The sequence below is a fragment of a genome, unplaced genomic scaffold (genome assembly GCF_019419815.1).
Source record: "Pyrus x bretschneideri cultivar Hongxiangsu unplaced genomic scaffold, Pyrus_bretschneideri_v1 Contig2, whole genome shotgun sequence".
NCBI lineage: Eukaryota > Viridiplantae > Streptophyta > Magnoliopsida > Rosales > Rosaceae > Pyrus > Pyrus x bretschneideri.
In genome coordinates, this window is record NW_025999501.1 from 11,360,465 (window position 1) to 11,466,721 (window position 106,257).

Consider the following 106,257-nt stretch of genomic DNA (forward strand, 5'->3'; position numbering starts at 1 on the left):
GAACGAAGCTCGTGAATGTGCGACTGAGAGGCAGTGGCGAGGCGCGATTCCAGTTTCGCCCAGAGTTCTCGAGCAGAGGTCACGCCAACGGTGTAGGGAATCAAAGATTCAGAGAGAGTGGAATTAATCCAAATGAGGATGTTCTGATCATTCTCAAACCAGGTAACATAGTGCGGATTGAGAGTTGCAGTGCGATTGCCAGACGAATCGAGAAGATATTTGGGCGGCGCTACCAGAGATCCGTCAACGAGACCGGTAAGATTATACCGGCGGAGGATCGGAGCAAACAAAGCACTCCAGGTGAGATAGTTTGTAGTTGTGAGCTTGATTGGAACCATAGATCCAATGTTCTGGATCGTGATGGAAGAAATTGCAGAATTAGGGTTGAGAGATGCATCTGGAATCGGATGAACAGGAGAGGCCGATTCGGAAGATGGAGAGGCAGTAGTCGCCATAGCTAAAGATTGAGAAGAGATCGCGATGAGGAAACACGATCAAGATCAAGATCAAGAACCGATCGAAGAAGAAGAGGAAGCAACGCAGAGAGAAGCAGGAAAAGGGATCGAACGAAGGGTCGTGAGACTGGAGGCGAGTGATACCATATTAGGTAAATATTTCACATTAATTTATCATAACTGTTACACTGTGGGTATTTATACAAGACTATTACAGCTAGCAAAATAAAGATTACTTAATCTCTAAGTATTTCCTCTTCCTGATGTAATTACATTTGTATCCTTAATAGTATCCACCGTTAAAAGGTGGACTCCATAATCCTTTGTTTCTTGTAACAGAAGCTATTGGAAATGTCGAAAGCTGAGTACCCCTTGAGATCCTGCCGACGAGCTGATTATTTGAGAGATTCAAAAAGCAAAGGGAAAGTAAGTTTCGCACACTCTGGTGGAACTTGACATGTCCAAAGATTTAACATGCCGTAGGTCACCGGAATACGAAGGGATTCCCCCACTCAGCTTGTATTGATGCGGTGGCGGTTTTAATGTTGTGGGAAATATCTCCATCAGATTTGTCGTCGTTTAGCATGACTAGGAAGTCTTCATCCAGAAAAATCAAAGCTATAACAGAGTAAATGTTCATGATATCAAACAAACTGAGCAATACAAACAAATGTGAAAATTTTGACCGCAAATATGTCGTTCTTACCTACCTTTTACAATTAAAAACTTGCAAGTTGCAACATCAAAATATCAAAAAGTAACAAACAAGCTCACACTGCAAAACAAACAAATGTGGAAAATTTGATCGCAAATATGTCATTCTTATCTACCTTTTACAATTAAAAACTTGCGACATCAAAATATCAAAAAGTATCAGAACAAGCTCACACTACATCTCGTACTTTATATTTATGTGACAGCAGAAGCAAATGTCTTATTTCTTGCCAAACACAGGCAGAACAAGGAGGCCAGCTGCATTGCCCCTCATAACAAATTCAACGTCTCGGCCTTTGATTTATGTGAACATGTCTTCGGTGAGGACCAATTCTTTCATCAAAATGAGGGAATATCTTAACAACGATTTTATACTTAGCCATGTAGTACCATTTACTCCGCCTCTTGCACAACACAAGTGACCCGACCGCAATTCCAACTTGCATGATGATTCATCTTTGGTCGTCCGTCTTGGATATCACTCGGTAGTCGGTACACATGCTACTTTTCTTAGAGCTTGCTGTTATATTCGTTTTCTCCAACGTTGCCTTTCGAAATCCTCTCTGCTAAAGGACTGGTGAGGTTAGTATTAATACATCAGACTAGGTGTAAATAATAAACTTGAACTTTTGGGGATATCATCTCTTGCAGGATCCCTCAATGCGACAACTGCATCTGCATGTTATTAGCCAGGATTTCGATTCAATACATTTGAAGAACAAGAAACAGTGGAACTCCTTCAACACTGCTTTCTTTCGAGACTCCATGGATGCAATAGAGGAAGTCAGTAGTGATGGAAAAGCAAAGCTAAAAGATGATGATAGCCTGTTGTCTACGGAGCTTCGATGCCACCGATGTAGAAGAGCTCACCCCAACATGCCGCGATTAAAATCTCACATTACCGACTGTCGAGCCCCCTTTCCAAGCACCCTGCTCCAAAATGGTCGTCTTGTTCACGCACCAAGCAATGTCAGCATTGATCCGTAGGTGTAAAATCCATCGCGTCTCATCGAAATTTTGTTGAATATAGACAAATGCTTTTTGGTGGCTTAAACGGTATTGCATTGTGATCCTTGGTATGGCTTTTCATGATTCTCAATCTTCACAAATTTGTGTTCTCGCAGAGGTTAGTAGTAACAAAATGCATTTTCATGATTACCATTTCATTTTTAGTTGTCGAAATTACAGCGTTTTCAAATTCCATAGTTGTCATATATTTAGCTGCCGTTCCTAAATATACACAACAAACATTAGGCCATCTCCAATAGTTGACACTTAGTACTACGGTACGGGTTTAGTAGTATTTTTTTTTACTTGTAAGTGAGAAGTCTAAGGTTCGATTCTCGTCAAAAACGAATTTGAACCTCATTATTACTAGCCTATTATGAGGCTTAGCCTACTCCATTTGCCCCTTAGTGTAGATAATATCGTTTGTTAAAATAAAATATAAAAAAAAAATGAATAGAGCATATTTATAATTTTCCTTCTCCAATGGTACAAGGGCTATATTTTATTCTTCTCAATATTTTATTACTTGTTAGCATATTGAGAAATATTATGGCACATCACTCACACATCAACTACTATGTATTGTCTACATAACAAAACTAATATTTACACCTACGTAAATATATGTTATGGAACAATTTTTTTAAGAAGTGTATACCGACAGATATTTTGGTTATGACACGTGTAAAATTGAGAACTAATTACCAATATTTTATATAAGATTTAAGTCCACGTGACCATTTATCATCGTTGAATCTTAATCCCAATGATTAGAAAGAAAAATGTATACGAAAACAAAGATAATACTTGCATCCTTCACGAGAAATGCACATATGCATTTACATGTAGTGTTAAAATCACTTGACTTATTTATTAGGAAAACTAATGAAAATGATTTGAAAACTTTGAGTTTTAATGATAAGAACAAAATAAAGGGTAAAGTGAATAGTACCAGGATTGACTTTTTAATGTAAAATGTGGTTTTTCGTTAAAGTGAACAGTACCGTTGGCTTTTTGTTAAAACTCTCTTATTTATTTGGGTAGATATCTACATCATTAGCCTTTATTGTGGAGTCTCACAAGCACGAGAAATTTTTCATTGTGCTCAGAATACGGGTGGTACATCACGTGTTATTATATAAGGTGTTATTATATAAGTTGTGGGAAATTTTATTTTTTAAGTTGTTAATTTTTAAACACAAATATCTCACTACTTGTATAATGACACGTAATGTATTATCTCGTATTTCAATCACACTGAAAAATCGCTCAACAAACACACTAAAAATGAGTATCAAACAAATATCAAAGCACCCCAGTCTAATGATGCCGCATGGCTATCCCACTTTTCCTACCAGGTGCCGTCCATTTGGATTATTCGAGCAATTGTTTGACAACATGGCGGACAATGATGCATGGCTAACAAAGATGATTCCCTATCGACAGTCAATTTCCAAGAAAATCCACACACCGCTGATGGAGGAGGACCTAGAATATGCTCTCAGTTACCGGCAAAGGTTCGGAAAGGGTTTTGGTAAAGATTCTCACTACTTATTTCAAAAAAAAAACTAAAAAAAAAAAAGATTCTCACGGCCTACACCTTGATGGACGTCTCATGCAACTAAGAAACAGAACACAAATAAACAATAATTTATGTTAAGAATGAATCTCACATCAATAGAAAGACAGACCGTGCATAGACTTATTAGTAAGTTGGGCTATTTCTAATATTTCAATTTTTTTATGGTAGAACCTCAACTTTCATTTGGTATCAGAGCAAATTTGTCTTGTGGATGAAGCCAAACGGCCATACATGCAGCATGTCACTCGATTTGTGTTGTTCACATGCTAAGCTTGAAAATTTGTCAAACGTGAAGAAATGTGTTAAGAATAAATCTCAGAGTGACTAGATGAGAAATCTTACATGGGGTTATAAGTAAGTTGGGCTACTTTATGGAAAAACATCCAACTTTCTTCAATCCAAAACCATGAAAATAGTAATTCGGAGCAAGCAAAGTCATTTAGATCAACAGCAAGAGTTATGCATAAAAGTATTTGCCCAAGGAGGAATCCTAGAATTCATGGGTTTAAAAAAGTGCGGATTTTCACATATGATATGTTGGGAATCCTTTATGATAACCATCCATGCCTGAAAGTTTGATTATGTGTCATACATGTGGGTCTCATATATTCAAATTTAAATATGTAATATGAATCAAATTTAAACTAGGATTAAAGTTAATGACTAAATATAAAACAGAGTAAAAGTTCAGAAACAAGCTGTGCGTTCTATATCTTGCCACGCAATCAAATCGACAAAAAAACATCGCGAAATAAACAATGGTGCACATTTTGTTGCATTCATAGATTCCAGTTGTAAATAAATGGTTCTCTTCTGTCCTTCCCTTCTCATAAAGCACCGATAATTAACCAGTTACGACGATGACACATCTAAACATAATTATTAGGTTAATATTTTGGGTCAAACAATGCTGGAAGATTTTAGCTCCTAAATAATCCTAATATTAGACATATGATTAGTTACAATCAACAATGGTGTTTAAACACATGAATTTGTCAAGAATATTATTTTTCATAATCGTATCACTCAATAAGAATTATGCACGTATAAATACAAAAGATTCACACGTTACATGTGACAAGACGCATTGGGAAGTCATCTCAGACTTGAAATGCGAGTATTTGCACTAATATGTAACATGCAAATTAGTTTCGAGTCGAATGCTCGTTCAGATCACATAAACTAATTAAACGATGAAAACAGAGACCGCAGGGAAATGTGTTAAATTGAAACATATATAAGAAAGTAAGAAACCCTTAACGAGAAGGAATGACGCTGCGTAGATGAAAGGAAATGACATGGAAAATTTTACTGGGGGTTGGGTGGGCGGCTGTTGGCAGCAGAAACCCTAGACCCCCACTCAAGCAACTCTTTGCTGGTATCATCCTTGTGGACTATCACCTCTATGAAGCACAAGCTATCCTTCTTTGCCCCGGTTGCAGTCTCAATCGCTTCGATCAGCTCCTCTTCGCAACGGACCTGCAGAATTAACAGATTCGGTTACAAGGAGTTTTACGATCCAGGAAACCCTTTGGTTGATTAGTTGGAGGAATAGATTACGGAGATGATTAGAACGCATTAACGAAGTGATTACCTTGGTTGTCCAGCACTTGCCCTCCCCATTGTGGATGGCATCAACCAGTCCAGTGTAGTTCCAGTTCTTGATCACATTGTACGGTCCGTCATGGATCTCCACCTCAATTGTGTAGCCGCCGTTGTTTATCAGGAAGATGATGGTCTTCTGCCCATTTCGGATCATGGTGGACACATCTTGAGCAGTCACCTATTAGGCATTGAAACAATGAAAGCATAAACACATGAACAAAAGACCGATGATTCGTGATATTGATGAAATGTTATGCTACAAATCTGAGTAATTAACTGAGTAAATTTGATAAGGTTGTTAAGGGTACTTTACAATTTACAGAGTGCTAGAGAAAATTAAATGTACCTGGAAACTCCCGTCACCGATGAAAGCAATCACACGCTTCTCAGGAACAGCCTGAGCATACCCAAGAGTTGCTCCAACTGACCAACCGATTGATCCATATTGCATTTGGAACTCATACCTGCAAAACCCAATTCCAACTTCCCAATTAAATCATCAACTATATAACATAAAAAGAAACATGAAAAACTACATTCTCTCCTTGGCTTACCCGCAACCAGCCGGCAATTTCAGTTTCTGGCAGTTAAACCATGAGTCCCCTGTCTCAGCAATCACAGCAGTTTCACTTGACAGCATATTCTGGATGTGGTGGAACAGAACATTAACCCTCAAAGGTTCTTTCGGTGCAGACTTTAGAGGGTGTCCATCAGGAACAAAGATCCTGCGGTAGTTCTCATGAGCAGTGTTGTTGTGCCTGAGCTTCTTTGCAAGAGCTCTGAGGAAATCCTTCATAAGGACACAACCAAATGAAGGGCCATTTGCTATGGTCACGCGATCAGGCTGCACCATAATGGCCTTCTCCTTCTTGATAAGCAAAGAGTACCCAACAGAGCTGTAGTCATTGAAAATTGGTCCAGCAAACAAGTATGCATCTGCGGACTCCACTATCTCGGCGCAAAAAGCAGTGCTCACAGCACCCCAGTATGTTCCAATAAAATGGGGGTGGTGCTCTGGTACAAGCCCCTTTGCAGATGGCATGACAGCCAGAGCATAACCACTAGCATCAGCAAGTTCAACAAAGGCATCGCCAGCATGTGCAACTCGAAGTTTAGGCCCACCAACCATAACCGGCTTGACTGCCTTGTTCAAGAACTCTGCAGCCGCCTCCACTGCAGCCTCTAAGCCCAAATGATTGCTCAATCTGCAGACCAAAACGAACAAACATATAAATTTCAGACCTAAAGGTTATAAACATTTCCAAAACACTTCAACCAAATGGAATCAGAAACCCAAGAATGTGTACTTTGGAGATAAAGAAAATGGAACAGGCTCCCGGCTAAATGTAGGATGAGGAACACCAGCCAAGTTGCAGCTTATGCTGATATAAACAGGCTTGCTTTCTTTCAAAGCAGTTGAAATTGCGGTATCGATCATTTCATGCGCATCTTCCAGATTATTCACCACAGCCTAGTGAAAACCCAAATACCAAAATTAGCAAACTTTAAAAAACGAACTAAGAAAGTGCGAAAAACCAAACATTAATTTAACAAAATCAAATGAATATGAATTTTTCAACAAATCCATCAAAACCCAAAAAAATTTGAACTTTTCGCCAAATCCATCAAAAACCCAACAAGAATCACTGAAATTAAATTTCAACAAAAAAATAAACAACCAAACATGGGAAAATCTTGTGATTATTCACCACATCCCAGTAAAAACCCACATTCCAAATTTAGCAAAACCAAACTCTACAAATCTTTCACAAAACCCCAATAAAAATCATCAAAATTTAACTTCAAAAATAAATTAAAAAACCAAAATCTTGATTTCATACTAACCTGATAGCAAGTCACAGTCTGAAAGCATCTCAGCTCTTGGCTAAAATCCGGCAATCCAATAGTGTGGTGAAGAATCCTGTTCGTCCCGTAATCGTTCGAGTTCGGCCCTCCAACTATACAAATCAATGGAAGATTCTCACTGTAAGCTCCGGCAATCGCATTGAGAACACTAAGCCCACCCACAGTGAAAGTAACAACACATGCGCCGACTCCCCGCGATCGAGCGTAGCCGTCAGCAGCGTAGCCGGCGTTGAGTTCATTGCAGCAGCCGATGTTGGTGAGCCCGGGCTCGGCGATGAGGTGGTCGAGGAGGGTCAAGTTAAAGTCACCAGGTACAGTGAAAACGTCAGTGACGCCGATTTGGACGAGTCGGCGCGCGAGGTGGCGACCAAGAGTGGCGTCGCAGGAGTTGATCACGGTAGAGGGGGCAGAGCTCTGTATTGCCGAAGCGGCGCCGATGGGGAGGCTCCCGACGTCGGTGCACGCCGGCTTGTAGACGTCGAGGGATCCGATCTTTGTGTCCATGGGGTACTGGGTTTTGATCGTACTCAAAAACTGTTTCTGAAAACAACTCGGAAAAGAGAAAAGATGGGAACTTTGTGATGGGATCTGGGTTTTTCTGGGATTTTTGGAATTTGGTTTGGGAAATTGGTTTGGAAGGAGGAGGGTTTTATAGGGTGGTCGGCAGTGGGTGGAAGATACTAGGGGCTGTTTTTCATGGTCAAGGCAGTGGGTTGCAGTGGGTTCTAAATACTGGGCAAATGAGTGGCGCGCAAGGATTATAATATCAATTAATTTTACGAATTTTTTGGATAAAAATCTTAGATTGGAAAGGACTACAAATTTTTAATTGTCCAGTTAATATGCCGGTGAAATTATTTTGCCTAAATAAAAATATACTTTGTGGAATGTGTATTGAGCTTATTATATTGATATCACTCGAATAATAATTCTAATTTTTTTTCCTATTGATCTTACTAAATTCCTAATCTAATGATTTTAGATTTTGCTAATTTTCGATAGACATGATTTTTGATAGTAGGTCAAAAAATAGACAATTCAGATTATGTAAAAAAGTAATGTCACGAATCCGCCTCTTTAGTATATTGTTATCAACTTGATTGATCTAAACGTTCAATTCTTTTTAAGACACAGGTAGTGATTAGGTTAATTGGTAGAATGCCTCATGTATATAAAAAAAAAGGGGTTAAAAAATCTCATATACCCAGTTATATGTAGTTTGATTATACAGAACTAATGCATTATCAGATGTTACGTAAAACGCTTTGTTTGACAAGACGATGTTATCGACAATGGAAAATTTTAGTTTTGATTCTCATCGCATAAGTGGAACACTTTGTATTTTGAGGCCAAGGACCACCATCTTGTCCTAATCTTCTTTTTTTCCTTTGGTTTATGAGTTGGAAATGTCATAGGTTCTGTGTGGCTTAGTTTAGTGCCAAAGTCAAATTTAGTAGTAACGCTTTCAGTTCAAATATTGTGAACATTACATCCACATCCAGAACGTGGTCAATAAGATTAGGAGGAGGATCTTCTACCCTCCTCTTCTCATCTCCTTCCATCTCTTTCTCTCACATATTGTTTTTTTTCTTATTATTTTTATAAAAAAATTAATATAAGATGTCGACGTGGCTTAACCATGACCGTTCAAATAGGAGGGAATGGAATAATAGAAATATTATGAGGGTAGAGAATCCTCCTTCATAAGATTAACAAATTGTTAAAAGGGAAAATTTACTGCAGTAATTAGAACTGCCAGCGGTAAAAAAATAAAATTACAGTGGGCGGTAGACGTATTTTCTTGGTCCTGAAGAAAATACGTCAACTAATTATTTGCTGTAATCTTTGCGTTTCCTAATCCCGAAAAATAACAATTTAAATTATAATACTACCTTGCGACTGGTGGTCAACGACACGTCGCTTTCTGATTGGTTGTCTTGGCGCGTAATTCTTACTCTCGTAGATTCAAACAAGAAGAACGACCACAAGGTCATGCGAGGTTGGTGGGGTTGAAACGGCGGCGTAAAGGGGGACAATACCGTGATCAAAGGTTTAAAAGGACCGAAATCCACGGTTTGTGGAAACCGGAGGAGTTGCTGGTAATTGCAAATTCGAAGTTTTTTGGATTTCATAATTTAATTAATTAGTTGTATAATTAAACAAATTAAATTGAGCAAGTTGTATGCATGCACATTTCGACAGTCAGTGTTGGACACGTACGTACTAAATAACATGTTATGGTAGTGACGTGGCACGCATTCACAGGCATGAATGTGAGCCTTTTTGCACTACAGTCACAGACGAGGCATCCCTTTTTTCTTCTTTAGTAAATTGGACCGGCACGAGAGACTGTTTTGTAAGCATAAATACGAATTGTGGGCCCTACACTCATGTTAGGTGATCAATTTTTTGAAAGAGAAATGATAATCTCACCTCGTTTTTTCTGTTCTACGCGTTCTTGTTTAATGAACAAAATTGAGATTTTATTATAAAATTAATCAGAAATATGGAAAGTAACATAACTTTTTTATAAGCGCTTGCAACGTTTGGATTTTCGCCAATGTATCATCTCATTTACTTTTTGTTATTTTCGTTTGATTTACTCAATATCATGCTCGTATTAAATAAGAGTGTGTATTAGGATTAAAAAAAAGGTATATGGTTCTCATATTTCTTTTGGGGTGCCGAGCATTATGTGCGGTAAAAAAATTTAGTATGTTACAGTGTATCTTATACAACGAAAATTTTTATCGTTAGATTTTGATTATTAGATTATTAACCTAGAATCTAACGATAAAACTCATGTGAAACATTCTATCTATTGTCCATTACCGCAGGAATAACTATCATGCAATAAATCGTGATGGTATGTCAAGCTAATGAAAAAAAGAAATTCAGTAGAGCGAAAGTTTTTTTCACTAATCTCACATTCTCTCACAAATACAGATAAACGTCATTTTCTTATCTTGGTTAATCCGGCCCTACTTATAACAATATGACAACTTCCTATTAGACAACTCTACAAGCCTGATTACACAATGCACTTTAAGTCAATCACATAATCATCACATAAAAAAATTAAAACTCATGACAGTATATAATTAATTAGATTGTGGAAACATTTCTAATGCAAATAAGTCTATGTCGACTGTAAGTGTAAGACTATATTAAGAGAATAAAAAAAATAAAATAAAAAAGCTTTGTCGTGATTAATAATGAATTGAGAAGGGTATGCGGTGGCGCCACCGCTGCCGCTAACAGAGTCACGTGACGTGACTGAACGTCTCTTAGATTATCATATTCATGCGATGTAATGCAAGACAGCAAGTAATCAAATTTAATTCAGACTTCATCGACAATAAAACAATCCTTGAATTTGCTATCTCAATAACATTCCTTCCATTCTTCACGTGGGAATGTTTGTACCGGGGTTAGAATTCTCTTTCCTCCGTATTTTCGCTCTTTCTCTTTTTTTCTCATAATTTTTTTTTAACAATTTAATATAAAAAATTAGGACGGAAGAGGATTCTACTTTGCTCGTTTGTGCAACAGTGCAAGTCCAAACTCACAACCAGAGACTTTACGTGCCGATGACTATTTGTACAAGGGGACGTTATCATACTTTTCCAGTGGGACCTTTTCGTTCTATTTTTTGGACTTGGCTTCTCTGCTCTTCCACTTCTCATACACTCCCATCCTTTTATATTTGTGCAGTCACGATTAAGTCACGTCAACATTTTATATTACTATTGTTTTTGTCTAATTATCTTTATAAAAAAAATTAATATAAAATATTAATGTGGTTTAACCATAACCACACAAAATAAGAAATAATAGAAGTGTATGGGAAATGAAAGGGCTGAGACGTCGGGTCCCTATTTTTGTGTACTTCTCTTTTTAATTTCAAATGTTGTGATAATCAAACAGTTTAGTTTCTCGTTCACTATTTATAGTTTAATTTTATAATATCAACAAAATTAGAAATCATGACTGTTTAATTCATTTTATTAAAATTTCAGTATTTAACTGAATAATGTGGTTTGTCTCTTCAACGGGATAGCCATTTTCACTGAGTTGATTTTCAAGAGTAATATAAGAAATAGACAATTTGGATCATTGTAAAACTTTAAATGATAAAGAGAGTCGAAAAACATTCGAAAGAAGAAGGTTACTAGCATTCTTTTCTTTTTTTTTAAAAAAAAATATTGAGAGGTGAGGGTTTGAAAATATTATTAGGAGAGAATAAAGTTTCAAACCCGAGATATATGTGATGATACCCACAACAATATCCACTAAAATATTGGACCACATGCAAGGTTTCTAGCATTCTTCCTGAATGCTGCTAATGTCACCCACCAGTCCTATTTTCCCATCCTAGCTTATATTCCCACCCACCACTAAAAATTGAAAAATCAAAATGCTCCTTCCTCATCCACCTTGATTCCTGAAATAATCTTGATATACTTCTTCTTTAATTTGAAACAAATAAAATAAATCAAAAAACTGAAGGAAAACTCAAAGAACCCAGCATTTGTATCTACCAAGGCACCAACCCGCCGCGACGACGACGACAAACACCCACATCTCTCCTAAGTTCCGCATCGGACCATGAATTACCGGCAAACATGAATTCAAATTCTCTCTAGTCTCTTTATACATGTTCCCGTCTTCTCTCTTGCATTCATGCTAGTTTTTATGAAGAAAAGTGTTCTTCAACGACTCGTTGAAATCAAGAAGATTGCGCACGAAAATTTCCAGTCTGAAATAGTGAGCACAGGAATTTGGTGCACAATCGCATTTTTACTTGGGCGATTGACTATTTCTTGGTGTTATTGAGTATTCCATCTGTTTGCCAACAAAAATGGTTTTATCACATTTTAATTTTTAGACGATAAGATTTATCACTTTTTAATCTTTAGAATATCTTGTTTTTGTTTAGGTCTTTAAGGTGATTTTGCATTAGGTTAAATATATCAATAAAATTTAAAGTGGGTGCAGAATTAAGACAATAGGCTGGATAAAATACCATTCATCCACATTAAGTTGAGGGAATAGTTTAAACTTGTGACGCATTTTGAAAGGGAAAAAAAAACTCTAATCATGATGACAATTCAACACTTGATACAATTTGATATATTATAGTAAATACAAAACTGCTACTTTTTGTCACATTTTCTGTAACACATTTGTACCACATCTTCAATAGAGACAGAATCCAATATACTTCTTCTCGACCCTACCTTTACTAGAGATGTACAAACTTCTAGTTTCAAAGGCCTTCAAGAGCGTAGCCTTTGAATTAAATAAACATAGTATTACTTTATTAAGTAAGTAGACGTGCTATAAGCCTATAACATATGAAATCGAGTAGAAGCAAAGAAATCAGCAAGACGCAAACGTAGCAAGTGTTAAAGCATGACCTCAAATTTCAGACCTCGTCCATCTTATTTGATATTTCTGTGTAAAATTTGGTCTTTAATTTCTACACCAAGGAAAATAAATTACACGATTCATACAACGAAAAGGTATGAAACTTTTACCATGGCATTACAAGACCACTTTTCTGGGGTTGGAGGAACACTTCTCCTATACTACGAAACAATGGATGCTCCTCCAAGATTGTATGGCGACCCAACGTCGCAACCAGGGCCAAAACTCAGTCTCCTTCTTACTGTAATCTAAAAATTGGTTTATCTTTTCTATACTCAAAGCAGTGAAGCTATGTACACGAAAGCCACGAGCTCCGTGATCCGACCTTTCCTCTCACCTGAGCACGGGTTTCTGCCGTGTTTTGGTAAAATGTATGTCCCCGTTAAGCACAGAGCTAATAAACGCCTCTACTTCTTCCGTAGTCATTTCACCGTCAAATGCTGCGAATGTCCCCCTCCGATGTTTGTAGGCAACCAAGACCTTCTCTAATGATTTAAATCCTGCTTCGTCGAAAGCATTTAAGAAGGTCGCCTGCTTGGCGGCATCCAAGAGAGTGTAGGAAACAGAATCCTTGCCCTGAGCTGAACTCTGTCGCCTTGATAGCGATTTCTGAGAGACCTGAAAACGAAAATATAGAGAACTTATATCGTTACTCTTTCAACTTCCATAAGAAGATCATTGTCATGTGAGAAACCGGGTGTTCTTTATAGCAGTGAGTCTATAAAAGCAAAAGTATACTCACCGCAGTCAAAATTGATTCCAACTTATTTCTTGCTTTGGAAGATCTGAATGCGCCAACGATGCAAACCGGAGTTTTCTCACCACAAAGGGCATCAAAATTAGACTCTGTCAACAGAGGTATTTGATTCTCCCCCGAATCAGTCGGTGATTTCTTGGCCTGACTTGAAGCTGCCTTCTTGCTCTTTTTTTCAAAACCTTCGAGCAAAGCACTGAGCTCCTTAATTGTAGACTTCATATCTTTGGTGGTAATGCCTGCTTTTAAGACATGCTTCTCCCCGTTCGGAAGCCAACCAACTATAGCTGGAAGTGCACCAACTCCCAGCTTCTTCACTGCTGGATCAGAAGCATCGTGGACCTGCATGATCATTTTGAAATGATTTTTTTATCCAAAAACTCAAGATTCTCATCAATGAAAAACTGTAAGGTGAATGAAAACAACTAAAGCTTCTTTTCCCTGAAGGAAAAGTATATGATTCACTTCATTGTAGAAGTACCATGGTCATCATTACACCCTACCCATTTCATATGCATATATGTACATACATATAAAAATATATAGTTGATACACACACACACACATATTATATGGCCACATTCTTCATATATCGAAAAGATTCAGAAAAGGAAATTTGAGTAGATTAATCCGACAAAAATCACCACATACCTCTGCATCATAGAAACTGAAGTGACTGCGATGCAATCCACTGAGGACACGCCAGATAACAGGTGTATCTTTCTTGGTGGAAAGAAGCACCACACTAGGTAATTTATTGGTTGTAAAAGTGGAAGACTCGAAGCGGTTCAAGTCAACCCGTTTCGAAAATTTTGGCAGATTGTCTTGGCAAAATGTCTTCAAAGGTTTTGCAGCCCAATCACCATCATACTCAACCAATGAACCCTTTTCACTCACTTTGTACACAAATACTCTGGGCATTCTGCTGGGGTATATGCCAAGGTCCTTGCAGAGAGATGGTTCCGTCTCACAGTTTATGCTTCCAACCTGACAGAATAGAACGAAAGAATGAGCATACCTGGATATCAAAGGCAGTCATATTGTAAGGAATGAGTAAGAATCTGAACATACCTTTAAGGCTCCCTGCAGGGAACTTGCAACTTCCTCTATGGTATTTTCAACATGTTGCTTCCCCTTCAATGAAGGAGTGTAAGAGAACAGGAGCCAAGCCATCCCTCGGTGAACTATTTCTTTCTTATACACCTGTGGACTGATGGTCGTAATGCTCACCGGAGAAGTCCTAGACCCAGGCTGAGAACCAGGTCGAGACCCAGTTGAACCGCTGAAACCATCAAACTGACCCCCACCTCCAGGTTTACCCCCAAAAAAGTTTGAGAAAATGTCTTCCATACCAAAACCAAATGAACTTGGACCACTGGGACCTCCAAAGGAAAAGGAGAATGACTTGGAACCTCCCTGCCCACCCATGCTCTGCCAATCACCAGGTCCGTAGGTAAAGTGGTTCTGTCCTGGTCCACCATTTGTGAAGTAAGTATATTCACCGTGATCTCCAGGAGAACCAGCTCCAAATCCAGGATTTCCCTTTTCATCTCCATACATATCATAATTTTTCCTCTTCTCTTCATCAGATAAAATCTCATATGCTAATCAAAGAAGAAGAAACAAAACGACATTAAGTACAAACTTATGAGGATGTGGCTACTACAACAGGATAGGTAAATAGGAATTGAGGTAGCTTCAACCAAAAAGGAAAGACAAAAGGAATCAATACTGAAGAGAACTTGGAGAAGTCATACCATTGTTTATCTCAGCAAACTTTGCTTGAGCTCCCTTGCTTTTATTCTTGTCTGGGTGATATTGAAGAGAGAGCCTAGAGGGCATTATTCGAGTTAGCATGAATTTGGTAAAAAGCAGGTCACACTAGCATTTACATTGCGAATGCACAAGCACAAGCACACACACAAACACAAAAGAGACACAACTGGAGAGAACAGGCCCTTACGTAATGTGAATCAATAAAACCACCCTAAAGCATACTCAGAAACATGTATTCCTTATTTAGGAAAATTAAGCGGCCCTAACTTATGGAGATAAACTCTTTATTTTTTTAATAGCATGAAGAGAAACATAGTTAGTCTCCTAGTATCAAATTATACAAAAGGAACAAACACTGACTGCTTACAATGACAAGTCTAAAATGCCGTAATAACACAAACATTCATTGTCATTAAGCTGAGGTCCTATATAACAGCTCAACATCACCACTAAGTCGCCCTCACAACAAAGAACAGTTAATCACTTATTCAAACAAGGCCACATATGAAAACTCAATGGCAGTGCCAAAAATAGGCCTGAAGAATTATAGTTTGTCACTAAAGCTAGCCCCAACTCGTCCCAACCCAATAGCAGACCTTCGCAGAGACCTAAATGATATATAAATGATAAGTAGAGTCACAGTAAGGGCCTATTATGGATCGGATTTGGAAAGGATAAAAGCCCTTCCTGAAAATCAGTACGAACTTCTAAATCAAATGTGTCTGACAGAAAAAAGTTAGAAGTTCTTCTGGATCATAAAAGCACTTTTGGGAAGCACCTAACAGATGCTTCTTCACGAAGGAGCACTTGGACTTTTAAGCCCTAGAACTTGGATTTTCAATGGAAATGTCAACGTGCTTCTAATAAAAGCACTTCCTCGGGAAGCAATCCCAAACGAGCCCTGAGCAGTGAGCTTTAATACTTTCGATACCCACCCACAAGTACCCCCAAAAACAAAATCTCATCCCCCGTGGTTCAGCACAACTAATTAAGCACATTACACATAAAGGGTACTGGAACGTACTTGTGGAACGCTTTCTGAATTTCACGCTGACTTGCATTCCGCTCCACTCCAAGGACCTGATAACAATTTCAAAACAATTTCATAAAAAAATGGGTAAATGAGTACAAACCCAAAAATTCATCAGCAAAAATTAAAAACCAATTTCAAATTATGCTCCTTTTGCACCATTTCATCACAATTTCGTCAAATTTCCTTTCCTTCCAACAGCAAAATCCAGCGAGGTTTTTTCGAAAGCCATTCAATCAAAAACCTCCACACTCAAATCCGCTATATTTACCTTCAATTCATCCACATTGGACTGGAAAAATATGAAAAATTAAAAATTAGAAGAAAATCGAGAGAAAATCAAGAACCGTACCTTGTAAGGGTCTATAGTTTTCGCTTCCATGGTTAAGAGGAAGAAGAGCAGCGCCAACACGAAGATGCAGACTGCGAACCGGCTCTCCATATCGGATCACGAAAATTCACAATGAGATTTTTCGGCTGCGAGCTTCGCGGTTTTTCGGATTTTTACGGCTATGAGCGACGGACAGAGGGGGAGGAGATTGAAATCGAGGGCTTATAAAGGTGCTTCGCGGGATTCCAAACGAATCCAGAATCTTCGGGGGTAGGTACACGTGGCGGTATGACGTGTTCCCACGCAAACGGACCAATGGTATTTTAGAGTTCTTGATTATGTCAAGGAAACGCACCGCCAGCACGCGCTTTGCTTCCCCACGCTCTGCGCTTGGGTGAGTCAGCGGAGACGAATGCCATACGCGCCACAAAATTTAGCCGTTAACCAAGGGGTTAGGTTAACAAGTTGCAACACAATAAATCATTGGGGCTTTTAGATCTAGGTCCGCAAATATATATGATTTTTAGAAGTGAGTTAAATTATTTAATTTCATGTTTTGATTTTTTTATACTCTTTTTATATGGGTGAAGCGAAGATGAGGATACTTCGTTAGATGTGTGAGCATACGAGAAATGATAAGATTAGGAATGAGAATATTCGAGGTAAAGTAGGAGTAGTTGAAATTGAAGGAAATATGAGAGAAAATCGGTTACGATGGTTTGGACATATGCAACGAAGGTTTACTAACGCTCCGATTAGAAGATGCAATTATGAGACAGAGATCCAGGGCCAAAGAGGTAGAAGAAGACTTAAGAAGAATTTGGAAGAGACTCTAATAAAAGACTTAAAGAACTTGGATCTAACGGAATACATTGACACAAAACCAAGCACAATGATGTTATAGGATCCATATAGCCGACCCCACTTAGTGGGAAAAAGGTTTTGTTGTTGTTGTTATTGTTTTTATATTTTCTAAAAATCAATTAAAATCTTCTAATATCTATAACAAAAAATTAATACACTAACATAAATCTATCTATAAAACATTATACCCCTAACTCAAGTAACAAAAATATGAATATATATTATACAATAAACAAGATACGAAACCTAACTAAAAGATAGAAAAAACATAATATACCTATAAGTAAGGCATATTAATCTGCGACATGTTGATTATAAAAATAAAAAATAAAAAAAAATGTCATATAGGTAAATAAACATAATTAACATGTGATATAGGTTGATTATAAAAAAATAATAATAAATAGGGTTTAAAGCGGTAGGAAGAACAACAAATCACAAAACAATAAATAAAAAGAAATAATCAAAGAGATAATTAGGAAGAAATTTAATTTTTATAATAAATTTTATTATTGAAGAGATAATTATTGATAATTAAATAATTAAATTTAAGGAATTGAACTTATTTTTATAAACTGGATTATTTCTACTATTGGTTTAAAAAATTAGACTTACATCAAGTTTTCTCATTAGATCCAGGTCCAAAAACATATATAATTTTTAAGAGTGAGTCTAATTATCGAATTTGTTCATGTACAAGTTGAATTTGGGACTTCAATAAAAAAAAAAAAAAAAGATACCAATAGATTGTAGTGTTATTAACGACCATGAAATTAAACAACAGAGGACGTTCGTTAATCAAATCACGAGTTCTTTTGGGGAAATCTTGTGTTATAACCTTAATCATGTGTCTTGTTCGAGAAACTTAATAAGATTTGGGATCTAAAAATAAATACATTTTTTCCTCTCTTGTGCACCGCTTGCTATGCTTATTTGTTCGACTGATCTATTCAGTTTGATGACCATAGAGATAAAGAGATGTAATTGAGAAACCAAAAACTGTGGAAAACAGCTCCTATTTTGTGCTAATGCAACATCAAATCAACATTCAGGAAAAATCAGAAAAGTGTGGATTTCTCTTTTAAATCCGTAAACAGACCTAAATTAAGAATTAGATTAAGTGGGACGAGTTAATCGTTCTGATTCCAAGTTGTTCGAATTCCTCCTCTGTTAAGAAAACATGCTCTCAGAATTCAAAAATCTTTTATATATAACTTAAATTTGACGTTAATCGACTACAAAATCTCAGAACATACAAAAAACACAGCGACTTGTGGAAATGCATATTAGAGAAACCCGGCTAGAATCAACGAAGGCTCATGCTTGAGACTCGGCACCGTTCGTTGTTGCGTCCATCGGTTCGGCTTCTCCAGACTCCTCCTCGGGCTTATCGCTCTTCTTGCCTACAATGTGCAACGACATCAGAATCCAAACTCTAAAAAACGACACTGCACTCTCTCCAGGACGTGCTTAACTCGAAGTCTTACCTTTCTTCTTCTTTCCACCACCTTTCTTCTTCTTTGTGGCCAAAGACAACCAGGCTTTGATTTCAGGATCATCTACTTGTTTAGTGGGCTGCAGCTCCTGTACAGGATGAGATGTGATCCGGTCTGATCCGTTTGGCATTAGCAAGACGGTGAACTTGATATGAGCAACAAAGTCACCTGCGAAAATCAACAATTCATGGAATCAGGTTGAGAATGAGAAAGTAAGGGTTTCCGGAAAACATGTCCAGTTAAAAATATCGTTACCAGGCTTCTCGTGCAGAACAGGATATGGCTGCAAAAGCTCGTGGTTGACGCATTCAAGTAAACCAAGCCTAGCCCTCTTCTCTTCCAAAGCTCTAATGGCAAGAGAAAACACTCCCATTAATAAAACCAATAAAGGCTGAAGATCTAGCGACAACATTTACGAAAATAATATAAAGTTAACAAACCTAGCAGTGAATGGCATGATGGGAAAGAAAATAATATAAAGTTAACAAACCTAGCAGTGAATGGCATGATGGGAAAATTCTGGCTAATTTCGCTGAAAATAAACCTAGAAGCTTTCATCTTCAAGTGGTAGCTCTTGTCAACAGCTCGTTTATAGATTGTCGTCTGTTTCTCGTCCAGCAACTTAGGCTGCAAAACGACATAAAATACATTAATACAGAAGTCAAATAATTATGTAACAGAATGGTAGTTAGGGCTGCTGATTGTAACTCCTTTATTACCTTGCCTTCACCAGTGCTTGCGACTATATCAACTGCATAAACTTCATTCTCCTCAAATTCTGCATCGTCAACTCTTGTATCTGGATTAGAAACACTTAATATGACCTTGTTCCCGTCTATCACAAACTGCTTGAGCTGATGACTAAGAACACCTTCAACAATTTTGCAGTCATAAGCTGCTGCAACCTTTTGTATTGCCTCTGTTACATCTTTGTTCTGTAGGAGCAAAAAGAAAATAACATAAAAATTTGGATAATGTAGTAATAGAAACAGAAGAATTATGCTTTACTAAACACCAAATAGGATGCATGTGTACATGTTTAAATTGACCATAAACATAGCACAAAGTATGTATTTGAAGATATATGTAGGCTAATTTGAATGACGATTGCACAGACAACAAACACATCTGTACTAGCACCAAGATGTAGCCAGTTGGTCTAGGCAACAGGGAAAAAGAGGAAATCAATAAGATTCAATTTCCTCGGCAAAGTTGCCTACAACAATGGATTGATCAATTAGGTTTCTCTTTTTGCTTCATACAGCAATGTATTCATAATAAGGAGGGTTAATTTAGCTAATTGAATGATGATTGGACAGACAAGAAATACATCTGCACTATGCATCAAATGTAGCAAGTTCGTTTAGGCAACAAGGAAAGGAGAAAACCGATAGAATAATCGATCCCTCGGCAAAGTTGCCTACAACTATCAAATACGCTCACATACTAATCCTATCAGAGTAACTATGACAAAAAGCCTCACTTGGACGTTGGCCCATGGCTTTCGACAAGTATTCATCATATAGATAAATGTATGCGCAAGTGATGAAAAGGTAACAAACTGTGGGAGTGCATGTAAGGTGTTGGCACCAAGACCAAATTCAGTGCATCGATAAGACCAAAATCAGTGCAGGGATTAAACAAAAAAAAAAAAAAAGGAAATCTGATCATATGATAGAAACAAGTATAATAGAAAACCTAATAGAATCTCTATATATTTCTAACTTCCCTGCACTGATCAGAAATGACAACCAATTTGTCATATTTTGGAAGAAGAAATGTGTATGGATCCAAAAAATCAATGGAAAATACATGATGCTCCATCAGTGTAACTATGACAAAAAAGCTTAATCGGATTGAATCCATAGCCAGTGATAGATTTTCATCATCTGGAGAGATCATGTTAATTAAAGAATCGACACTACAGTAAATGATCAAATTGAGATATCCCAAAACACCAACGTTATGATAGCTGAAAGTCAAACAAGAATGAAAGTACTCTAGGGGATTGAAGTGCTGTAGGCTCAAAGGACAATATGATGAACAATGTAGATATGTCAACCAGAGCTGCCCATCAATAGCCAAGCATAATGTAGGCAACAGGGAAAAAGAGGAAATCAAATTATCATAGATCACCTCGGCAAAGTTGCCTTCAAAACCTCATTCATAGGGAAGACATGTTATTATCACCGTAAATTGCAGTGAAATCATGCTATCACATCAGCAATAGAACAACTTGGCATTCTAGCTAAAAGACAGATGGAAACCTTGTGGAGATCTATGCCTACCAACTACCATCTGAGAATATGACAAGGGAAAAATGAAAAGAAAATAAATTAAATATCCAAGAGGTGATTGACAATTGGATAACATAGGGTTCCCTCAGGGTAACTATGACAAAAAGCTTCATTTGGATGAAGGTCCATAGCTTATACTAACGTTTCATCATCAGGGGGTGCAATGACCATAAAACACATCTTTTCAGGTTACGAAAACATAGAAGCAAATGTTAATTCAATGCATAACATCAAAATAGAAGACCACAAAGTGTAAACGCTTAACTAATGGCCAAGAAATCAAAGTTCAGATCAATAAAAATAATGCAATCATTCAGCATCCTCAAACAATCCAGTAACGTATTACAGAAAAAGTGTAATAACTCAATACAATAAATTACCTTTCTCCCTGGCCTAACAAGCCTTAATGCAACTTCAGCAGCAGTATTAGCAGCTGCAATAACATCAGCAGCCCTTCCTGTAACCGGTCCTGCTTGAAGAACATGAGTATGTGCGACTATGGCAATGAACCCATCAATATGACAGCCCAAATCACTGTGTGAGAACAAATTACATCAGTATGTTGATACTTGTGAGATAAAAGTCCGAACCAAATTATCTAATACACAAGCTTCTTCCAAAAATATCGGAACAAATAAAATTAGGTTATGATCAAAACTTACATCTTCAGAATATCGCCTTCTTCCAACACTGACTCATCACTGGCAAGAGGAGAGAAATGGCATACAGTGTTGTTCACAGAAATGCAGGTCGGGAAGGCAACGCCTCGTTCGATCTTCTTCTTCACATTTTTGTACACGTTGCCAGTTTGTCTGAATACAAAAAACAACACAACCCAACCCATTAATAACAATCGCAAAAATTTTCCAACAAAAAGCAATAAAATTCCAATGCCAACAAGAAAAATTAACTCATGGGGTATTTTTAAAAACTATAAATTAAATTGATACTTACTCTCTGATGTATGAATCCCCTTTCTCACAAAGGTCCACAATCTTCGCTTTCGGTTTGCATTCGGATATTACCAGCTGCAGAGCCTCTGCAAAATTTCCCAAATGCAAATCAATACAGTCATCCACAAAAGTACATGAATATTCAAAAGCCAAATATTTTACGGTAGTGTTAAATTTATATAAAGAGCTGGAAAATTACTGTTAATAATTTCAGCTGCGCTCTTGTATTTGGTGACGACTTCCGGAGATGTGAGATCCAGCTCCTTCTCCTCTCTCTCCTCGTCCGACATCGCTTCGAAGCTCAGTGAATTCTCCGACTTCAAAAATCTAAAAAATAAAAAATTCGATAAGAAATCGAGAAGCCAGTGACGAAGAACTGCTGCGAAATGAGAATTATCAATTCGAAAAACAAAATCCGATTGGATATTTCAAACCTGATTGGGTGAAAACCTGAGATGCGATGAGGGGAGTGCTGGGGGTTGAGGTGAGTGTTTGGGGGTTAGGGTTTAATATAGCAGAGAAGAATAGGACCAATATGAGGGTGGCTTGGTAGAGAAAGCTAGGGTTTCAACGTGCGGCTGCGTTTGCTTATATAGGATTTTGAGTCGCAGCTTTATGTTAGGGTTTTATTTTGTTTGCTTATTATTTTTAACAAAAATGATATTCTTACCGTTTTTGTTTTTTTATCAAGATATTTGTACTATTTAGTTGTATCATTATTTGTAATATTTTTCTCGAATAGATATGAGATCTACATGTGTTACATAGCCTTATTTTTATTTTTTTCCTCTTTTAAAAGGTGAACAACTGGTGGTAAGTCACGGTTATCTATCCTTTTTGGAGACCAGGAAGACTCACAAAAGCATTCCAGTCTTCCCTAGCCATAAGTCTGGCTTTCACACAAGCAGCGGATTTCGAACCAGAAATCTCCAGTTTTTAGTTTGAAGGAAGTCTCGCAATCCATCCTACATCAATTAGAATGATGGTACAAGTGATGTACAAATAAATGGTAAATGTAGCATATCTCTATTTTTAGTTACTTTATACATTATTAAAAAAAGTAATGCTCCCTCTTATTAATAGGTTTAGTAGTATTCTTCTTCACTAGTAAGTGAGATGTCTTAGGTCGATTATCGCCAAAGTCGATTAATGTGTTTTTTTATTGGTGACACATTATTTGGTTTAAAATTTAATAATGTTGTGAATACTAAATTTGTAAACAAAGTTTTAAAAACTAAAAGGCATGGAAGTTGATTATCAGTTTATTACTTAAACGTTAATAAACTTGCTTATTTCTATTAGTAACACATCATTTAGTTTGTAAATTTTGTCCCTTTGGTATTACCCTTAAAAAAAATTTGAGTCAAGCAATGGCGTTAGTAAGTTAGATGTTAGATTAATTATCAACAGGGTTCGAACACACTCCATCATGTAAGGATACAACATATTTCCACCATTGTAATAAAAGATCGTTTGCATTACCCATAAAATTTTGGTCCCACTAAAATTATCTTATTAAAATAGTTATTATTTTTAATTTTTTTCCTTTTAAGTACAGATTTTGGGGTTGTTCTTATTAGATTCGGCACTTTCTTTTCTTTTTTTAGTTGTATAATTTTGGTTTTGTCATTTGGTCTTAATAATAATACGTCCGCTTTTGGAGCTCATATGGAAGCTGTTGCGATCACGGGGGTTTTCTAACCTATTTGTTGGGTTTGGGAGATCATATTAAAGGTTCAACCACTTTAGAGCGTGTTTACGTATTTGCCATCAAAAATTAAGATTGTATGGAGCCCACATGAGTAATGCAATTCAACTCCTCCTTTTGGAGGAATTGGATTTTTTCGGTGGGAGGTGGGAATTGAATTCCAATAGTTGGGGCAATCGGGAATGGGTTATGCTAGGAAGATTAAATTTTGTAAACCAAATGATGTGGATATTGATGATTGAATTATTACTTAAGTGTTGATTAACGTATTTATTTTCTATTGATGACACATTATGTGATTTACAAATTTAATCTCCTTAGTATTATCCTTTTACAAATTTAACTTTTTAGTATTATCTATCAGAAATGCATTATTTTACCTATTATACCCCCCACATATTATATAAAATGCCAAGTTTTCTTAGGGTATAATTATAGCAATTTGAAGATGATGGCCTAAACAAAAACAATTAGAGGAATTAAAGTCTGCCTATGATGTATTTATAGTAATTTGGAGAAACACTCAGTTGTAGAACGAGATTGCAACGAAATAGGTATTTTTTGAAGGAAAAAAAAAATCAGGTTTTAAAGAGGTGGAAAAGGGGCAAAATAAAAATATAAAGAGGTAGAAAGTTTTTATAATTTATAAATATATAATTGTTATGGAAGCTAAAGTTATTACGTAGCACATAAATAAATCTATGATATATACAAAAGGGATCCCATTGTTTTGAAAAAACGGGGATTGGGTGTGGAGCTCGCTCTACATCGAACTTCAATGATTAAAACCGTCTATTTTGTAAATCTCGTTTCATAAATCATCCTTTCAAAAATTCAATTCAATCCGAAACCATTTACCTATTTAATTATTAAGATAAAATTTCATTATTTTTTATATAACAAAATAGTTGTTAATTTCTTGGAACTCAGTCTTAAATATTTCCAATTTGGCTTATACTTTGCAAGGGTGATCTATGAGGTGTAACTTGAAAAATAAACAGTTCGAATCATTAAAGTTTGATGTGGTGTGAATTCCACAACTAATCCCCATTTTTATAAAAAAAAAAATGAAGATCCCTTTCCTTACAGGTTCTTATATATATGAAAATTTAACCATTAGGATAAATTCTACCTTGTATTTATAAATTGTTATGTTTTTCTTTTTGTGTTACCTAAAAGTTAAATGTGACCATTTTCATATTTTTCCTCCAATGGGAGAATGGGGAGATGGAGTGTGGTATATAGGCGCTTATATAAGCATGTTCTAGTCATAATAGCAACCTATATAAAAAATTAGATCATCATCGTAGTGTCCAAAATTAATAATAGAATGTTATGTCGAGACAAACTTGCAAATGACAAAGTATCAATCGTCATTGTAAAATTGTACATTATCCATTGTTCTAAGAATTGACCCAGGCAATATTTAGGCGTTACGCGGTAGTCATCCATCGGGATTAAACCCAAGTCGTGAGGCAAATCGGGGTAGTAATTAGGCGGCGCCTAGGAGACCTAGGCTGGCGCTGGGAGGCTTAGCCGGTCTGGGCATGGTTGAAAAAGAAAGACGCAGAGCCTCTTGTTTTCAATCTGCAGAGTAAAAACGCAGAAACAGGCTTAGCCGGTCGTGTCTGCATGAATCAGATGATGGTTGCGGAGCGCGGCGGCAGGTGGATGGGTTTTTTGTTTTGTTTTTGGCAGAAGGGTTATGGCTGGTGTAATAAGGCTAATGAAGGACGATAGACTTTTAATTTCTTGTTTAAAGAATAGAACTGAAATAATTAGGATGAAAAGTTTTATATTTGTGAACTTAACTAAAAGTTTGATGACAATAAAGGCATCTAAAAGAATACTCGTTTGAAATTACTTTTAAAATAACTGAAATAACTTTTAAAGAAAATGTTTTGAGTTTTAAAAGCACTTTAAATGTTTTTTCAATATTTACTTGCATTTTTACAAAGAATTGATTCTAAAAATATGTTAACAAAAAACACTTTTAATCATTTTAAAAATAGTTCCAATTGAGCCAAACTGTCATATATCAACTAGTGAAACATTTTGAATGTTACAAGACAAAAAATGGGTCACTCTTCAACACCATATACAAGCAAAACAAATGGGCCACCATACTTCAAGATTTTGCATAATTTACCGACTGGAAGGCAGAAACTACCATTTTATGGATGTCATTATTGTAGATCTCTTATGTTTGACCGTTTAAGTCAGATGGAAGTAAAAGAGTGACTTGCAATGCATCTAGTTTACTGGAAAATTGTGGTGGAAGATTCTGAATTTGAGACTTTCTACATTAAAAAATATTTTTTGTAAACGAAGGTATTCGTGCTTGGATGGCATTCCTGGCGGATTACAAGTCTACAACTACAATACAAGTCATGAGCCTAAACAATAACTTTTTTTTTTGTTCATTCTACGGTGGAAAAAAATTCCTTTCTTTCCACCTCGTCTCGAATCATCGCAAGGAAAATTATAATCAAAATCGGGGCTTTAACAGGTTTATTGATAGAGATCAATCGGTTATTCCGGATGCATTAGTCACACTTTGACATCTTTCACTGGGTCGCTCCCACTCCACCTCCGTGTGTAATAAGAGCATTTCCAACATGTGCTCTCCCCCGAGGGATAGGCCCGCGAACAGTGGCAGAGAGCTCGAGCAACAAAGCCCAGCGTGTGCTGGCGTTGGACCCCAAGCGGGCTTGAGGGAAAGGCCCAGCACGAGTTGCCAGCCAGAAGGTAACGTGACATGGGCTGACGTTAGGGTGACGTCAGCCACAATATAAAATTAATAAAAATATAAAATATTAATAAATATATATATAAATTGTAAAACCCGGGCTTCGAACTCAACGACTCTTGCCGGAGTTCGTCGCTGAGGTTGATGAACACCCACAGACAAATGGTAGAGATCCATTCCTTCCTCCACCGCAGCTGCCGCCGCACCCCACACCGCCTTCGCCCCCACGCACTCGCGATCCTCCTCCTTCCACTGCTGCGCCCAGATCGCACGATTTGGGATTTGTTTTTGGGGGGGGGAGAGAGAGAGAGAGAGAGAGAGAGAGAGAGAATTTGGTTAGGGAGCGGGGAAGATTGAGACCGTTGATGGAGGTTGAGGTGGGTGGGGATGGTGAAGATGGAGGAATAGAGGTGAGGAGGGTTTGAGTGCATTGGGGTCGGGGGGGGACACGGGTTGAAAATCTGGGTGTGGGTTGAAAATCAAGTGAGAGAGAGCTGCTGAGTTTGAAAAAGAATGAAAAAAAAAACACACACAGAATGGTGCGTTGGCCGCACCATGTGAAAAGAAGAAAAATAATAATGATAAAAAAAGGTTTTGGAATGGTGCATCAGCACCATGTGAAAATAACAAGGGTTTTGCACCATGTGAAAAGAAAAAACTAAAATAATTAAAAAAAAATTTTAATAGAAAGTGGTACAACGAGACCGATTAAAAATCCTATCTGAAATTACAAATAAAATTATTTTGTATTATTTTAAAAAATAATAATAATATTTTATTACCTATTGTCAGGGCTATTCAAGTGCAACGGTGGAGATGCAAAAGACAATTACGATTCATTAAGGGTAGTTACTGTTTATTAGGTGGATTAAATAGTGAATAGCCTGAGGGAGGATTTCCCATAATGAAAGTGCTCTAAGCGCTCTCGGATTGGGATTTTTGGAATAAGGAATAAATAAACCATGGATAAATCCCAACTAATCTTTCTTAAATCTAAGCGATCTTTGGGGTACCCACTCACAAAGGGGTCACAATGACCAGGCTTAGGCGATTGTTTACCATATCTGCAACCAATGTAGATTTAAGCAAAAAAAATTCAGTTTTCTCCCGCATCTTATTATTAAAGATAGTCAATAGAAAATTACAGCAAAATAGCTAAAATTAATATCTAATATTAAAGTATAAGTAGCTCCTGTGAATTTCAGCTCATTTAGATCCATCACTTTAAATGTCTTAAAGATATAATTTTAGCTTATTCAGTTGTAAATTAACCTCATATTTTGTCATTGATGAAATTTGTGTTAAGTAGCAAAATCCAGTCCTAATAATTGACCTAAGCCGTCTAATATGCGTCTTTCAATTTATAATTATGTGCATTATGCCATTGCATTTTATGGGGCTTTCTTTCTGTCATTCACATCACAACTTTGGAGAATTTACATAACTTTTAGGATAAATGACAAAAAAACTACCTCAACTATTGGTCTGACGACATTTTCATACCTTATCTTTTAAGAGTGACAATGTCATACCTCATCTTACGAATATGTGACAATGTCAAACCTCTATCATTTTTTCTGTTAAATGCTAACGTGGCTTGAGACGGAATCCACTTCCTAGCGGAGTGAATAAAAATATTAATATTTTAATTAAGTATCAAATAAAATATTTTAATATTTTTATTTTAAATCATGTGGGACACCCCCATAATTCTCTTCCTCTCTCCTTTTTCTTCCTGATCCGTACCCATCTCTCCTTTTTCTTCCTAGAGATGCGTTCCATCTCTCTCACATCCAATTTCTCTCTTCTCTCTCACCTTCATCCATTCTTCACCTTCTTCCTTTGTCCATTCTTCACCTTTATATTTTTAAAAAATTTGGACCAAAAAAATCCAGATTTTGTTTTTTTTTTTTTTTTTTTTGCAGTGGGTTTGTCCGGCCTGAGACAAGATCGGCAAGGCAACGAGAATGCAGGGCCTGATTTGGTGGGGCCCGGCACGGAGGATTGACAGGTGGGGAGACGGGGTGTATCCGATTTGGGAGTGGGCTCGGGTGGGGAGAAAGGGGTGGGGAAGACGAACTTTGGTTTTTTTTTTTTTTTTTTCTACACTTTTCTGCTCAAGTCGAGGCCCGATTTAGGCTCCAGTATCATCTTCGACGCCTGAGAAGAGAAAGAGGCGAGAGAGAGAGGAGAGAGAGGGTGGTGGGGGAAGGTTGGGGGGAGTGGCGGGTGGGAAGGTTTCTGGGTTTTGGGGATGTAGGTGTGCAGAGAGGGTCGAGAGAGTGAGAGAGAGACGAGAGAGAGAGAGGAGACCGTCTCTAGCCACGTCAGCACTTAACAAAGAAATTAACAAAAAAAACTAACGGAGGTCTGACATTGACACAAATTCAGGTATGACATTGTAATTTTTAAAAATGAAGTATGAAAATGTCGTTCGACTCATAGTTGAAGTAGTTTTTTGTAATTTACTACTAATTATTTACATATCTTCGTTTTCTAACTATCCAAATTACTAGAGAATAAACAAATTTCTACAAGTAATTATGCAAGTTGAAGCTACAAAGTTGTGTATGAATAAATGCCTCGAGGCCTATTATTCAATTCCACGAAGTTATTATTATGCTTAAGCATTTGAATTCCAATGATGTCTCTAATACTAATGTTCCTGGTCCTGCTCCTTAGGACTCTACTTATGGATATCCGCATCTCGAAATCACCATAGTTAGGAAGTAAGACGAGCAACACAAGCAGTGACACTACTAATGCTCCGAAGAACTTAGCTTCTCAATTGCGATAACATCTACCTATGAAGTTTTATTGTTCTAACCGGAACAATATAGTCGTTCTCTCGCAATAAAATCAGTTTTCTCCAACATCTCATTATGAGGTCAAATCAAAACAATAAACTATGACGATGTAGCGAAAATTAGAGATGAATAGTATTAATATGTATTATGAAAATTATAAGCTATTGTGTTTCTGAAAATTGGTCTGATATTGGAATGTAATCCACTAAAATGACTCCAATTTACCAATTATTTCACACTTCTATCGTTTAACCATGCTGTGATGGAAATTTCATTTTCGTGAATGTGCATACATGGCATGTTTGTGTTACGAAATACACAAGTAGTTTGTGAGTCGTGACATAGGATGTTCTTCTTTTGTGACTTTGGTAAGTCAGAAAAGTCACGACTCTCTCCATGGCATCCAGCAATTCTTGAGTGCGAAAGCCCATATAGGATAACAAACACAAGAGGGTCAGGGGACCAAAAACGCGGTCAGATGGCCGCGTGGTCCAGATGCCTGGACTCTAGAATATCTCCCACAGTAACACCAACACATCAACTCTTAAGTACAGTTACTTTAAGATTAAAACAAAGAAAACATCATCTTTATTTAGTTCTCTAACAATCAGTTCCTGATATAAATTGAACAGACACAAAAATTGTGATTTCCATTGACATCCTTGCAATCATAATTGCTACACAATGGAGTTTATTTCTATAAAGATGAGAAGTTGCCTATTCTCCTACCGATCGTCAAAAATACTGATCAGGTCTGAAAGAACCGGTGTACATTTGGAGAAGCCGAAGAAACTCAAAGAGGAAACACTAACTGCAAAATTAAGATGATTGCGGGATGTATTCTTGCAACAAAATTGAAAACCAGAACAAGCAAACCGATGAAATGATGATACCTACAAGGGTGCATTACGAAGATATCGTTTCTCATACAATCCTATCACTTGGTCAGCCACAGTCCACATAATGGCTTGCCCGGGAGGTATCCTCATGAGCCGAGGCAGGAGTCCTTTCCACAAAGCCAGAAGCCCTTCCTCTGCGTATATTGTCCTGATCGCATGAATCATGCCCTTGTATTTCATCTTGCCATCAACACCTCGGCTCTGAGCCATCAGCCTCGTTTTCACAACATCAAAGGGACCCGTGCAAATGGGGCCGGCTGTGCCTGCAAGGAAACCAGATATCATAGACTGCCATGGCAGCAGGACTCTCCCATCTCCTTCATGTTTCTTCCACAAGAGAACGTCGAACGCATTTTTGGCTGTAAACATGGCAGCCTGGTTCGTCCCATTTCGCATAACAGTTGGAGCAGCACCTGACCAAAGCCCACGGATACCTTCCTCCCGAATGATCGTACGAGCACAGTGAATAGGACCCTTATACTTCAGAAGCCCGGGACTCAATCCCTTCTGTTGCTGCAGTCTAATTTTCACCACCTGCATAATTCAAGACCAAAGCCGACAATGAACACGCAGAATTTCCTTGTTTTGTTGAATGACCTATGTTAGCTTGCACACAAAGATTCACAGGAGCTCCCTCAAGAGCATAACTAACTGACTGAAGCCGACAATGCCATATAACCAGCTAACCATTTCAGCCGTAAACTGAGTATAACTAATGCAACTAACAGCACAATCTTAAACAATCCCACATCAATGCTTAAGAGTTCATACATGTTCGGACAAAATGCTAATTCTCTTACGCACATTATTTTTCACGAGTGAGCTGTTGAGATTTAAATCTCAACCTTAGCATTTTTGTGTTTTGATTCGCAGGAGAGCATCACTCTCGCATGAAAACTAACAGCGAACAGAAGAAATTAAGCAAGTGCAATGAGCAATTCAAAACATAAAAGGCGGTCGGTCGCAAAATAAACAAATTAAATCAGTATCTTCCCCGAATTCTCTTATCTAAATTAAGCCGCACAATTGCCAATCATAGATAAAATCCACGAAGAAATCACATTTAGGCATTCTGGCATAGCTACAGTGGCTCTAGCAAATGTACTAACTATGCACCCAAGTCCGAATCTCCGTCCACTTTAAAAGATTAGTGGTGCATAAGTCCGAATCTCAGTTCACTTTAAAAGATTAGTTTAAAGTAAAATATCGCTTTTAACATGCCACCTACCACCCCAAGATACAAAATCTAACCGCATTACGAAATTCGAATAAAGTTGTCATCTTTTCAATTGAAAACTAAGAAGACAAATGCACAGACCTCAAACGGCGTGACAATGACGAGAGCTTCGAGAACTCCAGCTCCGAACCCAGAAATGAGCCGGCCGTGGTTGCTGACCTTCCCGGTCTCCGCGTCCTTAAACGCGCCCTGCAGCACGGCGTTGGAGCCCATCCGAAGCGCGTACTTCAAGGTCAGGTGGGTGGCGAAGGGGGTCAGGCCCTTCCAGAGAGCCCGGACTCCCTCGGTGCGGGCAACGGTGGCGCCGCAGTGGATAATTCCCTTGTAGGTGCCGGTCCGGTCGAGCTGGAGCCGGGTCTTGATGACATCGATGGGCTGTAGGCACGCGGCCTCCATGATGCCGCCGAGCGAACCCGACAGAGCCTTCACGTACGGCGGAATTGGCGGCTTCTTGGGCGGCGGCGGCGGTGGCGGGGGGCTCGTAGGATTGGGGTTTTCATTTTGGTTTTCTTCCATGTTTTTTGGGATCTCGATTCCAAACTTCGAACTGGATTTGGAAATTGAAATCTGGGTTTTGATCAGAAGAAGAAGAAGGGAAGGGAAAAGACCAAGTTATCCTCCTCCTCCTCTTCTTCTTACTTATGAGTAATGAATGGTCACGTCTTCCTCTCTGTTCAAACTGAATCAGCAGGCATTGGGAGAATAATTAGAAGTAATTAATTAGTGGTTTAAGTACAATTAAGGGTTGACAATTAAGAATAATTAATTAGTGATTAAGTACGTTTTTTTGAGGTGAATTGTCTACCTCCCATTTCCATAATTAATTAGTAATGAATGATTACGGTCACGTTAATATTTTATATTTCTATTATTTTTTATTTTATTATTTCTATAAAAAATTAATATAAAATTTTGATATGATTTAATCATAATCACATATCGAGGGCATGTGAAGAGTGTGAAAATGAAAGGATAGACAATCCCTCCCCTTTTTTTTTTCCCGCATAAACGGAGGTCAAATGGGGAAGAATATTTAACCAGAACCGGAGAGACGTCTGGGGACGAAATTCAGGTTGTCTCGTGTGTTTTTGGATCTGATGGGCCGCCGGTTTTGGTGCGCGGGTCAATAAGACGGGCGTGAGAAGATTTGGGCCGGAAATTCTCACTACACACCTCGATGGTGGAGTCCACTACAATTGACTAGTAGTCCATATGAGGCCCAATCATAAAATTGCGCTTGGTTTAATGATTTCACCATTGTTCTTCTAGTTTGCATTTATTAGGGAAAAAAATTGGCATCTAACCAAATAAGTCTCAACTTCTTGTACTAAGAAATTTATTTTAACGTGAAGGTCATATTATTGTTATGTTATTAATTTACACGTTACGAAATAAATTACAGAGCAATTTTTTAAAATGAAATTACAGTTTTAGTTTATTAAAAAAAATGCTGAATTTTAACCATCAAATTTAAAAGTTTTTTTTAGCCAAAATGGTTCATAAGATTTGCATAACACATCATTATAGTCTTTGTGAAATCAATGGAAGTGGTCTCTGAGATTGTCCACCATCAATCATTTTGATCATTCCATGTAAAATTATATTAAATAAGGATCAAAATAATAAATATACCCTCAATCTAATAAATAATGGATCAAATGATTTGACAAAAATTAAAGGTATTTTGGTCATTCTATTCTTATTTAATGGAAGATTTTTCAAGAAATGACCAAAATGATTGATGGTGGACAAAGTCTAATACCAATTCTATTGATTTCAAATCTCAAGGACCAAAGTGAGGAGTTATGTAAATTTCATGGACCATTTTGATTAAAAAACCAAATTTAAATTTGAAAGCTTATATAGTAGTTTGACATCATTTAAAGTTGTGCTCATCACTCAATTGGTCAAATTAAATTATTATTTTTTTAGATAATAATTTTTTTAGAAAAGAATAAATAAAATTTATACAACTCATTTATTATTATTATTTTTTTTTGAAGCTATTGTCCTTTTTAGCAGCAAGTGATAGCTTTTAATTCATATCATGCCACGTCATATTTAGCTTTTCAGTTGAATAATATTGTTTTTGTGCTTTTGTGACTTTTAGCGCTGATTTGTGCTTCCTTGTACCCAATTTTTAGACTAATCTTAAGATTAGAATAGTATGGTATATGATTTGCAAGATCCATCATATCATTTGGCAACGGTGGCTGATTCACTGTGGACCGAGTTGAGTGAGTCACCAAAAAGCAGTGGACTCGTGTCATTCTTACTGCAGAGTTAAACAGAGCAAATCAGCTGTGTGGCATCACCCCAAAACCTCCAGAGCTCCCCATCAGCCGCGTTCACAGCATAAACCCATTCGATCAGTTCGAAATTTAAACCATGAACAATCTCTCTCTCTCTCTCTCTCTCTCTCTCTCTCTCTAGGCAAGCGTGCGGGTGCACTGTAGCAGCACATTTGCTTCGGTGCAGACCTATAGGATGAAAAGTAGAAAACAAGGATATAGAGTCGTAGCAGTGATGACCATGAAGCTACGGACTCGTGTCGTTCTCCAAACTCCATGCTACTTCTTCACTGACAAAAACACCTACGTGGCATTACCCCAAAGCTCCAAACCTCCCCGTCAGCCGCGTGTACCCTTACGCGGCACCTCCTCCTCCCTTTTGCCTCCTTACTCACCTTCCATCCCTACCCCTATAAAAACAACTATTTCCCTCCAATTTAACTCAGTAACATTTTCAGACAAAATTCAAAAGAGTTCCGTGACGTGAGAAACAATAAGAGAAATGGCATCCGAACAGGAAAGGCGAGACCCACAGAAAAGGCAAGAACTGGACCAAAAGGCAAGGCAGGGAGAGACCGTCGTCCCAGGTGGAACCGGCGGCAAGAGCCTCGATGCTCAGGCGCACCTTGCTGAAGGTAAACCTTAAAATCATGCATGCATTCTAAATTTCCATTTACTGTGTGCAGCTTTTTGGATCTGGCTAATGATGCGTGTGCCTGGCGTTGAAGGACGCCAGCGCGGAGGTGAGACAAGGAAGGAGCAGCTAGGTCATGAGGGGTACCAGGAACTGGGCCAGCGCGGAGGTGAGACAAGGAAGGAGCAGCTAGGTCATGAGGGGAACCAGGAACTGGGGCAGCGCGGTGGCGAGGCCAGGAAGGAGCAGCTTGGTCATGAAGGGTACCAGGAGCTGGGGCACCGCGGAGGCGAAGCCAGGAAGGAGCAGATTGGACATGAAGGGTACCAGGAGATGGGCAAAAAAGGCGGGCTCAGCACTAAGGACAAGTCCGAAGGAGAGCGTGCTGCCGAGGAAGGCATCGAGATTGACGAGTCCAAGTACAAGACGAAGAGCCGCTAACATGGATTATTAACCAGTGCTTCCAAGCCCAAGGCCTCTGGCTTGTAGTTTTTGTTATTAGGGTTTCTAAGTTTGGTTTAACTAGGGTTGTAGGATGCGTGGTGTGTCTAATGTCTTTGTTCTTCGTAGGTGGTTGTAGTAATAATGCTTGTCCAAGTGTGTTCACTGTCGGTCGGAGTTGGAAATTACATCGCCAGCATCTTGTGTATCCAAGCTTGTTTTGAGGTCTTCTTTAACTTTTTAAGTGTCTGTCCACAAGTGTTTGTACTTTTTAACAATGCATCCAAGCTTGTTTTGAGGTCTTCTTTAACTTTTAAGTGTCTGTCCACAAGTGTTTGTACTTTTTAACTTTCTGGTAATTGTATCAATGAGCGAATCAATGATATGTTACAAACACCCTTTTGCATTTCCAACTGATCAGGTGAAATATCGAGTATCGATATTGAGGTAACGATTAATAGTCAATCTGGAGTGTTAGCACCAATATTTGGAATGGAAGCTGAACTACCATTTCCTTTTCCCAGATGAAAGATTTTCAGTGTGATCGGTACACGAAGTGGTACATCACGTGTCACTATATAAATAGTAGTGTGACAATCCGTTCCAAATTTTACGTTTTTATTTTATTTTAAAAGTGTGAATTTACGAAATTGCCCTAGAGGCAAGGACTTTGACTTCCGTTGACCATCGATTTGAAAGATGTGGGACTTATTCTTTTAGCATATCCTCGTAGTACTCATTGGTACGAACGTATAGGCGAAAGCCGTTTGCAAGTCCGGATTATAACGGTATAGTTACGGACGTTCGAAATTGGTTATTCAAGGTTAGTGTTTATTTAAATTAAATGGAAGCCCAATCAGAAAAAAAAAAAGAAGAAAAGAAAAAAAAAAAAAAAAAAAAAGGGAAAAGCTTCCCGTGCACCCATACTCGATGCCACCATCTTGAAGCTCTCATTCCCTTCTACAAAACCCACCCAAGAACCACCTTGATTAACCACGGGATGTGGAGGTTTGAGGCCACGAAAGTTGACGAAAATCAATGGTGCTCCGGCCACCCTTCTCCATTTTCCGGCAAATCGGCAAAGCGATGGCCGATGCCACCACTTGGGCTTTGTAGCCCATCATCCCAGGAGCAAAACCCAACCAACCTTGATCCCGTTGGACCACCGTAGACGACGAATCGACGTCGGGAAGTTTTAGGCACCCGCCGGCTTCGTGGGCAAAATTGACCATCTTCCGTCCACTTTTGGACTTCGTGGCAGGTATGAAAGTTGCTCCACTCACTGAGATCTTCATTTCTGTGAAGTTTGATAATTTTTGGAATTAGTTGGATTTTCCGGCGAGTCGGGGCGGCCGACCGCCACCCGCGGCGGCGCGTGCGGCGGCGCGTGCGGCGGCGCGTGGCCAGTGGGCCGCCAATGCTATTTTTAGGCTATGTCAAATGTCTTGAATTCAGTTTTGTCATTTGAATGACGTAGGTTGATCGTTGGAACCTAAATTCTTTACGATACGTTACTTGATAAAAATGTGAATCGATGATCCGACCGTTGGATCGTCACCAAAATTGGATACATTATAATACGTAATATTTAAAGATCATAGGAATTTACGGATCGGGAATCCGACTTACAGATCTTCCTGAATTGGATTTGTAAGTTAGTAAAATAAATGTTCACGGCCACTTGTTTTAGGCAATTGGCGGAGATCTGACCGTTGGATCGTAATGAAATTTTAATATGTTATTCTAGAAACATATTGTGGATCGTTGGGAGTTGCGGATTGAAAATCTGATATGCGGATCTTCCGGGTCAAGTTATACAGGGTTGTAAACCCTACCATCGATCTTTGATCGACGGTTGACTTGTAGTCAATGGGTCTCAAGCTATTTTAGAATGTCGTTGAGGTTGTGTTTTATGTGAATTACATATTCTACGGATAAGAGTTCTGAGATGTGATTTGATAATTGGTCACAGGGACCAATCATTCAGGACGCCTCGATGCGTGCGCTAGAGAATCATAGCGTGAACTCCAGGTGAGTGGATCTTTTCCTTTTTATTGTGCATATTATTGAGAGTTCAATCGACACTTTTAAAGTGATTAGGTATATTACCTTCATATAATTATTATGAATGCTTAAAGTACCTATATGAACTACGAATGGCTTGATCCCTATTTAGGGTACGTAGGCAGTCTAACGAGACGTTATATGCAGCCATAAAATATTTGAGACAAAAGCCTTGCTTGGGAAATTGAGTAATGCGAAGGAAATTGGTAAAGACAAGTTTTAGTTATTGTGAATTAGTTAGTTAAATTAGATTTAATTGGGTTGTCATGGATAATTATCTCTGAAAATAAGTAGTTTGGGAGTAGGGCGTTACTGATTGTACACTTCACACCATATTGTTTATAATTGAAAATGCTACGACATGGTTGAGTAGTAGATTGCATCATGATATATCCATATGTATATTACTTGCATATAATTATTGGGAATGCTTTCAAGTGCAAAGGTGAACTCAGGACACCCAGGTAAGTTCAGGTGAGTTTATGGTATTAATTGAATCGATTGAGTTATAGCATGACTACAGTTATGAGTTAGGCAACTTCGATAGGTTGCCATGAGTTGCACATGTTATATTGAGATGCATTGAGAGCTCATAAACCTGTACCCCGGTGTTAGTGCTCCCGCCCGTGGCCAGGGCACAGTCCTTCACGTGATGTTCACCTCCCGCACCTTACGCTCACCTTGGATCCAAGGTAGGTGCACAGTCCTGTCGTACAGACCACTTTCGGTGGTTCCGACTCGTAGGTGACCCGCGATTATTCGCCCAGTCTTCACGTGATCGTAGCACTTGAGCATATTTATTTATACCCAGTCCTGTCGTACAGACCACTTTAGGTGGTTCCGACTCGTGTGCAGGTATACTTATTGAGCTATTGGCTAGCCATGATTGACGAGATATGGATAAGTCGTACAGGTCACTATAGGTGACTCCGACTTATATGCTAGCCAGGATTGACGAGATGTGGATAAGTTGACGAGATATGGATAAGTCGTACAGGTCGCTATAGGTGACTCCGACTTATATGCTAGCCAGGATTGACGAGATGTGGATAAGTCGTACAGGTCACTATAGGTGACTCCGACTTATATGCTAGCCAGAATTGACGAGATGTGGATAAGTCGTACAGGTCACTATAGGTGACTCCGACTTACATGCTAGCCAGGATTGACGAGATATGGATAAGTCGTACAGGTCACTATAGGTGACTCCGACTTACATGCTAGCCAGGATTGATGAGATATGGATAAGTCGTACAGGTCACTATAGGTGACTCCGACTTATGTGCTAGTCATGATTGATGAGATACGGATAAGTTGTACATGTCATTTTAGATGACTCTGACTGATATATCACTTTGTATTGATTTAGTTCATTTGGCCTACTTATTAATGTATGGTGGATTTGATGGCAAACCGTGGTTTTGGTCATTTCCTAGTATGGTTTGGATATATGTATATATGTTGTACTATCTTATGGAAAACGATACGGGTTTTACATTTAGGGGCATTACTTTCAGAGAGGTAGTAACTTGGGAAGCTTGGTTTTATTGCTTACTCACACCTTCTGTTTGGTGCCCTCCAGGTTTTAGCTGCTGAGTTTATATCGACAAGAATCTGTGGCGAATCTTAGTATTGATGGATATTTTTGAGGGTATGATTCTTACTCACATTACTGTACCTTACTTATGCTCTGACATCGCGCGTGAAAATGGGTTCGCTCCCACTCGTAGCGCCCTCTGGTATTTAGACACTTTTGGAATCAAATTCATTCACTTTTTATACACTATCACATTTTATGGCTTCGTCACCTTCCAGGTGTCGGCCAGCACAGCTCGATTCAGGGTCCAAGTGGACTTTCTGGGTCGGGGTGTGTCAAGTAGGATATGTGTCTTAAAGTTAATAAGAAAAAAAAATTTCTATCTTAATTTTTTTGATCTACCAATTTTAGATGGTTAGGGGAAACTAAATAAAAAAATCCAATCCGCTTGCCTTCACTTACCTAAAAAAAATACATGGTGTACCAATCTGTGTTTTCATCACAATTAAAATGTACCAACCTGTGTTTTGGTCACAATTAAAAATTTCTTGTTTCTAGTAGGGATTTTTATTTTTTGAACCGATTTTTAAAGAAAAAAAAATTTGCAAGAGAATGTTTTATAATTCTAGGAATTTTTAAAGAACAAACAAAATGTTTCTAAATGTCTTAAAAAAAAAAAAAAAAACCAAAAAAATGGATCTGCAGCTGAAGCATTTTATTCATCTAATTATCCGGTACTTGAATAATCATTCATCGTTTTTGAAAACTATAAATTGCTTTGTTGTAAGCACTTGTACAAGAAACCCTTCCAATAGTCCCGGTGATAGGAGGGCTTCTTAACAGAATAAGTACTAGAGTTTAAGAATAAATGGAAGAGTTTAAATAGCACGATGGCCTCGTCAACAATGATAAATGAAAAAATAGATGCAAATCGCCCGACTAAATCCAATGAATTTTAAATGAAAAAATAGATGCAAAATCGTATGGTTGTCCAAGTTGAATGTAGAAGATGTAGGACGATTCAAACACACTTATGCGTAAGTGCTCAATAAAGATTGAGTTTACTTAAATGCTTCCGATAAATAAGATCTTATATATATGATTAAACATTATTCAGAATCACAAGTCCCTAATGAGTTATGGGTGATTTCTGCCTGTTTCGATGTAAGGGGAGTAGACCGACTCAATATTTTGCGAATTGCCCATTTTTTGGGGACAGGATCCTCTCCGGATTCTTTTGGTGATGATTTTTAAATTGTGTCCGTTTATCGTATATCGGTTAATTTTTGTCAGGTATTGTTTGTATTTAATTTTAAATAAAAATATTTAAAATGATTTCTGACCCGCACGATGTACGATGAATGATTCATAGAATCCTCACAAAGAGGATCCGGCTAGAATCCAGATTCCATTTTTTGTGGGAGCAATCGAGGTATCCGGCAGTTGATTGCTTCCACCTTGAGTGTTGGTGTCTTCTTGTTCCATATCGACTATCGAGGACTGGATCTACCTTCAACAGTGTCCTGCCCATTCCATTCCAATCTAATCCTCCTTACTAAATAAGGCCTTATAGGACACAATCCTTTTGTCACTGTAACAAACGAACGGTAGAATTTATATAGAACAACAGAAGAATCTAGTTATTAGGCTCAAGTGAGACGAGCAACACGAAATTAATCTGAAGTGTGACAAAATCGACGGTCGAATGCAGCACCATAATTACAGCAGCGACCTCCATTTCCGAAGGCAGTAATCAAAACACAGATGATAATTCTTAATCGTCAACAAAACTTCGCTACAAGTGATGGAATACATACTTCGGCATTAGCTGTTCCACCTGACTGCCACAGCACTGCATTGGGTGGTCATGTAATTTTCGCTCTCTCTCTTCTTCTCCTTTTTCGACCCAAATGCTTCAAAATGTCAATGACTTGTCGCCAATGCTGTTACTAAAAGACCGAGCACGAGAAACGGCTGCGCACTGGCCTGGAATACACGCAGAGCAAATTTGAATATCTCATTCTTTGATGGTACAATAGCGGATAATCAAGTCGGGTTTTGAACGAACGAAAATCCTAGAGTATATCAATGTGTTACGTATATTGCAGAATTTAATGGCGGAATGTGAGCTTAAGAATCTAATGGAATTAACGGGTGGATCTGAGCCACTTAGGAGGCAATGTATAATATAAGTTGATGTACAGTAAAAAGGCTCTTGAAATAATACCTGATATTTAACATCGTACTTGACGGGGTCTTTGAGAAAGTACTTGAACTGCAGAGCACAAAATTTCGTAAGCAAAGTATAAGTCTCCGTCAAAACCGGGATAAGAAGCGTTTATGCTTTAATTAAAAAATCAGCATACGATTCTGTTTACCATTTAGCTGAATCAATAATCTTTTGAAAAGAGATCTACCTGGAAAAAGACTTGAGGACCTATCAAAGCAAGGAGAGCCAATGCATAATATGGTTTACCAGCCCCTAGCAGATAACCTGCAAACCATTCAACAGATGTCACAATGAATCGTCTTTATTTGTATAACTAACTCTAATTTAGTAATTTGTATTCCAAATATACAGGATTAGCTTTGTCGCTCGAAAACAACACAATCCAAAAGTCCGATAATCACATTAATCAGCTTCAACAATCTGCGTAATGAAGATAAACATACCAACAATTGATAACTGAGTGATGTCAATGGCACCAACGCAAATCCATTTGGCAGTTTCAGAACCAAAAGCTACAGGGAGTGACTGCAAACAGCATTGCCACAAATAATGTTACGTTACTACAACTAGGAGTGCTAAAAACATTGTAATGGAGAAGATTAAAGACCTGAAGTCCCAGTTCTCTATCTCCTTCAACACTTTTAAAGTCGTTTACAATGGCAATTCCCAACTGAAAATGTGGCAGGAAAAAAAATGCAGTCAGTTGGATTGGAGCAATTGTGTAAACACATGTTAAGATACTTATTTCAGAAACTTACCCCAGCTATGCTGTACAAGAGTGTGAGGACGATTATGTCAGGTGTGAGGGTCCCAAATAATGCCTGACCAGCCCACCTGTCAATAAGAGATTGAACTGAAATCCGTTACCCAGCACCATGGATATCGAAAACAGTTTCTAGGATTCAACCAAACTACACGAAATCATTGGTCACAGTTCTTTATTAGTTATGAAGACCTGTTGTGACAAGAGTCCTAAGAGGTACACAATTACAAGAACAAGGAGGGATGATAACCATTTAATTCAATGTATTTCTTGGGTGCAAAATACGTTTATATCAATCATAAGTACAAAACGATCCCTAAATCACGAGTTCTCAGGCCCTTATATGAAAGATGTAATTTTTGTAAATCACAAAAGAAAAATAATGCAGGGGATATCGCACCATGGCAAACTGATATAACTTGCACCAAGGGCAAAATTTCCAATCCATCCATTTTGTTTCAGCTGCAAGCAACAACTCATGAAGCATAGTCAGGGCTTAAGCAAAGTTTCTTCTGGAACATCAAACAAAGCAAAATGTTTGATTTATTGATAGTGGGGAAAACTACCTTTAAAGGTGGAGCGGAGTAAATGTATGATAGCAAGGATCCACCCAAAGCAAGGTAAAATAATATTGGGAAGTTATGTCCTGCCTGAAAGGGACAATTATTCATGATTGACATCCGAACTAAATATTTACAAGTGTAAGAAAGAGCCAGTCCATCATTTGAATACTTACCCACACATCTAATATACCAGCAAAGCTAAGGCCTCCTAAAAGCAGCACCCATATTTGAGCAATAACCTGAACGAAAACAAATTACAGGATTAAAAATACAGTCGTCCTCCATCAGTTTTTATACAAAAAAGCAAAATACAGCTAGTACCCTTACCTCATTCTCAGATATTGCCCCTGAGGGAATTGGACGATAAGGTTCGTTAATTGCATCAATCTCTCGGTCATACCAGTCATTCAGAGTCTAAAAAAAGGCATGGAGTTATGAGACGATGAAGATCTCACCAATCAAAACCAAAACCAAACTATGCATCCCAAGAAAATCATCATACCTGGGTATAACCAGTGAGAAAAGGGCCGGACATGCACATGCACATTACTGATTTAGCAACGTCCTCGAAACTCCAATGAAAATTTCCTAAAACGTGAAAAAATATCCTCAAAGGTAATTCATGGACAGGGGATAAGTAGAGAAAGTATTCATGGAAAGCAGCACATCCAACGATAACATGGCAGTATTACTGCAGGAACTTCTGAAGTAAAGTAAGCATTTGAAAATGAGAACTGGGAGGAGATGGGAAACAGGAATATTTCTGTGCATTTTAAGTTGTAGAGGACTTAAATAGCTCCATATATACAGAATTTTCAATCATGAACCAAGAAGTACAACGTAACTAGAGAGTTCGAACTATGAATGCTCAGGTATATCGGATGAGCATACCAGAAGCAGCAGCTCCGCAAACTACTCCCCATACCAGAGGAGGCCAAGTTACAGGTTTTGTCAGCTGAAGCCGAATCTTCCATGTGTTCTGCACAGTTTAACTCACGGATTCAACTCCCGTCTCAAAAGTTTTTTGTCACTATGATCCTATCAACTTATTATCCACTAAAAGCATATTAACTAAAACCCAAAACTCAGACCATCCACTTTACTAATTAGACACCATAATCGCAGTGAACAAAATGCTGTCGTGTAAGGTACCAATTATTCCAAAAACACCTACTACTTCCTTATTTCTTTTCAGGATTTACATGCTAAGCATTCATCTGCTTCTTACACACAAAAAGCATGTAAAAGTTACCAATTTACCAACACACAAAAAGAAGTTATTTCTGTTCAACAAAATAAAGCTTCAAGGATCATATGAAGAAAACCAAATTTATGCAAACACACCAACACACACAAAGGGAAGGTACTAAAACTCATATAAAGAACCAACATTGACGACATACAGTTTCCTTTGAAGCTCCTTTAATCCCCAGAAGCTGATTGAAGCTCGAACCGCCTTTCGCAGGTGCCTTGTCCGGTACTGCAGATTCAACCGCTACCAAAAAAACCAAAAAAAAAGCACAAATCTCAACTTCAAAACTCAAAATCTCTCCCTATAATCCCCTCCCACCCTCAAATTTCACAAAAACAAAAGGAAGTGATATTTAATATAACAAAAAACCTTCGTTCGTATCGGTCTCCGCAGCCCTTACAGTAAGCCTCCTTCCTGCAAATTTCAAAATTTTCGAAAAATCTCAATCAGTAAATCTCACTTGTCAATAGATTAATAAGAACAAATAAATTGAAAAGGAATTAAAAATTTGAAAAAATTGGATTGGAGGTTGGAAATGAAACTTGAGCATTGTTTTGCTGGAATTTGAATTCGCCGGCAACCAAACACGGAGCAAATAAGCGAGTGGACTCACTGGTAAACGAAACGGAAACCGGCGCAAAGGCGGACTGAGCCCGAACTCGGTTGGTGTTGAGCTTCGATAAGGTGATAGACGACACCGTATTGAGCACGGACGCCATTGGAGCTGTAAGGAGCTTACTGGCCGAGTGCGGAGGGAGATGAAGTGGAAGAGCTACTGCGCTGACTAGCCGATAACTATACTACCTGTGATAAATGTTTGACGAGGAAAAAAGAAGGGGTTGGTGTGGTAGAAATTTTTCATTGTGATGTATGTAAGTTAAGAGAAATTTTATTTTTTAAGTTATTAACTTTTTAATACATATTCTACCATTTATGTAGCGACACGTAATATACTATCTCGTGTGTCGATCGCATTGAAAAATCTCTTGTAACGTACGCTGTTTAAACTGTGAGTGATTACGTGGAGGTGTGGGATTGGTGGGTTGACGTTACTTAAGTTTTAGTACCCTTACTTTTTGGCATTTATTGGAACAGGTTGATGTAATACATCCTCGTACAGAGTCCCACTGATGCGCTCTGTCCTAGGAGTCGTATTGTCTATCTGGAGACCATGGCGATCTTTCAATTCCATCCGTTTATTGTATATTGTGCGATCAAAAATCATTGTAAACATTTTTATTTAAAATTAAATATAAACAATATCTGATAAAAACTGACCTCATAATGTACCATAAACGGATGTGATTGTAGGATCTTAATGATCCTCACAAAAAAAATCCAACAAGGTCCCTCTGTTGTGCTCAGTCGTCTCAAAGTTTATAATTATGGTGGTTTTTCCCAAAATATAAAAAGTTGAAATAAAGAGAAAAATAAATAATTTGACCAAAAAAAGGAGAAAAATAAATACTAATATTGGATTCATGGATTGAAATTATAATTATTGTTGCTAATTTATATTTTGGGTGGTCGTATTAAACATAACTAAAAGTTATAATAATAATAATAATTTTATTAAGTCCTCTTGATATCAGACCTATTCGACTAGACCCGTCATTTACATCTTCTGATTAACCATCGCCGTCTATTTGTTCATATCACCAACAAAACAGTAATGTTGTGTTAATTACATGCGCATGTCATCCCTCCTACTCCTCCATGTCTCACCGTCATCAGCGAGAGCTCACAATTCAAAACAATGATTTCAATTCAGATGGCTTAGTCACTAGTTACAAGCGCAATGCTTATAACGCCTACTCTGCTAATCTCAACGAATTCGTCAAAACAAGTCATTGTATCTTTCAATATTTCAATCTCAACTCGTTTTATCTCTCCGTCAATCAATTTTTTAGTTATTGTTGATCTCTCTCAAGCAACACAGTTTCCCGCGAATTGGATGGAAACAAAAATGTTTGTTATTACAACTGACATAAAATTAAGATGCAAAAAGATCAAGCTAACTCGGGATGGGTCGGGTCAATTGGAAAACATTGCGTTTGGATCCGAAATTGTAGAATTTGAGTGTCCAATATATATTCTGAAGAAGACGGTACAGAAAAATGGAGCTCCATGAAGACTCCATTTGATGTCCATGGATTCATTGGACGGGGCATATTACGCCAGGCTGACTGTTTTACCAGTATTTCGAATAAAGCCCAAGTTAGGCCCAAATATGGCTTGCATTTTATTCAACGCACCAAGCACGAGGGAGCATAATTAGTTAAGGAATATCATTCAAAAAGTGTGGAATCCTCAGTGAAGGAATTTTGGATTTTCTGTTAACAATGAATTTTAGAGAAATTTTCCAGTGTGCTGGAAATACGGTTGGTACACCAAGTGTCATAATATAATTTGTTGAATTTTTTTTTTCAAGTTTCTAACCAATTTTATTATTACACTTGATATATCGGATTGTATTTCTGGCACACTAAAAAATCTTTCTGAATCAAGAAAAAGGGTGAATGGATGCAGATTCCAGAATGATTACATCATACAATTAATAGTGCTATTTTAATTTTGAGGATCTTTAAATTATTATTGCATTGTCTCGGACGATCATTTTGACTCTCAAATCTTCGACCATACTATGGAGAAAAAATTTGATCAACAATTACATCTCTCCACCGTGCACTCACACGTTAGTATTACTATCATTATCTCGGACGCTCAATTGAGCTCTCAAAATATTTGATCCTTTTATGCCAAAAAATTTTATCGACGCGATTATATATTTTCACTGTGTCACTCTTTCTTCTTCTCTCCTTCTCATATTATAAATAAGAAGAAAAAAAAAAAAAAACTATGATGTTACTTTTACATATCCCGATTGTATCACCTTCGTTTCTCACATGATCTCGAATAAGCAAATAGAGTGACCCGTTGTTGGTACCTATTATCGAAGATGTGCAATAGGAATAAGGAATTGTCTTGTAATGTTGAGGCAAAATGTTTCACATTTCCCTCAATTCTAAAATGTTCCCTTAAAAAAAAAAAAAAAAAAGGATCAAAATCTGGACAAACGTCAATCTATTATTATGGTTAATGGAGTATAAACAATGTCCTCAGAGTATATATCGAAACCCTAAAGGAATAATTTGGTCCTTATGCCAAAATCCCACCCTCTCCCTCCCTCTCTCTCCATCAATCATTGTTATGGATCACATTATTTATAAGTCCTCTAGGAGGAAGACTTGATCGAGTCTAGGGATAGAGATCCTTTTTGAATTTCACTGTCTCAAGTTCAAAGACTAGACAATCCGGATCACTCAAATTCAATCAGACGGTCCCCATCAATTCATTTCGACGGCCCATCTCTCACAAACCAAGAGTTTCAGATCTCTTTACACAAACCACAGACCTAAATTTTCTAATCCTTAAGCTCATGACAGTAAGTCAGTAAGGTCCAGAGATAATCCAAATTCCCTCTCCAGCTAGCAGCATAGGAAGATGCTTCATTCCCCAAATCCACTTGGTGCAGAAAATTCTCTCTATTAATTCCCTAACATATACTTCCTTCCTTCACAATCTCCACGTTTCCTTGCTACCATTTAGGAATTTGGATTCCTACATATGCTTCAAGGGAATCCAATTCCCAATCCCATTTAGCACATAGCCTCTTGCCTAAAAGTGGAATATGATGGGAGAATTTTCCCAACTTAGAGGACAACTTTACCTCTGCGGATGCAGAGATGCTAACACTAATTGCCAACAAACCTATCTTTTGTGTCATCATACTTGTGCATGCAGGGTATCAAACAAGCATATGCAATGCTAGATCTTAACTACCTCATATACAAGCTAATTATTCAGATGAGCATATTATTTCTTCAAACTTCGTCGCTATTTCACTACTTCACGGCTTAGAGCTCCAAAATGTTAAGGAGAAGATGATTGCAAAATGGTAACTTCTCGTATATTCCGTTGAAGTACAGAGTGCCGAATTTAAATATATAATACATGTTTAAAAATTAAATCAATGATGATTCAAGTTTTGATAGAGATTGATTGAAGTACAATTACCACGAACTGATTTTTCACACTACAAACAAAAAGAAAAACACAAACTAATAATCCTTAGAGTATGATATCGAACTATTTGGCTTTCACAACTTATATATAGCTCCAAAATAGAATGACTAGGTTGATAAAAAAAAATTGGTAATTTTTTCACAGATGTCATCGAAGTGAAACGTACCTAATTTAAACAAAATATTTATACATAAGAAATTAAAATAATCATAAATTCGGTCACGTAACAAAATCTTGGCCCAATGAAGATTGACGAAGATTCGTTGCGGTGATTGAGACTTGATGGAGTTGGACTCATAAACTAGTTTTTGCACACATGAAAAAGACACATTTCAACGAAGAAACGACACGAAAATGATGTAAATCATGCGTAAACTCGTTTATTTGTTTGTTTTTTCTTTTTAAAAAATATCCAGATTTAACTTTGTCTAGGTAAAAATAAAAAAATCATGTTACCGAAAACAAAATACAAAAAATGTTCAAAAGATTGTAGCAAACAGATATATCATCACCCCAAGCTTCTTTGTATTTATATGTTTTCTGTTTTTTCTTGGCTGACTCTTTGTATTTTAGTTTTTGTTGCCATCAGCAATGTTAGCCACGTACCGACTAGGCGAAAGGGACTGAATATGATTCAAGGCTTTTAGTCAAAATGGTCATTGAAATTTTATAGAAGTGATCTTTGAAATTATCTATCGTCAATCATTTTAGTTATTTCGTGAAAAATCTATGTTACATTGAGGGTTTTTTTTATTGAATCAACCCCTCCGCTTGAACTGGTGGTTTCTTCAATTTAATGGAGATTTTCACAAAACAACCAAAATAATTGACGGTAGACAATCTCAATGACTACTTTTATTGATTTGAAATATCATGCATGGACTAAAATGAAGAGGTATACCAATTAAGAACCATTTTGGCTAATAAGCCATTATTTAAAGATCTATCTCTTTCAAGTTTCAACACCAAAAAAAAAAAGAAATTCAATAAACACTGACTCAAAAAACAACACCAAAATTTGTTTCTTAGTTATTCTCAACTCATTCACCTTTCTACACTATCTAATTATTGTTTGATTATCCATCCATTACATCTAATTAAATAAGATTTTCACCTTTTAATTAATGGTACTTTTTATAGTTAAACAACTTCAAAAGGTTTGTAGGGTTACCAATAAACAAAAACTTCAAAAGGTTTAGGCAATTTAACTTACTTGCGAAGTGGAAGACACATCGATCAATGATTCAATGTGAAAGAGAGATTACTATTTTTTCCATAACCTTAATTGATATATAATATGTTATTGTGGTGAGCTGTTAATGACATTTAAAAAACGTGAGTCTGCACTTTTCTATGTGTGCTTTCTCCTTTGTATTTTCACATGTTCGAACTGTAGAATGTTTGTTTTAGTGTGCTAGTAACATCTTAAAGTTAAGTGAAATTATAGTATCTTTGAATTTGTGGTCTTAATTAGTAATATTTGATTGCGATACGTTTGTTTACTAAATACCATACAAAGTAATTTTCGTTGCAATTCACCTACGTGTGAGTGAGCAACTCTCAAGTTCATGCGAAACTCACCGTAAATATATAGATATAAATATTAACGTCTTAGAGTCGTCTATTAACGCATGGGCGGATTATCCCTAGCGATATTATCATGCATTTGGAAGTTTCTCAGTGCATGATGGTACCAAAATTCTTATACATTCTACCTTACAAAGTGACTTGTCAACCAACCGGGGGGTCGAGTGACTCGGATTGTACCTTCCTTCAAATGATCTTGGAACAAAAAGGAAAGCAGATTATCGATTACTCTGTCATTTGTAGCACCCAATTCTACTGTGGTCCATGTTACCATGTCCTGCACCTGCACGATAAGTGATAGGATATATAGTAGTAGGGTATGTCAATGCGCATCACTCAATAAGCTATGTTTGTCTCGACAAGCCTTGATGGCATGCACTAAATCTTAGCCAAAGTAAGGTACACAATGCACTCACAATTTTTTGGTCATTGACAATAGAAACTAGCTTACTCTAGCTTTGGTACACCAAATTTAGGCTTATTGTTTGAAGTTTTAGAAATGTATTAATTGTATTTCTGATTTTCACCTACTAATAAACCCTACAAATATGTATATTATCATGTTTCACACTTAACTAACCTGACAAACGATTGAAGTAATTAGTATTTATAGGCTCGTTTGGCGAGCTGAATGGAATAGGCTATCAACCATTAAAATGGACTCAAGTCTACTACTGTTGTTAATACTAATAATGGGCATCACGGGGATCGGATTCCTATTTTGGTTACAAGTCCAAAATAGGGTGGGTTTCATTACATGTCCGTTAACATAGGTTATGAGTCCAACAAGCGTCTTCCTCTCTTCTCCTCTCTCAATGTGCACATATCAATTTGAATGATAACGTTAATAGTTAAACATTCCTTTAACCGTACACGCGTGCATAAACGAGTTGGAAACTAATCATTAACGTTATTGTGATTTGTGCTACAACGCATCTTAGTAATCATTAATTGACGTTCTTAAAATTAGGCTTGCAAATCTATTAGGTTAATACACAGTCATTTAACTAGACAATTATACATTATTATGATTAAACAAAACTGTTTACGAGTACAAATTGCTTATTGCTTAAGTGGTTAAAAGTACAAAATCAGTACATGAGAGGTTATGTGTTCGACTATCCTATTTTTCAAAGTTGTCATGTAAAAGTATGTTACCCAACAATTTGAATGTTGACAAAATATCGTATAATGTAAAATATCGTTTGTATAATAAAAATAGAAATGTTATTCTAAGTGTTTCCAATGAATATGTTGTCATAATCTTTTGATTTTGCAAGAAATAAGCACGATCGACTTCAATCATGATATGAATTTGCTTCCTGAGTACGTTTTTCCCCCTTTTTATTTTCTAATTTACTTTGATTTTAACAACATTTGAGAAGATGACTGGAAATGGTTTTAATCGCCTAATACGAGTCCTGTCAATGACTCAAACGTCCAAGACTGGATATTGTCTATGCGACACTATGCCTAAGCTTAAGTGATACTAATTTTTTAATGTAATAATAACACGTGTAGAAAGACAAAAATAATTTTATTTTTTTAATACATTGATATATTTACTTTGAAAGGTGAAAAATAAATTGGTACACAAGATTTATGGACTCCTTGTCATCTCACGTTTTTACCACAATATTAGCACGTGAATTAATGTTAAACTATGAGATGACATAGAGTCACTATTTGAGAAAATCTCCTTAGTCCTTTAGCATTTCTAACTCTTTTAGAGTGAAACTCTTTATGGACTTTCTGTCACCTTACAGTTTAACAGTCAATTCTCGTGCTAACATTATAAAATGTAATGACAAAAACATAAGATGTCATATAATCTATAAAAAATCTCACTTTTAAAACACTTCCTCAAACGTTTCTCATTTATAAATCATTCCCATTCAAATTGCTAGTTTGGGATTGTGATGTAAATATCGAATCCCATTATTAATTAAAAAAGCTTTATTTTGGGATACCAAATCTCATTTATTTATTTATTTGCCATTTGCCTTCTTCAAGCTCAAAGCTGGAAAGAAATATAACAATATTACGTTTTCTTGTTTTGTTAAATAATCATTGACTTTACAACTAATTACGTGCCCAGAAAATCCCCCCCGAAGCATATCTGGCATCTCATGGTATTCGCGGATAACGAAAGTCACTCAACAAATCCACACTGCCATGTACACGAAATGCTTCCTCAGCCCTCTGCTTTCTCTTCCAATCCAAACCCGCACTGGTTGACCCCACACCACTCTAAACTAATTAATTCAAAATTGCACATAAAAACAAAACAAGCAGTGTTCTTTTGATTGCTCAGCGATGAGAATTCGAACTCGAGATTTTAGATATATGGTCATGTAGTATAACAGTGTAATGATATTTTTCGTCAAATGTAATTGAGAGATCTTAAATTTGACGAGCGAGTTGGGTACTAAGGGGAGGGGCAAAGGCTATGGGCTAAAGACGAAATATATCCCCCAAATGGAAACTACCCATGAAACTAGCCTACTTATTATTATTGAATGAGTTTAAATTTGAAAATTTTTCTATCCACCACATATATTTTAAAATATAAACTCATCTAACGGTGATGAATAGGACGATGAACGAAGATATTCTTTTCTAGCTCAAGCTAGTTTTGTCCCATTAAAAATTAATTTTTTAGCTCAAGCTAGTTTTGTCCCATTAAAAATTAATTTTTATCATTTATTGCTAAATAAAATTTTAGCCTAAGCTAATTTGCATCCCCATTATTTTTTAAATACATCTTTAATTAAAAAAAGTTGAAGCATTGAAACGTACAAATAATTAAGGCCAAATAATAATTATTAAAATTTAATCTGCAAAAGCGGCGAAAGAAAGCAGCAAGCACTCAACATTTTCCTGTAATTTTAAAAAATGAATTTTCTAATATAACTATCACCGCCGATAAGAGGAAAAAAAAAAAAGAAAAGAAGAGGGAATATGTCCTCCTCTCCTCTCGGCTTCCCTATAAATACTGACGCAAGTCTCGCTTGTCCCGAGTACAAACAGAGTGCACTTTCTCTGTTCTCTCTCTCTCTCTCCCCCCTGCTCAGCTCTCAGTAGGGTTTTGTTTTCTCTCTCTAGAACTCACACAATCCAATCGGACCGACATTTTCTCTCTCCTGATTCCCTTTCCTCAGCAGCGGAAGCGGAGCGAGTGGCCGAGAGAAATGGAGTCGTCAGCGACACATTTGGCCATGGCGGCTCTGGTTGGAGCTTCGTTGGTTGCCGTGTCGGCCTACTACATGCACCGCAAAACCCTAACTCAGCTATTGGAGTTCGCCAAGACGGTGGAGAGGGAGAGGGAGAGGGAGGGGGACTCCGACGGCGGCTGTGACTCGCCGCAGCGCATGAAGAAGCGTAGAGGCCACGCGCGGCGCAAGGGCAGCGGCTATTACCGGCGGAACTCGGCGTCTTTGCCGGACGTGACGGCAATTTCCGGAGGGATTGGCGGCGATGATCATAGGCGCAACGGCTGCCTTCCCGTCGACGGTATTCCGGAGGGGTTGCCGAGGCTGCACACTCTCCCGGAAGGTATGGCTCAGCTGAACTTGTCACTACAGTAATCAATTTCGCTTTAATTTCTTTCAATTTGATGCGTATAGCAGTACGTCGTGGCTTTAAGGACTGGCTTCATCACTTAGACTTGTGATATGGTTTTCATTAGATTATCAATGCCTTAAGTACTCCTTCTAAATTACTATGTATTGGTATTTTGTAACATAATTTTGTACTAATTGAAATGCTAATAGGTATTGGCATAAATGGTGTATCTTTATGTTGAGAAGCATAGGAAGGACACTCATTTACTTTCATTTCTTTAGCCTAACCAATGAACAATACTTTGTGTTTTTTCGGTCTGAGAACTTAGTTGTTGGAAGCCACCGCCGGATTAGGTATGTTGTGGCTACTGTGATTCATGAAGTTACTTGATTGTCCCATGAAGAAAGAAACAAAGAAAAGAAATTGATAGAATTCTGTGTGAGCAAATCTTTAACTGTCGAATAACAACAAGGAAAGATACTTACTTTGCACGACACAGATCGTATACGACAATTTTAATATATACGAAACAGACCGGATGAGACAAATTTTCTATACACGACACAAATGCGATGAGACAAATTTTTCAAGCATATGTTATCCATGTGCAAACTGGCAAATGGATTTTAAATTTCCCCTTAACACTTAAGTGGCACTATAGGCTGGGTCATGGTGGCAAAGAACTTACAATGAGATTAATGCAAGTAACGTGGAGATATTTTCTTTCATAATGTAAACTTGTTTATGCTTGAAATTGTTATCAGGATGGGAACTAATAGAAATGTTTAAATGCCTAGTGTTTCATGAGTTTCCAATTTAACCTCTGATTTGATTTCTTGCCTTCGAGTAAGATATTAAGGTTACTTTCTGTCATCCTCAAATTGTTGATATGAACAAACCAATGAGATAGGTGCCATTTTTCTGTGCTGTTTAAGTACAGAGTTCTTCTTTTTCAGGGAAATCTACTGAGCGTGCGAATTCAGTTAAGAGAACCGGCAGTCTTATCCAACAAATTTCTCCCAAGTCTCCAGTTGCAAGTGCAAGTGCCTTTGAAAGCGTAGAAGGATCAGATGATGAGGATAACATGACTGACAATTCTAAACTTGGCACTGTGGTGAGTTTATTCAGCTTCTGTGCATTGTCTGTCAGAGGCGGTGCAAACAACCATAATATTACTTGCACTAAAGTTAAAGTGACATGCTCTTGTTGGACTTTAGTTGTGGCCACACATTATTATCACACAATCCAGCTAAAGTTTATTTATCAGGCGAACTATTTATGTTGATTTCTGTTATTCATGAAACTTCCATACGGATCTCTGGACTACTTTGACATCACTTACAGGGGCCAGATGGTAAGATCATATATGAAAATTTACCGAACCATGTTAATGCCAACGGAGAGCAAATACCTATAGCTGCTACAAGTATGATTAGGTCCCATAGTGTATCTGGTGATCTGCATGGTGTCCAGCCTGATCCAATTGCAGCTGATATCCTAAGGAAAGAGCCAGAACAAGAGACTTTTGCACGACTTAAAATTACTCCAACGGGTATGAATTCTCTCTTTGCTAGATATACACGTTTTTGGTTGATTTGTTTATTTATTTCATGCATATATTTACAAATATGTGTACCTGTGAAGCGTTTTGGATAGACCTGCTGACTGCTGTATATGATTGAACATGACTTTTTGCTGAGTAGTCATATATATATATATATATATATTAATACATTAGTTCTATTAAATTTTCAATATCATTGTGAAGAAATATTCATGGTTGTACAATGTTTGTGGTCAAAATCTGAACATTGTTCCTTTCAACTTCCCTGTTTACCATATTTGTGCTTCCTATTTGTTGGTTTTAATGATTCAATGATGGTGTTTTTGAAGTAGTTTTAAGAAGCTGATTGTAAATTGTAATATTGAAACTGGGGAATCAGGATGTCATCTTCATGGTTCTATCTTTATCTATAATTTTTCAGAAGTGCCATCTAGCGATGAAGCAGAGGTATACGAGGTTCTTCAAGAATGCCTCAAATTGCGAAAAAGATATTTATTCAGTGAGACAGTTGCCCCGTGGGAGAAAGAAATTATAACAGACCCAAGTACCCCAAAACCCAACCCAGCACCATTTTTATATACTACTGAGGGGAAATCTGATGTGAGTTTGTACTTGTTAATTTAGTCTATAAGCTATAACTCAGGAAACCTGTGTTCTTCTGTTGTCCAATTAACATTCTCCTTTATTTGGCAGCATTATTTCGAAATGCAAGACGGGGTCATTCATGTGTATCCAAATAAAGATTGTAAGTGGCTGTTTTTGTGCATAGTGTTTGTTTGTCATATCTGAGGGACTTTTATTTGTTTGTGTTCTTTTTGATGATTTTCATATGTAGAGATCTTGATGCACATTTACCCTCCCTCCTCTTTTGCAGCAAAAGAAGAACTTTTTCCTGTTGCTGATGCAACAACCTTTTTCACTGACCTACATCACATACTCCGAGTTATAGCAGCAGGGAATATCAGAACTTTATGCCATCATCGGCTGAATCTTCTGGAACAAGTAAAAAGACCTGTTGATAATTTTTTAATCATTAAGATGCCTTCCAATGCTTTTTTCTACGCGGCAGTAGTAATAGTTGTTTGACAATGTTCTTTTTTGTCAATCATTCAGAAATTCAATCTTCACTTAATGCTTAATGCGGATAGGGAGTTTCTGGCTCAGAAAAGTGCTCCTCATCGTGACTTTTATAATGTCAGAAAAGTAGATACACATGTTCATCACTCAGCATGCATGAACCAGAAACATCTGTTGAGGTTTATAAAATCAAAGTTGAGGAAGGAGCCTGATGAGGTAATTTGAAATCATTATGCAGATATGTTGTCCAGCAGTTATCTCATTTTTCTTCCATTTATTTCTATCAACTGTGGATAATCATTCCAAACTATCAAGTTTGTAAGGTGCTATGCATATAGTCACTCAACTGTTGGTTGCAATAAGATTTATTGTAATTTTGGTTATGGTTATTGCATGATTTTCACTAATACCTCAAGTTCTGTGCTTCTTATCAGGTTGTAATATTTAGAGATGGAACCTATTTGACCTTGAAAGAGGTTTTTGAGAGTTTGGATTTGACTGGGTATTCGTTTGCCTCTTTTAATTAATAAAAAAGATACATTTCTTATCTTATTATCAATCCTTGTTCAGGTATTTGTAATGTATATTTTAAGATGCCGGATGTGATATCTTTTCACATTTGTTTCAACAGATACGACCTGAATGTTGACCTTTTGGATGTTCATGCTGACAAGAGCACATTTCATCGTTTCGATAAGTTTAATCTTAAGTACAATCCTTGTGGTCAAAGTAGGCTCCGGGAGATTTTCCTTAAGCAGGATAATCTTATTCAAGGTATAGTTTTTTGTTTTCTCAACTATTATAAGGTTACTGGGTTATAGTGAAGAATTAGATATCTTAAACCATGAGCTTGAGAAGTCGTTTCTATCCACTTCAAATCAATTTTGTTGAAGCTTAGTTTTTTGTCTTTGATCAATATATAAACTGTGGGATTTGATAATCTCTTCTTGAATAGGACGTTTCCTTGCTGAGCTGACAAAGCAAGTGTTTTCTGATCTTGCTGCCAGTAAATATCAGGTGCTTCCTTGCTCTTCTGTTTGCGGATGGGTTTTTATGCATGTTCTAGTTTCTATCTTCTCTTCTTAGTCGCTTCTTTTGCAAGTATGCTTGTTAAGATGAGATTAGTTCTCCATATTGTGGTCGAGTTTTTAATTGTGTGATTTCTTGATTTATCTAAATTCATTTAACCATAGGGATATGTGGATAAGATTTAGGTTTCTGAGTTATCCTTCCCTTGCCATGTCTGACTATGGAACCAAAGGCCACTTGTTTGTCTTTGTTATCTTTCTGTATGTTTGGATAGATCAGCCTCGCCTGATGCTCCTATTTTTTTCTGCAGATGGCTGAGTACAGGGTATCGATATATGGTAGGAAGCAGAGTGAGTGGGACCAAATGGCCAGTTGGATAGTGAACAATGAATTGTACAGTGAGAATGTTGTTTGGTTGATTCAGGTAAATGAAAAAATTGTACTTCTCTGTAACATTTGTAATAATCTTGGGATTGTATTGTACTGTTCCACTTAAGTACTTTTTTCAGATAAAATTTGTGAATGCTACTCATACGTTTAGTGCTTGTATGTTTCTTCTTCTTTCAGCTGCCCCGGCTGTACAATATATACAAGGAAATGGGAATAGTAACATCATTTCAGAACATTCTTGACAATATCTTTATTCCACTGTTTGAGGTTACTGTAGATCCAGATTCCCATCCACAGTTGCACGTTTTCCTGAAACAGGTTTGCCATCTTGTCAAAATCTACAATCTTTTCCCTGAAACATCTCTTTCTCTCTCTCGTGTGTGTGTTTCATGTTTCGAAGCATTTATCTATTTCCAAAATAAATGCTTGAGTTAAAAATGTTTGAAATTCCAGGTTGTGGGGTTAGATTTGGTGGATGATGAAACCAAGCCTGAAAGACGCCCCACGAAACACATGCCAACACCAGCACAATGGACCAATGTATTCAATCCTGCATTTTCATACTACGTGTACTACTGTTATGCTAATCTCTACGCATTAAACAAGGTACATATTCTGCAGACAGAATTTTATACCGTACTATGTATTCTATTACCTACATTCTATTCCCCATACAAGTTGGATGAACAACTTTGACTAGGGCAGCATTCTTGGGAATCCTCCTTTTCTTCTTCCAAAGTTGTCCGTCTCGTTCGTTTTGGTTGCAACCCCAGGGCTTAGATTTCACGAATTTTGGTTCATAACTTTACATGGCTTGGTTTGCATATTTGCTCACATATTTCGATGTTTATTTACGATGTTTATTGGTTGCTTATCTCGTTTTGTAGTCTTCCAAATTGTGATACTTCATATATGTTTGTCATAAATTGCCATCAAGTGCTGAGCTGTTGGAATTTTGTTTTCAGCTTCGTGAATCTAAGGGCATGACGACAATCAAATTCCGTCCACATTCTGGGGAGGTATTTATTAAAAGATTTATTTTCTATTTGATCACAAGTATTTCATAATGTGAAACTCATTTATTCAATATTTTTCAGGCTGGTGACATTGACCACCTTGCTGCAACATTTCTTACCGCAAATAATATTGCACATGGAATCAATTTGAGAAAATCTCCTGTACTTCAATATCTGTATTACTTAGCCCAGGTAAGGAAGAGAAAATATTCTTATTTTATATAAGCGACGTATCATTTGCAATTTTTGATTGGCTGCCATGTGCTGTTTGTCTCATCAGATTGGTCTGGCTATGTCACCCCTGAGCAACAATTCGTTGTTTTTGGACTACCATCGGAACCCTTTTCCTATGTTTTTCTTACGGGGTCTTAATGTTTCTCTTTCCACCGATGATCCTCTCCAAATCCACTTAACAAAAGAACCTTTGGTGGAAGAATATAGTATAGCTGCTTCTGTGAGCGCTCTCTCTCTACTCTCTACTCCTCACTTAAGCTAAAGGTATATAAAGGCCCAAATATTTAGAAGTTCTTCCTTTGCAGGTATGGAAATTGAGCTCATGTGATCTATGTGAAATTGCACGTAATTCAGTCTACCAATCAGGTTTTTCACATGCACTGAAGGTAAGTTACTGCGTTACTGACATACATGATTTGTAGTTCTCACATATTGCAATTGGTTTTCTTTAGTATGTGAACCACATTTATTTGGTTTGTGATAAGTTTTTATGTTTATGATTTCTCTGCAATGGCATATAATATGTCCGATTAGTTCCTCTAGAGTTGAACTTGAGTCATCTAATTTTGTGGTGCAGTCGCACTGGATTGGTAGAGAGTACTACAAGAGAGGACCAGGTGGAAATGATATCCACAAAACAAATGTGCCTCATATCCGGGTGCAATTTCGTGATACGGTGTGGAACTTTCTCTGAGATTTCTTCCAGTCATAGTTTGTTCTATGCTTCATCTCTCTCTCTCTCTCTCTCTCACACACACACACACACACACACACACACTGGAAAATACCGAGGGAACTAAGAAATTTACCAATCACTGTGCTTGCAGATCTGGAGAGAAGAGATGCAACAGGTTTATCTCGGCAAGGCCAATATCCCAAGCGAAGTTGACAGGTGAATCCCAAAGGCATATGCAACTTCAAGCCCTTCTTGAAGAGTAATATGATACAGGAGGTAGGACTGGATAGCGATTCTTGTTCGAATAATAGGTATTTTGGTAGAAAATCTTACCAAAACATATTTTTTCAGGTGAGGAAGTTGCACGTATGCCCTGTACCTCTGAAATTACGATAATCATGGAAACTGAGATTACGGGCACCGGAGAAGCCATATGCAAACACAAGGAAAACTTTGGTTCCAAAAATGAGGTGGATATGTATATGCTCGATCAAAAATACAAACGAGAAAACGCCACTAGGCCTTAAGTCAAATAAGAAGTGGTTTTTGTACCCAAGTGAAGTAGGTTAAGTTAATAATTAGCCTCAAAGTAACCTTAATAGCGTAATGTCGCAGTTAGTTTTATGTAAAACTATGTAAGATGTCACCATATAAAGACCTATCTACAGCAAGAGGAAGGAAACTCGCTTTGTTTTGAGTTTTCGCTCGTTTTTCACTGTACTGCATGAAATGCTTAGTAATGTTTGCCTTGTGCTCTTGCAACCTAACGGTACAACGCAAGATGCATACATGCAGCATTCAACACCATGAACAACCAAGTCTGAATGGCTTCATGGTTGAGAAATCGAAGACGAAAAACGGACCCGAGGTTGTTTCGTGAACAGCAGAGTCGAATTCGTTGGTAACCCAATTGCAGCGGGAACATCTTTCATAAAACTGAATACTCAACCAGTTTGGTGGCCAACGAGCAGCTTAACCAACCAAACTAACATTTCATTAGTTAGGAACTGACCAATAAAAGCAATACAAGTGTACATATAAAATGATGCCACTTGGCAGAATCCTACCCCAGCAGGCCTGGATGGGCAAAGACCCTCTTTCTGTATAGTAAAATTGTAAACCAACCAGACATGTAAAATTTGAAATTCAAACAAATTTACTCAGTACATTCTCTCAACTTAGATAATGGCAACTACCAAAACAAGGAAAACGAGGATCGAGCTATCGCCTCATAACGTAAATTTGAAAAGTAACCATAGAAAATTATTCAATTGGGGTGAAGGGAAAACTATTTTGCTATTTTTTGTACTGCTTTATCTCTTTCGTTATACCTTCAGCAAGTGAGTCAACATCGTTGTTCTTTCCGAAAAATTTCACAAATTCCATCTTGGGGCTCATCAAGTACCTGCACAAAATAATCATTGATTTCAATATTGGAATGACACAAACAACTATTTTTCGACTTCCACTCAAGAAAGTAGAACATAATGATTGAATACATACATGACTATGGAATGGTCCACAAGATAATCTGAGTCTTCTTCTGTTGTCTTCATATAGTACACACGATATGCACGAGCAACACTCCGTATCTCATCCGGGTTACCAGTTAAGCCAATCAGCTTTGGATGAAACTCTGAGACAGTTGAGAAAACATATCAGATAAGAAGAACTTACACTATGTGATGAATGGTCATTCTTAGTATATCTATGGTGCACACTTAAATCTTGAGAAGTACCTTTCACATATTCACGGACTTGCCCAACGGTATCCCTCTCAGGATCAACAGATATGAACAGGGGCACTATCTCAATCCCTGCATCTTTCTCTGCACACACGCAACAGACCATAAAAAATCTCAGCATCACATGATTGAGATACAGAGGATCAAAGCTAAAGGTCATGCCTATTGAAATTCTATGATCTGCACTATCTGCGAGACAAGAGAAAAAAAAGGTTGACCCTCGTAAAAACGTAAGACTTACTTAATTTATCAACCGCAGCAGCTAGCTTTACTAGCTCATCTGGGCAGATATCAGGGCAGTGAGTGAAACCAAAGTACATCAATGTCCAATTCCCCAAAAAATCTTTTTCAGTTACTCGCTTCCCATCATGGTTGATAAGATTGAATGGACCCCCAATGGCAGCTTTTCCCACAGATGGTCCTTGCTTTACTTCCTTGGATGCCTTGAATATTTCTGCAGCAAAATATTGTCAATTAATAGAAACAAAACTTATATTACAGGGAAGTAAAAATGAGAAAAATCAGATATCGAGCCTACGAGAAGAAGCGAGAAGCAATGAATTGATACATAATAATGACATTTTACTCTACTTTGAATGCAAACTGGATATAAACATTCGAAATGAAGAAGAATACAATGAGATATACTCAATAAAAAAGGCAACAGGTGACATGGACGCGCTTAATCATGTATTGCGTGCCTAATAGCCGTATGAGTACTTATCACTGACTTAAATCAACATTAAGCACCTTATAAACCTGCAACTTGATGATGGGTATCCGTTATGCATCAAATACAACACGGGCAAGATCAAAGAGCACCGCTAACAAAGTTGCAGACCCACGAATTGAAGTCCAACATACAAAACTCACACACAATCCAACTCACCATAGTAGTCTACCTTCAATATGTTGTCTCTTTTCCTTGTCGTAATAGAGTATAATTCCGGCTCCAGTCGCCACCAGCAGCAGAAAACTCAACCACGAAACAGGCTGCAAAATCGCCCACAAAATCAAACGAAATTACAATCACATTTCCACCTCCAAACATCTAAGAAAAATCGTTATACGGCATCGTATAGATTACCCCTCCACGAATAGATTTTCCGGCATTACTACTCTCATGTGATTCCCCAGACTTGTTCCCTTCACCAGAGTCACCAGATTTACCAGAATTACCAGAATTTGCACTTTCCGAGGTTTTGGGTTCAGGGTTTCCTTGATTTTCCGCCGTAGTAATGGGTGTCGTTGAAAAAAGAGATCTTTGATAAATCGCCAACGACTGCAATTCAAGCAGATACCAGAAAAAACATATTAAATAAGAACAAAAAACAGAAAATGAAGTAAGCTAGAGGTGTTTGGATGCAGAGAAACAAAACGAGAACAAAGAATGCGAAAGCTCGAATATTTGCTTGATTTTTCTCTAGAGGCAGACTGAGTATTAGCAGAAAAGAGTTGAAGGAGACGAACCTGTCCGAGGAGTGGAAGATGCCGATTTTGGAGAGAGTCGGCGAGCGGTGGCGGTGGATTCGGCAACCCGGATCGGATCACTGAGCGGTTGACATGGCGGAGATGGTTAACGGTCCTGGAAATGATGGACGCCATGGATGGTGGAGTGGAGAGAAAGCTAAACCCTTTTCGGTTTTCTGGCGAAGAAAGCCAAAACCCCTTCTCGGTTTTCTTATCAGATTTGCAATGGCGTTTGGAGGTTTATATCTGTAACAGTGAGAATGGCCCAAAACCAAAATATTTTGATGGGTTTTATGTTTTTTGTAGAGGAGTTAGTACCCGTTTGGGACTAGCTTGTTTAGTAACAAAGTGCTTATTAGAACATGCTGAAGTAATTGTGCTTTTTAAGGTTTTCGTCACACTTTACATGGTCCGTCTGAAAGTTTGACTCTTAAAAAAACCTCATGCTCAAGGGCTCTTTTGGTAACACTCCTAATAGAAGCACGTTGAAAGTTTTAGCAAAAAGGCCCTAAAAAGTACTTAAAATGCTCATTAAAATAAACACATGACTATTTTTTTAAAATCCGGATCCTCTTTGTGAGGATTTCGAAAATTTGTGAATCGTGTTCGTTTATCGTATATTATGTAGTCAATTTTTGTCAAATACTGTTTGTATTTAATTGTAAATAAAAATATTTAAAATAATTTCTAATCGCATAATGTACGATGAACGGACATAATTTACAAATTCCCAAAATCTTCCCAAAATCTTCACCAAAAGAATACTAAGAGAATCCTGTGGGTTTTTTTTTTTTTTTCAACCGAGCACTGTGAACACTTTTTGCCAAATATGGTCGAAAGCACCTTTACTAATATGAATGCACCTTAACTGTTTTAAAAGGCATTTCCACGTAGGCCCTTAGGCACTCCCCATTAGATCGAAAAAAAGTAAATATGACACCAATAAATTGAACTAACACTTGTGTAACAATAGTTTATAAATATAAAACTTAGGCTACCTGATTCTTATACATAAACATAGCTATCACACTCACTCAAACAACAATGAAAGGTCTTAGAAGGGCTTTCTAAAGCCCTTGGCATATGCTCTAATATTTAAAGAGACGGGAAATTGTACCATTTCTAACCACACTGATACTATCCCAACAATTGCCAAGTACATATTTTTATCACAAAATACCTCACCTATTGCTAGGTGTAGAGATTTATCGCAAAATGTGTCGGTGTTACTAGAAGTAAAACCATTCTCATATACTGTATTTTGTTTTCTCAATGCACTGGGACTTATATTCAACATGTGGTTGGCAGAAAGCGTTTGTCATCCCATAAAAAGCATTCAAATGCAAATCTTAAAAACTCAAAATTTGACTCCACTCTTAAAGGCAGTGGAGAAAGAAAGGAATATGATTCCATATGTACACACATGTTTGCAAAACCAGGCCAACGACCGCTCAGGTATCACCCTTCATCGACCATCTTTGAAAGACTGCAGCCAGGAAAAACAAAAGCAGATGCCATCAGACGCTAAATAACATATGTTTTCAACGATTCGGAGTGAACAATTATTTCAAGGAAAAGAAACTCACATCTTCCATGTTCTTCGAGAAATCCTTCATCTGCTCAGCAAGCTGTTCCTTCTTCTTTGCAGCTGCATAACCAAAACCAATTTATAACACCCTCAGCATGATATACTCAAAGGTGCAGTACGCCAAACAAAATCGTTTTAAGTACAAAGTAAACGTTACCAATATTTTGAATATCTTCAATCCTCTTCGATGTTTTCACAGCAAACCTTTGGAATGCACGGCTGAAAAACCAGAAAACTTCCAAGTTAGGTATAAATAATCGTCACAGGTAAAAACTACAGTCTGTGACTATTCTAAACAACATGCAAACAATTTTTGTATGTAAGGACATGGAAGGTAGCAATGATCCCAATGACAGATAGTCATCTCTCCTAGTAATTTAAATGAAGAAGCTCTTGTGTAAAAAAGTTAAGTCATGAATTAAGGACCAAATAACTGGTCCACCATAGAGGGCAATAGAAATGGAGAAAACTAGAACATCCAGAGAGAGATTGAAAAACACGTAACGTAGGACCCGATTTTACTCATCCCAATAATGCAGAACATAATTTTCAAGAACATAGAATAAAAAGATCTCAGCTCTTTGGTTTGTTAATTTCAAAGTCATCTCTAAAATCATTACAGGCCCACGCAGAGTCATCATTAGGCATAACACGATAAACGTGGGCGAAGCAGGAATACATTCATGGTTGAGCTAATTAACTACGGTCTATGTATGAACATTTCTCTTACAAAGTGACATACGTACATGCATAACATGAGTATAATTCATCAGACAAAACTACAGTCATTGGAATTTGGCATCGGAAGATCAAGACAATTTCGCTTCAAAGGAGCAATTTATTGAGGAAGCAAATCATCTCGAAGGCCAAAAAAAAAGAAGCTTTATTTAACGACTTGCGAAATCATTTAGAAAAAAACTTCAGGGTCCAATCAATTCAAACCAATATGTGTCACCAGGCGTAAATAGCATCTCCACATCAATGTGCATAATGCATCAAACCATAAACTAAAACACCAAGAAGAGAGCGTTAAAACAGTAGAATCCTTCCCTACAACAACACCAAGAAATATGGCAAAATATTCTCAACCCTACAAAGCTGCAGTGAACTAAATGTTAAACTGCAGGCGAAACAAATCGAAGGCTTTGTGAGCTTATTTCGCTTCTGGGAGCATACCAATCAGAAATCTATCAGTTCCGACAGCTTATTGAGAAGCTTCACCCACTACCTCAATAGTCACCAGCACGCGAAAATAAAACCGATAACACAAAACAAAAGTTCCCACCCCCAAAAACAAAAGATTCCCACCCCACAACGCACATAACATATCAGAGAAATTGAAATATAACAATAAGAACCGTTCTTTGGCGGCGAAAATTTCCTCAAAGCATCCAAAGCCGTAGCACCATAAAATGTTGGCGCCACAGCTGATTAACAAAATCGAAGCTTTGAGCTAATTTTGCTTCAAGGGAACGAGCCAATCGGGAACGGAGATGTCCGTGTGGCCAGAGAATGAAGCTTTCAACAAATAAACAATCCAACAATCAAAGCTAATCATATAGGATCAAAGGGATCGAGAAATCACCTGTTGGCGAGGCTATCGACCAGAAGCTCATTGACGAGGTACGACACGACTCTGTTCATGAAGTTCCCACCGCCCGCCATGGCCGTATGCTCAAGTCACCTGATTAAATAAAGAGCAAATTCGCACTCGATTCAGAAAAAAGAGGCGCGAGAGATTTGACTAAACCCTAAAGCCCTAATGTGATTGGAGACTGAGAAAACCCTAATTTTTTGGGAAGTTTAACCTGAACAGCGTTGGCGATCAGACGCTTCGCGCAGCTTCTCGATCTCCCAGAGAGAAGAATCTTCTATTATACGGACCTTAGGCCCACTGGGCTAATTCATACGGACCTTTTAGAGATGAGTTGTACTTTGAGTTAACTATAAACAGTAGTAGATTAAAAAGGAAGATCTTAAATTTTAATCCGACCATTCTCAATTCATTTCCTTCTCGCTTATTTAGAAATAAGTAAACATGTCATAGTTGTATTAATTAAGCAACTTTTCGAGTTTAAATACGGTTGAACTTAAATTCATTTTTAAGGCAAATTTTGTGACAAAGCAAGTGTTTTGTGAGCAAAAAAATACATGTATGTTATACTAGAGTATCGCAATAGGTCAGTAATACAAGTCAATCACATACTATTGTGTGTAGTCAAACTCATCTTGTACATACGATGCCTGACATGGTGGTCATGTTACTTCACATGACTAAAACTTAAGAAATTGTACTTGTACGTGAGTTGTTTGGAAGCTTCAACCAATACGTGAAAGATCGTGTGTATAACAAATAATAAATATTTACGGGCTCGTTTAGATGTATTTTTAAAATAACTGAAAACATTTTTTTATAAAATTGATTTTGGATTCCAAAAAACTTTAAAATGATTTTTTATGAAGCATTTAAAATACTTTTTCAGAATTCACTTAAATTTTTACTAAAAATTAGTTTGAAAAAACATTTTGACCAAAAACGATTTCCGTCAGATTAAGAAAGGACACCAAAACAACATCACTACTCGAATATGCAGCCGCCATCTCTCTCTCAATAATCTTCTCCAATAGCTTGTTGATGAAGCCAGAAAATACTAGGCTGAAAACAGCCCCATAAACTTTTGTTGGCATGGCGAGTTAACGGTCACGGATCACTTTCTGTCAAATAAATCATTGAGTGTGACTTTAATGTTACCCATTTAATGTCACGACTGTTTTAATTATTAAATTTAATTTCCACAATTGTTTAAGATCTTCTATTTTCAATCTCAACTATTTATTTTTAATATTATTTAATGTTACATAGTAGTGAAAAAAAATAAGCAAAGAATAGGCATCAACTTTCTGGACAAGATGGGTCAAGGACACAAATACCAGTTTGAATGCAAATAGTCAACATGTAACAGTTGTATACAACTTTCACAACACTGATCATGTGACTAGCACGCGAGGAGCGAAGGTGATTGTATTAGGATCAATAATTTTTCTTGCATCTCACATGTTTGATGGTGTGTATTTGGATGACATGTTTTGTATATTTTACCAAATTTCACTTGTGTAATGTTGTGAAACATGATTTGCAGGGCAATTCACCATGGTAAATCAGCCAGGATAATTACCATGATCTAGTTTCTTGGATGATTGAAATTTGCCAAAACAAAAACTAAGAACATACAAGTTGCTTCAGCAGCTGTTGCTGTACTAATTCAATTCAATTCAATTAAAAAAATAAAATGAAACAAGAATCTTGAACAGAAATCAGAAACGTGTTACTTTCGATTCTTATCGCTATAAATGTGCAACAAAAATTTGATTCCATGTGTCTGGAACTCCAGGAAGGCACCAATGTATGCAATCTGAATTGTGCAGCACATCAGCCTTTTGCTCATCAGTTAGTACCTGGCCTCCGGTTTCGGTGTAAACTTTTGTGTGAGCATCAACTCTGTAATTTGACATCTGCGTTACATTGAGTACTGAAACCGGAAATTTCATTTTGCTTATTACTTCGGACACCACACGCATGATCTTCTTGTCCGAACCAGTTCCCCAGAATCCCTTTTTCATGTATGGCTTTGTTTCGTTGAAGCATCTCATCCCGTCTGGATTTTCCCAGTCTGCGCTTCTGCAGAATTAGAGATTTAACTTGTTACTCAAGTCATTAGTAAAAACATACTCTGCATAATTTTTATCTTGTGTTTAATCATAGCAAGTTGTGTATGGGAGAGATACCTCATGTGGGTAGGGGACATAGTAGTGAAAAAAACACGGGTCTTGTTCGGATTCACATTTGTGTCGACCCAGTTAGCCCATGTCTTCAATGCTATTCTGTAGGCAGCCGGTGCTTCCAATTCTTCGTACCCTTCTTCTCCGTTTGGAAACGAGCCCCAGCTGTGTTCAATTACACATTGTTGCTCAGATTGATCAATCTTAAACCAAACAGAAAATGCCGATACTCCATTGGCAAAGTTAAATTTCTTAGAAAACAAAATATGCACAAATAGAACCGGTTATGAACTTTTAATCAGAATAGAACCCGGAAATATAAAGACTGTTTGTTTGGTTCCTCTTCATTTTAATGTCTCTACGGTTCTACTTTTGTTATAAGTTTTTAACCGGCTCTATTTATACATATTCCTCTAAACTTACTATGATTTGATCGTGTAGCCGCTCATCCACCAAACGTAAGTGTTGAACACAAGGATATCAACTCCTGTCCAGTATTTGGCATGCTTGGCAACTGAATCCACTTTTAGTATTCTTTCCTTCGGATTTCCGATTATCTGTTCATCAGAATTGGAATCAACAAGAAATGGAGCCCAGTAGAATTCAATACTTGCATTATACTCCTGAAGATGGAAAGATTTTGATTAGCTTCAAGCCTTCAATTGTTTCCTTTAATCGTCGTTTCAAATGAGCGAAAACTAAGAACTATACGTACCTTGGCTCTGAAGACTGTGTGAGAGTGCCCGCGTCGTATGGACTTTTGGTCCTCTGGTATGATGGATTCAACCATACAGACTAGAGATTGCCATTGACCTCTTTGCAAAGAATCGCCAACAAAAAGTAGCCTCTTTCCGCTAAGCTTCTTAAGAACAACTTCTGGATCAAATCTACATACAAAGTTGTAAGAAATTAACTGTTTAGAAAAACAGAACTTCATGCAGTACGTATTTAAATTAATCCATGAAGATTGCGTTTGCCTCTAGTATAAACTAGCATATTATCAGTACTCCGAAATAGTCATCTTGCACTCATCCTTCCTTTGTTTCTGTAACTTGGGAAGATGTAAGATGATTTTTTCGGAGTGCAGATAGCAGCTCCCAATAAATATATCAACATTCTAGCTTGCATAATAAACTGCATAGATGTGTTTTGACATGCAGTTGTAAGTTACCAACCTTGGCAATGTGCAATCTTGGATCTGCCATTGCCAGTAGCGATAGCCAGAATCCGGACGTCCATTCTTGACACACGAAACTTGCCTATCAAGATACGGGCAACTTCTATCCGAGTAAAGAGGCTTGATCGAACGGTTGAACACCCACTTTCCATTTTCAATACTGCACTCCTCAGGGTCAAACTCAAACCTATCATCTAATATGGTATCCCTCAACTTATCCAGTGTAGCATTTCTATTTTCTGTTAGACAGTGATTGGTGACCACAAAACATCAATTAGGAAAATTTTAGTTGGAAAAAAAAATCAGTAGTTAATTAGACTTACGATTTTTCGAAGTGGCATTGGTTTTGGAACATGATTTAACTTTGAAAAAAGGGTTGGAGGAAAGAATGATGCCAATCCGTTCGGTGTAGAGGAGACTGATGAAGGCGATAGCGCAGACCATGATAATTGGAAAATGTAGCTTTCCGCGAAACACTTTCATTGCACCAGATGCAGTAGATGGAGGGAAGCTCATGGCATGTGGAGAGGGTGGAGTGCTAGAGAAAGGTTTTGAAGGGAGGATTATATGAAAGGGTGTGTGGACAAACAGAATGATGAGGACGTGTTTTATTTTTGGGGAAACATCTTTTGGGTTTTTGAGTAGGAGTGAAGCTAAAGGAATGGATTATTTAAAGGAGAAGGTTTAGGGGTGAGTTGCAAGGCTAACATCTTGGGTTCCTTTTCTGTCCTCTGCATATACATATAGTGGGGAGCTGGCCATGGCCCTATATGATGATCATCCAACAACTGTTTTATTGCTAAAGTAGCTCAGAATCTTTCATTAGGTGAGAAAAAAGCTACTGCTATTTTTATAGATAGGGTAACAAAGAAGGGAGGCTCTCTCTCTTTTGACTTCTTTGGCTATCTGGTAGGATTCATCCATCATCTATATATATATATATATGTGTGTGTGTGTGTGTGTATCATATATGTGTGTACGTATTTGAATAGGAGCCGTCTGTTTCATAATCGGACAATAGGTACATACTCGGTAAAATCCGATTAAGGGGACAAACTTTCACCAACGTAGATTCCTGTTAAGGAGAGATTCTAGGGTTCAACCCAGTGGCGGAGGCCATTTAAAGAATCTAGGAGGACCAAAAGCGCATTTGTTAACAACTTTCTAGTATAATTACATGAAAGTTCAAAATTACTTAAGTCAATTAATTGGAGCCATATCATAGCTGAGGAGGCCATGACAACCTCGAGTCTACATGAGTTCCGCCACTGATTCAACCGATTGTGTGTCATTTTATTAATATTCATCACGCTAAACACAATAAAGAAATAATGCTAATATAATATACATACTCGGTTACATGTTGAAATCTCGGTTTCAACTTATAAAATCTCACTATTAGACTAGCCACTTAGCTTGAACTGTATGAAGTGTAAGTCTCTCTGTTGGTTCCAGTAATCAATCAGCAGCCAATATTTCATTTTCAGGTTGTTAAAGGTGTATTGATTGAATGATGAGAGAGCATGTTGAGGTAGAGTATTGTACTGAATTTTCGATGTAGCAGCAGTATATCAGTACCACGTATCTGCTTGTGCACATCATGATCATTGTCAATGAAAGCCACTCAAAACTTTTGTTCTCAAAGGCGAGACTCGAGAAGTTTACTTATATTTAGAATGTCATGATATTATTATTCTAAGTCAATGACAAAACTCGAGAAGTTTACTTATATTTTGGATGGCTCAATGATTTTATTTTAAATCAATTACGTATTGTGAGTGCGTTTTAACTTTTTTGCATAGTCATGTGTGACTGATTTGTAATACTGTTGCAAAAACATGGGGAGAAGAAGCTTTATGCAGTTGTTATAGACATGGTAACTAGGATTAATGTGGATGAACAGGTACAGTTCTGAGATTTTGACCTAGATATGGAAAAGTCTGAATTAGCAAATCTGGCAGAACAGGTTCATGAAATTTGGGGTGATGGTGGTATGATGCTGTTGGCGTGGAAAATTAATCCAACGTAACATTGACATCATCTTCCACTGCAACAAAAATCATCCCATGTCAATGATTGCTTAGCATTAATTTAGGTTTGAAGTTAGCTGCAATTTTACTCCAGATTTCATTTATTTAAGCGATGATCAACTTGTAAAGTCCATCATTATAAATACCACCAGGATCATCTTTGTGAGAATCTTAAGGATCCGTGAATTATATCCGTTCATCGTACATCGTGTGGTCAGTTTTTGTTAGATACTGTTTATGTTCAATTTTAAATAAAAAAAATTAAAATGATTTATGACCACACAATGTACGATGAACAGATAAAATTCACAAATTATCGAGATCCTTACAAAGAGGATCCATATTCATAGTAAATATACTCTAGTGGGCACTCACTATTATGATCAGTTTTATTTAGGTCCTACCTAGGTATAGAGGGTCTTCTGCGAAAGAACAACTTATATGGAAAAGATTCATCATTACGTGACTTTTCAATTTGATAATACAGTGAAACGTGTTGAGAAACTTACAAATATCATTTTTTATTAGTATAGAACGCCATAGTGTCGGTAAACCTGTTTCATATAAGTCATTATTCTTGCGTTTGCGTAAGAGCGAACTCATAAATTTTCAGTTAGGCGACCTGGACTAATTTTCACTGAATGAAAGAACTTCGTACGAATTACCAGTAAAAATCTAAATTACCAAAGGGGTAGCCTCGCCATTAGCCAACGTTGCCCGTTGCATCTCTCTCAAGTGGCAAAGCCAACATGGGTCATTGGTTGTCCATGATTCCATCAACTTTAAAAATCCCGTGTATATATACGTGTATTATATTTTATCCTCTAAACAGTTAGGACAAATAAAATTACATCCTCCTCCTACTTCTTCTTCAATTTTTTTTTTCTATCATCCATGTTTTCATTTTTCTCTTATTGTGTGTGACTCTATTATACGCACCAGATGGTCACTGAAGTCTCTTAGGGGGCGTTTGTTTGCCCTCACTAAGTGGGATTGGATTGGACTGGATTAAAACTTAGAGTAATACTGTGTTTGTTACACAGCAGGACAACCTTTAGTGGGACTAGCCGGGACTCGCCTCGACAAAGGACGTCGCTAGACGGTCTTAGCGAGTCCCATCGAAAGGCATCGGATTGCTAAGACCTTCGCTGCTTCACTCCATCTGCTTCTCTTCGTCCGCTTTTCTCCCTCGCTCTGCTTCATCTGCTTTATCTGCTTCTCTCTCCCTTGCCCATCTATCTGCTTCTCTCTTTCCCAGATTTGAAACCCAGCCCATCCATTGCCTAAATCTCAACACCAAAATTTAAAAAAAAAAAATTCAAAACAAAAACAACAACAATCCCCATACAAAATTCTTCCTTATTCCCAGTAATTCCCAAAAAAAAAAAAACATTTTCCCAGAAAATCCCCGAGAAATGGATAGAGAAAGGGAGAGAGTAGCTTTGGTACAAAGAAACATGGAGAGACGGAGGAGAGAGTAGCTTTAGGGACAATTTTGCAGGAAAAATAACTTTGAAGGATATTGTTTTGCAGGAAAAAATGAGTGATGGAGGACGACACTAACGAGGAAGAAAAGAATGAACTCCCAAGGAGAAAGTCCAGATAGAGGAGAGCATCCCAAGCACAAACACAAAGAAAAAGCTTGAATAAAAAATAAAATATTATTGAGTTAATAACAAAATATTATTAAATGTGTATTTAATGATATAAAGTTATAGTTGTTAACTATTCTTTTTTTTAGTCCGGCACTCTACCAAACGCTTCACTAAATCAGTCCAGCTTAGTCTAGTCTAAGCCAATTCAACTTAGTCCCTAAGGCTAGTCCAGTCCGAGTTAATCCGGTGCAACAAACGCACCCTTAGTTTACAAGCCTTTACAATTTCCAACACTATTTAACAGTTGCTTGTAGCCACTCGACAAACATCTACACATCATAATAATTGTTTACATATATTAGCTTAACCTTTGACAAATATCGGCAGGTATTGACAATTTTCTACCAAATGCTCAACGAAAAAGTCAAATAAAATAATTTCAGTCAAATCTATTTAAATATTCTGAGTCCGCCGGTGGAATTTTCTCATACACACGTTAATGATTATTGCCAGACAATTATGTTGTTGGATTACAATATGGATTGCTCATAATTATTATTTAACCGTCCATATTATATTAATAATATGATAAATAATATTTTAAGTTGTTTAACAGGAGAACATCATTCTGTTAAAAAAATATATATTACTTTTAGTCCATACTGTGGAGAAATTTTTAGGTGTGCCGGGAACACCATGCCACGTGGTGTTCCCTCACACATAAAAATTTGACATTTTGAATATACTTCAATTTTTTATTTCAATAAATAAATAAAACTAAATTTTTATGTGTGAGGGAACACCACGTGGCATGGTGTTCCCGGCACACCTAAAAATTTCTCCATACTGTGAGGCCCAACTCCATTACCAGTAAATGTCCAAATTACCGAAAGGGTAGCCTCGCCCTTAGCCAATGCTGCCCGCCGCATCTCTCTCAAGTGGCAAGGCCAACATGGGTAATTGGTTATCCATGATTCCGTCAACTTTAAAAACCGCATGTATATATACATGTATTGTATTTTATCCTATAAACAATTAGGAAAAATAAAATTACATCCTCTTCCTACTTCTTTTATGTTTTTCCTTTTCTTTCATCCATGTTTTCATTTCTCTCTTATTGTGTGCAACTATATTGTACGCACCAAATGTTTGATGAAATCCCTTAATTTACAAGCTTTGACAATCTTCAACATTCTTTAACAGTTGCTTGTAGCCACTCTCGATAAGTCTCTACACATTATGATAATTGTTGACATATATTGGTATAAATCTTAGACAAATAACGGCAGGAATTGACAAGTTTCTACCTAATGCTCAACGAAAAAGTTCAATAAAATAATTTTAATCAAAATCATGATCCCCACTATTTAAATATTCTGAGTCCGCCAGTGGAATCTTCTCACTCATACACACGTGAATGTTTATTGCCAGACAATTATGTTGTGGATTACAATGTGGATTACTGATAATTTTTATTTAACCGTCCATATTATATCAATAATATGATAAATAATATTTTAAGTTGTCTAACAGGAGAGTATCATTCTATTTAAATATATATATATATATATATATATATATATATTACTTCTTTTTTCATGTGACGGTAAAGTATATGCAGGCCACGCAGTGTTCATATTTTCCATATTTCACATAAATTGGTTGGAAATATGACTACAATGACATTACAGATGCACATAAGATTTTCTCTTTTTATCCAGAGAAACCCACATCGGAGATGCAAACTATATCCCAAACCATCAAATCTTAATAACTATATTAGTGTTCTAATTAAATCACATATTGACATGGGTTCTAACTTTCTTACGCGAATTTCTTATTGGCAAAATGACATTCTCGTAACACGGGCTCAATATTATTTATTTCTTTTAGTCCATACTCTTAGGCTCAACTCCATTGGATCAAATAGTCAAACCCAATAGCTCCCCTCAAACAATCGGGTCGGGTCAGAAACCGAATCCGTTTCCTTAACAATATCTGTTGAAGTCTAAACCAGAACCTTCGTTCCCGACCTTCTCTCTCGCTGAATCTCAAATGGCGACAATCATCCACCTCTCTGCAATCCACACTTCATCTCCCTTTATCCGCTTATTCTCTTCTCACTCTCCCCAAAATACCCCCAACCCCTCATTCAATTTACCAACCAAAGCCCCTACCTTCCGCTCCATTTCTCTCAAACCTTACGCCGCATCCAAGCCCCGAGCTTCGGTCATCACTTTGGCGGTTAAGACCCTCTCGGAGACCGAGCTAGTCACCGTGCCGGAGGAGGTAGATATCGCCGGGAAATTGCCGGCGGAGACTGGGGTCTACGCCGTTTTTGACCAGAGCGGAGAGCTGCAGTTCGTCGGGTTATCGAGGAACATAGCGGCGAGTGTTCTCTCCCACCGGAAGTCGTTGCCGGAGCTTTGCTACTCCGTTAAGGTATGGACTTTTCTGGGACTTTTATTAGCTGCTAAAGTTTAGTTTTTGTGAAATTGAACATATATAGGTTGATTCAAGGGCTCAATTCAATTTATAGTGAGCTGTAGAATTCATTAATTGTTAAAAAAATATATCAATTCAATTCAATTTTCTTTTTTTAATACAAGCGATAATGGAGAAGGAGAATTCTAACTAGGAATGCTCTTAACCAATTGAGCTACAAACTCTTTTTTTACGAAAATAAATTATGCATCTTTACAATTTAAAGATTAACCCATAATCCACATTGTTGCTTATTTGTGTGGGTAATGCACACTCTGGTGAAAGCAGTGTTTTTTTCCCTGTAGGATAGAAGTTTATTGGACCGAATCGAAATGTTTGAACTTTGCTTTCAAAGTGAAAAGATTAAGAAGCCATTTTGGCTCTGTGTCTAGAAAGAAAGGAGACAACTGGTAAAATTGGTGTCGATTTTACTGCAAAACTAGTATAAATGTACAAGGAAATAAGCGATATTGCTCTGCTAACAGTGATGATATTGTACTGTAGGTTGGGGTAGTAGATGAACCAGATAGGGCGGTTCTAACGGAAGCTTGGAAATCATGGATGGAAGAACACATAAAAGCAACTGGGAAGGTTCCCCCGGGAAATGAATCGGGCAACTGCCACATGGGTCCAAAAGCCACCACCGAGGAAGAAGAAGTCTGATCTCCGGCTAACACCTGGTCCTAATGTGCAGCTGACAGTGCCACTGGAGGAACTCATTGACCGGTTGGTGAATGAGAACAAAGTTGTGGCCTTCATCAAGGGTTCGAGAAGTGCCCCATTGTGTGGTTTCTCGCAGAAGGTTGTCGGAATTCTTGAAAACCACGGGGTGGATTATGAGAGCGTTGATGTGCTTGACGAAGAGTATAATAGAGGATTGAGGGAGACTCTGAAGAAGTACAGTAACTGGCCGACTTTCCCCCAGATATTCGTGAATGGAGAACTGCTTGGGGGATGTGATATCCTAAGTTCCATGCAGGAGAAGGGCGAGCTTGCCAGCTTGTTTAAAAAGTGATTGTTCAAGTTTTGGTGTCGATGTAGATGGCAGATTTGATCAGGGGTATGTGATACTGAAACTGTACGAGGCAATTGAGTTTGTATTCATATATATAAATGATTAAGTTAGGCACTCGTGTGTCCTGTGTTCGATTTCCTCTCTCCTAGTGTCGCTTGTATCAAAAGTTTAGCTGTCATGCTTAGATTTAGGCATTGTAACTCTTAAACTTTGAGCAAATAAAGTTGGGTGAAGGAAAATTTGTTTGGGTGGAATGGGAATGAGAAGCTGTATTTCATCTTCATTGGTTTTTCCATCCTTTTGCAATTTGATATTTGTCGTGGTAATATTCACACATTCTTTTTTACCTTCTACGCACTTGTTAATTTTTATTCTTTGATTATCTTTAATTCATTGGACCCAACGGTCGAAAATTGAATTATTGAGAAGGAGACTTGAATTTGGGTGCAATGCCACGCTGTCCAGACTAATTGGTTTAACCTGCATTTGTTGTATCTTTCATGATAAGGCAAGCTAAAGAAAAATGAATATTGATAAGACTAGTCACGCATTGATAAGCTGATCCTCACCATCTGCAAAATTTCACTTAAATTGCAATGGAAAATTTAGAGTCAACTTAGCTGTGCGCGATTGATCCCAGAAACTGCTCAGGAACCAAATGATCAGCCGAATCATCACACAAATCCAACGGTTACTACTTTTTCGCACAGTCCATCTACTTTAAACGGTTCCAACTAACAGATTTTAAAAGTTAGTTACTGAGCCCAAATACGTGGACCCAATTCCAACTGTTTCCTGTTGACACAGTCCAACTCTCCATCTCTCCTTTTCATGCACACTGACTTTGGACAGTATCCAGGTGTCGCCACGTCATCCACTCCCGTCACTTTGGACGAACATTGCGGCTGCAATTTATTACGGTACAGTAGCAGGTGCGGAATGGTCGCTCCTCGCACTAACACAAAGACCACTGCCTCCGGCTGCGCTGCCCGCAGACAATAATTAGAATAAATTACGAGTCATTAGGGGCAAAAACGTCATTTAAGGAATCCATCGTCTTCCACGTTGGTTATCAGCTGAAAGCCTGAAAACAAAGGGAGGAGTCGTTTAGACATTTGATAAACCACCATTTTCTTCTCCGATCAAAATCCGGCGGAAGTTTCAAGCTGTACGAGGAGCTGGAATTGCAGGAGTTTCAGGACAAGTTCGTGATCAAATCCGCGGCTCCGGATCGAGGCTTCTTGATCGACCGCCGCGACGGCGCCATGGAGCCGCTTAACGGTATAAAATTTTCATCTCATTGCTAGGTGATTCTTCTTCTTCTTCTGCAAGTCCGTCGAAAACCTCGACGATATACGGAGTGGCGGGAACGATCAGATTGCTTACAGGTAAGTCAATTGCTTGCTTTTACTCGCTTTGGAGTATTTCGAAACCAAAATGTGTATACCTTTTTTATTTTTTATTTATTTTTATTGTATAAATCTGTGGAATGAATGGCTATATTTCCAGGAAATGGTGTGTGTTTTCTGAATCGACGTGTTTGGTGCAGGAAATTATGTTCTTGTGCTAACTTCGCAGACGGAAGTTGGGACTTATCTCGGCTTCCCTGTTTATCGAGTGACCCCGATGAGGTTTCTGTCGTGCAACGAGGGTACGAAGAATTCAACTTCTCAGGAGGTAAGGGTTTTGATTCTTTTGATTCGTTAGCTGAAAGTGACTTGGGATGTTTTAAATTTGTGATGTATTTGTGCAGAAAAAGGATGAGGCGTACTTCATGGCTCTGTTGAAAACAGTCCAATCAACTCCGGGGTTGTACTTCTCGTACAAGACTGATATAACACTAAGTAAATTCTTATACCTAGCACTCAGCCAAAGTTTAATTTTTTTGTATCTGTTAGGGTGCCGTTTAAGTACGTTCTGCTGTTTTCATTGCTGTTGTGTGATTACTGTTCAAAATCTTATCATGTCAATTTATGTATCTATTCGGTAAAGTGTTGTGTTTGTTTATCTATTCATATATAATTGATCATTTCTACCAGCTTTCAAAGAAGATGTAAGTTAGTGGAAGGATGGATGGCCAAACCAATATGGAAGCAGGTTAGTTGGAATTTGGAATATTGGGTTTATCGGGACCTAATTAGTTCTTAAAAGTGATTCATGTTATATACATCAGGTGCATATAAGCATATATATTGTCCAGCGTTTAGTTTACTAGGCATCCTCAACTCTTTCCAAGTCGGAGGGTTAATAGGGAAAGAAAGGAAGGCTGCCCTAAGGATTTGCCTACTTCTGTGTTTTTGTGCACTATCCTTATCTTTTGTTCTCAGCTCAATAAAGATGCCTTCTCAGTTCATATCCTTGAAGACATGCCATTCTTTGTGCAGTTTTTTGGTTGTCAAGTGATTCTCCCTTCCTCTTTATCCAAATGATTTTTTGCCTGCACTAGAAGACAAGAAAGCATGAGTATCGAGTCAACTGACACACCATATCATATGGATGTTTATCAGTCTTTTCTCTTAATGCCATTTTAGCTCCTATCAAATGATTACTTTACACATTACGATCTATGACTAGTAATTGCTTGGTAGTTTTTAACATTATTTGTGTTTTCAGGCTGACCCCCGATTTGTTTGGAACAGAAATCTTTTGGACAAACTTATCGAGTATAAGGTTAGACTTTCCATCTTCGAGGTCATAATAGTTAAACAACTTGAAGGAAGAACAGCATTTCCAAAAGTTGTCAGTTCTTTGCGCACAAATTTTATTGCTAATGCTCGTTAATTTTCTCATGGCAGGTTGATGGTTTCATTATTCCTTTAATACAAGGAAATATCCTGAGATTGAGATTCAGGGTTTAGGTGAGTAATATGTTATGGTGTTCCTTAAGCCACACTTACGATAGTCTCAAGGAGGTGTACCCAGCATCTAGATACAATGTTATAGAGATGATTGATTCTTGTAGTCACTTTTGTGTCTGTATCTGCATGTTTTGAAGGACTTAAACATGAAACACTGTAATGTGGTCGCGTAGGGACAAGAATGTGGAGAAGAGGAGCCAACCTTGGAGATGTTGCTAATTTTATTGAAACTGAGCAGTTGGTGGAGATTGAAGGTTTCCAGTCCTCATTATTGCAGGTAATTCTCATATGAAGGTTCAGAAAAGAAATGTATGCTGAGGTATTATTGTATCGGAATATTTTTAGTTACTATTATGTTTCTTTGCCTAAATAGGACACTTATATCATGGTGTCATTGTACATGTGATCAACTAAGTTGGCCGAGGATTAAACATTTGAGAAAAGTATATTTTGTTGAGAATGAATCCCATATTGATGGAAGGAGGGACCTTGCATGAGCTTATAAGTAAATTGGGTTAATCCCCATATTGTCAATTGGTTTTATGGTGGAAGCTCAACTTTCTTCACATTCTGAGCTCCTTGTTGATGTGAGAAATATCAAAATTGTAGAACTTTGTCATTCTTTTCTGAGGTTTATGGACTGCCCCTCACATAGATGAAACTTTTGTACAGTTTAGCAAGGATAGATTAGTTTTGCCAACTTTTATACATTTAGAGAACTTTTTCAATACTATACCTTCTAAATATGCAGTACACTGTTTCACCTATTAACCCTTAAAACTGATAGCAGATTGGAAGTTTTGTCATAATTTAATACAAGAAGATTTATTTATCTATTCCTTTTTTCTGAATAAAAACCCTCCATAATACTTTTGATATGTTGTTCAGATTCGAGGTTCAATTCCGCTTCTTTGGGAGCAAATTGTTGACTTGAGCTATAAACCACAACTTAGGATTATTACTCATGAGCAGACAGTAATTTGTTGCCAGAGATGCAAATCCATCCCTTTTTACTCTTTTCTAGCTTCATGATACAGTTCTTGTTAGTGTAGTGTTCTGAATTTTCCCAATCTACTTACAGTCAAATGTTGTGGAGCGCCATTTCTTTTATCTTTCCCAAAGATATGGAGATACAATGGCAATAGACTAACAGATAAAGTAAGGGTTTCTTCTCTTTTACATTTTACTTTGAATTTAACAATCCTTGCACACACTGGTTCACCTTTATGTTAAGCTGAAATGTTCGCAATTTTTTTCCTTCAAATTGTGTTTGTACGGCACGCTCACCTTTTTGCGGCTCTGGGATTTGCTAAATAAGCAATGATGTCTGTAATTCTTCCCAGCTGACTGCTTGTGCTACACAAGTTTTACTGTTTTTTTAATTGTATGCAAAGCATATGTTGTTTCATAAATTTCCAGTTGTTATAATTTTTCTGTTTATTGTTATTTGTAGCATGGCGATGAAGGTCAACTAAGCACGGCATTTTTCTGCCGAAATGCAAAATCTACCAAACGTGAGGTGACAATTTGCATACTTATGTATGCAACTATGTTGGCTCCCAACTGAATCATTTTCCCATTTCAAGTAGATTTGTTTTTTGTTTTCAAGGTTGCTTATAATGAAGTCAGTTCTATTGGTTGGCATTGAGAACAATGTCAGAAATGAGATTTTGTTCTCAACTTACTGCTTGTGTTTTTGTAGCAGATACGTTTCATTTGACTTTCATCATGCATGTGGTAACTCAAACTTTGAAAACCTAAAGGTTCTATACGAGCAGATCTCAGAGCATTTTGAAAAGCAAGGGTAATGAAAGCGTAATATCTGATTGAATTAAGTATGCCAAAATCCAGGTATGCTGGCTATATGTAATACTGTTTTTAATCAAAACTGTTCCAGCTGAGCAGATACTTCCTCGTAGATGCGAAAGGCAATATACTGAAGGAGAAGAAAGGGATTGTCAGATCAAACTGCATCGATTGCCTTGATAGAACAAATGTTACTCAGGTTTCTAAGAAAATTACCTAGTGTGATTGATCTTAATAATTTTTGCTAATATGATATACCATATACCATAGCATGATTAAACTAAGCGTTGACTTTCGAAGTTTTTGATTTGTTAATATGGAAATCATAATGAGCATACGCAGGTTACAAATATATAGGGGAGTTTGAGTGAGTTGCAAACTACACTCAACACTCAAGTTACCTATCCCAAATCTCCTTGACTCATGCTAAACAGCCGGCATAGGGAACATGACTAAGCTCCTTGGATTAAGGAGTTGACAACAAGATAAGACCCTTATACAAGTTGATAAGAACAAGAAGAAAATAAACAGCTATTGACTAGGTAAAACACTAATAGGGTTGACACAAACCCTATTACCCAGAGAATACCGAGAAACCCTAATCATGAGGAACCCTAAGTAACCAGAGGTCTTCAATACTCCCCCTAAGCTGGATCCAGAAGGTTGATGGATCCAAGCTTGCCGGGAAGCTTTTGAAACTGATGGGAGGCTAATGGTTTGGTGAATAAGTCTGCAAGTTGATCGTAGCTCTTGACAAAATGAGTTTTGATGACCTGTGATTGTACTTGTGCACAAACATAGTGATAGTCAACTTTAATGTGCTTGGTTCGCTTGTGGAAGACAGGGTTGGAAGCAATTTGCATTGCTGCCTAGTTGTCACAGAAAAGGGACATAGACTGAGGAGTGAAGACACCTAAGTCATGAAGTAGACCTTTCAGCCATATTAATTCAAACGCAGTAGATGCCATGGCTTGATATTCAACCTCATCACTTGATCTTGCAACGATTGCTTGCTTTTTACTTTTCCATGTAACAAGGTTGCCTCCCACAAACGTGCAATACCCCTTGTAGACTTACGATCAATAGAGTTGCCAGCCCAATCAGCATCACAATAACTTGTGATCTGAGTGCTCTCATTCTTCTTCATGATTATGCCACAATCCACTGAACCTTTTAGGTACTGAAGTATTCTTTTGACAAGATTAAAATGCTCCATAGTGGGAGAGTGCATAAATTGGCTAGCAATGCTTACTGAATAGGCTATGTCAGGCCTTGTAATAGTCAAATATATCAACTTACCAACAAGTCACTGATAATAACTTATGTTTAGAAGTGGTTGCCCCTCCAAGTTGAGTTTGAGCTTGATGTCAAGAGGTTTAGCATCACTCATGTTTGCTTCCTTGAGAAGATCCAGAACATATTTCCGCTGGCTAAGAAAGAAACCCTTGTGAGAGGTTGCCACTTCTATGCCAAGAAAATATCTCAGTATTCCAAGATCTTTGATTGCAAAACGTTGTTGTAGTGAATGCTTGAGCTTCTTTATTTCTTTAGGGTTGTCTTCTGTAATGATCAAATCATCTACATATACAAGGACTACCAATTTCCCAGCAGTTCCTGTGCGCACGAATAGTAAGAAGTTTGCGTTGCTTCTTTTAAAACCAACACTTGTAAGGACTGAACTGAGCTGAGCTTGGCATACCAAGCTCTCAGTGACTGTGTAAGACCATAAATCGCTTTGTGCAATTTACACACAACATGAGGTTCATGACTTTGAGGATGACCTGGGGGTAATCTCATATAGACTTTTTCTTCAAGATCACCATGTAAAAGGCATTCTTTACATCCATTCGATACATAAGCCACCTTTTGTTAACAGCAACTGAAAGGAGTACTCTCACTGAGTTCATCTTTGCAACAGTAGCAAAGGTTTCCTTGTAGTCCACATCAAATGTTTGAGTAAAGCCACGAGCCACTAATTTTGCCTTGTGTCTTTCTATGGACCCATCTAAGTTGAATTTAACCTTGTATATCCACCTATAACCTACTATCTTCTTTCCTTTAGGCAGTGTCACAATGCTTCAGGTTTTATGTTGATCAAGGGCATGCAGTTTATCTTGCATAGCTTACTGCCAAACTTGTGATTGATTTGCTTCTTGAAATGACTGAGGCTCAACATGCTCAGATACATTACAGAGAAAAACATTGTATTTAGATGACAGTTTTTGATAGGACACATAGTTGGACAGTGGATGCCTTGGCTTGTAAGTGACAAAGTCTTGCTGGAGGATGTCTTTCACGAATGGGATTTCGTCGAGGCGCATCAGAATGAGACTCGTATGAAGATTCCTCATGTGCAACGCTGTGGAGAGATTCATATTAAGTGTTAGTGTCACCACTTGAATCTGGTTGGTCAGTTGCAGCAGGGGACTTTGTGTGATGTGCAGGCACCATTGCATTAGATTAAGTGACTTCAGTGGCAAGTATCTCAGTCCTTGGCAATGGAAAAAGATCCAAGAAACACTTCCCCTGACTAGTACTATCTAGAGATTTGCTATAATAAGGGTTAGTTTCATGAAATTTAACATCATTGGAAACAATTAGTCTCTTAAGTTGTGGATTGTAACATTTGTATCCTTTTTGTGTGGACGAGTATCAAGGAAAATACATTTGGTTGCCCTAGGATCTAGTTTGTCTCAATGCAAGGGCTGAACATGGACAAAACAAATGCATCCAAAGACCTTCAGGTGTGACAAGTCCACTTTTTTGTTTTTGACCATTTCCATTTGTGATTTGAACCCCAAAATCTTGCTAGGCAACCTGTTGATTAGGTAAGCTGCTGCCATAACACTTTGAGACCAAAATTGTTATGGTACATTCATTTGGAACATCAAAGCCCTAGTTTTTTCATGAAGATCTCGATTTTTTCTCTCGGCATTACCATTTTGTTGGGGTGTGCCAACACAACTAGTTTGATGCATGATGCCATTGTTGCTCAAATATTGAGTCATGACTTGGGACATGTATTTGAGAGGAAAAATGATTTCTAACAAGGTTATGAAAGTCCTTAAACACTTCCATCACTTCACTCTTTGATTTTAACAAATATAACCTAGTGGCTCTTGAATAATCATCAACAAAGGTTATGAAGTGTTTGTAACCATCAAAAGATTCACTAGTTGGTCCCCATACATCAGAGTGTACAAGTTCAAAAAGATGAAAAACTCTAGACAAAGATGAACCTAGAGGTAGTCTAGTTGCCATTGACATATGGCAAGTTTCACAATGAATTTGTTCTTTGCCTAAGTCGGGAGACAAGGTTGACAAAACATGTTGAGAAGAGTGAGGTAGTCGCTGGTGCCACAAGGAATAATCTTGAATGAAGGCATGGATGAACTTAGACTTGGCTTGGAATCCACTGGGAGAGCTTTTCGATATGTAATAGAGACCATCTAGGTAAAACCCTCACCAATCGTCCTCTTGGTGACACAATCCTAAAAAATGACATTTTCTAGTGAAAAAATGGCTAAATAGTTTAAGGAATTTGTGATTTTTCCCACTGAGAGAAGTTAAAATGGAAATGAAGGAACATATAAGGCCATAGACTCTATTTGGTTTGATATCATTTTTCCCTTTCCTACAATCCTAGCACCTTCACCATTAGCTACAGACACATATGATGGTTTATGAAGTTTCTCAAATTTATACAATTTTGACACTTGATTAGTCATATGATCTGTGACACCTGAATCTATAACCCAAAAATCATGTAACTAATTGATTTTAAGAGCAGTTTTGAAAGCATTCACGATACCTTTCATCTCTGTTGAGGTAAGCGATCATCATCGGCCAAAAAAGTTGCAAACTTGCCTAGCAATGTAGTGGCACTTCCATCTTCATGGTCAACAGCTCGATCTTCCCTTCCTCTTTTCTGTTGGAGATAGGCTGCAAACTCAGTTATAAGAGTAGCAGGATTTGCAGTGAACTGTTGGTAAGAATCTGAACTATTGATAGATGAAGATGATGCAGTGTTGGCACGAGGATATGCTCGACTTGTCTTCTGTGCAGTCTTATCCTTCATGAATTCAGGCTTGAGCTCTGGATGCAGGATCTAACACCTATCTTTCACATGCCCGATGTTGTCACAATGTAGGCACTTCAAATGAGGGTTTTTTCCTTTGTACCTTTTTTCATTTGTCAGATAAGCCCTAGCTTCAGCCACATTGGTTTTTGTACCACTGTTCATGACTTTTCTTCTTACTTCCTCACATTGGATGGTTGCACAAATGCTAGTGAAGGATTGTAGCTCAGGATTCATGAGAATATGACTTCTCAAATCCTCATATTCTGAGCTCAAGCTAGACAGTAATTGAAATTTTTTATCTTCTTCAGTTCTTTTAAGAAGCACCGTGGGATCAGTTGTGTGAGGTTTATAGACATCCAGCTCATTCCACATGCTTATCAGAGAACCAAGATGTTGAACTAAAGTTTTACCTTCTTGTTGAATGTTGGAGATATCCTTCTTGAGTTGAAAGATGCGTGCATAGCTGTTTTGATTACCATACATCTCCTTCACAGTTATCCAGAGAGAGAGATGACTCGGAATAGCTGAAGATTTTAGCAATCTTTCTTTCCATGGAATTAAGCAACCATGACATGACCAATTGATCTTTACAAAGCCACCCTTCATATTCTAGAGAAGTAACTTCAGGAGCAGGATGACTGCTATTGATGAAACCAAGTTTGGATCTTCTACCAAGCAAGACTAGCAGCTCTTGGCCATGACAAATAATTAAACTCATTCAGTAACACTGAATTGAGTCGTTGATTTGGATTGATATCCATTTCAGAGATGCGAGCAGAAGGAAAAGCAATGGTGCTTTCATCCTCTGAATTCTCATCAGCCATATTTTGCTGAAGGAAAATCACAAGTGAGATATATAGAGACAAGCTCAGAAGGATGCCCGCTCTGATACCATGTTGACTTTTGAAGTTTTTGATTTGTTATTATGGAAATCATAATAAGAGCATACGCAGGTTACAAATATATAGGGGAGTTTGAGTGAGTTGCAAAGTACACTCAACAGTCAAGTTACCTATCCCAAATCTCCTCCTTGGATTAAGGAGTTGACAACATGATAAGACCCTTATACAAGTTGATACGAACAAGAAGAAAATAAATGGCTATTAACTAGGTAAAACACTAATAGGGTTGACACAAACCGTATTACCCGGATAATACTGAGAAACCCTAATCATGAGGAACCCTAAGTAACCAGAGGTCTTTCAATACTGAGATTTGACATTAAATTGTTTACTGCTTCTTTATTTTGTAGAGTTACTTGGCTCAGAAGTCTTTAGATGCACAGTTGCAGAGGACTGGAGTGCTGGATTCTTTTGAAAGCATTTCTATGTTTCCTGAAGACTATCAAACATTTAGAGCGTGTATGGAATTCTTCGTGTCATGTATTCTATCTTTCATAAATGATCAAACGATGTCTATAATAAATTGTTGTACTTATTCTCAATTTTCTTGCTTTAGTGTGGGCGGAGCAAGGTGACGAGATAAGCCTCGAGTACGCAGGGATGTATGCCCTGAAACGGGACCTGGTTAGGTAAATTCAACTGTATAGTATGACTTGAATCTTGGACAATATATATATATATATATATGTAATTATGTATATATATCCCTTTTTTTTGGAATCATATTCTGGATCCATATTACCGCAGATATGGGAAGCAGACATTTGGAGGAATAAGTAAAGACGGGATGAGTGCTCTTTCAAGATATTTTTTGAATAACTTTCAGGATGGCATTCGGCAGGTAATCTGCCTCTCTTTCGCAAATATAGAGTATTGCTCATCTACATGAAAGCAAGTGACTTCCATTTATATATACCTGCTTAAAGTTTCAAATTTGTTCAGGATGCTATGGATCTTATCGGTGGCCGCTACACAGTTAGAAGGGATATTTCACCATCCCGGGCTGAATCTTTTTCTGTAAGTACAATGAATCTTTCAAAGAAATTGAAGTGCCTGAATTCCTTGTCTGGTTTTATATATCCCTTTGTTATCAGTTATATAGATCCCGGGTAGGATTATAAAAGCTTGGTTCATCTTCTCGCAACCTCAAAATTTTAGTTTATGATGGTTGGGGAGTACCCTGATGGTTCAATTGCATCTCTTGAAAGTAAATTTAGTAAGAAATCATGCCTACTTTAGCAAATACGAGTGATATTTAATGGATATGCTTTTAGTAACGAAAGGGGAAGTAAAATTCAATTCTAGCAAACTTGATGTTTGATTGGCCAGCTTGGCATGTAATCATCATTAGTTGGCTGCGAATGAAGCTAACTTATGCCACTTTTAAAATGGCTTCATTGAATCTATAGTCAAGTTTTAAGTGTGAGAACAAACATCGCAGTATCTACCGGTGGCATCAGCTTTGCTAATTGGAGGGTTGACACTGACATCCGTCACACTTCAGCAAGGTATTACTATTATTTTGGTTTTGCCTGAAATCTTAGTACATGGAACTTTGTTCTCAGATGCGAGTTCTATTCAATATTCACGAAGACCTGAGAAATTTTGAATCCTATTGCAGTGGGTCGTAATGCCCAACAGTATGTCTTCTGTTCTTTGTGCTGGAGTCACTGCTGGAGTAGCGGCAGCGGTTAAAGCTAATGGAAGGCAATTCTGTTCGAGACCTCGCTTGTGCAGACTCGTGTAACATTATTCTGAACTTGTTCATTCAAACCGTAGAGTTACTGTTGTTGCAAGCCTTGTCATTTTTTAGCTAATATTTACAAACGATTTGTGGTTAAAATGGTAAACTTGTTTTACTGTTTCCGGTTGCTGCCGATAAATTACTTAGTAAATTTGGCCACGAGTTCAAATGGCAGTGCAATCGGACATGGTACACTCCTTTAGAGATTGTGTGAGATCACTAATTCAAGGGGCCACCTTGTTTACGATAGCATGGGTGTGTTTTGATAATCTTATGCAATCCAAACAAATTGAAATTGCTCTGAATTTACTCCAAATCTAACATGATTTCAACTGGACGAAACACTTACAATGCCCTTTTGTATTTACTGATGCCAGTTAAACTCATCTATCTCGATCGTTGTTAACTTTGCAAACCCTGACTAGAAATAAATATATAAAAGCAGTAGAGAAAATATGTCCTATCACCAGTTGTTCTCTCGTGTAAAACCTAGTTCTATGCTAACTTTGATTGAGAACTTTCTAGGGGGATGACAAGGATCAGACTGTTAGGCGGCTCAACCGAACTGAAGCTGTGGACTAAGTTGGTCTGTCTCTTCCATTCCTTCTAAGCTGTGGACTAAGTTCGTCTGACTCTTCTGTTCCTTCTCTGCTGTGGCCTAACTACTAAGTTGGTCTATTTTAATTTCTGTGGCCATCCAATCTCAAGTTTTTTTCTTATATGTAATAGGATTTCTTCTCTTTTGTGCTTTTGTGTGAATTAAACTTTGGTTTTCTGGTTTTCCATTTGTCTTTGAACAATGATGGAGCATTCACGTACGATTCATAATCTGGTTTTGTTGAAATTCCTGCATGGCTTCATTCTCTTAGTCTTATGCATGATGAGCACATGTCCGGAATCTGCTGCATTTCCCAGCCCTACCCTGCTTGGAAACGAATCTAATCGCTTGGCTTTGCTAGACTTCAAAAAAAGAATAATTGAAGATCCTCTCAGTGTCACGAGCTCGTGGAATCATTCCGTCCACTTCTGCAGTTGGGTAGGTATTATATGCCACCGTGCCACCCAGAGAGTCTTGATTTCGGACCTAGAAGATAAACAATTGGTAGGCTCCATTCCACCTTCCATTGGAAATCTTACTTGTCTAATTGAAATAAGCTTGGGAATCAACAAGTTTCATGGTGAAATTCCTCAAGAACTGGGTCGGCTACGTACCCTGAAAAGTCTAAACTTGTCTTTCAATTCTTTAGGTGGGAAAATTCCGATTAATATGTCCCACTGTACACAACTAAGATGTTTCGATCTTTTTTCCATTAAGATTATGGACGTTATGAAAATTGCCTTCACTATAAAAGTATAAATTGTCGTGTTTTTTTATTTATTTTTTTTTTAATTTTTTTAATAAATATTTTGGAGATTGGCTATTTTTCAAGGCTTATAGTGAAGGTTGTATATTGCATGATATCTCTTCTTAAAGAAAGAGAACAATATTGAGTAGAAATTTTTTGATTTCTTAGACGTTGCTTTTTCTTTATGTTCATAAGATATATAATCTCAATCATGACAGTATTTGTCCTTAGTTTTTTACATTGATATTTTATGTAAATAGTTCCTACTCTATCTACGGACAATGCTTACAACACATTTAATCCGTTATTTTAATACTTATATATAACAATTATAATTCATTTAATATTCATGCGGCAACGCGTGGACTAAAACTACTAGTCCTACCTAAAATAAGACTCCAAGAATTTTACAATTAAGACTCAAATCAACATAATGTGCATTCTGATTTATAAGTTTGTCCTCCTGCATGATGTTTGTTTTTCTTTTTGTTTCCTAACCTATTGCTTTAGTGTTTTGCAACTTGTTTTGAGGTTTTGATGTGATTAAATGGAATGAAGAATGGCTTTAAGTGAGTTAACAACAATTAAGAGTGGAGTTAGTAATGGATAAGTGTCATACTCTAAGAGAGGCCATAAAGAGGTCAGACATTGCTTGGTTGCAAAAGATTTGAACTCAGAGTTGGGAGTCTTCCACTAACTTCAAGTCACCATGTTGGTGCAATTTCAAAATTATCGTAAAAAAAGATTTGAACTCATAGTTGGGAGTTTTCCACTAACTCCAAGTCACCTTTTGGATGCAATTTCAAAATTCTGGTCCAATTGATGAAATGAAATGATAGAACATAATGTTTTAGTGGATGTTATCATGGATAGCAAAGACAAAGAAATCAATTATCTTCTAGTAAGTATCACACTAAGGAAAAAATTAATTACAATTTATAATGAAATGATAGAACATAATGTTTTAGTGGATGTTATCATGGATAGCAAAGACTAAGAAATCAATTATCTGCTAGCAAATATCACACTAAGGAAAAAAATCAATTCCAATTTATAATGAATAGAAAGAACTACAATAAGGAATACAAGTAAAACGTATAAAACGGTAGTGTATAAAAAAAACATAGAAAACGTCTTCTTTACACGGAGGAGTCAGCTCAACTCAAGGGTAGGTTCTCAATAAGAGAGTCATCTTAGTGATTCTCTGTTCCAGCTCAAGGGTCTCTTGAGTTTGGTCCAATAATGCCTATGTAAAAGAAACTATAAAAAAGTCTACTTCTGTTCTTTTCCTTAAACATCAAAATGGTTATTGGACAAAGGCAGAGTTGGCTAGACTACCAAGACATAGGAAACATATAGAAGCCCTGATTCGGTGAATAAATATGTTACAAAAGATTAAATTTTCGTGCAAGCCATCACTAAGAGGAGAGCTGGTCTAGTTAAGTAGATGAGTTTGCCAAGTGAGGGACAGTGAGATGAGAGAGCAACAATTCTATGGTCTGCAATTCAAAACCATGAATGGACAATGCATTGCAATGTAATCCAAATGTAAAAATCATGAGTCGCATGAGGTCTGAAGCATATGAGGTGCGTGAGTGATGAAAAAATGAAACTAGGAAGCAGACACTGCAATGCAGAGTCAGAATCCAAATGTACAAAAAACAGAATCAGGAAACAGAAACTTCCTTGCAATGTCTAAATCTGTACTGATCTATTCTAAAATATAATGCCAATTGAAGTGAATGCTAGCTGTAATGGAAGATTTGGTAATTTTTTTGATTATTTTAAATGCATTTAAGTGATTCATAATACACGATTAACATATTTATAATTAACATAAATATTGTAACTTTTTATTGATTCTATACAAAATCACCCTTTAAGATACAATTTTCATTAAATTTTTGTACTTATTATGGGTATTAAAGGAGAAAATTATTTTATGCTACGTAGCTTTAAATGCTACAAGCATTGGATGGTCTGGATTGGTTTGAATTAGTTATTATTGTGGTCCCATTAATCCAGACCATCCAATGCTTGTAGCATTTAAGGCTTGTTTTTTTTTTTATCTTTTAATAATCTTATGTGATCCAAACAAATCGAAATTGTTTTGAATTTACTCCAAAGGTGACATGATTTCAAATGGACTAAACACTTACAATGCCCTTTTGTATTTGCTGATGCAGGTTAAACTCATCTCTCAATCGTTGTTAACTTTGCAAACCCTGACTAGAAATAATCATATAAGCGCAGTATGAGAAAATGATAATCATGTTCAAACATTTATGAATGCTTGCATTGTCTTAAGGGTACCAAAAGCAACCGATGAAATCAAATTACCCTACAACCCCCCTTCCTTTTTGCTCCTAAGCCTATGCTTATGTGGTTATATATATTTGTATATATATGAAAACTAAGTTTTTATTTTTGTTGGTTGTTTGAAAGCACTGGAATTTTCTGTTTTGGTGTGGAGATTTTGAGTGGTGGAGGAGACCCTTTTAAGATTAGGGTCTAATATCTTCGTTGACACTCATTTTTTATTTTTTATAGTGAAGCTTATTTATTGCATGATATCTCTTCTTATATAAAGAGAACAAATATTGACTAAGAAATTAAATTTCTTAGATGTTGCTCTTTCTTTATGTTCATAAGATATAGTCTCAATCAGACAGTGTTTGTCCTCAGATTTTTTTACGTTGATGTTGTATGTAGATAGTTCTTACCTATCCATGCACAATGCTTACAACACATTTAGTCCATTATTTTGATACTTATATACAATATTTGTAATTTATTTAACATTCTAGCGGCAACGCGTGAGCTAAAACTACTAATCCTACCTAAAATAGGATTTCAAGAATATTTTCAATGAAAACTCAAATCAACATAATGTGCATTCCAATTTATAGGTTTATCCTCCTGCATGATGTTTGTTTTTTTTTATTTTTTATCTATCCTATTGCTTTTGGTGATTTGCAACTTGTTTTGCATGTTTAAACCTTCTAGGTTTTTGTTTAGAGGGATGTAGGCTTAACATCCCTCCATTTTCTTGTATTTTTATTTGTTTTCTTAAGAAGACTCAGATTTATGCCCCGTTTTTTCTTGTATTTTTTTTTTCATTTCTTCTTGTAGTATGATATGTGAGGTTTATGTTCTCATGACTAAGTATAACTTCTTTTTTCTAATTCTATAAAAATTTCCTCGTACCGTCGAGGTTTCGCTAAAAAAAGAAGAAGAAGAAAGCCAGTTTGCAACGATTTGCTACCCACGTGTACTTTCCACTTGAATTTGTATAGAAACGTTAAAAGGAAATGAAAATAAGTAAAAGAAGGATTAAATGACTAAAACCCCCTAATTTTTTAGTGTCATTCCAAATTGGTCTCGACCTTTTTAAACATTCCAAATAAGTACCCAACTTATTAAAAATGTCACATCCGTTAAGCCATAGTTAATTTTTCAAACATATATTATGTTCAAAATCCACCAATTGGGTATATCATGGTCAACATTAATATTGGTTGCCTCAAAATTTGAATTTCAAACATAGATTATGTAAATATGGAATCCAATGAACAAAAAAATATTGAATTGAATCGAAAATGGACCCAAATTGAAACTATATTAGGAGGACATTTTTCTAACAAATAAGAGGATTAAGAAGTCAGATAAAGTTTCAAGGAGCTTGTTTTGCTCATTTGATTTTCTCATACTCCAATTCTCGGCTCGTAAAGTTTTCAGTTCTTCTTTGGAGGTGGTAAAGATGGTAGTGGCCGGATCATGACAGTTCTTACCATTTTAGCAACCTCCAGGACCTTCTTCTTGATGTTGGCGGTTAGAGTTGTAGGGTGGAGTTAGTGGGTTTGTGATAGGTTTGGAGGTGATGGCATGATGGGGCTAGTGGTGGCCGTTCGCTGGTAGATGCTATGCTTTGATGACCTTCTATTGATTTTGGAGACAAAGTGACTCCTAGTTAATTTAGCATAGTTTTAACTAGGGCTTAAAGGATGTGACATTTTCAGTAGGTTGAGTAATTGTTTGGAATGTTTAAAAAGTTGAGACCGATTTAGAATGACACTAACAAGCTAAGGGATTTTAGGTAAGTAATCCATACAAGAAATGGCCCACTGAAATAAAATAAAATAAAATAAAATTAAATGAAAAGACAGTAATTATGATGAAAAAGTCTGCAAATTCTCACTTTCCTCTTCCAACGTGGTTACTGATGCCCACCAAAACCACCTCATGAATGTTGGCAGTTTGTCAAATTTATGGCCGGAATTCACATCACTTACTGCCAAAACTGAGTTGAGGTTTTGATGTGATTAAGTGGAATGAAGAATGGCTTTAAGTGAGTTAACAACGTTTAAGAGTGGAGTTAGTAATGGACAAGTGTTAAACTCTAGGAGAGGCCATAAAGAGGTCAAACACTGTTTGCTGCAAAAGATTGAACTCAGAGTTGGGAGTCTTCCACTAACTCCAAGTCACCGTTTGGGTGCAATTTCAAAATTCTCGTCAAACTGATGAAATGAAATGATAGAACATGATGTCTTAGTGGATGTTATCATGGATAGCAAAGACTAAGAAATGAATTATCTGCTAGCAAGTATCACACTAAGGGAAAAAATATCAATTATCTTCTCTTTCGTGCTTTTGTGAAAATTAAACTTTGGTTTTCTGGTTTTTCATTTGTCTTTGAACAATGATGGAGCATTCACGTACTATTCCTAATCTGGTTTTGTTGAAATTCCTGCATGGCTTCTTTCTCTTAGTCTTATGCATGATGAGCACATGTCCGGAATCTGCAGCATTTCCCAGCTCTACCCTGCTTGGAAACGAATCTGATCGCTTGGCTTTGCTAGACTTCAAGAAAAGAGTAACTGAAGATCCTCTCAGTGTCATGAGCTCGTGGAATCATTCCATCCACTTCTGCAGCTGGGTAGGCATTACATGCCACCGTGCCACCCAAAGAGTCTTGATTCTGGACCTGCAAGATAAACAATTGGTAGGCTCCATTCCACCTTCCATTGGGAATCTTACTCGTCTAATTGAAATAAGCTTGGGAATCAACAAGTTTCATGGTGACATTCCTCAAGAATTGGGTCGACTGCGGACCTTGGAAAGTCTCAACCTGTCTTTCAATTCTTTAGGCGGGAAACTTCCGACTAATATGTCCCACTGTACACAACTCAAATTTTTGGATCTTTTATCCAATAAGATTATTGGGTCAATTCCACGCCAACTGAGTTCATGGTTGAGTTTGACTGTTCTACAACTTGGAAAAAATAATCTCAGTGGAACCATCCCAGGTTGGATAGGAAACTTTTCTTCTTTGAGGAATCTTAGACTTCGCGGCAACAATTTTCAAGGAAGCATACCAAATGAGCTCGGGCATATAACAACCTTGGAATTATTCATAGTTGGGGACAATAATTTGTCTGGTATGCTCCCTTCTTCAATTTATAATATTTCTTCCATATACATATTTGGTGTTTTTATGAACCAATTCCATGGAGAGCTACCACAAAATCTCGGCATCCTGCTTCCTAATCTCGTAGAATTTTACTGTGGTATAAACAATTTCACAGGAAATATTCCTGTATCATTGTCAAATGCTTCCAGACTTCAGCGGATTGATTTTGCTCAAAATGACTTCACGGGGACAATCCCTGGAGAAAGTCTCGGAAGCTTGCGAAGCTTAATTTTCCTAAACGTTTTTTGACAATCGACTGGGAAATGGAAAACTTGGTGATATGAGTTTTCTCAATTTCTTGACTAATTGTACTAGTCTTCAATATCTGGGTCTTAGCATTAATCGTTTTGGGGGAGAAATCCCGAGATCCATAGCCAATCTTTCGACCCAACTACAAGGTCTTTATCTTGGGTATAATTTGTTACATGGAAGCCTCCCAAACGGCATTGGAAATCTTATAAACCTTACCGGTCTAGCGATGTCTAATAACTATTTGGCGGGTGTTGTCCCTGAAGAAATTGGGAAGCTCGAGAAGATGGAGGTACTGGATATGGATGCTAACAAATTTTCTGGGACAATTCCATCTTCCCTTGGTAATTTAACTTCATTGACAGAGCTCTACATGGACGGAAACAGTTTTGAGGGAAGTATACCTCCAAGTCTTGGAAAATGCCAGAACCTGTTACTACTTTGGCTTTTCAATAACAATCTAACGGGCAGCATACCTCAAAAGCTTATGGAGCTTTCAACCCTTGCAATTAGTTTGGACCTGTCTGAAAATTATTTGACTGGTTCACTGCCAAGTAATGTGGGTGATCTGGTGCATCTCACAGTGCTAAATGTATCAAAAAACAAGTTATCAGGTGAAATCCCCAACACCATCGGTAGGTGTGCTAGTTTGGGGGGCTTGTACTTGGACGACAACAAATTTGAAGGAACAATTCCTCAGTCTCTTAAAGATTTGAAGGGCTTGGAAGAACTTGACATTTCAAGTAATAACTTATCCGGGCAGATTCCTGAATTCTTAGGCAAGCTTGGAGCACTTAAGTATCTCAATCTTTCTTATAATGATTTTGAAGGTGAGTTGCCTAAAGAAGGAATTTTTTCAAATGTCAGTGGTGTCTCGGTTCTTGGAAATCATATGCTCTGTGGTGGCATCCCACAATTACATCTACCTGCATGCCCCAAAAACAAACACCATTCATCTCGAGGACTACTTTCCCCAAAAGTAGTCATCCTTGTATCTTGTGCACTTGCATTCATAATTGCTCTATCATGCTTCTTCGGTGCTCGTTCAATGCTGAAAAAGTCAAGAGAAGGACTTGTAACTTCACGTTCTTATAAGGATTGGAAATTAGGTGTTTCCTACTCACAACTTGTTGAATCGACTAATGGTTTCTCGGTGGATAATTTGATTGGTTCGGGAAGTTTTGGTTCTGTTTATAAGGGAGTAATTCCTAGCGATGGAACGGTAGTTGCTGTTAAGGTATTAAACCTTCAACAACAAGGAGCGTCCAAGAGTTTCAATGATGAATGCAAAGCTTTAAGAAATGTCAGGCACAGAAATCTTCTCAAGATCATAATTGCATGCTCGAGCATTGATAATCATGGTAGAGACTTCAAAAGTCTAGTCTTCGAGTTCATGCCAAATGGAAGTCTTGACTCGTGGTTGCATCCTAGAGATGAGGAGCAATCTCCAAGTAAGAGATTGAATTTTATGCAAAGATTGAACATAGCCATTGATGTTGCTTCTGCATTAGATTACCTCCACAACCATTGTGAAACATCCATTGTTCATTGTGATCTAAAGCCGAGCAATGTACTTCTTGATGAAGACATGGTAGCCCATGTTGGGGACTTTGGTTTAGCAAGGTTCCTCTTGGACGCATCAAATGATCCTTCCCTCAGTCAAATAATGTCATCGCAACTAAAGGGTTCTATAGGTTACATTCCTCCAGGTATGAGTTTCCATCATTCTAATTTATTTTTTCGGTTCTTAATTATTAACTTATTACTAAAAACCAATTAATTAAATTCTATTTATTAAAGATATACTATTGATTCTTTTTCCTGGAAACAAGTAACATTAATCTGAAATAAGATATCAATTTTAATAGTCAATTGCACGTGACATCTTATTGTCTATATGTATGTCATGGCAGAGTACGGCATGGGAGGCCAAGTTTCCATACAGGGAGATGTTTACAGCTACGGGATACTTTTGCTAGAAATGTTCACAGGAAAAACACCTACTGATGACATGTTCATCGAAGGTCTAAGCATTTACAAATTCGCAGCCATGGCTTTGCCCGACCATGTCATGGACGTTGTTGACCCTTCATTGCTCCTCGACCTCGAAGCTGATGGTAGTGTTAATGATGACAGATACGAAATGATTGCGCTGCCCAGATGTAACAATCGTGGAATGGTGAAAGCAAAAAAGGTAGAGGAATGCTTGTTTGCTGTGATGCAGATAGGACTTTCCTGCTGTGCAGTATCACCAAAGGAGCGGATGCTTCTGAATATGGTTGTTGGAAAAATGAGTGCAATTAAAGACACGTACCTCAAAGTTCAAGAAGGCTAAAGAATGGCAAAGATATGCTGCTTGTGGTTTTTCTTTTTTTGTTTTTCTCTACCTTTCCTGCCATCGCTTTGAACCTTGCCTTTTTATGTTAGCGGTTGTTTTATAGGGACGAAGTTTTCATTTGTATGACTTGAAGCTTTCAAAATCTTATTTGTGTGGAGCTATTTGTAATTGTCTTGGTTATGTCTATCCTGTTTAGAATCTGATAAACTCACTGCTGAAGCAATTTATAACATTTCAGTCTCATATTTCTTCCCAGATGGTTGCATGTGCTACACAAGTTTTGTTGGATTTTTTTTTTTTGGTAGCATGTGGGTTATGGTTATGACGAAGGATGAAAGATTGTTTTAAGGCACGTATAAATATGTTGCCGTTCATAATCTATTTGCCCCGACATACAATGTGCGAAAGGGATATGCGAATAAGCCTTGCGGATACAGTTAAGCCCGACGTTATGCCTATTGTTTATCCAAGTTTTGCACACTCCTAAAGCAAAGTCCAAACACTCAAAGAGATAGACAAGAATAGTCAAGATTTAACTAGAAATTGATACTGCAGATCTAGTTTTTAGGCTTTTATTATGTCAAATAATAGGAATATAAAGATAATTCTCACTCTCTTCCTCTCTCTCTTTTTCTCTCTTTAATGGCGTCTACCTGCACACGCGTCTCCGTCTGAGCCTCACCTCCTCTGTTTCCCTCTCTCTCCCTCTGAAAAAACAAAATGCATGAACCTTGCTCTCGAAGTATCCTCACCCATTAGCATTACTTGCCCACAAAGATAATCAAAAACCAAAATCCCAAAAGAAATCCCGCACCTTTCGAATCCCACCTCCTATTTAATCCCGCCCATCTCTCTGTTTTTCGCCGCCATTAAAACCCCAGAAAGCTTTGCTGTTTTTGTTTTGGTTATGACAAACGGCTCTCACAGCGGCAATGCGTCGAACACATTCGAGGCATTATACGAGGGCTGGCTGGTCCGGCAAGAACACTTCTTGGATGAGCTCTTATCGGCCCAGCAGACGATCGACGAGGCCTGAGATGAAGACCTCCGACATTTGGTGTCTCGGGTTCTCTTCCATTACCAGCAGTATTACGACGAGAAATGGCGACTTGGACAGCGGGATGTTTTACTGGTTTCCTCGCCGACATGGTATACTTTCTACGAAAGGAGCCTGCTTTGGATCGCCGGGTACAAACCTGGTATCGTATTCCGGCTCGTGACCGAGTCGGTGCCCGATTTGAGCGACCAGCAGCGGGTCAGGATGGCCCGGTTGAGGGAGGCGACCCGGGTCGAGGAGCGCGCGCTCAACGACAAGCTCGCCAAGATTCACGAGAGCGTGGCGGCGCCGCCGTTCATGGATGCGGTGCGACGGTACGGGAGGGCCGGCCATGGGGAGATTGTGGAGGACGACGCGGTGATCAAGTCGCTTAAGTCGGCATTGGAGACCGTGGTGGAGAATGCCAACTTGCTGAGGACGACGATGGCGACGAAGCTGGTGGATTTGCTGAGCTCGGGGCAGGCTGTGAGGTTTCTGACGGCAGTGATGCAGTTTCAGCTAAAGATTCGGTGTTTGGGGTTGGAGAGGGACGCCGAGAAGCAGCGGGACATGTATGGTGGGTTAGGCTAATAATTTTGATTATGGATGGTAATGGTAATTTTGAGATGTGCATTATGTTATATTTAATATGATTGCATTTTGCAATGGAGCTTGGATGATGAAAATGTTTTTGAATATAATTGATATAAAGGAAAGTTTTGAACTTGGGACACAGTAAATTTAAATTTGGAACGCAATGAATTGAAAATGATGATGTAATTTGTTTTAGTTACAGAGAAAAATGACACTTTATAAGTTTCGATTAGACACCAAAAATATTACTAAAAGGTATGATTTTTGGAATGTCTAGTCAACAGAACGAGACTCACCAGAACTAAGAAAGGTATGATGTTTAGAATGTATGGTCAACACAATGAGACTCGACCAGACTTCTACTTGTACTTTTCTCATGCTTGGAGTCCAATTAGATCAAATTTCAATCGCTTAAGGAAAGGTTACCGGATGATCAAGAGAACGAAACTTGTTTAGACACTTCTAGTCAAACGTTTCTCCCACTTGGAGGCCAATTAGACCAAACTCCAAGCACTTAACAACACTTTTTATCTCATGAACGACAGTTGTTGATTAAAAATGTCTTCGAAACTCATGGGTGTGTAACGGCTCCCTTGGCCTTGAGAGGGGAGAAGACCACATTTTGGAAGGTTACAGTCAAAAGATGTAACTGCTTATGACATTTAGGTACCCGTTAAAATCTTAGCCTGCAAAACCCAACAGCTTTTGGTGGGAATTTTGCTTTTGCTTCTGTTGTGGTAGGATAATCTGGTCAATACAAACGCCCTTGGCAAGCTTTCCTTTGACCCAACCACCGAGTTCTAGCAATCTTTGGACATAAGGTTTCAAAAGGTTCATTTCCTTTGTCACTCATTTGGACGTAAACTTGTCCGCCCACAGTGTTATGCCGGGGGCGAACAAGCCCAGGTATGGTGCTTTTTTAGTGAATAATTTGGGCGTCTGCTAGGATCATTTATTTGTCTTTCAGAACTATATACCGATACAATGTCTAAAAACAACAATTTATATGGTGACCTTATTTTTGGTTGTCATTGGATGAATTCACTTCATCCTTTTTGACATCAGACAACCTTGTTCTTAATGAAAGAAACTTGTGGAGGGAGTTGAGATTCAGAGAAGTTACACTACAGACAGCTTCGCTGGGTCGATGCAGCTGGCCTGAAGCTGGCAATGCCAGTGACTGCCCTACCGGTGACCAAGGCGTTGATGTCATACGTGCCTTCGAATGTGTAGATGGGTTCCAAATCACCGAAAGCCTGCAAGGTGACCACAAAATGAATTCATTCAAAAGGTGACAGAAATAACTAAAGTTGTGCACATATAACAAACACCATTCGCAAAAGAAACAGCCTCTCAATGGCACGTTTAAGATCCAATGCAATCAGATTCCTACACTAAAGGAGTCGATAGCAAACGTTACCTAACCCTTTACCGACAACGGTAGGACAGAGGAATAGGTATACAAGTCAATAAGACACAGCAAATTTAAAATCAATCCTATCATTGCCTTCAAGTCCTAGCTTGAAAATTCATCTAATCAAACCCTAGTAATATGTTTTCCAATCCTTCCAAAGATTCTAAATATAAAATTTTAAATCCACAGATAAGCAGGAAATTACCTTTGCAACAAGAAAATCAGATAAGATTCCATTGCCACCGAGTAATTCCCTCCCTAGAGCAACTGTTTCCCTTGCCCTCAGAGAGATCCATGACTGAAAATTGCACCCATTTAGTATTTTGAATGTATAAGCAATAGGATAACCAAATGCATCAGGATGTCATTATTTTCTACCTTCCCCATGCTAGCATGACCAGGAGTCATTTTACCCGCCTCATACAGCTTGCCGAGGCGCCAACCTATAAGAACCATAGCTTGAACATTACCAAGCATACGGACAAGTTTCTCTTGGTTGATCTGGAAAGCTGCAAGAGGGGCTCCAAATTGTTTCCTCTCCTTCAGATACCTTTCAAATCCTTATAATTTAGACTTAATACAGAGGAACTTGAATTATGGTAAATGGAAGATGAGAGAGAGAGAGAGAGAGAGAGAGAGCTGCTTAGACATGTTTTTATACCTGTGACACATATCATAGACCCCCATACATAAACCAATAGGTTGCCAGGCGACCATGACACGCTAAACAACAAGAACCTGTATTCAGTAGTTTAAAGCAACATCAAATCAATAAATACTCATGAAGACAGCATTATACGTGTCACTCTCACATGTGTGAGAAATGAGAGACCATAGCACATCTGTTTTATTAGGGCAACAGAATGAAAAACTTTGCTCCATGCTCCGTAGAAAGAAGATTAAGAGTTATAACTTTGGGATAATGTCGTTATAACTCTGGGATAACGTCATCACAGTATCAAGCCTTATCTTTCAAAAGGGGAATAAAGAGCTATTACAAAGACCAATATGAATCTCTAGTCAAGCTTAAACATGTCTTGTTTATTAAACATAAGCTCGAATAAGAAGTAGAATTTATGTCTAAATTACTCTAAAGGGAGAAGATTAAACAAATTGCAATCATGCAGCTTTGCAGCTTACCTTGTTAGTATCCTGAAAAGAATTAACACCAGGCAGCCTTTCCTCATCTGGAACAAATACTTTATTTAAGAGAATATCTCCATTTTGAACAATGAGTAAACCAATTTTATTTTCTATTTTTGTAGCTGTCAGTCCAGGGGCATTCTTCTTTACTATAAATCTGAAATAGAAGGAGAAAAAAAGCATTCAACATGAGAGTGCTGCTACGGAAAACCATCATGCTCAATTTTGGATGCATCTAGGCATCTAAATACCAAAGCAATTTGGAGTCAAGGAGAAGCATAATCAGAAAGAAATAATCCTAAATTCTGCATAACTTTGAAGCTTGACAAACAAGTTCCGAACACATATTGAGAGGTTGTTCGCATGTTTATGTTTTTACATACCCATTAATCTGATTTGTTGTTGTATTCCTAGCAAAAATAATCAAGACAGCGGCAAATGTACTGTTTCCTATCCATCGCTTTTGGCCTTCAAGTACCCAACCTCCTTCCACCTGACGATGCCAACAACACAAGAATACATGATATAGCATGATTGGAGCCATGACACCCAAAAACCAAAAGAGCATGATAATACCATTAACAGAAATAAAGAAGCAAATAAGAAGGTTGAAATCCTTGACCTTTGTTGCTGTCGCTCTCAAGGCACTCGCATCACTTCCATAGTCAGGCTCAGTCAAACCCTTTAACATGAAGATAAACAGATTTGAGCATCTTGATTCTTGACATTAGCATAAAAAGATATTAGATACGAATATCATAAAAAAGCATCTTACCCAGCAGGCGACAGTATTAAATTCAACCAAAGAAGGTAGATATTTCTGCTTTTGAGCCTCCGACCCACATAACGCTATTCTTCACAGTCCAGAAATGTTACACTAGTTATAAGCCTTGACTTGTCAACAACATCATTTTTCAGTGAAGGTTTGGTTATTTATAAAACAAAAAGTCAAAAATAAAATTATCCAAATTCTAACTAATAGTAAGCATTGCTGCTGAGGAATGAACCAAGAAGAAAGTAGAACATCTTGCATCAACTCTAGCAATTTCAGCTGTAGCAAAAGCATTTGCCGTAATAGAAAGACCAGGACACCCATAACCCTGATAGAAAGAAGGCCACAAGCTAAATTACCAACCCATCCAACAAATTATCGACCCCAAGATTTAAAAATAACTTATTAAGTTATGTATTAAGCACCTTGATTGTCCCACCAGCAATGCGCAATGCACCAAGCTTTGGAATAATTTGAAATGGAAACTCTGCCTTCTCACAATACTGAAAAAACAAGTTCGCAGATCAATCTCATTGTTTACGAATGTATATTAAATAATTAAATATTGACTGTTTTAGCCTTAATATGAAATGCAGAAATGGTTAGAGTAAAAAGGATACCTTTGCCATAATTGGAGCCACGTCTTTCTCCATACACTCTCTTACTCTCAACCTAATAGCCTGCTCCTCAGGTGTCAATAGATCATCAATCTGGTAGTAATCCGAAGCTGTAAATTTTTAAGGCCAAGAGATAAGAATATGGAAGTTAATTACTGAAGTTGCCCGTTTCTTCAAATTACAAATCAAAATCACAACAACTAAAGAGGTGCACGAGCAATGTGCTAAATATTCACAAGGAAACAAAGTAAACAAACCAGAATGCAAAAAGTGAGACAAGATGAATACGCAAATCCGAAAAATTCGAATCAATAGTCTGGATTCACATAAGTTACATAACAAGAGGAAATCCTGAACTGTTTTACAAAAGACAATTTCTCCATAGACACACATACAAGTTTATCCATACGATATCTAGTATATAATGATGGTTAATGTTCTTACTGCAGGGAGGAAAAATAGAAGTCGGCGTTGCTTGCGGAAAAGCAACTGAGACATCCAATGCAGCGGTATTGAAGTAATTCGCCCTCTCATTATTCTTAACATCATCTGCAGGACACCAGTAAAACAATAGCAACCGTTAAACCGAGTCGAAAATTAGAAATCACAGCGACATACTCAGCTTATAACAATTGCAGAATACCCAAATCGACAACCAGAAACTTCAAGTTCGAACCAGGAGCTTAATTCCAAATGCTAACTCAAGAATTAACCCACAAATAAAAAGTCAAAATTTCAATATAATTTCCATCAAAGTTGTGAGCTTTCCAAGTTCTAAGAGATCCCATAGGACTGTAATTTGTAAAAAAATAACCCATCATTTCTGATCGTTAAAAATTCATAAAATAAGAACTAAAAAAATTGAACTAAAACCCAATAAAAATTAATCAAATAGCTGAATATTTTAACCTGATACGGCAGAACTGTCATGGTCATGAGGAGGAAAATTGGGAGCTTGGAGGTCGAACTGTTCGTTGGATGAGGAGGAGGGAATTATTTGGGATAGCGATGAAGTTCGAAAGATATTACGTAATGGTTGTGGCAGGTCAGCAATGAAATGGAGAAAATTTTCGGGTCAGCAATACCACGTGGCACTATAGGAGTGGACGGAAGTTTTATTGTTTATGTATTTTAGCACAATTGTTCGTTATTTGTATAATGACACATAATTTACTACATTATGTTTTGGACATTGTAGAAAACTCTGATGAGATGAGACGACGTGTAGATGAACAACTCCAACTATTCATTTGGATTGGAAGTTTTCTTAAATAACTTAAATGTCTTTTAGATAAAATGTTTCTGAGTTTTAGAAGCACTTAAAGCACATCAAGTAAGATGCATTAATGATACCTTCTTGTTTCATACTTCATTAGTATTTTTACAAAGATTAATTTATTAAATATTTTCATAAAAAATATTTTCAGTTATTTTAAAATAAGTTTCCAAAAAACTAACTTTATATTTTTCTACTTTTTCTTTTTATATTATCCTTATTTGTTTTTCAAAGAAATTGGTAGTTATAGTATTGTTGCCGAAATAGCATAAGCAGTTGATTGTCGGATACTCTCGGTCCATTTTAGTTTTTCCTATTTTTGGTCCGTTAGGTTTATTGGGCTTGTACTATATTCCCTTTTACCCATTAGGCCTGTACTATTCTTGCTAATCATTTTTAAGGTTTTTTTATTTTTTATTTTTTTTATTTTATCTAAATGATCTTTGAGATTGACACACTTCTTCACTTTGATTCCTGATATTTGAAATTAACAGAAGTGGTCTCTGAGATTGTCCACATCAATTATTTTGGTCATTCCATGAAAAATCTCCATTAAATAAGAATAACATGACAAAAATACCCTCAATTCTAACAAATTATTTTGGCCCGTTGTTTATTAACTTGACAGTAATTTTGTCATTTTAGTCTTTATTTAACAGAATTTTCACAAAATGACCAAAATAATAAATGGTGGACAAACTCAGGGACTGTTTTTATTGATTTCAAATCTTAAATACCAAAATGAGAAGTTATGTCAGTCTTAAAATACCATTTTAGCTAAAATGTCTTTTGAATGTGCATTAGAAACTTTTTCTTCTTATTTTCTTTTTGAGATCTATTATTGGCATTTTAAAATTTAATTCTACACTTTTCATAAGAGTATATCTTTCCAAATAAAAATTTTAAAAGTGCATAATTTGACTTTTTTAGAGTATTAATAATAAATATCTTGTTTGTAATAGCCCGTTCCGGAAATTTTAAAAAACGTACGCGTGAAAAGACGATTTTGCCCCTAGCGAGATTTTTCGTTGTGTGGTTATTCTTTTTGGTTTGGTGTGGCTGGTTTTGCACCACACACTCTTCCCTACACTCACCCTCACCTTTCCCCTGCCCTGCACCCCCTATCCCGAGCCCTCTTTTTCCCATTTCCCCCTCCATTGTACGGACACACACACAAACACACCAAATCATCACAGATCGAAGAAACAAAGTACCTATCCATGCTCGTGAGGCTCGTAGGAGTCCAACCATACCCATTTCAGGTAAGGTTACCTTCGTTTTCACGTCGAACTCGAGATACCCGATTTTTGGCACTGTTCATGCACACGTAAATTGTAATGTTTTTGGGAATTTCAAGCTTGTAGGGAGCTTGGTGAGGTCCCTAGGAGGCTCGGGGTGGTTCGTTTGAAGGTTTTGGACGTCGGGATTGTGAGTTTCGAAGTTGGCCGGAAATGGTGGAGTTTTCCAGGTGAGATTTTGTGGATTTTAGCACTTGAAAGTGGTATGATTTTGTTCCTCTCGTTGTAAGCTTCATTTTGGTACCAATTTTGTGAAATTTGGTTGAAAAACGAAGAAGATAGGACGATTTAAAGATTTCGTGATTTTCCGGCGCCGACGAACGGAATATTCCGTCAGTTTGGACAGAATATTCCTTACGCCGTTGACGAAAACCGTTAAAGATAACGGAATATTCCTGACGGCGTTAACTGACGCCGTCAGCGTGCCAGGCATGTGCCTGCGCGTGGCCGGCGCTTGTGGCCGTGCCTTGGCCGGTGCGTGGGGGCTCGTGCGGCGGTGAAATTTTTTTCTAAAAATATGGGGATGATTCTGAGGTTGAGTAGATCACGTTGGTGTATTCATACACCCCATTTGAGCAATGTATGAGAAGTTATTTCTAAAGGTTGGTTATGTGCTTTAAAATTAACGTTTTTATAGTTGTTTCGCATATAGGTGAGACGTATCCCGAGGACGAGCGTGGTCACTGGAGGCAAGGGGGTTACGACCCTTCTACGTACCAGTGAGTGGGCTTTTGGTTTTCCGTATATACCTATATACTTATACGTTTCCCAGAAAATGAATTAAAATGTTTTTACATTATTATGCCATGTTTATTGGTTGCCGTTCGTTTATGCATTATTAGTCATACATATATACATGTGTATTGGTGCCGTGGACGCACAGGTAAGTGCCAGGTGAGTATGATTTTACATTTACGTTCAGTAGTGATTCTAGATACATAGAGAGCTCATAACCTGCACCCCCGGCGTTAGTGCTCCCGCCTAGAGTTGGGCACAGTCCTTCACGTGATGTTCACCTCTTGCACCACACGCTCATCTTGGATCCAAGTTAGGTGCACATGCTTGTCATACAGATCACTTTAGGTGGTTCCGACTCGTAGGTGACCCGCAATTATTCGCCCAGCCTTCACGTGATCGTAGCACTAGAGCGTACTTATATTACACCCAGGCCTGTTGTACAGACCACTTTAGATGGTTCCGACTCGTGTGCAGGTCTAGCTAGAGAGATGGAGATTTGAGCTCTAGATTCAGCCGTATAGGTCACGTTAGGTGACTCCGGCTGACAGATTATATGACATTGATATGACATTACCTGAGCACTTGCATTTTACTTTGAGGTTTTGGCATAGCATATTCCTGAGCATGATATATATATATATATTCTATTTTCTGGGAAGTATACAGGTTTTACGGCGAGGGGTTAAAACTTATTTATTAAATTGGTTTTCGGAAAGCTTTGTTTTTGCCCACTCACGCTTTTGTTTTGCGCCCCTTCAGGTTCTAGTTGGCTAGCACGTTTGGTGGCTTCCCTGAGGATTTTCCCGACATATCTGACAGACCACCACCAGTGTAGGACCACCTTCGGGTGTGCTTTTGTTGTGTTGTTTCCTTTTGGACTGCATTAGGCGTTCTTGCTCTGAACTTAGGGTTCACACTTACGCTTGCACTTGTTCGTTATTACCTTATGTAAAGCTAGTTTTTATTTATCCGTACTATTTATTATTATTTTATTAGCTTCCGCACTGTGCACATGGTTACGTCACTTCCACGTGACGGCCAGCATGCCTTGATCCCAATCGAGGTGTGTCATTGTTTTTAAAAATTATTTATGCATATATGATAAAAATATAATTGTAGGAATAAGGAGTGA

The 106,257-nt window shown here is 37.6% G+C and overlaps 15 protein-coding genes and 2 pseudogenes across 15 annotated transcripts; 8 read left to right on the plus strand and 9 right to left on the minus strand.

The window, feature by feature from the left end:
* The first annotated feature begins 480 nt into the window (after positions 1 to 480).
* LOC125476852 (transcription factor bHLH140-like) lies at positions 481 to 2,156 on the plus strand. Its single transcript, XM_048583417.1, has 3 exons — positions 481 to 588; positions 795 to 881; positions 1,821 to 2,156. Exons 1-3 carry the CDS (start codon positions 481 to 483, stop codon positions 2,154 to 2,156), a joined length of 531 nt encoding a protein of 176 aa, XP_048439374.1.
* Positions 2,157 to 4,750: 2,594 nt separating this feature from the next.
* Positions 4,751 to 7,960, minus strand: LOC103965128 (pyruvate decarboxylase 2). Its single transcript, XM_048583554.1, has 6 exons — positions 7,210 to 7,960; positions 6,672 to 6,835; positions 5,919 to 6,569; positions 5,711 to 5,828; positions 5,354 to 5,542; positions 4,751 to 5,238 (listed from the first exon to the last, which is right to left on the minus strand). The coding sequence occupies exons 1-6, from the start codon at positions 7,732 to 7,734 to the stop codon at positions 5,068 to 5,070; spliced, it is 1,818 nt and encodes a 605-aa protein (XP_048439511.1). The 5' UTR covers positions 7,735 to 7,960; the 3' UTR covers positions 4,751 to 5,067.
* Positions 7,961 to 12,646: 4,686 nt separating this feature from the next.
* LOC125476619 (dnaJ protein ERDJ3A-like) lies at positions 12,647 to 16,766 on the minus strand. Its single transcript, XM_048582908.1, has 7 exons — positions 16,573 to 16,766; positions 16,215 to 16,270; positions 15,172 to 15,245; positions 14,486 to 15,018; positions 14,066 to 14,401; positions 13,403 to 13,756; positions 12,647 to 13,278 (listed from the first exon to the last, which is right to left on the minus strand). Exons 1-7 carry the CDS (start codon positions 16,660 to 16,662, stop codon positions 12,994 to 12,996), a joined length of 1,728 nt encoding a protein of 575 aa, XP_048438865.1. The 5' UTR covers positions 16,663 to 16,766; the 3' UTR covers positions 12,647 to 12,993.
* A 1,838-nt stretch (positions 16,767 to 18,604) lies between these two features.
* Positions 18,605 to 22,736, minus strand: LOC103930525 (ERBB-3 BINDING PROTEIN 1). The gene is made up of 10 exons (XM_048582878.1): positions 22,596 to 22,736; positions 22,361 to 22,488; positions 22,163 to 22,247; positions 21,871 to 22,020; positions 21,589 to 21,742; positions 19,631 to 19,846; positions 19,402 to 19,538; positions 19,167 to 19,258; positions 18,903 to 19,079; positions 18,605 to 18,818 (listed from the first exon to the last, which is right to left on the minus strand). The coding sequence occupies exons 2-10, from the start codon at positions 22,449 to 22,451 to the stop codon at positions 18,733 to 18,735; spliced, it is 1,188 nt and encodes a 395-aa protein (XP_048438835.1). The 5' UTR covers positions 22,452 to 22,488; positions 22,596 to 22,736; the 3' UTR covers positions 18,605 to 18,732.
* Positions 22,737 to 29,990: 7,254 nt separating this feature from the next.
* LOC103930526 (mitochondrial succinate-fumarate transporter 1) lies at positions 29,991 to 32,095 on the minus strand. Its single transcript, XM_009339871.3, has 2 exons — positions 31,643 to 32,095; positions 29,991 to 30,858 (listed from the first exon to the last, which is right to left on the minus strand). Exons 1-2 carry the CDS (start codon positions 32,075 to 32,077, stop codon positions 30,319 to 30,321), a joined length of 975 nt encoding a protein of 324 aa, XP_009338146.2. The 5' UTR covers positions 32,078 to 32,095; the 3' UTR covers positions 29,991 to 30,318.
* A 2,222-nt stretch (positions 32,096 to 34,317) lies between these two features.
* LOC103930552 (em-like protein GEA1) lies at positions 34,318 to 35,194 on the plus strand. Its single transcript, XM_018643314.2, has 2 exons — positions 34,318 to 34,487; positions 34,581 to 35,194. Exons 1-2 carry the CDS (start codon positions 34,355 to 34,357, stop codon positions 34,925 to 34,927), a joined length of 480 nt encoding a protein of 159 aa, XP_018498830.2. The 5' UTR covers positions 34,318 to 34,354; the 3' UTR covers positions 34,928 to 35,194.
* A 4,926-nt stretch (positions 35,195 to 40,120) lies between these two features.
* On the minus strand, positions 40,121 to 44,156 carry LOC103940196 (chlorophyll synthase, chloroplastic). The gene is made up of 15 exons (XM_009350277.3): positions 43,950 to 44,156; positions 43,706 to 43,750; positions 43,488 to 43,579; positions 42,976 to 43,063; positions 42,587 to 42,672; positions 42,412 to 42,498; positions 42,258 to 42,323; positions 42,088 to 42,171; positions 41,922 to 41,983; positions 41,517 to 41,592; positions 41,366 to 41,428; positions 41,202 to 41,283; positions 40,946 to 41,022; positions 40,756 to 40,803; positions 40,121 to 40,514 (listed from the first exon to the last, which is right to left on the minus strand). Exons 1-15 carry the CDS (start codon positions 44,053 to 44,055, stop codon positions 40,452 to 40,454), a joined length of 1,125 nt encoding a protein of 374 aa, XP_009348552.1. The 5' UTR covers positions 44,056 to 44,156; the 3' UTR covers positions 40,121 to 40,451.
* Positions 44,157 to 52,180: 8,024 nt separating this feature from the next.
* Positions 52,181 to 59,253, plus strand: LOC103940197 (AMP deaminase-like). The gene is made up of 20 exons (XM_009350280.3): positions 52,181 to 52,564; positions 53,530 to 53,687; positions 53,918 to 54,125; positions 54,559 to 54,737; positions 54,831 to 54,882; positions 55,012 to 55,139; positions 55,251 to 55,430; positions 55,649 to 55,716; positions 55,846 to 55,988; positions 56,170 to 56,231; positions 56,554 to 56,667; positions 56,811 to 56,951; positions 57,087 to 57,239; positions 57,599 to 57,652; positions 57,731 to 57,841; positions 57,930 to 58,103; positions 58,189 to 58,269; positions 58,461 to 58,559; positions 58,711 to 58,835; positions 58,911 to 59,253. Exons 1-19 carry the CDS (start codon positions 52,201 to 52,203, stop codon positions 58,777 to 58,779), a joined length of 2,538 nt encoding a protein of 845 aa, XP_009348555.2. The 5' UTR covers positions 52,181 to 52,200; the 3' UTR covers positions 58,780 to 58,835; positions 58,911 to 59,253.
* A 437-nt stretch (positions 59,254 to 59,690) lies between these two features.
* Positions 59,691 to 62,109, minus strand: LOC103930529 (protein SCO1 homolog 1, mitochondrial). Its single transcript, XM_009339876.3, has 7 exons — positions 61,775 to 62,109; positions 61,392 to 61,586; positions 61,207 to 61,297; positions 60,546 to 60,758; positions 60,299 to 60,388; positions 60,063 to 60,195; positions 59,691 to 59,964 (listed from the first exon to the last, which is right to left on the minus strand). The coding sequence occupies exons 1-7, from the start codon at positions 61,907 to 61,909 to the stop codon at positions 59,856 to 59,858; spliced, it is 966 nt and encodes a 321-aa protein (XP_009338151.2). The 5' UTR covers positions 61,910 to 62,109; the 3' UTR covers positions 59,691 to 59,855.
* An 869-nt stretch (positions 62,110 to 62,978) lies between these two features.
* Positions 62,979 to 65,323, minus strand: LOC103940200. Its single transcript, XM_009350283.3, has 5 exons — positions 65,171 to 65,323; positions 64,948 to 65,046; positions 63,520 to 63,581; positions 63,361 to 63,422; positions 62,979 to 63,260 (listed from the first exon to the last, which is right to left on the minus strand). Exons 2-5 carry the CDS (start codon positions 65,025 to 65,027, stop codon positions 63,240 to 63,242), a joined length of 225 nt encoding a protein of 74 aa, XP_009348558.1. The 5' UTR covers positions 65,028 to 65,046; positions 65,171 to 65,323; the 3' UTR covers positions 62,979 to 63,239.
* Positions 65,324 to 66,597: 1,274 nt separating this feature from the next.
* LOC103930532 (protein trichome birefringence-like 3) lies at positions 66,598 to 69,001 on the minus strand. Its single transcript, XM_009339878.3, has 6 exons — positions 68,643 to 69,001; positions 68,318 to 68,558; positions 67,858 to 68,029; positions 67,566 to 67,765; positions 67,149 to 67,307; positions 66,598 to 67,041 (listed from the first exon to the last, which is right to left on the minus strand). Exons 1-6 carry the CDS (start codon positions 68,833 to 68,835, stop codon positions 66,708 to 66,710), a joined length of 1,299 nt encoding a protein of 432 aa, XP_009338153.2. The 5' UTR covers positions 68,836 to 69,001; the 3' UTR covers positions 66,598 to 66,707.
* A 4,955-nt stretch (positions 69,002 to 73,956) lies between these two features.
* On the plus strand, positions 73,957 to 75,726 carry LOC103930533 (bifunctional monothiol glutaredoxin-S16, chloroplastic). The gene is given in 3 exon segments (XM_009339879.3): positions 73,957 to 74,386; positions 74,933 to 75,046; positions 75,048 to 75,726. Coding segments are annotated over 3 exon segments (897 nt in total). The 5' UTR covers positions 73,957 to 73,999; the 3' UTR covers positions 75,444 to 75,726.
* Positions 75,470 to 86,983, plus strand: LOC103940206 (annotated as a pseudogene).
* A 5,899-nt stretch (positions 86,984 to 92,882) lies between these two features.
* On the plus strand, positions 92,883 to 93,899 carry LOC108866670 (probable LRR receptor-like serine/threonine-protein kinase At3g47570). The gene has a single exon (XM_048583418.1). It carries the CDS (start codon positions 92,883 to 92,885, stop codon positions 93,897 to 93,899), a length of 1,017 nt encoding a protein of 338 aa, XP_048439375.1.
* A 17-nt stretch (positions 93,900 to 93,916) lies between these two features.
* On the plus strand, positions 93,917 to 96,410 carry LOC125476916 (probable LRR receptor-like serine/threonine-protein kinase At3g47570). The gene is made up of 2 exons (XM_048583556.1): positions 93,917 to 95,608; positions 95,813 to 96,410. The coding sequence occupies exons 1-2, from the start codon at positions 93,931 to 93,933 to the stop codon at positions 96,232 to 96,234; spliced, it is 2,100 nt and encodes a 699-aa protein (XP_048439513.1). The 5' UTR covers positions 93,917 to 93,930; the 3' UTR covers positions 96,235 to 96,410.
* Positions 96,411 to 97,101: 691 nt separating this feature from the next.
* Positions 97,102 to 102,830, minus strand: LOC103930538 (annotated as a pseudogene).
* Positions 97,145 to 97,864, plus strand: LOC103942135 (protein ZW2-like). Its single transcript, XM_048583419.1, has 2 exons — positions 97,145 to 97,210; positions 97,325 to 97,864. The coding sequence occupies exons 1-2, from the start codon at positions 97,145 to 97,147 to the stop codon at positions 97,862 to 97,864; spliced, it is 606 nt and encodes a 201-aa protein (XP_048439376.1).
* Positions 102,831 to 106,257: the final 3,427 nt, after the last annotated feature.

Bases quoted from the DNA above. Each gene is read 5' to 3' on its own strand.
- LOC125476852 (XM_048583417.1), top strand. From the start codon at position 481: ATGAGGAAACACGATCAAGATCAAGATCAAGAACCGATCGAAGAAGAA. The intron at 589-794 runs GCGAGTGATACC...TTCTTGTAACAG, and splicing joins GAAGGGTCGTGAGACTGGAG to AAGCTATTGGAAATGTCGAA. The intron at 882-1,820 runs GTAAGTTTCGCA...CATCTCTTGCAG, and splicing joins ATTCAAAAAGCAAAGGGAAA to GATCCCTCAATGCGACAACT.
- LOC103965128 (XM_048583554.1), bottom strand. From the start codon at position 7,734: ATGGACACAAAGATCGGATCCCTCGACGTCTACAAGCCGGCGTGCACC. The intron at 6,836-7,209 runs GTTAGTATGAAA...GGTTTTCACTAG, and splicing joins AGACTGTGACTTGCTATCAG to GCTGTGGTGAATAATCTGGA. The intron at 5,239-5,353 runs GTAATCACTTCG...TTAATTCTGCAG, and splicing joins GCAAGTGCTGGACAACCAAG to GTCCGTTGCGAAGAGGAGCT.
- LOC125476619 (XM_048582908.1), bottom strand. From the start codon at position 16,662: ATGGAGAGCCGGTTCGCAGTCTGCATCTTCGTGTTGGCGCTGCTCTTC. The intron at 15,246-16,214 runs GTACGTTCCAGT...AATGCCCTCTAG, and splicing joins ATTCAGAAAGCGTTCCACAA to GCTCTCTCTTCAATATCACC. The intron at 13,279-13,402 runs GTGAGTATACTT...TTTCGTTTTCAG, and splicing joins TGGAATCAATTTTGACTGCG to GTCTCTCAGAAATCGCTATC.
- LOC103930525 (XM_048582878.1), bottom strand. From the start codon at position 22,451: ATGTCGGACGAGGAGAGAGAGGAGAAGGAGCTGGATCTCACATCTCCG. The intron at 22,021-22,162 runs GTAAGTATCAAT...TTTTGTATTCAG, and splicing joins GGGGATTCATACATCAGAGA to ACAAACTGGCAACGTGTACA. The intron at 19,080-19,166 runs GTAACGATATTT...TGATTTTCGCAG, and splicing joins TGTTCTGCACGAGAAGCCTG to GTGACTTTGTTGCTCATATC.
- LOC103930526 (XM_009339871.3), bottom strand. From the start codon at position 32,077: ATGGAAGAAAACCAAAATGAAAACCCCAATCCTACGAGCCCCCCGCCA. The intron at 30,859-31,642 runs GTCTGTGCATTT...TGAATTATGCAG, and splicing joins TCATTGTCACGCCGTTTGAG to GTGGTGAAAATTAGACTGCA.
- LOC103930552 (XM_018643314.2), top strand. From the start codon at position 34,355: ATGGCATCCGAACAGGAAAGGCGAGACCCACAGAAAAGGCAAGAACTG. The intron at 34,488-34,580 runs GTAAACCTTAAA...CTGGCGTTGAAG, and splicing joins TCAGGCGCACCTTGCTGAAG to GACGCCAGCGCGGAGGTGAG.
- LOC103940196 (XM_009350277.3), bottom strand. From the start codon at position 44,055: ATGGCGTCCGTGCTCAATACGGTGTCGTCTATCACCTTATCGAAGCTC. The intron at 41,429-41,516 runs GTAAGTTTCTGA...CCACATTTTCAG, and splicing joins TCTTGTACAGCATAGCTGGG to TTGGGAATTGCCATTGTAAA. The intron at 40,804-40,945 runs GTAGATCTCTTT...TGTGCTCTGCAG, and splicing joins GTCCTCAAGTCTTTTTCCAG to TTCAAGTACTTTCTCAAAGA.
- LOC103940197 (XM_009350280.3), top strand. From the start codon at position 52,201: ATGGAGTCGTCAGCGACACATTTGGCCATGGCGGCTCTGGTTGGAGCT. The intron at 56,952-57,086 runs GTTTGCCATCTT...TTGAAATTCCAG, and splicing joins TGCACGTTTTCCTGAAACAG to GTTGTGGGGTTAGATTTGGT. The intron at 57,653-57,730 runs GTATTTATTAAA...AATATTTTTCAG, and splicing joins TCCGTCCACATTCTGGGGAG to GCTGGTGACATTGACCACCT.
- LOC103930529 (XM_009339876.3), bottom strand. From the start codon at position 61,909: ATGGCGTCCATCATTTCCAGGACCGTTAACCATCTCCGCCATGTCAAC. The intron at 60,759-61,206 runs GTAGACTACTAT...ATTTTGCTGCAG, and splicing joins AAAGAGACAACATATTGAAG to AAATATTCAAGGCATCCAAG. The intron at 60,389-60,545 runs GTAAGTCTTACG...GCGTGTGTGCAG, and splicing joins TGCTGCGGTTGATAAATTAA to AGAAAGATGCAGGGATTGAG.
- LOC103940200 (XM_009350283.3), bottom strand. From the start codon at position 65,027: ATGGCGGGCGGTGGGAACTTCATGAACAGAGTCGTGTCGTACCTCGTC. The intron at 63,582-64,947 runs GTGATTTCTCGA...CTGGTTTTTCAG, and splicing joins GTCGATAGCCTCGCCAACAG to CCGTGCATTCCAAAGGTTTG. The intron at 63,261-63,360 runs GTGAGTTTCTTT...TCCTGGCTGCAG, and splicing joins TCTCGAAGAACATGGAAGAT to TCTTTCAAAGATGGTCGATG.
- LOC103930532 (XM_009339878.3), bottom strand. From the start codon at position 68,835: ATGAGCTTCCCTCCATCTACTGCATCTGGTGCAATGAAAGTGTTTCGC. The intron at 68,559-68,642 runs GTAAGTCTAATT...ACTGTCTAACAG, and splicing joins CAATGCCACTTCGAAAAATC to AAAATAGAAATGCTACACTG. The intron at 68,030-68,317 runs GTTGGTAACTTA...CTTTGTATGTAG, and splicing joins CAAGATTGCACATTGCCAAG to ATTTGATCCAGAAGTTGTTC.
- LOC108866670 (XM_048583418.1), top strand. From the start codon at position 92,883: ATGGAGCATTCACGTACTATTCCTAATCTGGTTTTGTTGAAATTCCTG.
- LOC125476916 (XM_048583556.1), top strand. From the start codon at position 93,931: ATGAGTTTTCTCAATTTCTTGACTAATTGTACTAGTCTTCAATATCTG. The intron at 95,609-95,812 runs GTATGAGTTTCC...ATGTCATGGCAG, and splicing joins TATAGGTTACATTCCTCCAG to AGTACGGCATGGGAGGCCAA.
- LOC103942135 (XM_048583419.1), top strand. From the start codon at position 97,145: ATGACAAACGGCTCTCACAGCGGCAATGCGTCGAACACATTCGAGGCA. The intron at 97,211-97,324 runs GTCCGGCAAGAA...CATTACCAGCAG, and splicing joins CATTATACGAGGGCTGGCTG to TATTACGACGAGAAATGGCG.